At 55.8% G+C, this 139,092-nt stretch overlaps 5 protein-coding genes and 2 non-coding genes across 8 annotated transcripts in view; 5 read left to right on the top strand and 2 right to left on the bottom strand.

Moving 5' to 3' along the window:
• The window catches only part of MDM4 (MDM4 regulator of p53), a 23,777-nt gene extending 16,725 nt beyond the window's left edge, over positions 1 to 7,052 (bottom strand). Inside the window, exons 1-3 of one of the 2 annotated variants that reach the window (XM_059487867.1) lie at positions 6,929 to 7,052; positions 3,748 to 3,826; positions 2,197 to 2,271 (exon numbers count right to left, since the gene is read on the bottom strand). In XM_059487867.1, coding sequence (XP_059343850.1) covers positions 2,197 to 2,271; positions 3,748 to 3,795 — 123 coding nt within the window. In that variant the 5' untranslated portion in view covers positions 3,796 to 3,826; positions 6,929 to 7,052. Of the gene's footprint in view, positions 1 to 2,196; positions 2,272 to 3,747; positions 3,827 to 4,852; positions 4,872 to 6,928 lie in introns of those variants that run through there. The other variant, XM_059487868.1, reaches the window with a different exon arrangement.
• A 2,430-nt stretch (positions 7,053 to 9,482) lies between these two features.
• Positions 9,483 to 9,555, top strand: TRNAK-UUU (transfer RNA lysine (anticodon UUU)). Its single transcript has one exon. It is a non-coding gene; the product is annotated as a tRNA-Lys (tRNA).
• A 174-nt stretch (positions 9,556 to 9,729) lies between these two features.
• Positions 9,730 to 9,802, bottom strand: TRNAK-UUU (transfer RNA lysine (anticodon UUU)). The gene has a single exon. It is a non-coding gene; the product is annotated as a tRNA-Lys (tRNA).
• Positions 9,803 to 17,430: 7,628 nt separating this feature from the next.
• PIK3C2B (phosphatidylinositol-4-phosphate 3-kinase catalytic subunit type 2 beta) lies at positions 17,431 to 44,779 on the top strand. The gene is made up of 32 exons (XM_059487863.1): positions 17,431 to 18,300; positions 19,161 to 19,261; positions 19,734 to 19,888; positions 20,792 to 20,912; positions 23,554 to 23,665; positions 23,775 to 23,854; positions 23,951 to 24,014; positions 24,838 to 24,984; positions 26,508 to 26,541; positions 27,882 to 28,077; positions 30,552 to 30,674; positions 32,498 to 32,665; positions 33,461 to 33,572; positions 34,782 to 34,924; positions 36,074 to 36,262; positions 37,356 to 37,449; positions 37,550 to 37,644; positions 38,363 to 38,543; positions 39,208 to 39,315; positions 39,395 to 39,487; positions 40,306 to 40,435; positions 40,659 to 40,795; positions 40,898 to 41,067; positions 41,502 to 41,658; positions 41,747 to 41,856; positions 43,068 to 43,269; positions 43,392 to 43,516; positions 43,602 to 43,719; positions 43,918 to 43,999; positions 44,139 to 44,245; positions 44,331 to 44,459; positions 44,541 to 44,779. Exons 1-32 carry the CDS (start codon positions 17,431 to 17,433, stop codon positions 44,727 to 44,729), a joined length of 4,842 nt encoding a protein of 1,613 aa, XP_059343846.1. The 3' UTR covers positions 44,730 to 44,779.
• A 1,109-nt stretch (positions 44,780 to 45,888) lies between these two features.
• On the top strand, positions 45,889 to 54,533 carry PPP1R15B (protein phosphatase 1 regulatory subunit 15B). Its single transcript, XM_059487733.1, has 2 exons — positions 45,889 to 47,265; positions 53,951 to 54,533. The coding sequence occupies exons 1-2, from the start codon at positions 45,889 to 45,891 to the stop codon at positions 54,161 to 54,163; spliced, it is 1,590 nt and encodes a 529-aa protein (XP_059343716.1). The 3' UTR covers positions 54,164 to 54,533.
• Positions 54,534 to 64,264: 9,731 nt separating this feature from the next.
• PLEKHA6 (pleckstrin homology domain containing A6) lies at positions 64,265 to 129,904 on the top strand. Its single transcript, XM_059488096.1, is given in 27 exon segments — positions 64,265 to 64,463; positions 64,701 to 64,777; positions 65,109 to 65,166; positions 105,304 to 105,384; positions 106,457 to 106,585; positions 106,587 to 106,773; positions 106,854 to 106,926; positions 107,240 to 107,340; positions 109,835 to 110,013; positions 110,826 to 111,323; positions 112,001 to 112,490; positions 113,066 to 113,152; positions 116,159 to 116,239; positions 117,911 to 117,979; positions 118,242 to 118,322; positions 118,841 to 118,990; positions 119,238 to 119,333; positions 120,370 to 120,481; positions 120,592 to 120,731; positions 123,617 to 123,743; positions 123,841 to 123,929; positions 124,375 to 124,572; positions 124,678 to 124,842; positions 124,977 to 125,110; positions 125,698 to 125,840; positions 127,167 to 127,288; positions 127,536 to 129,904. Coding segments are annotated over 26 exon segments (3,741 nt in total). The 5' UTR covers positions 64,265 to 64,380; the 3' UTR covers positions 127,280 to 127,288; positions 127,536 to 129,904.
• A 1,285-nt stretch (positions 129,905 to 131,189) lies between these two features.
• On the top strand, positions 131,190 to 133,917 carry GOLT1A (golgi transport 1A). Its single transcript, XM_059488065.1, has 5 exons — positions 131,190 to 131,248; positions 132,145 to 132,236; positions 132,313 to 132,491; positions 133,430 to 133,493; positions 133,686 to 133,917. Exons 1-5 carry the CDS (start codon positions 131,224 to 131,226, stop codon positions 133,722 to 133,724), a joined length of 399 nt encoding a protein of 132 aa, XP_059344048.1. The 5' UTR covers positions 131,190 to 131,223; the 3' UTR covers positions 133,725 to 133,917.
• Positions 133,918 to 139,092: the final 5,175 nt, after the last annotated feature.

The following is a 139,092-nucleotide window of genomic DNA, read 5'->3' as shown; positions in this document are numbered from 1 at the left end:
CACAAAAACTGACCCTGAAGTGTCTTCAAACAGTGACCCCAAATGTCCCTAAAGAGTCTCCAAAAACCGAGCTTGAAGTGTCCTCAAAGTGATCCTGAAGTGACTCCAAAGAGTGACCCTGAAGTGTCCCCACAATGACCCTGAAGCGTCCCCAAAAAGTGACCTCAAATGTCCCTAAAGTGTTCCCAAAAACTGACCCTGAAGTGTTCCCAAAAACTGACCCCAAAGTGTCTTCAAACAGTGACCCCAAATGTCCCTAAAGAGTCTCCAAAAACCGAGCTTGACGTGTCCTCAAAGTGATCCTGAAGTGACCCCAACAAGTGACCCTGAAGTGTCCCCACAATGACCCTGAAGCGTCCCCAAAAAGTGACCTCAAATGTCCCTAAAGTGTTCCCAAAAACTGACCCTGAAGTGTTCCCAAAAACTGACCCCAAAGTGTCCTCAAAGTGACCCTGAAGTGTCCCTAAAGAGTCTCCAAAAACTGAGCTTGAAGTGTCCTCAAAGTGATCCTGAAATGACCCCAAAAAGTGACCCTGAAGTATCCCCACAATGACCCTGAAGCGTCCCCAAAATGTGACCAAGGGTCCTCACAGTGACCTTGAAGTGTTCCCAAAAACTGACCCTGAAGCGTCCTCAAAAACTGACCCTCAAATGTCCCCAAAATGTCTCCAAAAACTGACCCCAAAGTGTCCTCAAAGTGACCCTGAAGTGTCCCTAAAGAGTCTCCAAAAACCAAGCTTGAAGTGTCCTCAAAGTGATCCTGAAGTGACCCCAACAAGTGACCCTGAAGTGTCCCCACAATGACCCTGAAGCGTCCCCAAAGTGATACTGGCCCAGGAAATGCATCACCTGTGGGGCAGCAGTGGCTGGGAAATCATTTCCTGCCTTTTGGGGGGCTGGCAGGGGAATGAGAGGGAGATTTGGGGTGTTGGAGTAAAGGTTTGGGGGTGGGGGGGGTTGTGAGGAGGATGGAAATGAACTGGTTCAAAATGGGGTTATCCCAGTTCAAAATGGGGTTATTCCTAGTGACCCCAAAGTTTATCCAAAAGTGACCCTGAAGTGTCCCCACAATGACCCTGAAACATCGCCAAAAAGTGACCTCAAATGTCCCTAAAATGTTCCCAAAAACTGACCCCAAAGTGTCCTCAAAGTGATCCTGAAATGACCCCAAAAAGTGACCCTGAAGTGTCCCCACAATGACCCTGAAGCGTCCCCAAAAAAGTGACTCAAATGTCCCTAAAATGTTCCCAAAAACTGACCCTGAATTGTTCCCAAAATCTGACCCCAAAGTGTCCTCAAAGTGACCCTGAAGTGTCCACAAAAACTGACCCTGAAGTGTCTTCAAACAGTGACCCCAAATGTCCCTAAAGAGTCTCCAAAAACCGAGCTTGACGTGTCCTCAAAGTGATCCTGAAGTGACCCCAAAAAGTGACCCTGAAGTGTCCCCACAATGACCCTGAAGCGTCCCCAAAGTGATACTGGCCCAGGAAATGCATCACCTGTGGGGTCAGCAGTGGCTGGGAAATCATTTCCTGCCTTTTGGGGGGCTGGCAGGGGAATGAGAGGGAGATTTGGGGTGTTGGAGTAAAGGTTTGGGGGTGGGGGGGTTGTGAGGAGGATGGAAATGAACTGGTTCGAATGGGGTGATCCCAGTTCAAACTGCATTGTTCCCAGTTCAAATGGGGTTATTCCAGTTCAAAATGGGGTTATTCCCAGTGACCCCAAAGTTTCTCCAAAAGTGACCCTGAAGCGTCCCCACAATGACCCTGAAGGGTCCCCAAAAAGTGACCTCAAAGTGACCCTGAAGTGTTCCCAAAAACTGACCCCAAAGTGTCCTCAAAGTGACCCTGAAGTGCCCCAAAAGTGACACTGATGTGGCCCTAAAATCTGACCCCAAAGTGATCCCCAAGTGTCTCCAAAGCGCCTCATAAAGTGACCCCAAAGTGCCCCATAAAGTGACCCCAAAGTGCCCCATAAAGTGACCCCAAAGTGCCCGCACAGGTGAAATGAGGCCATTTCCCAGGGCCTGAAGGAGTGAACCCCAAACCCCAAACCCCAAATCCCAAATCCCAAACCCCAAACCCCAAATCCCAAACCCCAAACCCCAAATCCCAAATCCCAAACCCCAAATCCCAAACCCCAAACCCCAAATCCCAAACCCCAAACCCCCCAGGCCAGCCCTGGGGGTGCCCCCACCTCTTTGAGTGTGAAGGAGTCGCCCTGGGCGCCCCCAGCCCGCAGGATCCTCAGCAGGGGCAGCGTGGGAAGCACCTGCAAACATCAACGTTCAATGGGAAATATTGATCAATACAGTCATGATAAATAAATAAAAATTTATAAATAGTCTTTATAGAAAAAATACTAAATGGTAAATATGGGATAAATACAAGAATTATAAAGATTTCCCCACTATTTAGCAATACTAAATGGTAAATATTTGATAAATATCTGCAAACACCAACATTCAATGGGAAATATTGATCAATACAGTCATGATAAATAAATAAAAATAGATAAATAATATTTATAGAAAAAATACTAAATGGTAAATATGGGATAAATACAGAAATGAGAAATATTTCCCCACTATTTAGCAATACTAAATGGTCAATATTTGATAAATATAGAAATGATAAATATCTGCAAACACCAACATTCAGTGGGAAATATTCATCAATACAGTCATGATAAATAAAGAAAAATTTATAAATAATCTTTATAGAAAAAATACCAAATGGTAAATATGGGATAAATACAAAAATTATAAAGATTTCCCCACTATTTAGCAATACTAAATGGTAAATATTTGATAAATATATAAATTATAAATATTTCCCCACTAATTATCAATATTTCCCCACTATTTACCAATACCAAATGGTAAATATTTGATAAATACATAAATATAAATATATATATAAATCATAAATACTTTCCCACTATTTAGCAATATTTCCCCACTACTTACCAATACTAAATGGTAAATATTTGATAAATGTAGAAATTACATATATATATAAATAATAAAATATATAAAAATATATAAATATATAAAAATGATCAATATTTTCCCACCATCAATACTAACAATATTTTCCCACTATTTAACAATATTTTCCCACTAATTTATCAATATTAGCAATATTTCCCCACTATTTATCAATATTATCAATATTTCCCCAATACTGTCCCACTATTTATCAATATTATCAATATTTCCCCATTATTTCTCAATATTATCAGTATTTTCCTACAATTTATTCATTTTTTTTCTGGATTTGGTTCCAATTCCAAGCTCCTAAATTTTCCTCCAATGGAAAATCCAAATTTATTCCCCCTCCCACCACATTTTCCCTGATATTAGAAGGATTTTTTTCCCCAAGAAATTGGAAGTTTGAATTTTTGATTTTTGGAATCCAGACCCAAGATTTTTTTCTAGATCAGGAAAAAAAAAAAAAAAAACAAACTAGAATATTTTAATACCAAAATATCAATAATTCCACATTTTTATGTCCTTTTTAATCTATATTTTCCCTTGAAAATATTCCTAAATCATGGATGTGAAAGAGAACAAATTCCTTGAGATAAATCCCAATTTTTTTAGGATAAATCCCAATTTTTTTTTAGGATAAATCCTCCAAATTTAAACATATTTTAAATTTCATAAAAATCACTGCTTCGAGGAGGAAATAACACAGATAAATGATCAAGTGAGGGGTAATTAATTGATAATTAATTGCTAATTACCTGATTGGCTTGGCCCAGGGGGATCCTGCTGGAATTTGGGAAGCTCATCCTGGCAGTGAGGAGCTGTTCAAGCACCGACCTGCAAATGGATTTGGGATTAAAATCAACCTTAAAATTTTATTTTTAATCCTGACCCGGGTCTCTCCCACTTTGTGCTGCCCCAGGGGAAGGAGGGGAAAAAAGGGAAAAAAAAAAAAATAAAAGGAAAAAATATTTGGGAAGGGTTGGTCCAAGCACATCAAATATTCAAATTTCTAAATTATAATTCAGATTATAACAGCTTTGATCCCTTCCCAGTTCATATCTCCCTAAATTTTAACCAATTTCTGAGGGAAAAAATGAAAATATTGACCACAAACAACTTTAAAAAGAGCTGGACAGGGTAGACTCAAAATTATAAAATATTTAAATATGTGAGGAACATCAACAGTGACCTGGAATAATTCAGATTATAACAGCTTTAGCCCTTCCCAGTTCATATTTCCTTAAATTTTAACTGATTTCTGAGGGGAAAAAATTAAAATATTGACCACAAACAACTTTAAGTGAGCTGAACAGGGTTGAGTCAAACTTAGTAAATATTTAAATTTGTGAAGAGCATCGACAATTAACTGGAATAATTCAGATTATAACAGATTTAATCCCTTCCCTAGTTAATATTTCCCTAAATTTTAACCAATTTCTGAGGGGAAAAAAATTAAAATATTGACCACAAACAACTTTAAAAAGAGCTAGACAGGGTAGACTCAAACTTAATAAATATTTAAGTTTGTGAAAAGCATAGAAAGTGACCTGGAATAATTCAGATTATAACAGCTTCAATCCCTTCACCAGTTCATATTTCCTTAAATTTTAATCGATTTCTGAGGGAAAAAAACCAAAATATTGACCACAAACACCCTGAAAATGACCTGGACAGGGTTGAGTGAAACTTAGTAAATATTTAAATTTGTGAGGAACATCGACAATTAACTGGAATAATTCAAATTATAACAGCTTCCCTCCCTTCACCAGTTCATATTTCCCTAATTTTTAACCGATTTCTGAGGGGAAAAAATGAAAATATTGACCACAAACCCCTTTAAAATGAGCTGGACTTACCCACCTTGACTTTTTGTGCCTGGCAGGAATATTCTGGGATTATTTTCCCGGGATTTTACAGCGGGATAATTCCCGAGTTTTTACAAAATTCGCTTTTTTCAAACCTCGCCCTCCCGAGGGAGGGACACGGGGAGGGACCGATAACGGCTGGGCTAAAAATCGGCTCAAAAAAAAAGGAAAAAATTCGGATTTTATCTCCCTCCCCTTTTCCTGGAAAGAAATTCAGGGCTGAGGGCGGTGAATTTTAACCATTTCAGCGCTGATTTGATCACTCAAAACCTCCGGGTTTTGCATAAAAATTAATTTTTTTTAGGTAGTCTGCTTCTCATTAATATTCGTATTTAATCAGAGATTAATTTTGGCGTTAATTAAGGTTTTGTTCACGAGTTTTAAAATATTTTCGGGAGAAAATATAATGAAATTTAGGGGTAAAGCCCCATTGAAAAGCTCCCACGTGGTGGAAATTCCTAAAAAGTAAATGGAATTTTGTGCTTGGCCAGCTCAGAAATTTGGGATATTTCCAATCCTAAATTTGGGATAATTTCAATACTAAGTGTGGGATAATTTCAATCCCCAAATTTGGGATAATTTCACCTCCAAACCCCCATCCAAAAAGGGATTTCCGGAGATTTTTAGGTGCTGAAAATCTCGAGAGGAAATCGTGAATCACCCCCGAGTCATGAGCTGAGCAAATTTTCCACTCCAAAATTTCACCCCAGACAGAGGAAAGACTCATTTGCCTCTTTCATGACTAAAAAAAAAAATGCCTTTTATATGACTAAAAATTCCTTTTTTTGAGTCACCAAAAACCCCCCAAGAAACCGCAGCTTTTTTAAAAACTGAAAATCTCAACGGGCTGAAAAGTCAAATTAAAATTTATTCGAGCTTTGATGGTTTTTTTATTAACGTCTAAATTGAATTTTAAAAATTCGTTTTTAAATTCCATTTAAAGTAGAAAACAGCAGGGGTTGGGGTTCAGGTGACAGCGATTTTTCCAGCTTTTAAATAAAGTAAAATATTGAAAATAAAGTTGGGATTTTCGGGAATTTTAGGTAAAACAGCCCTGAAGGGGAGGATTTAAACAGGCACTGATGCAATCATGAAGTCACTGATAAATTAATTAAATTTGTCCTCATCAGTCCCTGAGGGGTTTCATACCTTAAATTTCACCCTTTTAGTTTAAAATAAACTTCAAAAATTCTGATTTGTACCCGAGTTTTGTGGCTAGCACGATGAATTTGGAATTTTGGGCAAATTTGGGGGATTTTACCCCAAAAATTCCACCAAAACCTTGGATAAATAAAAGATAAATCGAGAAAACATTGTGCAATTGCTGCTTTGGTTGTGAAATGTTGCAAAAGCCGGGAGGAAAACCAAAAGTGATGAATTAAAATGACAAAAAAAGCGAATTTCCCTACAAATCTCCCTAAATCCCCACAGGAATTTGGGATAAGGAAACACTTCCACCACCTTGAATGTTCCTGATTTGTGGCTATTTTTATTTTTAAAGGAAAAAATTGGCTTTTCTTGGGGTTTTCCCACAATAGTTGAGGCAGCTTAACCCAATAAAACAAAAGAAAATTTGTGGGATCAATCCCTCAGCTTTTGTGGGGTGAAATCCTGGAAAAAATGGAATTCCAGAGCGGTTTGGGATGGAAAAAAACTAAAAATTTATCCCATTCCATGGGTAGTGACAGTCCAAAATCGCAGGTTTTTCCAACTTGCTTCCAGGGATGGGGCAGCCACGGATTCTCTGGGAATTCTATCCCAGGGAAGGATTCATTCCCAAAATCCCGATTTATTCCCATATCGCGGTGTGAGCCCGCAGCCATTCCCCTTTCTCCTATCACTCCAGGCCTTTGGGATCATTCCCCATCCATCTTCCTTGATCGGCTCATAATTAAATCACCCCGAAGTTTCCCTTCTCCAGGCGGGACAATCGCAATTATCTCAGGATTCCGCGGGAAGAGATAAAAATTCAGGGACGCTCCCGCCGCCCCAGGCCCCTCCCGCCGGCACCGCCTCCCGCCCCCCTTCAGCCTCCCCGGGATCCCCGCGCTCCCCTCAGCGCCCTGCTCACCCTACAGCCGCTCCATGGGCTCCGGGCAGGGGGCTGGGGAGGGGAAGGAGCCCCTACACCCCCGGAGGGCTCCGCGCCTCCATTTTAGCGGCGTCCCGGCCGCCGCTTCCCTCCCCGGCCAACATGGCGGCGGGGTCATAGAGAGGAGAGGGATGTGCGGCTGGACGGGACGTGGGGATGGCGGGGGTGGGTGGCGCCCCCTAGCGGGTTGGAGGACCACGGGGGGTGTGCCCTCAGCCCTCATGGAAAGCGGAAATAAAAATAAATAAATACACATAAATTTTCAAATAAAAGTAAATGTAAAATATAAATGTAGATATAAATATCAGGAGGACCACGGGGGTGTGCCCTCAGCCCTCATGGAAAACGGAAATAAAAATAAATAAATACAAATAAATTTTCAAATAAAAGTAAATGTAAAATATAAATGTAGATATAAATATCAGGAGGACCACGGGGGTGTGCCCTCAGCCCTCATGGAAAACGGAAATAAAAATAAATAAATGCACATAAATTTTCAAATAAAAGTAAATGTAAAATATAAATGTAGATATAAATATCAGGAGGACCACGGGGGGTGTGCCCTCAGCCCTCATGGAAAACAAAAATAAAAATAAATAAATACAAATAAATTTTCAAATAAAAGTAAACGTAAAATATAAATGTAGATATAAATATCAGGAGGACCACGGGGGTGTGCCCTCAGCCCTCATGGAAAACAAAAATAAAAATAAATAAATACAAATAAATTTTCAAATAAAAGTAAATGTAAAATATAAATGTAGATATAAATATCAGGAGGACCACGGGGGGTGTGCCCTCAGCCCTCATGGAAAACAGAAATAAAAATAAATAAATAAAAATAAATTTTCAAATAAAAGTAAATGTAAAATATAAATGTAGATATAAATATCAGGAGGACCACGGGGGTGTGCCCTCAGCCCTCATGGAAAACGGAAATAAAAATAAATAAATAAAAATAAATTTTCGAATAAAAGTAAATGTAAAATATAAATGTAGATATAAATATCAGGAGGACCACGGGGGTGTGCCCTCAGCCCTCATGGAAAACGGAAATAAAATAAATAAATAAAAATAAATTTTCAAATAAAAGTAAATGTAAAATATAAATGTAGATATAAATATCAATACAAATATAAATAGATAGATATAGATATAGATATAGATATAGATATAGATATAGATATAGATATAGATATAGATATAGATATAGATATAGATATAGATATAGATATAAAAGTAAATGCAAATATAAACGTCTATAAATATAGATATTAAAATATAAATATAGATTATAGATATAAATATAAATATGGATTATCATAAAATAAGCATATACATTTTAAATATAAATATGAATATATAAACATGAAATTTATCTAAACTTATATCGTTTATTCATGTATAAACTTACATAAAAATTTATAAAATTAGGTTAATAAATTGAATCAAGAATTAAAATTTAAAAAATTGAAAATAAAAAAATTAAAAATAAAAATAAAATAATTAAAAAATAAAAAATTAAAATTTAAAATTAAAGTGGAATAAAACTTTAATTTAAAAATACTTCAAAATAATAATAATAAATGCATAAAATAGTACAAAACGATACATACACAATAAATGTTTTGTATTATATATCTTATGCAATATAACAACATTTAATAAATTAAAAAATCAATAATAATTAGTGATAAATATTAATGAAAATAATAAGAAATGCCTGGGAAAAGAAAACATTATCTCAGCCATTATCTCATTATTTTTGATGCAAATCTTTGTATACTTTCAGGTCTAATCAGCAAGAAAGGAGAGCTCAGTGGAACAGGAACATCCCTGGCTCAAGGACACCCTGGAATTATCGAGCCTTAAGGATGGAATAAATCAAAATGTCAGTGAGGGTCTGTGCAGACATCGCTGACCTGGCAAAAAATTCAAGGTCTCTGTGTCCTAGAGCTGAGTTATCTTCATTTTAATTCCCACCTGGACTTTGGAGATTCCCCTGGACATTATAACATCCACTAGAATATCCACCTGGATATCAGAATATTCACTTGGATATCGGAATATCCGGGATATTACAATATTCTGGATATCAGAATATCCACCTATATCCATTTAAAACCCCAAACTTTCCTTTGTCACCTGCTCCAGGTCACCCTGCCTTGTCACGGGCGTGGACTGAATTATTTCCACAGCTCCTTTCCAAGCTGGGAATATTTTCCACGTGTTTGGAAAATTCCGAATTAATCCAGCACCGGGTCAGGGCTTGGGAACGGCTGGGTGCCGACAACGATGGGCTGGGCTTGTGGCCGGCTCGGACAGAAATAATTAGAATACTTTGAGAAATAGCAATAATATTTTAAAGAATAATTAGAATATTTTGAGAAATAATCAGAATATTTTGTCTAATGATGTGTTTGGGCCGGGGGAGGGAGCCGCACACCAGGAACGAATCCCAGTTTCTGGAAAAACCGGGAGAATCATCCCCGCTGTGTGGTCATAAGAGCTTTGACCGGGCAGGAGGTTCAGAGCCCGGATAGCTCAGTCGGTAGAGCATCAGACTTTTAATCTGAGGGTCCAGGGTTCAAGTCCCTGTTCGGGCGATCGTTCTTTTTCCATATAATTTTTTTTTTTTTTTTTTTCATTCCTGCCACGATTCCCCCCAGGGGCAGCCAGGACTCTCCGGCGGGCAGCGCTGGTCGTGTCGCAGGTGTAAAAAAAGGATTTTTTGGGGAAAAAAAATAATTATGCGGTGAAAAAATGAGGAAAAGGCAACTCGCCCGAACAGGGACTTGAACCCTGGACCCTCAGATTAAAAGTCTGATGCTCTACCGACTGAGCTATCCGGGCTCTGTTGTCAGCGGTGGCGCTGCTGGAATATCCCCGTGTAAAGGAATTGCGTGGCTACCGGGACTTGCGTTTCAGTCTGCACCCCACAATCTGCACCCCGGTCTGCACCCCCTAACTGACCCCTTCTGCCTGTACCCCACTGCCTGCACCCCCACTGCACCTCAAGATCTGCACCTCATTGCCTGCACCTTCCCTCCTGCACCCCCCAACTGACGGCAGCATCCCGGGGGTTCCATGGGGCAGCCGGAGCGTGCTGGGGACACGGGGGGACTCTGGGAGACACTCGGGGACACGGCGAGGGGTCGGCCCGTGCTCTGTGCAATGCGGAGGGACAGCGGGAACACCCCGGGGACATTCAGGGGGACGCTGGGGGACACCAGCCGGGGCTCTGAACATCTCGGGGACATTCAGGGGGACACCAAGGGACAACAGCCGGGGCTCTGGCCAATGAAGAACATCTCGGGGACATTCAGGGGGACACCGGGTGACACCAGCCGGGGCTCTGAACATCTCGGGGACATTCAGAGGGACACCAGCCCGAGTTCTGGGCAATAAGCAACACCCCAGGGACATTCAGGGGGACACCGGGGGCCACCAGCCGGGGCTCTGAACACCCCGAGGGCATTCAGGGGGACACTAAGGGACACCAGCCGGGGCTCTGAACACCCCGAGGGCATTCAGGGGGACACTAAGGGACACCAGCCGGGGCTCTGAACACCCCGAGGGCATTCAGGGGGACACTAAGGGACACCAGCCGGGGCTCTGTGCAATGCGGAGCGCGGCCGGGAGATGGCCCCGCACGGCCCCGCGCTGTGCCCGCCATTGTCCGCCGCCTCCGCCGCGGAGCTCCCGCCTCCCTCCGGCTCCTCCCGCATCCTCCCGGCTCCTCCCGCATCCCCCCGGCTCCTCCCGCAACCCCGGCCCCGCCGCCGCCGCCGCAGCCGCTCGGAGCAGGTAGGGCCGCGGAGGGAGCGGGGGGCTCCGCTCGGCTCGTCCCGGGGTTTCCCCGCTAAAAATTGATATTTTCTATTTAAACGGAGCTCTGTGCATCCGTAATTTTCACCTCCCGGGGATGATGCGGGTCCCGGAGCTTCCCAAGAGCTGCGGCTCATCTTGGGAACCCCGAAAGGGAACGCGGGGGGAATGCGGGGCTGCCCCTTCCCAGGGCACGCGGAGGGGTCGGGGGTCTCCCCTCGGGAATTTGGGGGGTTTGGAACAATGAGATGGTGCCCGAGGAGCGGCCAAGTTGGGCAAAGGGGGCGGGGTGGGTCGGGGTCTTGTCCCCTCCCCGCAGGGACAGCGATGGGGACAGGGGTGGGGACAGAAATAGGGAAGGGATGGGGACGGGGATCACGGAATCGTGGAGCGGTTTTACTCTTGGTTTTTGGTTTTGGACCCTCTGGTCCCCACCCCCTGCCCTGGGCAGGGATGGCACCCTTTGGATCAGTGGCTGGGGACAGGGACAGGGACAGGGACAGGGACAGGGACAGGGACAGGGACAGGGACAGGGACAGCCCAGCCGTGCTGAGAGGCCGAGCAGGATCAGCTCCATCCCAGCCCTAAAACCGCACGGATTTCGGGGCAGGAGGCTCCGGTGAGGATGCTGGTGGGATCCCTGCTCTCCTGCCGATCCCAGCCCTGCGGGAATCTCGTGGATCAGAATTCCAGAGGTTCGGGAGCTGCTCCCGCTGGATGAGGGAGCTCCGGGGGCTCCCTGCTCGTGTGTGCGAGGCCGAGCACGGCTGGGATTGTTCCCGGCGCCTGGGCCCGGCTCCATGAGCACCAGCGTGACCGGGAAAATCAATCCTTCCTTCCCGGAGCGGCAGGGATGGGAGCTGCTAGCGAGGGAATGCTCCTGGAGCCTGGATCTCCCAGGAAAATCAATCCTTCCTTCCCGGAGCGGCAGGGATGGGAGCTGGGGCTGAGGGAGCCTGCCTGGAGCCTGGTATTCCCAGGAAAATCCATCCTTCCTTCCCGGAGCGGCAGGGATGGGAGCTGCTGGTGAGGGAATGCTCCCGGAGCCTGGTATTCCCAGAAAAATCAGTTCTACCTTCCCAGAGCTGCAGGAATGGGATAACAGGGAGCTGGGGGGGTGAGGGAATGCTCCTGGAGTCCAGGTTTCCCAGGAAAATCCATCCTTCCTTCCCAGAGCAGCAGGGATGGGATAACAGGGAGCTCTGGGGTGAGGGAACCTGCCTGGAGCCTGGTATTCCCAGGAAAATTCATCTCTTTTCTCCCGGAGTGGGAGGAATGGGGTAACAGGGAGCTGTGGGATGGGGAAACCTGCCTGGAGCCTGGTATTCCCAGGAAAATTAGTCCTTCCTTCCCAGAGCAGCAGGGATGGGATAACAGGGAGCTCTGGGGTGAGGGAATGATCCTGGATCTCCCAGGAAAATCCACCCTTCCTTCCCAGAGGGGCAGGGACGGGATAACAGGGAGATGTGGGTAAGGGAGCATTCGGAGAGCCTGGTATTCCCAGGAAAACCCACCCTTCCTTCCCAGAGCTGCAGGGGCGGGTAACAGGGAGCTGGGGGTGAGGGAATGATCCTGGATCTCCCAGGAAAATCGATCCTTCCTTCCCAGCGCAACAGGGACGGGATAACAGGGAGCTGGGGGTGAGGGAACCTGCCTGGAGCCCGGATTTCCCAGGAAAATCCATCCTTCCTTCCCAGAGCAGCAGGCATGGGATAACAGGGAGCTGGGGGATGAGGGAACGTCCTGGAGCCCAGATTTTCCAGGAAAATCCATCCTTTCCTTTGCAAAATGAGAGGAATGGGGTAACAGGGAGCTGTGGGATGGGGAAACCTGCCTGGAGCCTGGTATTCCCAGAAAAATCAATCCTTCCTTCCCAGAGCAGCAGGGATGGGATAACAGGGAGCTGGGGGTGAGGGAATGTTTCTGGAGCCCGGTATTCCCAGAAAAATCAATCCTTCCTTCCCAGAGCAGCAGGGATGGGATAACAGGGAGCTCTGGATTAAGGGAACCTGCCCAGAGCCTGGATTTCCCAGGAAAACCGATCCTTTCCCTCTCAAAGTGGGAGGGATTGGGATAGCCGGGAGCTCTGGGCTGAGGAACCCGCCTGTCCCGGGTTTCCTGGGGTAACCGCCCTGGCCAGGCACCTGCCCCACCTCGGAGCACAGCCCCAAATTCCAGAGCATCCGGAGGATCGGCCCTTCCAGCCCTGCAGCCGGGAATTCCTGGCCTGCTGCAGTGGGAGCAGGTGCTGCGTGTGGGAGCGGGGCTGGGATGGACTGGGATGCGCCAGAATGGACTGGGATTGACTGGGATTTACAGGGGTTCACCAGGATTGACTGGGATGTACTGGGATTGACTGGGGTTTACCAGGATTCACCAGGATGCACTGGGATTCACTGGGATGTACTGGGATGCACTGGGGGATGTATTGGGAGGTACTGGGGTTGACTGGGGTTCACTGGGATTCACCAGGATGCACTGGGGTTCACTGGGATTCACTGGGATGTACTGGGATGCACTGGGGGGTGTATTGGGAGGTACTGGGATTGACTGGGGTTCACTGGGATTCACCAGGATGCACTGGGATTCACTGAGATGAACTGGGATGCACTGGGATTCACCAGGATTCACTGGGATGCACTGGGATTGACTGGGATGCACTGGGACTCACTGGGGTTCACTGGATTCACCAGGATGTACTGGGATTGACTGGGATACACTGGGACTCACTGGGGTTCACTGGATTCACCAGGATTCACTGGGATTGACTGGGATTGACTGGGATTCACTGGGGTTTACCAGGATTCACCAGGATGCACTGGGATTCACTGGGATTTACTGGGATGCACTGGGGGATGTATTGGGAGGTACTGGGATTGACTGGGGTTCACTGGGATTCACCAGGATGCACTGGGGTTCACTGAGATGAACTGGGATGCACTGGGATTCACCAGGATTCACTGGGATGTACTGGGATTGACTGGGATGCGCTGGGACTCACTGGGGTTCACTGGATTCACTGGGATGCACTGGGATTGACTGGGATGCACTGGGGTTTACCAGGATTCACTGGGATGTACTGGGATTGACTGGGATACACTGGGACTCACTGGGGTTCACTGGATTCACCAGGATTCACTGGGATGCACTGGGATTGACTGGGATACACTGGGACTCACTGGGGTTCACTGGATTCACCAGGATTCACTGGGATTGACTGGGATTGACTGGGATTCACTGGGGTTTACCAGGATTCACCAGGATGCACTGGGATTCACTGGGATTTACTGGGATGCACTGGGGGATGTATTGGGAGGTACTGGGATTGACTGGGGTTTACTGGGATTCACCAGGATGCACTGGGATTCACTGAGATGAACTGGGATGCACTGGGATTCACCAGGATTCACTGGGATGTACTGGGATTGACTGGGATGCGCTGGGACTCACTGGGGTTCACTGGATTCACTGGGATGCACTGGGATTGACTGGGATGCACTGGGGTTTACCAGGATTCACTGGGATGTACTGGGATTGACTGGGATGCACTGGGACTCACTGGGGTGCACTGGGATTCACCAGGATTCACTGGGATGCACTGGGATTGACTGGGATGCACTGGGACTCACCCTGGGATGATCCCAATCCTCCCCACATCCCTGGGATGACGCTCCCAGTCCTCCCCGCATCCCTTTTTTCCTTCCAGACTGTTGGATTTGCTGGATTTGGGATCGATGGATCCATTTGTGGCTCCAAAAGTGTTTTGGGGTGTTTCTGTGGTGTTTTGGGGTGTTTCTGTGGTGCTTTTGGGTGTTTCTGTGATGTTTTTGGGATGTTTTTAGGCCTCCACCCCCTCCTGTCCCCACTGCCCCTCCTGTCCCCAGGTGGGTGGCAGGAGGAAGCCGAGATTTGCATAGGACACGGGTGGTGGCATCGGGGACAGCGTGACACCACCTCCAGCATCCCCCGGGGGTGGCCTTGACCCCCAAAACCCCGACCCTGGGGGCTTTGGGAAATTCCCAAAGTCTGGGTGTGGGTGTGACACGGGGACAGGAGGTGGCTCCAGGTGGGGTCTGGAGCTACTTGGGGACACCTTGGGGACATCTTGGGGACATCATGGGGTCCCATGGGGACAGGAGTCAGGATCTCTTTAAAAGGGGGGGGGTCTCAGGTGGGATCCTGAGAGGGGGAAGGGAGGATGGGGATGCTCAAGGAGCCCCCAGGATCCCATTCCTGGGCATGGGAAGCCAGGGATCTGCCATGGGATCCTGCCAGGTTTTCTGAGTTCAGAGAGATTCCAGAGTCCCCTTTAACCATGGCACCATTAAAATTCCCATTAAAATTCCCACTAAAATTCCCATTAAAATCCCCATTAAAATCAGCCCCTGGGATCCCATCCCTGGGCACGGGGAGCCAGGGATCTGCCACGGGATCCTGCCAGGTTTCCTGGGATCAGGGAGGCTCCTTTTAACCATGGGACCATTAAAATCCCCTTCAAATCCCCTTTAAAATTCCCACTAAAACCCCCATTAAATTCCCATTAAATTCCCCATTAAATTCCCAATAAATCCCTGCATCATTCCCTGACCCAGCATCATTTCCAGCTCCTGGACCAGCACTTAGGGGCTTTTCCATGGGATTATTTTGCTCCTTTTGGGAAGGGAAGGGGCTGAGCCACCTGCTCAGTGTCCCCAACCCAAGTGATTGGTTAAAATTCCCACTAAAATTCCCATTAAATTCCCATTAAATTCCCATTAAAATCCCCATTAAAATTCCCAATAAATCCCTGTATCAAGAGGCTCTGACCCAGCATCACTTCCTGCACTTAGAGGACGATTTTGGGGCTTTTCCATGGGATTTTTTTGCTCCTTTTGGGAAGAGAAGGGGCTGAGCCACCTGCTCAGTGTCCCTAAACCAAGTGATTGGTTAAAATTCCCATTAAAATTCCCATTAAATTCCCATTAAAATTCCCAATAAAATTACCAATAAATTCCTATTAAATTCTCATTAAATCCCAGTATCAAGAGGCTCCGACCCAGCATCAATTCCTGCTCCTGGACCAGCACTTAGAGGGCGATTTTGGGGCTTTTCCATGGGATTTTTTTGCTCCTTTTGGTCAAATCCCATTCCCGTGGCAATCCCAGCCCCACACACTGGAAGGGAAATGCAGATGTTTGTTTTGGAGAGCAGCACGGAGCTGTGGCTTCGTCAGCCGCAAAACTCAGCCGGGATTTTGTTGCTTTTGGGTTAAAAGCAGATTTTCCCCTCTGTTCGCCTTCCAGCTTTTGGGATTTCTGCTTTTCCAGGAAAAAGCCACAGCTGCCAGCAGAGCCCTGAAATGCCAGGGGAAGGGAACATTCCCAACCTCTCTTTTCTAGCTGGAAAGCACCAAAATCCCTGGGGGCTGGGAAAGCCCAATTCCCAAACCCAGTGGGAATTGTGGAGCTCATTGGGAACCATCTGGTCCTGCAGAGCTCGGGGTCAGGAGGACAAAAACCCCCCAGGAGCAGCCTGAGGACACCCTGGGATGGACAGGACGCTGGGGTGGGGTGTGGGGGCCACTTTTGTGGTCCCCTGGCCTCTCCTGGGTCCGGTGGTTTGGGATTTAGGATTTTCCTGCTTTCCCCCAAAATGGGCATGGTGATGGCCAGGGGTCACCCAGTAAAATATTTGTTGTTATTGGGAAGGGGGAGTGGCTCCTTTTGACCCTAAATTGGGGCATCAACAGAGCAGAGGAGAGCCTGGGGGGGCAGTGGAGCCAAACCCATCCAAACCCCCCAAAACTGGAGGGCCCATGAACCAAACCCATCCAAAACCCCAAAAAATAGGAAGTCCCATAACCAAATCCATCCAAAACCCCAAAAATGGGAGGTCCCATGTGCCAGATCTGCCCAGAACCCCAAAACCTGGAGGTCCCATGAGCCAAACCTGTCCAAAACCCCCAAAAATAGGAAATCCTCTGAGCCAAACCCTTGGAAAACCCCAAAACCAGGAGGTCCCATGACCCAAACCTGTCCAAAACCCCAAAACTGTAGGTCTCATTAGCCAAACCCATCCAAAACCCCAAAAACTGGAAGTGCCATGAACCAGATCTGCCCATAACTCCAAAACCTGGAGGTCCCTGCTGGTGATTTTCAGAGCTGAGCAGTGCCTGGGTGGGTGCTGGGGAATTTCCGTGAGATCCAGAAATCTCCTGGCTTTTTCCAGGCCGTTCCCAGTTCCCTCTGCTGAAATGAGAGATGGGAGCTGCCCCCTCAGCACCCTCATCCCGTTCTGCCTTAAAATTCCCTGGATTTGCTCCCAGGGGTTGATTTTTCCCTCAAATCATTGGGCACCCATCCATCAATCCCTCACCTTTCCCCACTCCCAGCATCAGTCCCTCACCTTTCCCTATTTCCAGCCATCCATGGGTGCCATCCATCAATTCCTCACTTTCCCCCGTTCCCAGCATCAATCCCACACCCTTCCCGACCCCCAACATCAATCCCTCACCTCTCCCCACTCCTCATTAACCCCTTAACCATTTCCTCTCCCAGGAGCAGCACGATGCCGTTCTCCTGACGCCGGTGCCGCTCTCCGGACCCCGATCCCGGCAGGAGGATCCCGGCAGGAGGATCCCGGCAGGATCCCGGCAGGAGGATCCCGGCAGCAGGATGTCCATGTCGCGCCGCCGCGGCCCCGGCGAGCAGTGGCCGGCGCTGGAGTCGGTGGGGCTGAGCCGCAAGGAGCTGGCGCTGGCCGAGGCGCTGCAGATGGAGTACGATGCTTTATCCCGCCTCCGCCAGGACAAGGAGGAGAGCCGGGCCAGGAAGGAGCAGCTCCAGGAGCGCTCCCTCATCTCCTGGGACGACCCCGCGGACAGGAGCGCCATCAAAGCCGCGCGGGGGCTCTCCGGCTCCGACCCCGCGCTCAGCCACGCCGTCCCCAATGTCCCCGAGGGTCCCCAAGTGCCGCCCGGGCCCAGCACGCCCCGGGTGGAGCCACAGCCCTGGAAGGGCCCGCTGAGCGGGGATTACCTGCTCATCTTCGAGGGTTCCCAGCGGGATTTCCTTGGGGAGCCCCTCAACGGCTCCGAGCCCCGCGAGGGTGGCGGATCCCCCAAAAAGCTTTCGCCGCCCCCTCTGCCCCCACGTCACCCGCTGTGGGGCTGTCCCGAGGGTGGCCAGCTCTCAGGAAAGGCATCCCCGCTGTCCCCCAAGAGCCAGGCCCAGCCCAGGGACATCAACATGTTCTCGGTGGCCCAGGACAAGCTTGTGGGGCGCCGCATCTCGCAGGAGGATCCCTACGGCGTGGACGCCATCACCTGCCTCAACCTCAAGTCCACCTACGAGTCCGAGGCGCTGAGGGAAGGCTCCCGGGGATGGAAGGAAGGAAGGAGCATCCTGGAGAAGGAATCCAGCGGGAAGCCGGTGGCACGGAGCAAGACCATGCCCCCACAGGTGCCCCCGCGCACCTACGGAGCCCGGGCGGGCGGGAGGAAGAACCTGGCGGCCAACAGGAACCGCAGGATCTCCGTGGAGCCGGTGAGGGCTGGGAATGGGAATGGGAATGGGAATTGGGGAGGGATGGAGGTGGGAATTTGGAGCTGGGATGTCCCCAAGATGGGTGTGCTTCTGGGTGGGTTCTCCTTGTGAGGGCGTCGCGGCTCCTTGGAATGGGATGTGGGATGTGGGGAGAGGCGTCTGAGTGTGGGGATGTCCCATGAGGCAGCCATGCCCAGGGCACCAAAAACTGAGCCAGACCTGTCCAAAATCCCAAAACTGAAGGGTCTCACGAGCCAGACCTGTCCAAAACCCCAAAACTGAAGGTCCTGTAAGTCAGACCTGCCCACAACCCCAAAACTGAAGGGTCCCGCGAACCAGACCTGTCCAAAACCCCAAAAACTGAGACAGATGTTCAAAACCCCAAAACTGAAGGTTCCCATGAGCAAGACTTGCCCAAACCCCCAAAACTGAAGGTTCTGTGAGCCAAACTTGCCCAAAACCCCAAAAGTGAAGGTCCCATGAGGCAGACCTGCCCAAAACCCCAAAACTGAAGGGTCCCATGAGCTGTCACAACAGTGCCACCTTCCCTGTTGGGGACAGCAGTGGGCAGTGTCCCCTGCAGCACCTCCACAGCCTGGGGACACTCCCTGCCGATCCTGCTGCTCCTCCCTGTGGGATATCCCTGGGAATGGCCACTTTTGGGGGGTCTCCAAGGCACGGGCAAGCCAAACCCCCCTGTGCTGGCTCAGAGCCCCCACACCACTGCGGGGCCACCTCTGTTCCCACCATGGTGGCCCTGGTGTGGCACAGGCTGTTCCAGGGGGGGTCTGGGGGTCCCCATGGGGGTGTGGGGTCCTGGGGGTGTCCCCCAGCTGATGGTCCCGTGTCCTGCCCCACAGGTGGCTCCCCGGCCCCACTCCCTGGCCAATGGCTATGAGCTCTTCGAGGTGTCCGAGGAGCGGGACGAGGAGGTGGCAGCGTTCTGTCACATGCTGGATGTGTGAGTACACAAAACGTCCCCAAAACAGCCCAAAGGGGCTTCAGGGCCACCCTGAGGGGCTTTAGGGCCACCAAGAGGGGTTTCATGGCCACTCCAAGGGGATTCAGGGTCACTCCAAGGGGATTCAGGGCCACCAAAAGGGGATTCAGAGTGACCCAGAGGGGACTGAGGGCCACCCCAAGGGGATTCAGAGCCACCAAAAGAGGCTTGAGGGCCACTCCAAGGGGATTCAGGGCCACCAAAAGTGGATTCAGGGCAACCCAGAAGGGATTCAGGGCCACCAAGAGGGGTTCAAGGCCACCTCAAGGGGATTTAGGGCCACCAAAAGGGACTCAGGGCCACCCAAAGGGGCTGTTCCCAGGCGTGCTGAGCCCTTGTGGTGCCAAAAGGGGATTCCAGGCCGCCCCGGTGATTTTTGGGGTGTGGGACCCCCCCAGCCCCAGCAGGCCCCTGATCCAGCCCTGCTCCCCAGGCTGCGCTCCAGCTGCGGCTCCAGGGGCTGCTCCGGCTCGGGGCTGGTGTGGAACGCGGTGAACGTGAGCCCCGAGCAGCCGGGCCACGGCGTCAGCCTGAAGGTGACGGTGCTGAGTGACAGCCTGAGGGAGCCGCTCACCTTCACCTGCGACTGTGAGTGCTGTCCCCAGGCCACATTCCCGCCGTTCCCGCCATTCCTGCTGTTCCTGCCATTCTCGCTGTTCTTGCTCTTCCCTCTGTTCCTGCCATTCCCGCTGTTCCCACCGTTCCACCATCCCCACCATTCTGCCATTCCATCCAGTCCACCATTCCCACTATTCCTGCTATTCTCACTGCTCCTCCATTCCCACCAATTCCACCAATCCCACCATTCCCACTAATTGCACCATTCCCACCATTCCCACCATCCCCACCATTCCACCATTCCCTCAATCCCTCCATCCCCACCATTCCTGCCATTCCTGCTATTCTCCCTGTTCCTGCCATTCCCAACATTCCCACCATTCTACCATTCCCCCATTCCCCCATTACCCCATCCCCTCCATCTCCTTCATCCCCTCCATCCCTACCAATCCCCCCACTCCTCCATTCTCCCAATCCCCGCATTCCCACTACCCCCACCATCCTCACCATTCCCACTAATTGCACCATCCCCACCAATCCCTCCATCTCCACTATCCCCACCAATCCCACCATTCCCATCATTCCCCCACTCCCCCATTCCCACCATCCCCACCATCCCCACTATCCCCACCATTCCCCCATTCCTCTCATTCCCACCATTCTCCCAGTCCCACCATCCCCACCATTCCCACCATTCCATAATTCCCTCAATCCCACCATTCCCACCATGCCCTCCATTCCCACCATCCCCTACGTCCCCATCAATCCCCCCATCCCCACCATTCCCACATCCCCACCATTGCCACCATTTCCCCAATCCCACCATCCCCACCATTCCCACCATTCATCCCCACCATTCCCACCATTCATTCCCACCATCCCCACCATTCCCACCATTCCCAAGGATTCAGGGGCCGTTCCTGTTCCCCCCAGGCTCCTCCACCGTGGACCTGCTCATCTACCAGGCCCTGTGCTACACCCATGACGAGCTCCACGCCGTGGACGTCGAGGATTTCCTGCTCAAAATCTGCGGCCTCGAGGAGTTCCTGCAGAAGTGAGTGGCTGTGGAAAAAACAGGGGGAAAAACAGAGAGGAAATGGGGAAAAATGGGGAAAAAACCAGGGGAAAATGAGGAAAAATTTGGGGGAAAAACGGGGAAAAAAACAGGAAAAAAATCCAGGGGAAAATGGGGGAAAACAGAGGGAAAAACAGGGGGCAAATGGAGTAAAATCAGGGGGAAAGCTGGGGAAAAAACAGAGGGAAAACCAGGGGAAATGAGGGAAAATCAGGGGGAAAAATGGGGAAAAAACAGGGAAAAAATGGGGGAAAAATGGGGGGGAAATGGGAGAAAAATGGGGAAAAACACAGAAAAACCAGGGAAAAGTGGGGGGGGAAACAGGGGAAATACAGGGAAAAAACAGGGAAATAAATGGGGAAAATGGGGGGAAAATAGAAAAATGGAAAAAAATGGGAAAAACAGTGAAAACATGGGAAAGCCAGGGAAAAAACAGGGAACAGCCATGGCAGGAGCTCCAGGGTGTAATGAACACCCAGAGTTGATCTGGCACAGCAGGAGCACAGCAGGAGTTTCTCTTCTCCTTTTCCTGCCTCTGGAGCTGCTCCTGCCAAAAGCTGCATTGGGAATGTCTTGGGAATGTTGCTCCCAGCCAGGCTGAGCCCCAAACCCCTGGAAAACCAGCTGGGAGCTGCCAAAAATGCTTTTTGGAGGAGAATTCTGTAAAAGCCATGGCAGGGAGCGGAGAATGGATAAATCCCAGCCCTTGATAAATCCCAGCCCCGGGTAAATCCCAGCTCCAGAATTCCCCCTGTCATTCCCAGATCCAGATATCTCCCTGTCATTCGCAGCTCCAGAATTTCCCCTGTCACTCCCAGCTCCAGAATTCCCCCTGTCATTCCTAGCTCCAGAGTTTTCCTCGTCACTCCTGCTCCGGGGTTCTTTCTGTCATTCCCAACTCCAGAATTCTCCCTGTCATTCCCAGATCCATGGTTCCCCCCATCATTCTCAGCTCCAGATTTTCCCCTGTCATTCCCAGTTCCATAATTCCCCCTGTCATTCCCAGCTCCAGAATTCTCCCTGTCATTCCCTTCTCCAGAATTCCCCATCATTTCCAGCTCTAAAATTCCCTCTGTCATTCCCAACTCCACAATTCCCACTGTGATTCTCAACTCCAGAATTCCCCCTGTCATTCCCAACTCCAGAATTCTCCCTGTCATTCCTAGCTCCAGGGTTTTTCTTGCCATTCCCTTCTCCAGGGTTCTTCTTGTCATTCCCAGCTCCAGAATTCCCCATCATTCTCATTTCCAGGATTGCCCCTGTCACTCCCAGCTCCAGAATTCTTACTGTGATTCCCAGATCCATAATTCCCCATCACTCCCAGCTCCAGAATCCCCCCTGTCATTCCCAGCTCCAGAATTCCCCCTGTCATTCCCAGCTCCAGAATTCCCACTGTGATTCCCAGCTCCAGAATTCCCCCTGTCATTCCCAGCTCCAGAATTCCCACTGTGATTCCCAGCTCCAGAATTCCCACTGTGATTCCCAGCTCCAGAATTCCCCCTGTCATTCCCAGCTCCAGAATTCCCCCTGTCATTCCCAGCTCCAGAATTCTCCCTCTCACTCCCAGTTCCAGAATTCCCCCTGTCATTCCCAGCTCCAGAATTCTCCCTCTCACTCCCAGCTCCAGAATTCCCTCCCAGTCCCAGTCTCAGATCCGTGCCCTGCTTCCCACGGATCCCTGGGCAGGTCCTGGCAGGCCGGGCCCGGCTCCGGAGGGGAAGGAGGGAGAACAATTCCTCATTCTCTGAATTTCCTGCTGCCACAAAGGTCCCTGTGCAGGCGGGGCGGCCACCCTGAGCCCCGGCCAAGGCTGCCTGGCTGGGGGATATCAGGGTGGGGCACTCCAGGTGGGATTTTGGGGCTCTCAGGTGGGATTTTGGGGCACCCGGATGAAATTTTGGGGTGTGAGATAAGTGTGCAGAGCTCTCCCTGCACATTTGGCAGGCACAAGTTCAGCCAGCCCTGCTGGAAGTCTGGTTTCACTGTGAATCTCAGCCAAGGCTGCCTGGCCAGGGGATTTTGGGGCTCTCAGGCAGGATTTTAGGGCTCTCAGGTGCGATTTTGGGGCAGCCAGACAAAATTTTGAGGTGTGGGATGAGTGTGCAGAACTCTCCCTGCACATTTGGCAGGCACAAGTTCACCCAGCCCTGCAGGAAATGTGGTTTCATTGTAAACCCCAGCCAAGGCTGCCTGGCCAGGGGATTTTGGGGCACCCCAGATGGGATTTTGGGGCTCTCAGGTGCGATTTTGGGGCACCCAGGTGGGATTTTGGGGCGTGGGATGAGCCTGTGGCCCTGTCCCTTCATGCTGGGCAGCCACAAATTCACCCAGCCCTGATGAAAGTTCAGCCTCACTGTGAGCCCCAGCCAAGGCTGCCTGGCCAGGGGATTTTGGGGCTTCCAGGTGGGATTTTGGGGCACTCCAGGTGGGATTTTGGGGCAGACAGGCAGGGTTCTGGGGCATCCAGGTGGGATTTTGGGGCATTCCAGGTGGGATTTCAGGCCTCTCAGGTGGGATTTTGGGATACCCTAGGTGGGATTTTGGGGCTCTCAGGTGGGATTTTGGGGCTTTCAGGCAGGTTTTTGGGGTGTGGGGTGAGCCCATGGCCCTGTCCCCACAGCAAACACGCGCTGGGCAGCCACGAGCACATCCAGCACTGCAGGAAATTCGACATCGACATCCGGCTGCAGCTGCTCCGGAGGAAAGGGGTGCGCAGCGACCTGGCCCGCACGGTGGGTGTCACCAGCCTGGGACACTGAGGGGTTGATGTGACCTCCCTGGGACACTGAAGGGGTCAGTGTCACCTCCTTGCAGCCCTGCTCAGCCTCTCTGTGTCCCCAGGCCAGCGATGACCAGAGCCCGTCCACCCTCAACCACCACATCCACCTGCAGGAGCGCCCCATCAAACAGACCATCAGCAGGTAGGGCTGGGGACACCCAGGGGGACACGGTGGCACTGTCACCATGTGTCCCCATGTGTCCCCTGGCTGGGCTGAGCGCTGTCCCCTGTCCCCCAGGCAGGCCCTGAGTCTCCTCTTCGACACCTTCCACAACGAGGTGGACGCGTTCCTGGCGGCCGAGGTGAGGCCAGCGATGGTTTTGGGGGGATTTGGGGGGTTTTGGAAGTTTTGGGGGCTTTGGACCCTCTGGGAATGCAGTGGGCAATGGTGGTGCCCCAAAGCTCAGATTGGATCCAGGTAGGAATGTTTGGCTCCTCCCCTGGGCGGAGCATCTCCCATGGGATGATGGAATTTTATCAGCCATGCGGGGACACTCATTGACTCATGGACAGAAAATAATTAATAATTAATGGCCCATTAAGACATTATATCTCCTGAAGGGAGGATGGAAGAAATAAAGAGATTAATATAATATAAAATCGTGCAATATAATGTACTGTAATGTAATATGTATAGATAGAGGATATAAAGAGATATAAATATAAATATAAAATATAAATAAATAGTATATTTTATTGCATTATATTTTAATAGTATATTTTATTTATATAAATATAAAGAAAATATACTTTTAAAATATATTATAATATACTATTAAAATATACTATACTGTACCATAACATAACATAGTATAGTATAATGTAATGCAGTGTAATGTAATATAATATAATTTTAATATAAAGAGATAACATATAAATAATATTACAAAAACAAATGTCCTATAAATATACTATAATATAATATAAATATACTATGATATATTTATCATCTCCAGAATTCCCCCTCTATAAATATAAGAGCTAAAGCGATAAAGAAATAAAGATAACAGCCCCACCTCTAACTGGTAACTAGAACTCACTCCCTCAGCCACACCTTGCGTTCCTCCTAATCCCAGCTGCCACCCCTGTCCCTGTCCCTGTCCCTGTCCCTGTCCTGTCCCTCAGGGCGATGTCCCCCTGAAGGCCGAGCGGGTGATCCAGTCGGTCATGGCCATCTGCAACGCCCTGGCGGCCGTGGAGTCCCAGGAGATCACGGCTGCCCTCAACCAGATGCCGCCCTGCCCGTCCCGCATGCAGCCCAAAATCCAGAAGGTGAGCCCTGGGGTGTCTTGATTTGGACAGGCAGGTTCTGCTCAGGGAGGCAGGAGCCTCCCCTGGTATGGAAAATTGTTGGTAAATTTTGAATTGAAATTTTGAATTGAAATTTGAATTTCGAAATTGAATTGAAAGTTTTTGGATGTCTTGGTTTAGACAGACAGGTTCTGCTGTGGAAGGCAGGAACCTCCCCTGAAATGGAAAATGTAAACCCCCTCCCTCCAAGCTATTATAATTTTAAAATTAAGAGGTTCTCAGGCAAAGATATTAGAATAGGAATAACAATTCTTTATTATCCTGAGCTGGAAGGGGATTTGTGGATGTCTTGGTTTGAACACACAGGTGTCTGCTAAGAAAGACAGGAAATAGGAAGTGTAAACCCCCTCCCTCCAAATTACTATAATTTTAAAATTAAGAAGTTCTCAGGCAAAGATATGGGAATAAGAGTAACAGTTCTTTATTATCCTGAGCTGGAAGATGATTTGTGGGTGTCTTGGTTTGGACAGACAGGTTCTGCTGAGGAAGGCAAGAGCCTCCCCTGAAATGGAAAATGTAAACTCCCTCCCTTCAAATCATTATAATTTTGAAATTAAGGGGCTCTCAGGCAAAGATATGGCAATAGGAATAACAGTTTTTTATTAGGAAAATTAAAAATACAAACGCAATAGCACAAAACAAAGCGCTGGAAGGGTCCGACCATGCCCTGCCCCCTGTGTGCCAGGGCGGTGCCCCAGCCCCATCCCATGGGGGCTCAGCCCTCCTGCAGTGCCAGCTGCGGCTCTGCTGCAGCAGGGATCCTGCACAAGGGGGGAGTTTTCCTCTGCAGCTCCAGGGCTGCTGCAGATGGGCCTGGGCTCCCTCTGGCCATGCAGGGCAGCACAAAGCTGCTCCTCTGGGAACGCAGGGGGCAGAGGCTGCCGGGGTGCCCCAAAGCTCAGATTGTGCCCAGGCAGGAATGCTTGGCTCCTCCCCTGGGCGGGGCATCTCCCCATGGGATGCTGGGATTGGATCAGCCATGCAGGGACACTCGCCGGCTCATTAACAGCAGATAATTAATAATTAATGGCCCATTAACAGCAGAGAGCTCCTGGAGGGAGGATTGGTTGTAGAACAGATAAAGAAAAATGCCCATTGAAGAGAAGATAACCGCTCCACCTTTAACAGATCCACACTTATCTTGCAACCCGGGGGAACTTAGCCAGGAGTGGGAGGAGAAAAGAAAATTGTCACATCTGGCTCTTTTCCCTCCTTTCCACCACGTGGAAAATCCTTCAATAGCCGGGAGCAGCCTGGATCTGGCAGCCTGGGGTGATTACGTAAAATCTGCCTTGGCAGCACTTAGGGGTTTCTTCTTTTTTTTTTTTTTTGTGGTTTCTCTCCTTTTTTTTGTGGTTTCTTCTTTTTTTCTTTTTTTTTTTTTTTGGTGGTTTCTCTCTTTTTGTTGGTCGTTTCTCAATTTTTTGGTGGTTTCTCAATTTTTTTCGTGTGTGTGTTTCTTTTTTTTTCCTTTCCCTCCACAGGATCCAAGTGTTCTGGCCAAGAGGGAAAATCGAGGTATTTCTCTTCTCCTGCTCCCCTTTCTGGGCTCAAGTTCGTGCCATGCCTTTCATCTTCAAACCCCTCCTCCCTCTTCAGTTCTCGAGGCCAAAAAACGGGTTGGAAACCAGTCTGGTTAAAAAAGGGGAAAAAAAAAAAGAGGATTTTGGGGGGTGTTGTTGCTCCCTGAGAGCTCCAAATGGAAAATTTGGAATTTCCCTTACTCCAAATGGGAATTTTGGAATTCCCCCGTCATTAATTCCTCCCTGAGTGGAGGGGAAGCAGCGTGGGGGGTCCCAAATCCAGATTTGAGGGATGGATCCCCGAGGGATTGATGGATCCATGAGGGATCGATGGATCCCTGTCCGTGTTTCCCTGAGGGATTGATGGATCCTTGAGGGATTGACGGATCTCAGAGGGATTCGTGGATTCCTAATGGATTGATGTATCCATGAACAATCAATGGATCCTTGAGGGATTCATGAATTCCTAAGGGATCAATGGATCCCTTCCCTTGTTTCCCTGAGGGACTGGCTGATCCCTGAGGGATTGATGGATCCCTTAGGGACTGACAGATGTTTCCCTGAGGGATTGATGGATCCTTGTCCATGGATTGATTGATCCCTGTCCGTGTTTCCCTGAGGGACTGACGGATCCCTGTCCGCGTTTCCCTGAGGGATCGATGAATCCATGAGGGATTGATGGATTCCCATCCACGTTTCCCTGAAGGATTGATGGACCCCTTTCCACATTTCCCTGAGGGATCAATGGATTCCTGTCCATGTTTCCATGAGGGATTGATGGATCCCTCTCCATGTTTTCCTGAGGGACTGACAGATCCCTGAGGGACTGATGGATCCCTGTCCACGTTTCCCTGAGGGATCGATGGATCCCTGTCCATGTTTCCCTGAGGGATCGATGGATCCCTGTCCATGTTTCCCTGAGGGATCGATGGATCCCTGTCCATGTTTCCATGAGGGATTGATGGATCCCTTTCCACGTTTCCCTGAGGGATCGATGGATCCCTGTCCATGTTTCCATGAGGGATTGATGGATCCCTTTCCACGTTTCCCTGAGGGATCGATGGATCTCTGTCCATGTTTCCCTGAGGGATCAATGGATCCCTGTACACGTTTCCCTGAGGGATCGATGGATCCCTGTCCATGTTTCCCTGAGGGATTGATGGATCCCTGTCCATGTTTCCCTGAGGGATCAATGGATCCCTGTCCATGTTTCCCTGAGGGATTGATGGATCCCTTTCCATGTTTTCCTGAGGGATCGTTGGATCCCTGCCCCTGTTTCTGAGGGATTGACGGATCCCCAAGGCACTGACAGTTCCCCATCCGTGTCTCCCACAGAGAAGATCGTGGAGAGCCTCACGGCCGCCATCCTCAACCTGGTGGAGCTCTACTGCAGCACCTTCAACGCCGACTTCCAGACGGCCGCGCCCGGGAGCCGCGAGCTGGGCGTGGCGCAGGAGGCGCGGCTGCTCACCTGCCCGCTGGCCTTCACCGTGTACGCCACGCACCGCATCCCCATCACCTGGGCCGCCAGGTAACGCCCTCACCTGCCACCCACCACATCCCCATCACCTGGGCCACCAGGTAACGCCCTCACCTGCCACCCACCACATCCCCATCACCTGGGCCACCAGGTAAGGCGCTCACCTGCCACCTACCGCATCCCCATCACCTGGGCCGCCAGGTAAGGCCTGAACCTGCCCCCTGCCCTTCACCCCATCACCTGGGCCACCAGGTAACACCCCCTCACCTGCCACCCACCACATCCCCATCACCTGGGCCGCCAGGTAAGGCCTGAACCTGCCCCCTGCCCTTCACCCCATCACCTTGGCCGCCAGGTAACGCCCCCTCACCTGCCACCAACAGCATCTCCATCACCTGGGCAGCCAGGTAATGACCCCTCACCGGCTTTGCAAAGCCAAGTGGCTGCTAAGGAAGGCAGGAACCTCCCCTGAAGTGGAAAATGTAAACCCTCTCCTTTAATCCTATAAACCCTATAATCTGAATTATTATAGTTTTGAAATTAAGGGGTTCGCAGGTAAAGATGTGGGGATAGGAATAACAGCTCTTTATTGAGGAAATTACAAATACAAATGCAATAGTGCAAAAAAACCACAAAAACCAAACCTGACAGAGTTAACAAAAAACAAAATGTTCCTGGCAATGCTGGCACTGGGACACCCCAAAATCCCAGCACACCTGAGGGTGTTGGCACTGGGATACCCCAAAAACCCAGCATATTCCTGGGATCGCTGGCACTGCGACACCCCAAAATCCCACCACGTTCTCAGGAACACTGGCACTGGGACACCCCAAAATCCTAGCACATTCCTGGGAACTCTCTGGCACTGGGACACCCCAAAATCCCACAGTGTTTCTAGGACACCCCAAAATTCCAGCACACCTGAGAATGTTGACACTGGGACACCCCAAAATCCCACTGTATGTTCCTGGGAATGCTGGCACTGGGACACCCCAAAATCCCAGCATATTCCTGGGAACACTGGTACTGGTACACCCCATAATCCCACTATGTGCTCCTGGGAATGCTGGCACTGGGACACCCCAAAATCCCAGCCTGTGTTCCTGGGAATGCTGGCACTGGGACACCCCAAAATCCCAGAGTGTGTTCCCAGGAATGCTCACACTATGATGCCCCAAAATCCCAGCACGTTCCTGGGAACACTGGCACTGGGACACCCCAAAACCCCCGCCGTGTCCCCGGCATCGCTGGCACTGCCATCCAGGGCGCGATGTCGCCGCATCTCGGGCCGGGCTGGCTCATCCCGAGGCCACCCGGGGGAGGTGACAGATGGCCCCGCGCCCCGCGCCAGCGGCGTGGCCCCTTTTGTTCCGCTCCTCCGTGCCCGTGCCCGGCGCGGGGGGACCGGGAGGCGACCGGGAGGGGACCGGGGGGTGGCGGCAGCGGCGCCGGCAGAGCCGCCCCGCCGGGGACCCCTCGCCTTTGTCCTTGTCCTTAATGTATTCCCCTTGGTGAGTGGCTCCGAACAAAGCGGCGAGCCTGGGAAATGCCGGCAGCCCCTGACCCCCGCGCCCCGCAGCCCTGCCCGGATTGTCGCAGCCCTGCCCGGATTGTCGCAGCCCTGCCCGGATTGTCGCTCGGCACCTGCCACATGGCAGGGCCCCCCCCCGTGTGCCGGAATGCGCCGTGCCATATGGTGCTGGGGACATCGGGAGGGGGAAATGGCCCCGTTCTGTCCCCGTTCTGTCCCCGTTCTGTCCCCCTTTCCCATCCTCGGGGCAGGATTTAGGGGCTCTGGTGATCTGAGTAAAGCCTCACCCCTCTCTCCTCCTCGGGGACGGATTTAGGGGCTCTGATGGTCTGAGTTTTCCCATTATTGGGGCAGGATTTCAGGGTTCTGGTGGTCCAGGTAAAACCCCACTCCTTTTCCACCCTTGGGGAAGGATTTAGATGTTCTGTGATCCAGGTTTTCCCTTCCTTGGGAAACAATTTAGGGGTTCTGGTGGCTTTGGAAAAGCCTCACCCCTTTTCCATCCTCAGGAGAGGATTTAGAGGTTCTGATGATCCAGGTTTTCCCATTCTTTGGGACTGGATTTAGGGGTTCTGGTGGCCCTGATAAAGCCCCACTCCATTCCCATCCTCAGGACAAGATTTAGACGTTCTGATAATCTGGGTTTTCCCATCCTTGGGGAAGGATTTAGAGGTTCTTGTGGCCTTGGAAAAGCCCCACTCCTTTCCCATCCTCGGGACAGGATTTAGGGGCTCTGGTGGTCTAGATTTTCCCATCCTTGGGGAAGGATTTAGGGATTCTGATGACTCAGGTAAAGCCCCACTCCTTTCCCATCCTCAGAATAGGATTTAGGGACTCTGATGGCCCTGGTAAAATCCCCTCCTCATTTCCCATCCTCGGGGCAGGATTTAGGGGCTCGGGTGGCCCAGGTAAAGCCCCACCTATTTTCCATCCTTGGGGCAGGATTTAGGGGCTCAGGTGGCCCCACATGTCTCATTGGGTGTTTCTCCCGCAGTTATGAAGATTTCTACCTCTCGTGCTCCCTCAGCCACGGCGGGAAGGAGCTGTGCAGCCCCCTGCTCACCAGGAAGGCCCACGTCTACAAATACCTCTTCCACCTCATCATTTGGGACCAGCAGTAAGGCCCCACCCACTCTACCTTCATCATCCTCACCATCATCCTCCCCTCCCTTGCTCCTCCTCTCCTCCTCGCCTTTCTTTTTGGGCGTTGGAAGTTTTTGTGTCATTGCCCGGAAATAGCAACGCCCGGGAAAGGGGATCTGCTCCCAAAATAGCGCCGGGAGCAGGCGGGGAGGCCGTGCTGATCCTTTGCCATGCCCGGCATCCAGAGTGGCACAGGAGGTGGGGATGGGACGGGATAATTTTAGACGGCGCCGGTGCCCCCAAGGACAGGGACGGCGGCGAGCGCGGCGATCCTGGGGATCCTTCCCAGGGGATCCTTCCCCGTCCGTCCTTCCCGCGGGATGTAGCTGCCACCCCCGGGAGCGGCGCAGAGGAATCCCAGCCCCGGGGGTCCCTCCTGGCTTGTGGGGCAAGGTCAGTGCCCGGCGGGGCTCCCCAAGGAGGGTCCTGGCCCTGCGTGGGGCAGAGAGGGCAGCCGGGGTTCCTGGAGCTCCAGCTGGCTGTGCCCAGACCTGCGGGGTGGCTGGGACTTCAGGGGCTTCAGGGGCTTCAGGGACTTCAGGGGCTTCAGGGGCTTCAGGGACTTCAGGGGCTTCAGGGACTTCAGGGACTTCAGGGGCTTCAGGGACTTCAGGGGCTTCAGGGGCTTCAGGGGCCTCAGGGGTTTTAGGGGTTTCAGGGGCTTCAGGGACTTCAGAGGTTTTAGGGGTTTCAGGGACTTCAGAGGTTTCGGGGATTTTCAGGGACTTCCAAGGACACCCTGGTGCCCACAGGAAAGGCAGCTCTAGGGCTGTGCTCTCCTGGGGCATCCCAAGGAGGGGACTGGGAGAGGCAGTCCCTGGCACCCTGAGCCCGTCTCTGGCACCCTGAGCCTGTCCCTGGCACCCTGATCTCATCCCCACCACCCAGAGCCCATCCCCTGCACCCTGAGCCTGTCCCCTGCACCCCATCCATCTCTGGCACCCTGAGCTGCTCCCTGGCATCCTGAGCCTGTCCCTGCCACCCTGAGCTCATCCCCAGCACCCTGAGCCCATCCCTGGCACCCCAAGCCCATCCCTGGCACCCTGAGCCCATTCCTAGCACCCTGAGCTGGTCCCTGACACCCTGAGCCTGTCCCTGGCACCTTGAGTCTGTGCCCAGCACCCTGAGCCCATCCCCTGCACCCTGGGCTTGTCCCTGGCACCCCGAGCCCATCCCCACCACCCTGAGCCCATCCCCTGCACTCCAAGCCCATCCCCTGCACTCCAAGCCCATCCCTGGCACCCTGAGCTGGTCCCTGGCACCCCGAGCCCATCCCCACCACCCTGAGCCCATCCCCAGCACCCTGAGCTGGTCCCTGGCACTCTGAGCCCATCCCCAACACCCTGAGCCCATCCCCTGCACCCTGAGCCCATCGCTGACACCTTGAGCTGGTCCCTGGCACCCTGAGCCCATCTCTGGCACTCTGAGCTCATCCCTGACACCTTGAGCCAGTTCCTGGCACCCTGAACCCATTCCTGATACCCTGAACCCATCCTGGCACCCCAAGCCCATCCCCACCACCCTGAGCCCATCCCCAGCACCCCGTGCCCATCCTCTGCAGCCCATGCCCATCCCAGCACTCCATGCCCATCCCAGCACTCCATGCCCATCCCTGGCACCCTGATCCCATCTCCACCACCCCAAGCCCATCCCTGACACCCTGAGCCCATCCCAGCCCATCCCTGACATCCCATGCCCATCCCTGGCACCCTGATCCATCCCCAGCACCCCATGCCCATCTCCACCACCCCATGCCCATCCCTGGCACTCCGAGCCTACCCCCTCTCTCTCCTGCAGGATTTGCTTCCCGGTGCAGGTGAACCGGCTGCCCCGGGAGACCCTGCTCAGTGTCACCCTGTTCGCCGTGCCCGTGCCACCCCCGGGCGGCTCCTGTGACACCAACAAACAGCGGCGCGTCCCCGAGGCCCTGGGCTGGGTCACCACCCCCCTCTTCAACTTCAGGCAGTACGTGGGGCGTGCTGGGCATCCCTGGGGGCACAGGAGGGTCACCAGAGCATTGGGGTCCCCAGTGCCATGAGCACAGGGCTGGGCTGGCATCCCTGGGGGGCACAGCAGGGTACCCAGAACCTCGGGGTCCCCAGAACCTCAGGGTCCCCAGTGCCATGGGCACAGGGCTGGGCTGGCATCCCTGGGGGGGCAGGAGGGTACCCAGAACCTCAGGGTTCCCAGAACCTCAGGGTTCCCAGTTCCATGGGCGCAAGGAGGATTGCGCAAGGGACTCGGCTGGCATCCTTGGGGGGCACAGGAGGGTCCCCAGTGCCATGGGGTCCCCAGAACATTGGGGTTCCCAGAACCTCGGGGTCCCAGGTGCCATGGGGTCCCCAGCACCTTGGGCATGGCGAGTGGCTGGGCTGGCATCCCTGGGGGCACAGGAGGGTCCCCAGACTCATGGGGTCCCCAGAACCTCGGGGTCCCCAGTGCCACGGGTTTCTGTGCACCCTGGGCACAGGGAGGGACTGGGCTGACATCCCTGGGGGGCACAGGAGGGTCCCCAGTGCCATGGGGTCCCCAGAACCTTGGTGACCCCAGTTCAGTGGGGTCCCCAGCACTCTGTGCATGGCGAGGGGCTGGGCTGGCATCCCTGGGAGGCACAGGAGGGTCCCCAGTGCCATGAGATCCCTAAAAACCTCAGTGTCCCCAGCACCCTGGGGGTCCCCAGTGCCTGAGCTCAGCACCAGCAGCAGTGCCACCCCCGTGCCCAGCACAGTGCCCCCCAGTGCCGCCCTTTGTCCCCCCCAGGGTCCTGACCTGCGGGAGGAAGCTCCTTGGCCTGTGGCCGGCCACCCAGGACAACTCCAGGGCCAGGTCCAGCGCCCCAAACTTCAACCAGCCCGACAGCGTCATCCTGCAGGTTCGTGCTGGGGCACAGAGCCCCCCAAAACCCCTCTGGGGGTGCCCTTGTTAGAGCTCAGAATCACACAGTCATGAGAATGATCCTGTGCAGGTGCTTTCATTAAAGAGCTCTGGGTGTCAGGGGTACCAACCCAAATCTGGCTCCAACATGGGCTCGGGATGAACACGTTGTTGTATTTTATCATTATATAACTTCCATGTTAATTATTAAACTTATGTTGTTCTATTGTATGCACAGATTTCATCCAAGCATGGGCTCCTCGTGGCCCCCCTCAAACTTCTAACATGGTTCCTCATGATTCTTCCTATGATTAAACAATGATTATATTTATTAATAAATTATAATATAATGAATATTTATTATATTATATTATTATTATAATTATGTTTAATTACTAAACAATCATCACATCTAAATCTAACAATTATATAATTTATCATATACTGTTTACACAAGTGCAATTATTAATTATTAAACTTATATTGTTCTATTGTATACATAGATTTCATTCAAGCACGGGCTCCTCGTGGCCCCCCTCAAACTTCTAACATAGTTCCTCATGATTCTTCCTACGATTAAGCAGTAATTATATTTATTATATTATAGTATAATAAATGATGATATAATTAATATTTATTTTATTTATTATATTATATTATTATAATTATAATTGTAATATAATATAATATCATAATATTATAATATATTAAATTATATTTATAATATAATATAATATAATATAATATAATATAATATAATATAATATAATACAATACAATACAATATAATATAATATATGTTATATATTATATTATATTATATTATATTATATTATATTATATTATATTATATTATATTATATTATATTATATTATATTATATTATATATTTATTAGATTTATTATATTATAAAATTATAATTATAATTATAATTATAATTATAATTATAATTATAATTATATTTAATTACTGAACAATCATCACATCTAACAATTATATCATTTATCACATACTGCTTACACAGGTGCAATTCCACCTGATGTGACAAACACAAAGCCTAACATTCTCAGAGTCTATTTAACATTTTTTTTTAACATTTTCAGAGTCTATTTTTAACATTTTTCCCCACTAAGCCTAGCTTCTTTCTAATTCCCCGAATTTTATGATTTTAAAACCCTTTACCCTCACCCTGTGCCTCTGCCCCAGATCGACTTCCCCACCTCAGCCTTCGAGGTGAAGTTCACCAGCCCGCCCGCGGCCGAGCCCAGCCCCAGCTACGACTTCGGCAGCCTGGGGGAGGAGGATCAGCGCCAGCTGCGGGAGGCCATGCAGAAAAAATCCCTTTATTGGTAAATAAACCCGGGGAGGGGACACTGGTGACACCCCTCAGGGGACACTGGTGACACCCCTCAGCACGCACAGGGGTGTCCCTCCCTGGGTGGGAGGCCATGCAGAAAAAATCCCTTTATTGGTAAATAAACCCGGGGAGGGGGACACTGGTGACACCCCTCAGGGGACACTGGTGACACCCCTCAGCACGCACAGGGGTGTCCCTCCCTGGGTGGGAGGCCATGCAGAAAAAATCCCTTTATTGGTAAATAAACCCGGGGAGGGGATGCTGGTGACACCCCTCAGCACGCACAGGGGTGTCCCTCCCTCCAGGGATGGGGATTTTGGAGCTGGGGGTTCTGCCCTCGCTGTTGTCCCCTCCTTGGGGACAGCTGATGGTGCCACGGCCAGGCTGGCACTGCCAGAGCTGTCCCAGGGGGATCGGGTGTCAGCAGCTGCCCAAAGGACAGCAGGGCTGGCTCGGGGGTCCCTGGGCATGGGGACAGGCAGGGACAGCTCAGTCCCCCCCCTGGCATGGGGACAGGCAGGGACATCTGAGTCCCCCCAGGCAGGGGATGCCTCCTCCCAGTCCTGCCAGCCCCATTCTCTCCATGCACAGTGGGGCACAAGGATGCCACCTCCCTGAGTTCCCACGTGTTTTGGGATCACAGGGATGCCACCTCCTCACCCTCCCACATGCTTTAGGGTCACAGGAATGTCACCTCCCCAACCTCCTTCATGTTTTGGGGTCACAGGGATGCCACCTCCCAATCCTGCCTGCGCCATTCTCTCCATGCACAGTGGGGCACAGGGATGCCACCTCCCCGACCTTCCATGTGTTTTGGGGTCACAGGGATGCCACCTCCTCACCCTCCCACATGTTTTGGGGTCACAGGAATGCCACCTCCCAATCCTGCCAGCCCCATTTAATCCATGCACAGTGCAGCAGAGGGATGCCACTTCCCCGACCTTCCAGCCCCATCCCATCCCCGTGTTTTGGGGTCACAGGAATGTCACCTCCCCAACCTCCTATGTATTTTGGGGGTCACAGGGACGCCACCTCCTCACCCTCCCACACATTTTGGGGTCACAGGGATGCCACCTCCTCCCCCTTTTCCCCCCCTGCCACCCCTGCCCCTCAGGCTGACGCTGTCCCCGTGTCCCCCCAGGCTGACGGACGCGGACCGGCAGCGGCTGTGGGAGAAGCGCTGCCACTGCCACGCGTCCCCCGGCGCGCTGCCCATGCTGCTGGCCAGTGCCCCCGGCTGGGACTGGGGCTGCCTGCCCGACATCTACGCCCTGCTCAGCCAGTGGAGCTCCATGAGCCACCAGGACGCCCTGGGGCTGCTGCACGCCACGTAAGGGGGCTGTGGGGACACTGTGGGGACACTTTGTGCCGTGTGGCGGTGGCAGGAGGTGTCACCTGTCCTAGTGAATGGATGCTGTGATGGTTTTTTGGGGTGATGTCAGGGTGCAAAAAAACCGACACGGTACAAGGGGGTTTGCAGTAATAATCAAAATAAATGCAGCTTTGTTGAGTGACCACAGCAAAATGTGATAGAGGGGTTAAGGGAGAGAAAAAGATAAAGAGAGAAAAGAGAGACAGAGAAAGAGGGGGATATATCTACCAAACATACAGACAAAATCCTTTGGTCCAGTTGAGGATCCGCCTGTTACGCTGGGGAGATCTCAAAATCTCTTGCTAACTCAGAGGTTTTTATTATGATAATTCTATTGGAAATTGTGAGGGGGGAAACAGATACAATAAGGAACAGATGTAACAGGTAGTCCATGTTCTCAGCAGTAAACGAGAGCCATTGTTTTTGTGTCCAGTGGTCACACCTGCAGGCAAACCTCTTGCTTTGGTCAGCTTTGGTCCCCCACACACCTGCCCCAGGCTGGAGGTTTCAGTTCCAGTCCTTGGAAGGAGCAGAGGGGCCTTTTCACATGGGGGTTCCATGTCTCAGTCCTTGATGGAGAGGAGCTTTTTCACATGGGGGTTCCACGTCTCAGTCCTTGATGGAGAGGAGCTTTTTCACATGGGGGTTCCACGTCTCAGTCCTTGATGGCTTATATCTCAGTCTGTCTGTCACTGTGCTTGTAAATGAGTGAGGGTCTTCTGTGGGAGACCACCTGAAACTCAGGAGAAGTCCAGCCAGGCCGAGAGGTGGGACAGCTCCCAAGGCTGTTGTTGCAAAAAGGGCATGGTGCCCCTTCTTAGCATACAGCAAACACACCTGTGAAAACAATAACTCAGCAATGCTCTCAGGTCTCAGGGCCTTGTTGGCGTGTGTGACTTTCTCCTTCAGAGCCAGGGATTTTAGACGGGAGGGGGGGGGGGGTCTTCTCTTCAGTGCTCCCCAAATGACGATTGTGAGGCAGATGAGGGAAAATTCAGACAGACTCTCACAGGAGGGCACTGTCACCCCATGGAACGTGTCCTGGCTGCAGGTTCCCTGACCAGGAGGTGAGGAGGACGGCCGTGCAGTGGATTGACTCCATCTCGGACACGGAGCTGCTGGATTACCTGCCCCAGCTGGTGCAGGTGCGTGGTGGCACCGGGATGTGCCACGGGGTGCCCGCCGGTGCCACCGTGCCCCTGTGACACTGTGACACTGTGACACTGTGACACTGTCCCTGTGCAGGCCCTGAAGTACGAGTGCTACCTGGACAGCCCCCTGGTGCGCTTCCTCATGAAGAGGGCCATCTGTGACCTGAAGATCACACACTACTTCTTCTGGTGGGTTTGGGGGGATCTGGGGGCACCCTGAGGCTGGGCTGACCCTGAGTGTCCCCAAGCTGGGTGGGACCCTGAGGCTGGCCTGATCCCACGTGTCCCCAAACCAGAGGGGACCCTGAGCCTGGCCTGACTCCACATGTCCTCAAACCAGAGCAGTCACTGAGGCTGGCCTGGCCCCAAGTATCTCCAGACCAATGGGGCACCTTGAGCCTGGCTTGACCCCACATGTCCCCAAACCAGATGGGACCCTGGCCTGACCCTGAGTGTCCCCAAACTGGGCAGGACCCTAAGGCTGGCCTGACCCCATATGTCCCCAAACCAGAGGGGACCCTGAGGCTCACCTGACCCTGCATGTCCCCAAACCAGAGCAGTCACTGGGCCTGGCCTGACCCTGCATGTCCCCAGTCTGGTTGGATTCCCAAGCCTGGCCTGTCCCCACGTGTCCCCAAACCAAAGGGGCACCTTGAGCCTGGCCTGTCCTCACATGTCCCCAAACCAGAGCAGTCACTGAGGCTGGCCTGACCCCAAATGTCCCCAGTCTGGTAGGGTCCCCAAGCTTGGCCTGAGCCTGCATGTCCCCAAGCTGGGCGGGACCCTGAGCCTGGCCTGATCCCATGTGTCCCCAAACCAGAAGGGCACCTTGAGCCTGGCCTGACCCCATGTGTCCCCAAGCTGGGTGGGACCCCGAGCCTGTCCTGACCCCTTGTGTCCCCAGCAGGCTGCTGAAGGACGGCCTCAAGGACTCGCAGTTCAGCATCCGGTACCAGTACCTGCTGGCAGCGCTGCTGTGCTGCTGCGGGAAGGGGCTGCGCGAGGAGTTTGACCGGCAGTGCCTGTTGGTCAGCACGCTGGCCAGGCTGGCACAGCAGGTCCGGGACGCCGCCCCATCCGCCCGCCAGGTGGGTGCTGGGTGCTGGCAGGGGTGCCAGGGTGATGGGAGGGGTGCAGGGGTGCTGGGTGCCAGCCCCCTGTCCCACACCTTGTCACCCCTCTTGTCTCATGCCTGCCTCATCCCGTCATGGTCCTACCCTATCCCACATCCACCCTGGGTTTTGCCTGCTATATTCCGTGCATACTCCGTCCCATGCTGACCCCTTCCCATGTCCACTCCTCTCTATCCCGTTTCTATCCCATGGTCACACTGTTCCTTGCTCATCCCATCCCATCCCATCCCCACCCTGTCCATGCCCGCCCTATTCTATGGTCACTCTATCCCTTGCCCACCCCATTCTATTTCCATCCCATCCCACCCTATCCCATGCCCATCCCATCCCATCCCATTCCCACCTTGTTCCTTGTCCATCCCATCCCATCACATTCCCATGGATTCCATCCCATCCCCATCCCATTCCAATGGATCTCATCCCATTTCCATCCCATCCCATCTATCCCATGCCCATCTTCCCCATCCCATTCCCACCTTGTTCCTTGCCCATCCCATGCCATCCCATCCCACCCCACCCCATTCCCATGGATCCCATCCCATCCCCACCCCATTGCCATGAATCCCACCCCATTGCCATGGATCTCATTCCCACGGATCCCACTTGTTCCTGCCCCCAGGCCATCCTGCGCGAGGGGCTGGAGGACGTGGCTCAGTTCTTCAAGGCCCACGGCTCGTGCCGGCTCCCGCTCAGCCCCAGCCTGCTGGTCAAGGGCATCGTGCCCCGGGTGAGTGCCCGCCTGTCCCAGGGGGCTCGGGGGGCTCCCTGCCCGCCCCCGGCTCGCCCTGACCTCCTTCCCATGGCAGGACTGCTCCTACTTCAACTCCAACGCCGTCCCGCTGAAGCTCTCCTTCCAGAACGTCGATCCGCTCGGGGAGAACATCCGCGTCATCTTCAAGGTCAGCCCGGCGCCTTTGGGAGTGCCCAAATCCTGGCACAGCCCTCTGAGAATCCCCGTGCTCTGGGCTCTGAGGGTTCTGATGGCTCTGGTGGCTCCTCCCTGGCTCTGGTGGTTCTCCCTTGGTTCTGATGGCTCTGGTGGCTCCTCCCTGGCTCTGGTGATTCTCCCTTGGTTCTGATGGCTCTGGTGGCCCCGATGGCTCTCCCCTGGCCCTGATGGTTCTCCCCTGGCCATGATGGCTCCAGTGGCTTTGGTGGCTCTGATGGTTCTCCCCTGACCCTGATGGTTCTCCCCTGGCTCTGATGGCTCTGATGGCTCTGATGGCTCTCCCCCTGGCCTGAGTGGTTCTCCCCTGGCTCTGATGGCTCTGGTGGCTTTGGTGGCCCTGATGGTTCTCCCCTGACCCTGATGGTTCTCCCCTGGCTCTGGTGGTTCTCCCCTGGCTCTGATGGTTTTCCCCTGGCTCTGAGGGCACTGATGGTTCTCCCATGGCTCTGATGACTTTGGTGGCTTTGGTGGCCCTGATGATTCTCCCCTGGTCTTGATGGTTCTCCTCTAGCCCTGATGGTTCTGGTGGCTTTGGTGGCCCTGATGGTTCTCCCCTGGCCCTGATGACTCTGGTGGCTCCTCCCCTACCTCTGATGGTTCTCCCCTGGCTGTGATGGCTCTCCCCTGGCCCTGATGGCTCTGGTGGCTCTGGTGGCTCTGATGGTTCTCCCCTGGCTCTGGTGGCCCTGATGCTTCTCCCCTGACCCTGATGATTCTCCCCTGGCCCTGATGGCACTCTGATGGCTCTGGTGGCTCTTCCCCCGGCAGTGTGGCGATGACCTGCGGCAGGACATGCTGACGCTGCAGATGATCCGCATCATGAACAAGATCTGGGTGCAGGAGGGGCTGGACATGCGCATGGTCATCTTCCGCTGCTTCTCCACCGGCCGTGGGCGAGGTGAGATGGAGTTTGGGTGTCCCCAGGGGTCCCCGGTGGGGCTGGGGATGGCCCAAGACATCCTGGGGTCTGATCCCACCAGCCCATCCCTGTCACGCAGTGGTGACGGGTGAGGAGTGGTTGGGTTGGTGACAAGTGAGGAGCAGTTGGGTTGGTGACAAAGGGGGTCAAGGTCAGAGTTCTTGGGGCTGGAAGGGTCTCACCCCGCTGTCCCACCTGCCAGGCATGGTGGAGATGATCCCCAATGCCGAGACCCTGCGGAAGATCCAGGTGGAGCACGGCGTGACCGGCTCCTTCAAGGACCGGCCGCTGGCGGACTGGCTGCAGAAACACAACCCTGAGGAGGATGAGTATGAGAAGGTGAGGAAGAATCTCTGCTCCTCATGTCCCCCATTCCAGGGACCAGCCCCTTGCTTCCATCATATCCATCCTTTCTCCTTGTCCTTCCCTCCTTCCTCACAGGCCGTGGAAAACTTCATCTACTCCTGCGCCGGCTGCTGCGTGGCCACCTACGTGCTGGGCATCTGCGACAGGCACAACGACAACATCATGCTCAAGACCACGGGCCACATGTTCCACATCGATTTCGGACGGTTCCTGGGCCACGCCCAGATGTTCGGCAACATCAAGAGGTGAGAGAGGCCCCTGGGACCTCCTGCCCTCATCCCTGCCGAGGGGGAAGCTCCCTGTCCTTGTCCTGGTGGTGGGTGACCTCTCTTTCTTCATGTCCTGGTGGTGGGTGACCTCTCTTTCTTCATTTCCTGGTGTTGGGTGATCTCTCCCTGTCATTGCAGTGGTGGCCACAGTGACCTCCCCTTTTCCTTGTCCTGGTAGAAGGTGACCTTTCCCTCTCCTTGTCCTGGTGGGAGATGACCTCCCCCTCTCCTCATCCTGGTGATCAGTGACCTTTCCCTCTTCTTGTCATGGTGATCAGTGACCTCTCCCTCTCCTCATGCTGGTGATCAGTGACCTCCTCCTCTCCGTGTCCTGGCAGTGGGTGACCTCTCCCTCTTCTCATCCTGCCCCCCACCCCAGCTCACTTTGTCCCTCCTGTCCCCCGGCGCAGGGACCGTGCGCCATTTGTCTTCACCTCGGACATGGCGTATGTCATCAACGGCGGGGACAAACCCTCCAGCCGCTTCCACGACTTCGTGGACCTGTGCTGCCAGGCCTACAACCTGATCCGCAAGCACACCCACCTCTTCCTCAACCTGCTGGGGCTGGTGAGAGCCGGGGTGGGGCACAAAATTCCCCTCAGCGTGGCACGGGGGTCCCTTTGTCCCCTGTGCTCACCCCTGCCCTCCCTGCCAGATGCTGTCCTGCGGCATCCCCGAGCTCTCCGACCTGGAGGACCTCAAGTACGTCTACGACGCGCTGAGGCCGCAGGACTCTGATGCTGATGCCACCACCTACTTCACCAGGTAGGGGACACCAGGGTGGGGTGACACAAGCAGCAGCTGGAGGCTCCCTCGGATGGTGGTGTCACAGACGTGTTTTATGAAAAATCCTTTCCTTAGGATTTTTTCTCCTGAGAAGCTGAGAGGCCTCAAAACAAAATGCAAACAATGGTTATCTGCTGCTGTGGGATGCAACAGGTGCATCTGGGATTGGTCTCATGTGGTTGTTTCTAATTAATGGCCAATAACAGCCCAGCTGTCTGGGACTCTCTGAGAGTCAGGAGATTTTGTTATTCATTCCATTTTTTTCCTTTGCTTGATTCTGATGAAATCCTTTCTTCTATTCTTTTAGTAAATATTTTATATTATATAAATATACTACATATAATATAATATAATATAATATAATATAATATAATATAATATAATATAATATAATATAATATAATATAATATAATATAATATAATATAATATAATATAATATATCTATACATATTATACATTATTATATATCATTATATATAATACATAATATATATTGTTACATATATAATATATTATATGTAGTACTATATATTATATATTATATATTATATATTATATATTATATATTATATATTATATATTATATATTATATATTATATATTATATATTATATCTATTACTATAAATATTATTAATAATATATATTTAAATCTATATAATATATATTATATACATAGATAATATAAATATACTATATTTTTAATATAATATATATCATAAAATAATAAATCGAGCATTCTGAAACATGGAGTCAGATCCTTGTCTCTCCCTTCTTCCTGGGACTCCTGTGAACACCTTCTGATGAAATCCTTTCTTCTATTCTTTTAGTATAGATTTTATATTATATATATATATATATATATATATATATATATATATATATATATATATATATATAAAATATAACATACAAATATAATATAATAATATATATTATTATATTATATATATTATTATATATAATAATTATATATAAAACATCTATTATTATATAATTTTATTGATATATTTAAATATTATATATATTATATATAAATATATATATATTTTTTTAATATAATATATATAATAAAATAATAAATAAGCCTTCTGAAACATGGAGTCAGATCCTCATCTCTCCCCTCTTCCTGGGACTCCTGTTAACCCCACCCCACGGTGGCACTGAGCGGGCGGTGGCCTCGTTGCAGGTTGATCGAGTCCAGCCTGGGCAGCGTGGCCACCAAGCTCAACTTCTTCATCCACAACCTGGCGCAGATGAAGTTCACAGGCTTGGAGGTGCGGCCCACGCTGTCCTTCGCGCCGCGCACGCACACCCTCAAAACGTCCGGCCGGATCCGCGACGTCTTCCTGTGCCGCCACGAGAGGGTCTTCAACCCCAGCAAGGGCTACGTGAGTGGGGACAGCTGGGGACAGGCCCAGGCTGGGCTCAGGGGACAGCTGGGGACAGGCCCAGGCTGGCCTCGGGGTGCCCCAGCTCCTCCATCCCACGTCTCGGTTCCTCCTCTCTGCAGACCTACGTGGTGAAGGTGCAGAGGGACAATCCCGGCGACGTCACCTTTGTGCAGCGCACCTTTGAGGAGTTCCAGGAGCTGCACAACAAGCTGCGCCTCCTCTTCCCCTCCTCGCTGCTGCCCAGGTAGCCCTGAAGCCCCTCAGGACACCCAGGGACTCCCCAAAACCCGCCGGGACCCTGCTGAGTGTCCGTCTGTCTGTCCCCAAAGCTTCCCCAGCAGGTTCGTCATCGGGCGCTCGCGGGGCGAGGCGGTGGCTGAGCGGCGCAAGGAGGAGCTCAACGGCTACATCTGGCACCTGATACACGCTGCCCCCGAGGTGGCAGAGGTGGGGACATGGGGTGGGGGCTGCGGGGAGGTGGGGACAGCGCCAGGGCCACCAGAGAGGTGGGGAAACGCTTGGGGACAACGCAACTCATAGAGCATTGATGTGTGCACCATGTAGAGCATTGGTGCACACCCTGGTTTTGAATGGAGGGGTTGTTGTCACTGGCGTCACCACTAATGTCACCTCCTGACCTTGCAGTGTGACCTCATCTACACCTTCTTCCACCCCCTGCCCCGGGATGAGAAGGCGGCTGGAACCAACCCGACCCCAAAGCCAGCAGGTGGGGATGGGGTGATTTTTGGGGGTGATTTTGGGGGGCGATTTTGGGGGGTGATTTTGGGAGGGTGATTTTGGGGGTGATTTTTGATGGCAGGGGGTGACATCAGGAGTGTCCCATCCCTCCTGTCCCCCCTCTCCAGACGCCACGTGGGCTCGATCCCTGGGCAAGGTCGGCGGCGAGGTGAAACTCTCCATCTCCTACAAGAACAACAAGCTCTTCATCATGGTGATGCACATCCGAGGGCTGGTAGGACCCACGGCACCCACGGGAGCGGGCTTGGGGGGGCTGTCCCCTCCATGTGCTCACGGCCCGTCCCCAATCTGCCCCACAGCCACCCCTGCAGGACGGCAACGACCCCGACCCCTACGTCAAGACCTACCTGCTGCCCGACCCCCAAAAAACCACCAAGAGGAAAACCAAAGTGGCGCGAAAAACCTGCAACCCCACCTACAACGAGATGGTAGGAAGGGACAGGGACGGATTTGGGGCGTCCCCACGGGTGACCGTGGCTGAGAGGGTTTGTGCCCGTTGTGTCCCACAGCTGGTGTACGACGGGATCCCCCGGGGGGACCTGGAGCAGCGGGAGCTGCGGCTGAGCGTGCTGAGCGAGGAAGGATTTTGGGAGAACATCCTGCTCGGGGAGGTTGGGATTCGCCTCCGCGACCTGGACCTGGCCCAGGAGAAGATGGGCTGGTTCGCCCTGGGCTCCCGCGGCCACGGCACCCTCTGAGTCCCCAAAAGTGGCTTCTTTTTTTTAAGTTTACCTTGTGTCAAGGGAGCAATGCGGGGAGGGTGGGGCGTGGGGGCGGTTCGTGGGGTTATTTCTTCCTTTGGGATATGCGTATTTTAATTTTTTTTAATAACGAGTAGCGTGAGCACCGGGGCGGAGGGGATGGGGAGGGTTGGGGGGTGTGTGGACCCCTCCCCACCTCAGGAACTGGGCAATTCCCACCGCGGGGAATTCGCTCCCAAAGGAGAGCGGCGTGGCGAGTTGCCTGTCCCGTTGCTGTCCCCATGCGCTGGGGACATCTGTGTCCTTCCCGCCTGCCACCCGGCCCCGGGTGCGGGCTTGGTGCCTGTGGTGCTTTGTTTACAGCGACAGCTCCGTAAACGGACGAAATGTTTCTCAGGATCGAGAATAATTAACTTTAACCTTTATATTAAAAGTTTTAAATATTGGATCTGGTGGCTGTTGGGGTGTGGGGGGTGGTCTGGCTTCTCGAGGGTGAGGGAGTTGGGAATTTCCTGCCTTGGGACTGCCTGGAACATGGGAATGGGATCATAAAAAGGGGATGAAAGGAGGGGTGGCACATCTGCCCCACTGCTGCACATCTGGGCACACATCTGCCCACTGCACCCTCCAGAATGCCAAGCCCTAGGGGTCTGGGGTCTGCCCCTCTCAACCCCCATCATCCTCCAGCTGCTTTCCCAGTGCGCCCCTCACCCAGCGCTGTCCCTGGGGCTCACAAAGTGTCCCCAAAGTGTCCCCAGTGTGTCCCCTGACCAACCCCGGGTGGGCTCGGGGTCCCCCCGCTCCCCCCGTACCCCGCCGCTCCGCTAGGGGGCGCTGCCGTGCGCCGCGAACCGGCTGATGCAATCCCCGCGGGGCGTGGCCACACTGGGGGGTGGGCGTGGCATCTCCGACACCGCCCAATGGGAGGTATTGACGCGAAGTGGGCGGGGCAGATAGGGTGCCGCCCCGCCCCTCCCTTTGGGGGCGGGAAGCGCCGAGGCGGCGGCGCCGCCATTTTGTGCTGAAGCTGCCTCAGGATGGAGTCGAAACGCGAACCGGAGCTGCCCGCCGCCCGCCGAGCCTTCCGACTCACCGCCCCGCCACGGAGCGCCGCTCCGCACACCCCTCCGCACCGCTGGCAGCGCTGAGCGGCCTCATGGAGCACAGCGGACGCGAACGCGCCGGCCCCGGCTTGGGATGGGCCCGACTGGGCCTGGCCGGGGCCTGGCCGAAGCTGGCGGCGCCCAGCGCGGCGCCCGCCGGCGGCTCGTCCCAGGCGAGCCCGCCCTTCTCGTGGCTGCGCGTGGTGTCGCAGCTGCTGTCGCCGCTACCCGCCCTCCTGCAGCGGCTGCTGCCCGGCGCCGCGCTGAGCTCCGCGCTGTGCCCCGCCAAGGCACCGCCGCCGCTGGTGCTGCTGCCCAAGGCGGACACTTCGCTGGACTGGACCGAGGAGAAACTCCCGGAGAAGCGGCCGGAGCCGCCGGCGGGGCTGTGGGGAGCAGGGCTGGTGAGGAACAGCCTGGGAGCCCTTCCCATGGATTGGTACGCGCTGGGCTTGGAGCAGGGCAAGAGCCACCTGCCGCAGCCCCTGCGAGCCGAGGGCTTGCCCGAGGTTGAATTCCTGCGCAGCAAGCGCCTGGCGTTCCTCCAGCGCTGGCACCTGCCCGTGCCCGACCCCGACCACGGCTACCACAGCCTGGAGGAGGAGCAGCAGAACAGGGGTGTCTGCCTGGAAATTGGGGAGCAGCGCGGTAATAACGGGGATTTAGAGCAGGCCGAAGATGCGGGGATTCAGCCCGGCGGTGTCCCCGAGGAGCAGGAGGGGATCCGGGGTGCGGCTGAGGATGGGGAAGCCTTGGCTGGAGAGGAACGTGAGGACTCGGAAACCGAGCAAGACTTCCCGATTTCCACCAGACCTGTCTGTGCGAATAAATTAATCGATTATATCATCGGGGGAGTATCCAGCGGCGAGGAGAGTGAGGGTGAGGAGGACTGGGATGATGGCGATGATGATGAAGATGATGATGACGGGTTTGACAGCGAAGAGCTGCCCTCCGACTCAGACGCCGGCAGCCAGGACGGGGAGAGGCTTCACCTGTGGAATTCCTTCTACAGCTTGGATCCCTACAACCCTCAGAACTTCACGGCCACCATCCAGACGTCTTCCAGCGAGCCGGGAAAGGGAATGTCGGACATGGAGGAGGAGGAGGAGGAAGACTCATGGGCAGAGTCCTCTGAGGGCTCGCCTAGTTCCGATGAGGACGAGTGGGACTGTGAGAGCGTGGATGAGGCGGAGAGCTTGAAACTTTGGAACTCGTTCTGTAGCTCGGACGATCCCTATAACCCTTTAAACTTCACGGCGGCTTTTCAGCCCGCGGAGAAAAAAAAGGGGACGCCGGGTTTGCGAGGGGCAGAGAGGGCGAGTTGTGCCCCCTCGGAGCATTTCAGCAGGGTACAGCTGGAAAAACACAACTGCGGCAGCGCCGAGCTGGGCCAGAGCAGCGAGAAAACCGCGAGCTCCAAGCGGAAGAAGGTACGGATTTTATTCATATTTTTATATTTTAGGATTATAAAAACAAATAAACAGCCACACTGCGCTAAGTGGGGGTGAGGTCAGCGTTCCATATGTGCTGATAATTTCCTTGGAATGCTGAACCTCATCCTTGGCACGTGGTGGGAAATTCTGATTCTCGTTCCGAGACTCGCTGACAACAATATTTTTTCTCTAGATTCAAAAGTTCTCTTTCCGTTTGGAGTTGTAATTTCCTTTCTGTTTCTCTTGTGGTTTCGACGTCAGAGAAACTCCAGGCCTGGGGTGGAAATTTTTCCCTGAAAAACTCCATAGGGTTGTGAGGAATTTCCCTGAAAATCCCCAGTTTCTGTTAGAAGGAAGTTGTTTGAGACCTGAAACCGAGAGATTATTTTAGGATTTTTTTTTTTATAACCCAGCTTGTTGAGTGCTCTGGAGTAAATTTGGGGTTCCCATATAAATTATCTCAAAATTCCCATTTCCGTTTGAGATACTATTTATTATTATTATTATTATTATTATTATTATTATTATTATTATTATTATTATTATTATTATTAATAATAATAATAATAATATATAGTATAAATATAATAATATATTGATATTATATATAGATATTATAAATATAATATAGTGATATATATAGATATTATATAAATATAATATTTATATTATAATTACGGGTTTGCTATTCATGGGATAGTTATTTATAGGAAGGATGTAATCAAAAACTGGACTTTTGAGCCTAAACAGAGTAATTTGGGAAATAATAATAATAACAAGAAGAAGAAGTGTATTATTATATATATTATAGATATATACTATATATAGTAAATTATTAATATTGTATATTAATATTATGTGTAATATATTATAAATATAATAAAATGTTAATATATATTAGTATAATATAAATATTTATATTATAATTATGGGTTTACTATTCATGGGATAGTTATTTATAGGAAGGATGTAATCAAAAACTGGACTTTTGAGTCTAAACAGAATAATTTGATTTTTTATAAGTAATTTGGGTAATAATAATAATAATAATGATGATGATGCCTGTGCTGGGATGCAGATAAACAGAAATTTATCCCAAATTTTGTGCTGCTGCAGATATTCAGGGTGTTTCCCTCAAACTTCTGGATGAGGAATAACCTTGAATACCAAATCCTTGAGCAACCCAGTGTTGGAACAAACCATACAAACAGCAAATATTTATAATTATTTCACATTTTCCCATCAGCTACATTTCTTTTTGGGTATTAATTTCCAGGAATAATTAATTTCGAGCACTCCCGAGTGCGATTGCAGCAGGAATTTTTGCCTCAGCTGGTGTAAGAGGGGATGAGGTGGCTGCAATATCCCAAATGATGTCAGAGCCGCGGGAATTGCGGCTCCGAGTGATGGAAAAAAGCTGCGAGGTGGGGAAGGGCTGATGGAAGAGCTCCCGAAGCTCTCCTGCAGGAGCCAGGCACATTCCTGAGGCTTTTTGGGGCAAAAATCCCAGGGGGTTTTGTTCCCAAATCCGTAAAATCCAGGGGTGTTGGTGCCGCTTTGGGCTCAGCTCTGGGAGGGCTCCTGGCGCTGCTCCCGGGGATTTTTGGGATCTGGGAATTCCTTAAAACTCCCCTGCTGATTTTTGGGATCAGGGAATTCCTTCATCCTCCCCTGCTGATTTTTGGGATCAGGGAATTCCTTCATCCTGCCCTGCTGATTTTTGGGATCAGGGAATTCCTTCATCCTGCCCTGCTGATTTTTGGGATCTGGGAATTCCTTCATCCTCCCCTGCTGATTTTTGGGATCTGCTGATTTTTGGGATCAGGGAATTCCTTCATCCTGCCCTGCTGATTTTTGGCATCTGGGAATTCCTTCATCCTCCCCTGCTGATTTTTGGCATCTGGGAATTCCTTCATCCTGCCCTGCTGATTTTTGGGATCTGGGAATTCCTTCATCCTGCCCTGCTGATTTTTGGGATCAGGGAATTCCTTCATCCTCCCCTGCTGATTTTTGGGATCAGGGAATTCCTTCATCCTGCCCTGCTGATTTTTGGGATCTGCTGATTTTTGGGATCAGGGAATTCCTTCATCCTGCCCTGCTGATTTTTGGCATCTGGGAATTCCTTCATCGTGCCCTGCTGATTTTTGGGATCAGGGAATTCCTTCATCGTGCCCTGCTGATTTTTGGCATCTGGGAATTCCTTCATCCTCCCCTGCTGATTTTTGGGATCTGCTGATTTTTGGGATCTGGGAATTCCTTCATCCTCCCCTGCTGATTTTTGGGATCAGGGAATTCCTTCATCCTCCCCTGCTGATTTTTGGGATCTGCTGATTTTTGGGATCTGGGAATTCCTTCATCCTCCCCTGCTGATTTTTGGGATCAGGGAATTCCTTCATCCTGCCCTGCTGATTTTTGGGATCAGGGAATTCCTTCATCCTGCCCTGCTGATTTTTGGGATCAGGGAATTCCTTCATCCTGCCCTGCTGATTTTTGGGATCTGGGAATTCCTTCATCCTCCCCTGCTGATTTTTGGGATCTGCTGATTTTTGGGATCAGGGAATTCCTTCATCCTGCTCTGCTGATTTTTGGGATCTGGGAATTCCTTCATCCTGCCCTGCTGATTTTTGGCATCTGGGAATTCCTTCATCCTGCCCTGCTGATTTTTGGGATCAGGGAATTCCTTCATCCTGCCCTGCTGATTTTTGGGATCTGGGAATTCCTTCATCCTGCCCTGCTGATTTTTGGGATCTGGGAATTCCTTCATCCTGCCCTGCTGATTTTTGGGATCACCTCTTCATCCTGTCCTTGCACAAAACACCCCTGGGACGGTGGGAAATGTCCCTCGAGCAATGGGATCACCCAAACCCTTCTGGAATTCCAGGAAGCAATGGGAATTTTGGTATTTATATTTTTAATTTCATTACACAATTACCCTAACCCTGGAATTCCTGGAAGGAATGTGAATTTTGGTGTCTATATTTTTAATTTCATTACACAATTGCCCTAACCCTGAAATTCCAGGAAGCAATGTGAATTTTTCTGTTTATATTTTTAATTTCATTACACAATTACCCTAACCCTAACCCTGGAATTCCAGGAGGGATTGTGACAATTTTTGTGTGTATATTTTTAATTTCCTTACACAAACTCCACCCCTACAATCCCAGGAAGGATTGTGACAGTTTTTGTGTGTATATTTTTAATTTCATTACACAAACTCTACCCCCTGGAATTCCAGGAAGGAATGTGAATTTTGCTGTTTATGTTTTTAATTTCATTACACAATTACCCTAATCCTAACCCTGGAATTCTGGGAGGCATTGTGACAGGTTTTATGTGTATATTTTAAATTAATTTAATTAATTTGATTATGTGAACTCCACCCTTAGAATTCCAGGAGGGATGGTGAGTTTTGTGTGTATATTTTTAATAGGATTCCAAAAGGGATTGTGACAGTTTTGTGTTTATATTTTTAATTTCATTACACAATTACCCTAACCCTAACCCTGGAATTCCAGGAGGGATTGTGACAATTTTTGTGTGTATATTTTTAATTTCCTTACACAAACTCCACCCCTACAATCCCAGGAAGGATTGTGACACTTTTTGTGTGTATATTTTTAATTTCATTACACAATTACCCTAACCCTGGAATTCCAGGAGGGATTGTGACACTTTTTGTGTGTATATTTTTAATTTCATTACACAAACTCCACCCCTAGAATTCCTGGAGGGATTGTGAGTTTTGTGTATATATTTTTATTAGGATTCTAAGAGGGATTGTGACAGTTTTTATGTGTATATTTTTAATTTCATTACACAATTACCCTAACCCTGGAATTCCAGGAAGCAATGTGAATTTTGCTGTTTATATTTTTAATTTCATTACACAATTACCCTAACCCTAACCCTGGAATTCCAGGAGGGATTGTGACAATTTTTGTGTGTATATTTTTAATTTCATTACATGAACTCCACCCCTGGAGTTCCAGTAGGGATTGTGAATTTTGGTGTGTATATTTTTAATTAATTTCGTTATGTGAACTCCACCCCCTAGGATTCTAGGAATGATTGTGACACTTTTGGTGTATATTTTTAATTTCATTACACAAACTCCACCCCTACAATCCCAGGAAGGAATGTGACACTTTTTGTGTGTATATTTTTAATTTCATTACACAATTACCCTAACCCTGGAATTCCAGGAGGGATTGTGACAATTTTTGTGTATATTTTTAATTTCATGACACAAACTCCACCCCTGGAATCCCAGGAGGGGCTGTGACACTTTTTGTGGATTTTAGGACTGGTTGTTCCGGTCACGTTTGGCTGACTGTTGTCCCCTGTCCCTCCTTATCTGTCCCCGTGGTGACTCACGGGGCTCTTGACTCAACAAAACCTCCTGGTTTTTTTTCCTTTTTGGCTTAGGTAATCCTCAGCAATCCCCAGTGCCAGCAAGGACCCCAAAATCCCATCAGGGACCCCACAGTCCCATCAGGGACCCCACAATCCCATCAGGGACCCCACAGTCCCATCAGGGACCCCACAGTCCCATCAGGAACCCCAAAATCCCATCAGGGACCCCACAGTCCCATCAGGAACCCCAAAATCCCATCAGGGACCCCACAGTCCCAGCAGGGATCCACAGTCCCAACAGGAATCCCACACTACTTTAATAATATTCTGTTTATTTTTATACTATTTTAAATCCATTTTTAAAAATCCATTTTAATCCATATTTTATTTATTTTTAGCTATTTTTTACCAATTTTTATCCCCTTTTTTTCCCAGCCTGAGTTTTGACACTCCCAGGGATGGATGGAGCAGCCACAGCTCCTCTGGCAGTTCCACATTCCAATCCCAGTCAGGATTCCTTTCCCAACACCCCTCAGAAAAATTTCCCAACTCTTTCACTCAACAACTTTGACTCAAACCACTTTAAACTTGGATTTACTGAGAATTCCTGCCTGAAATTCTGCTTTTCTTTTATTTTTTATCCACTTTTAAGCCTGACTTTGGACCCTCCCAGGGATGGAGCAGCCACAGCTCCTTTGCGAGTTCCACCATTCCAATCCCAGTCATGATTCCTTTCCCAACACCCCTCAGAAAAAATCCCCAATCTTTTCACCACTCAAAAACTTTGACTCAAACCACTTTAAACTTGGATTTGCTGAGAATTCCTGCCTGAAATTCTGCTTTTTGCAGGTGACATTCCGTTAAAATCTGGTGTATGATGGAATATTACATCAGCAGTTAAGAGGACCTGAAAGGGCCTCATAGTCTATTTATTGTTACAGTATTTTAAACTCATATTTGGAAGCTATATTTTACTTATTTTTATCTATTTTTTAATATTTTTTACCCACTTTCCAGCCTGAGTTTAGGCACTCCCAGGGATGGAGCAGCCACAGCTCCTTTGCGAGTTCCACCATTCCAATCCCAGTCAGGAATCCCTTCCCAACACCCCTCAGAAAAATTTCCCAGCTCTTTCACCACTCAACAACTTTGACTCAAACCACTTTAAACTTGGATTTGCTGAGAATTCCTGAGTGAAACTCTGCTTTTTGCAGGTGACATTCCACGAGGAGGTGACAGAATACTACATCAGCAGCGAGGGGCCTCATAGTCTATTTATTGTCATAGTATTTTAAACTCATATTTTGAAGCTATATTTTACTTATTTTTATCTATTTTTTTTCTATTTTTTACCCACTATCCTGCCTGACTTGGGACACTCCCAGGGATGGCGCAGCCACAGCTCCTCTGCCCATTCCTTCCCAGTCAGGAATCCTTTCCCAACACCCCTCAGAAAAAATTCCCAGCAGTTTCACCACTCAACAACTTTGACTCAAACCACTTTAAACTTGGATTTACTGAGAATTCCTGCCTGAAATTCTGCTTTATTTTTTATTTTTTATCCACTTTTAAGCCTGACTTTGGACCCTCCCAGGGATGGAGCAGCCACAGCTCCTCTGGCAGTTCCACCATTCCAATCCCAGTCAGGAATCCCTTCCCAACACCCCTCAGAAAAATTTCCCAGCTCTTTCACCTCTCAACAGCTTTGACTCAAACCACTTTAAACTTGGATTTGCTGAGAATTCCTGAGTGAAACTCTGCTTTTTGCAGGTGACATTCCACGAGGAGGTGACAGAGTACTACATCAGCAGCGAGGGGCCTCATAGCCTATTTATTGTCATAGTATTTTAAACTCATATTTTGTAGCTATATTTTACTTATTTTTATCTATTTTTTTTATATTTTTTACCCACTTTCCAGCCTGACTTGGGACACTCCCAGGGATGGCGCAGCCACAGCTCCTCTGGCAATTCCTTCCCAGTCAGGAATCCTTTCCCAACACCCCTCAGAAAAAATTCCCAGCAGTTTCACCACTCAACAACTTTGACTCAAACCACTTTAAACTTGGATTTACTGAGAATTCCTGCCTGAAATTCTGCTTTATTTTTTATTTTTTATCCACTTTTAAGCCTGACTTTGGACCCTCCCAGGGATGGAGCAGCCACAGCTCCTCTGGCAGTTCCACCATTCCAATCCCAGTCAGGAATCCCTTCCCAACACCCCTCAGAAAAATTTCGCAGCTCTTTCACCACTCAACAACTTTGACTCAAACCACTTTAAACTTGCATTTGCTGAGAATTCCTGAGTGAAACTCTGCTTTTTGCAGGTGACATTCCACGAGGAGGTGACAGAGTACTACATCAGCAGCGAGGAGGATCGCCGGGGGCCCTGGGAGGAGCTGGCTCGCGACGGCTGCCGCTTCCAGAGACGCATCCAGGAGACCGAGGCGGCCATCGGCTTCTGCCTGAGCCCCGAGCACCGGCTGAGGGTGCTGCAGAGGCTCCAGGAATCCCAACCCCACAGGACCGAGCCCTTCTAGAACCTTCCACCTCCTGCAGTTTGCCTCACCCTTCAGGTCGTCAAATCTCGACTGCACGTGGCAGCTGCGTGTGCTGAAACGGGGAGAAAAATGGAGAAAAATGGGAATTTTTTTCCCCTTTTTTTTTTTCCCTGCTTGTGCTGAAACGGGGAGAAAAATGGGATTTTTTTTCCCCCCTGGTTTGATACTCAGAAATTGTTGTCTGGCAGCTGCATGTGCTGAAACGGGGAGAAAAATGGAGAAAAATGGGAATTTTTTTTTCATTTTTTTCCCCCCCTGGTTTGATATTCAGAAATTGTTGTCTGGCAGCTGCATGTGCAGAAATGGGGAGAAAAATGAGATCTTTTTCCCTTTTTTTTCCCCTGCATGTGCTGAAATGGGGAGAAAAATGGGATTTTTTTTCCTTTTTTCCCCCCCCAGTTTGATATTGAGAAATTGTTGTCTGGCAGCTGCATGTGCTGAAACAGGGAGAAAAATGGAGAAAAATGGGATTTTTTTTTTCCCTTTTTCTTCCCCTGCATGTGCTGAAACAGGGAGAAAAATGGGATTTTTTTCCCTTTTTTTTCCCCTGCATGTGCTGAAACGGGGAGAAAAATGGAGAAAAATGGGATTTTTTTTTTTGCCTTTTTTTTTTCCCTGCATGTGCTGAAACGGGGAGAAAAATGGAGAAAAATGGGATTTTTTTTTTCCCTTTTTTTTTCCCTACATGTGCTGAAACGGGGAGAAAAATGGAGAAAAATGGGATTTTTTTTTTCCCTTTTTTTTTCCCTGCATGTGCTGAAATGGGGAGAAAAATGGGAATTTTTTTTCTTTTTTTCCCCCCCTGGCAGCTGCATGTGCAGAAATGGGGAGAAAAATGAGATTTTTTTTTCCCATTTTTTTTCCCCTGGTTTGATATTGAGAAATTGTTGTCTGGCAGCTGCGTGTGCAGAAATGGGGAGAAAAATGAGATCTTTTTCCCTTTTTTTTCCCCTGCATGTGCTGAAATGGGGAGAAAAATGGGATTTTTTTTCCTTTTTTTCCCCCCCAGTTTGATATTGAGAAATTCTTGTCTGGCAGCTGCATGTGCTGAAACGGGGAGAAAAATGGAGAAAAATGGGATTTTTTTTTTCCCTTTTTTTTTCCCTGCATGTGCTGAAACGGGGAGAAAAATGGAGAAAAATGGGATTTTTTTTTTTCCCTTTTTTTTTCCCTGCTTGTGCTGAAACGGGGAGAAAAATGGGATTTTTTTCCCTTTTTTTTCCCCTGCATGTGCTGAAACGGGGAGAAAAATGGGATTTTTTTTCCCCCCTGGTTTGATACTCAGAAATTGTTGTCTGGCAGCTGCATGTGCTGAAACGGGGAGAAAAATGGAGAAAAATGGGAATTTTTTTTCCCCCTGGTTTGATATTGAGAAATTGTTGTCTGGCAGCTGCATGTGCAGAAATGGGGAGAAAAATGGGATTTTTTTTTCCTTTTTTTTTCCCTGCATGTGCTGAAATGGGGAGAAAAATTGGATTTTCTTTTCATTTTTTCCCCCCCCCAGTTTGATATTGAGAAATTGTTATCTGGCAGCTGCATGTGCAGAAATGGGGAGAAAAATTGGATTTTTTTTTCATTTTTTCCCCCTGGTTTGATATTGAGAAATTGTTGTTTTGATAGCCTGGAGCTCCCTGGTGGGCTGCTCTAATTGCATTCCTGTTAATTAGCATTGACACACAACCAGCCTGCTCGGGGTTCAATCCATTCCCAGAAATTGCCTTTTCCTGCCATCCCTTGGGAAGTGTGGGGCCTGTTCCTTTGGATTTTTGCACTTTGGAAAACAAAAAAAAACACAAAAAAAAACAAAAAAAAAAAAAAAAAAAAAAAAAAAAAAAAAAAGCAAAACCTATTTTGAAGGAAATATTTATGGCAATTGCAGTTTTGATTTCAAATTCCCTGAGGGATGTGCAGCTGAAGGGGTTTTATTTTTGTGTTTCTCTATTTTTCCAGCTTCTCCAAAAGCCTCATTTTTTAAAATTCCTTCCTTTAAAGGATTTTTTTTCCATTTATTTTTTGCTTGGAATAATCCATTTCTAAAAATTCCTTCCTTTAAGGGATTTTTTTTCCACTCATTTTTTACTTGGAATAATCCATTTCTAAAAATTCCTTCCTTTAAGGGATTTTTTTTCCACTTATTTATTTTTTGCTTGGAATAATAATTTATTTTTAAAAATTCCTTCCTTTAAGGGATTTTTTTTCCTTTTTTTTTTGATTGGAATAATCAATTTTTAAAAATTTCTTCCTTTAAAGGATTTTTTTCCCTTTTTTTTTTGCTTGGAATAATCCATTTCTAAAAATTCCTTCCTTTAAAGGATTTTTTTTCCCTTTTTTTTTTGCTTGGAATAATCCATTTCTAAAAGTTCCTTCCTTTAAGAGATTTTTTTTTTTCCTTTTTTTTTTTGCTTGGAATAACCAATTTTTAAAAATTCCTTCCTTTAAAAGGATTTTTTCCCCACTTTTTTCTTTTTGCTTGGAATAATCCATTTCTAAAAATTCATTCCTTTAAAGGATTTTTTTCCCTTTTTTTTTTGCTTGGAATAATAAATTTCTAAAAATTCCTTCCTTTAAAGGATTTTTTTTCCACTTATTTTTTACTTGGAATAATCCATTTCTAAAAATTCCTTCCTTTAAAGGATTTTTTTTCGATTTTTTTTTGCTTGGAATAATAATTTATTTTTAAAAATTCCTTCCTTTAAAGGATTTTTTTCCCTTTTTTTTTTTTGCTTGGAATAATAATTTATTTTTAAAAATTCCTTCCTTTAAGGGATATTTTTTTCCATTTTTTTTTGCTTGGAATAATCCATTTCTAAAAATTCCTTCCTTTAAAAGGATTTTTTCCCCACTTTTTTCTTTTTGCTTGGAATAATCCAATATTTGAATTTTTCTGGAGCTTTTTAAGGTTTGAATATTCCAGCCAAGCTTTGGTTTCAATAATTCCCTTTTCCAGGATTATTCCAAAAGGTTCTGGCTTCTTGTCCAACAAATTTCCTGAATTTCTTCCTCCTAATTAATAATTCAAAATTAATGAGGCTGTGGATGATGCTTGAATTTAGGGAGCAAAATTCCTGAATTATTTAATTCATCTTTGCTGTAATTCTGCTTTGGGAGAGGGATTGAAGTGAATTTTTATTTCCAATCTGCTTCTCCTGATAATTTTCTGGAATTTAAGGAAATTATCTTGAATTCAAAGAAATTTAAAGACAAAAATTCCTGATTTTCTTTCCCAAAAATCAGTATTAACTCTTTATGTCTGCACTGGGGTCACCAAAAAACATTTCAGTGAGAGGACAAAACTCTTTATTTATATTTTAATTTAAAATCTTACATTATTTAATCAAAATCCTTGAGGGAAAAAGGGGTTTGGAGCTGGAGGTTGCAGTGGGAATTTTCCAAGCAGGGAAAATAAAAATGGAAAAATTCCAATGTTTGCACAAAGTTGGGTCAATAAATCAATTATTTGTTCAGCTGGCCAGAATAATTTCCATTTGGTAGAAGAAAAACTTTATTAAAGTGTTTTAAATTTATCCTTAATTTTCATTTTAATCCAGTTTTTAATTTGGAAGAAAATTGTTTATTCCTGCTTTATCCTAATAGAAAATCCCAGAATTTTTGGATTTTTCCTTTATTTTTTTGCAGGAAATCCTTCTTGAAATTAAAAAATCCCTTTTTTTTTTTTTTTTTTTTTTTTTGTGCAATTAGAAAATTTAGGAGATTAATTAAATTAAAGCTGTGTTAATTCAAATTCCAACAGTTTGCCATCCTAAAAATTTGATTTTTTTCCCTCAAAAAAAAATTATAAATTTCTCAAATCCTGAGGAATCCACTTGGAATTTTTGATTTTTTTTTGAGGATTTTACTCACACCGGATTTGCTTTCTAAAAACCAACAAAAATTGGAATTCCAAGAAGAAAAAAAAGTGAATTTCTGATCATTCCAAGGCAAAAACACAACAAGAATTTTCCCATGGATCTCCCAGTTGGTTTTTCCCATGGATCTCCCGAATTTTGGGATTTATTTATTTTTGGGGTTTATTTTTGGGATTTATTTTTGGGATTTATTTTTGGGATTTATTTTTGGGATTTATTTTTGGGGTTTATTTTTGGGGTTTATTTTTGGGATTTATTTTTGGGGTTTATTTTTGGGATTTATTTTTGGGGTTTATTTTTGGGGTTTATTTTTGGGATTTATTTTTGGGATTTATTTTTGGGGTTTATTTTTGGGGTTTATTTTTGGGGTTTATTTTTGGGGTTTATTTTTGGGATTTATTTTTGGGATTGTGGTGCTTCAGTTCTTTGTGGACAACTCGAATTTCTTGGTGCTCAGGAGAACCTTGGGAATGCTGGGAATCCAAAACTGCTTGGAAAAAATTGGGATTTAATGAAGGAACTTGAAAGGGTTTCAAGTTCCAAAGGGTCCAAACCTTGGGAAAAATTTAAATTTTTAAATCAAAATTCCCATGGATGAGTTTCCCACTCCTCCAACCTCATTTTTTTCCAGCTGTTCCATCAGAAAATTGAATTTAATTACCACCAAACCCATCCCTAAACACCTCAGAATTCCTTTTTTCCCTCTAAAATTCCTTTAAAAATATATTAGAAGTAAAACTTGGAGGGAATTAAATCAAAACTGTGATGTTGCAGATTTTTATTTTTGTATCATTTTGGGGGGGGAAAAAAGTTTGGATTTGGCTTTCTATGGATTTTCTTTGATTTGTGGCTGCTTTGTTGGGTTTTTTCTACCTAAAAAAAAAAGAAAAATTCTATTTCTGTACATAAGAAAACTATTCAGGACTAATCTGTGTGTTGTAATAAAGAGATTTGCAAGATAAAATTGGGGGAAAATTTGGGGAAAATCCAATTTTGGGTTGAATTTCTGGGTGGTGTTTGTGATTCCTGGGATTTAGGGCAGGGAATTCCTGACAGGAGCTGGGAATTATCCCCAAACTGGGCTGGAGGAATAATTTGGATTTTTCCAGGGATTCTCAAAGGATGGGATGAGGAATTTTTGGGATTTAATTTTGGCCTGCTGGGCTCTGAGTGGGGTTTAACCCAAGGTTTATTCTGATTATTTTGGAGGGGATAAAGGAATTTAAATTGGGAAAAAAGGATTGGAGCTGCCCTTGGGATAAAAGCTCTGCCTTCCTTCCTGGCCTGGGGTTTCGGGATTCCTTCCTTCCTTCCTTCCTTCCTTCCTTCCTTCCTTCCTTCCTTCCTTCCTTCCTTCCTTCCTTCCTTCCTTCCTTCCTTCCTTCCTTCCTTCCTTCCTTCCTTCCTTCCTTCCTTCCTTCCTTCCTTCCTTCCTTCCTTCCTTCCTTCCTTCCTTCCTTCCTTCCTTCCTTCCTTCCTTCCTTCCTTCCTTCCTTCCTTCCTTCCTTCCTTCCTTCCTTCCTTCCTCTTTCTTTTCCCTTTTTTCCTTCTCCTTTTCCTTTTTCTTTTCCCTTTTCCCTTTTTTTCCCTTCTCCTTTTCCCTTTTCCCTTTCTTCCTTCTCACTTTCCCTTTTCTTTCCCCATTTTCCTATCCTTTCCCCCTTTCCCCATTTTCCTATCCTTTTCCTTTTCCCTTTCTCCTTTTCCCTTTCTCCTTTCCCCCTTTTCCTTCTCCTTTTCCATCTCTCCTTCCCCTTTTCTTTCCTCCTTTTCCCTTTCCCCCTTTTATCCATCCTTTTCCCTTTTCCTTCCCTCTTTTTCCTTCTCCTTTTTCCTTTCCCCTTTTCCTTTCCCATCCCTGCTCCTCCCTCCCCTGTCCCACCAAAAACGCTCCCCAGGATCCCTGACTCGGTGCCAGCTGTGCCCTCTGTGCGTGCCAGGCACATCCCCGGCTCTGGCGCGTTGGCACTGTGGGATCTGTGCCAGGCAGGAGCAAAGCCCAGCAGAACGTTTGGGTTCAGCTCCTGGGATAATCCAGGTTGGGTTTGGGGTGGAACGAGGAGCTGGCAAAGAGGGGAGAGCAAATCCAGGAGGAAAAACATTCCCAGAGCTGCAAGGAAGATTCCAGATGCCAGGGGCACACCTGGAGTGCCAGGGGCAAACCTGGAGTGCCAGGGACACACCTGGAGTGCCAGGGGCAAACCTGCAGAGCCAGGGGCACACCCGGAGTGCCAGGGGCACACCTGCAGTGTCAAGGACACACCCAGGGGCACACCTGGAGTGCCAGGGGCACACCCGCAGAGCCAGGGGCACACCTGCAGAGCCAGGGGCACACCCGGAGTGCCAGGGGCAAACCTGGAGTGCCAGGGGCACACCCAGGGGCACACCTGCAGTGCCAGGGACACACCCACAGTGCCAAGGACACACCTGCAATGCCAGGGACACACCTGGAGTGTCAGGGTCACACCCACAGTGCCAGGGACACAACCAGGGACACACCCACAGTGCCAGGGACACACTTGGGACACACCCGCAGTGCCAAGGACACACCCACAGTGCCAGGGGCACAACCAGGGACACACTTGGAGTGCCAGGGACACGCTGGTGACGCCACCCTGGCACAGAATCCCCACAGAACCCGTGGCTGCTCCATGCCAGGAAGTGCCCAAGGGCCACCTGGCGCACGCTGGGACACCGGAATTGTCCCTTCCGTCCCTAAATCCTCCAATCCTCCCCATGCCGGGCATTCCGCGGTTCCAGCGCGGAGGGGACATCGCTTGGGGACAGACAGTGCCAGCCCCGCGTCCCTGGGACATCGCTTGGGGACAGACAGTGCCAGCCCCGCGTCCCTGGGACGTCGCTTGGGGACAGTGCCAGCCCCGCGTCCCTGGGACGTCGCTTGGGGACAGTGCCAGCCCCGCGTCCCTGGGACGTCGCTTGGGGACAGTGCTAGCCCCGCGTCCCTGGGACGTCGCTTGGGGACAGTGCCAGCCCCGCGTCCCTCGCTCCCGGTTTGTTTGCCCGGGAATGTTTTGTCCAGAAGGTGGTGCCAGAACCGTGCGGGACGCGCCGCCAGCGCCGAGGCCACCGCCCCCTCTGGGGTTGTCCCCAGTTGTCACCTCCCCCTCTGAGGTTGTCCCCAAGATGCCACAACCTCCTCTGAGGTTGTCCCCAATTGCCACCGCCCGGGAATGTTTTGTCCAGAAGGCGGTGCCACGGCCCCCTCTGAGGCTGTCCCCAAGGTGCCACCGCCCCCTTTGAGGCTGTCCCTAAAGTGTCACCGCCTCCTCTGAGGTTGTCTCTGAGGTGCCACCGCCCCCTCTGGGGTTGTCCCTAAAGTGTCGCCGCCCCCTCTTAGGTGGTCCCTGAGGTGCCACCGCCTCCTCTGAGGTTGTCCCCACTTGCCACCGCGCCCACTGAGGTTGTCCCCGAGGTGCCACCGCCCCCTTGAGGTTACAATTGCCACCGTCCCCTCTGAGATTGTCCCCGAGGCCACCGCCCCCTCTGAGGTTGTCCCCAAGGTGCCACCACCCACACCATCCTCTGGATGAGTTTTGGGACAGGAAAATCCAGGGCGGGAGCAGCAGCCGCCCCTGAGCGCGGGGCAGCGCCCGGTTCTGTGACATTCCTGGAGCCTGAGCCACCGGAGCCAGCAGGAAATGTCCCCAGCCGGGCTCTGTGTCACCCAGCGGGGTCACCGCGAGCTCGGTGTCCTCCCTGCCGGGGTGACAGCGCTGTCACCTCGCCGCACATCCCTTCTCCAGCTGCTTCCCTCCCTTTGTTCCCTGGTCCCAGCGTGGTTGGGAGGCTGGGGGTGGTGGGGATGAGGTGACAGCTGGTGGCTTCTCCTTGGGGACATCGGGGCTGGGAGGGAAGAAGGAGAAGGGAAAGGAAAGGAAAGGAAAATGGAAAGGAAAGGAAAGGAAAATTGGAAAGGAAAGGAAAGGAAAGGAAAGGAAAGGAAAGGAAAGGAAAATTGGAAAGGAAAGGAGAAACGGAAAAGGAAAGGGAAAGGATGAGAGGGAAAAGGAAAATCAGGGAATGGAATGAGAAAAGGAAATCTTCATCCCTCAAACCAGCATCCCTGTCCAAGGCCAGGATCTTCCCACATTCCCTCTCATCCCGCTGTCCCCTTCCCATTCCTGGTGTCCCCAAGGCTTTGTTATCCCAGGAAAAGGCAGCAAATCCGCCTGGTTTGGGAGGGAATGGGATTTGGGAGTCACCACAGCCCTGAACCAGCCCCAGCCTGAGCTCCTGACTGATTTCCCTCAATCCCAGATCCCTCCACTTCTCTGTCTTGCTGCTTCTTTGGGGGAAAAATGAGGAATTTGGTCATGGATGGATGGGGAGTGTGGGAGTTTGGGATCATGTTGGGAACATGGCAGAGTCACATCCCTGTGGGTACCACTGGAAATCCACCCCTGGAAATGTCCAGGACGGAGCTTGGATTAACCTGGGATAAGGAAATGTCCCTGGCTTTGGCACTGGAGGAGCTTTAAAGTCTCTCCCAACCCAAACAAGTCCGGGATTGCATGGAAACAAAAAGCCCTGCTGGTGTTCCCAGGTTCCCCTGGAATGGAGATTTTCCTGGTGAAACAATTGAAATAAAGCTTTTCCAGGTGAAACAGTGCCCAGGGAATTGAACTTTTCCAGGTGAAAAGGTGAACTTTTCCAGGTGAAACAATGCCCATGGAATGGAGTTTTCCAGGTGAAACAATTGGAATAAAGGTTTTCCAGGTGAAACAATTGGAATAGAGATTTTCCAGGTGAAACAATGCCCAGGAAATGGAACTTTTCCAGGTGAAACAATGCCCATGGAATGGAGTTTTCCAGGTGAAACAATTGGAATAAAGGTTTTCCAGGTGAAACAATTGGAATAAAGCTTTTCCAGGTGAAACAGTGCCCAGGGAATTGAACTTTTCCAGGTGAAAAGGTGAACTTTTCCAGGTGAAACAATGCCCATGGAATGGAGTTTTCCAGGTGAAACAATTGGAATAGAGATTTTCCAGGTGAAACAATGCCCAGAAAATGGAACTTTTCCAGGTGAAACAATGCCCATGGAATGGAGTTTTCCAGGTGAAACAATTGGAATAAAGGTTTTCCAGGTGAAACAATTGGAATAGAGATTTTCCAGGTGAAACAATGCCCAGGAAATGGAACTTTTCCAGGTGAAACAATGCCCATGGAATGGAGTTTTCCAGGTGAAACAATGCCCATGGAATGGAGTTTTCCAGGTGAAACAATTGGAATAGAGGTTTTCCAGGTGAAACAATGCTCAGGGAATGGAGCTTTTCCAGGTGAAAAGGTGAATTTTCCCGGTGAAACAATGCCCATGGAATGAAGTTTTCCAGGTGAAATAATGCCCAGGAAATGGAGTTTTCCTGGTGAAGCAGTGCCCAGGACGGTGCCATCAGCTGCTCTCCCAAAGGCACCAACCAGACGTGTTTTTCTCACCCAGAGGTTCAAAGAACACCAGGAAAAGCTTTCGGGGAACTGGTTTCCCCAAATCCCAGCTCTGATGTGGGGACTGAGCAGGAAAAACCCCAAAACGCTTCAGCAGCCGTGGTGGTGCTCAGTTAAACATTCAGCTCGATTTTGGAAGTCTCTTCCAACTTTAATAATCTTAAACCTCTGCTTTGAGAATCAAGGAGTTTTTGGGAACCAGGAAATTTTATTTTTTTCCTTCTTTTCCACCTCTGGGGCCTCTCCCGAGCCAGCATCTCCCTGCTGGTGCCACGAGCAGCTTTACAAAGGCGCAAAGCTGAGACAGGAGGGCAAATTGGCTCCTTCAATCAGCGGCCCAGGTGCCTCCCAGACCCCACCTTTGGCCTTGAAAGACTTTTAATTGAGGGCTGCGAGAGAAAACCCCCGGTGGGCAGCCCCAGGAGCACCGCAGATAATCATCACGGTGCCCTACATTCGGCTTGGCTGCGACATCAGACGGGCCCGCAAGAATCCGACATTGTTCCAAACGAGCAGGAGAGGGAAGTAACAACTCCATAATTACTCACCTCGAGTTAATGGGTGGTAATTACAGCGAGCAGGCGCTGGAGGAAGCAGCGACGAGCTGGCCCTGGAGAGTCACGGGGAGCGCGCGGCTCTGAAGGGGTTAAACTCCATGGGTTTGGCCGAGAATTTTTTTTTTTTTTTTTTTTTTTTTGCTTTTGCTTTTCCCTCCCTGCCGGGTTATTCAGAGCAAACAGAGCCGGGCTGGTGGTGGAAGAAGGGCTGAGCTGAGCCTTTGCTCCCGGGGCCAGCCCGGGACTCGCTGCCCGGCGCTGCCCGGGTGAGGCGGGCGCTGTCCGTGCCCGTGCCCACCGTGCCACCCCCATGGGCGATGACATCGACTGGCTGGACCTGCCGGGCAGGTGGACCTACGGCGTCTGTGGGGACGGCAGGATCTTCTTCATCAAGTACGGAGCCGGCCTGGGCTGGGGAGGGGGCTCTGCTGGGGCTGGGGGGCTGCAAAGGATGGGGGGCTCGGTTTGGGGTCCCTGTGCTGTCCCGTGTCACAGCCACCTTTGCTGTCACAGTTTCCCCTCTAAAACCCACTCGAGAAGTCCCCCGTGGTGGTGCCCAGAGATGGGGAAGGGGCTGCCGAGCCCCCCCCGGGGGTGCTGACAGCCCCCTCTTGTCCTTGTCCCTCGCAGCGACGACACCAAATCCACCAGCTGGGTGCACCCGGGCTCGGGCTACGCCGTCCAGAGCGGGCACTTCTCCTGCACAGGTGAGCCTGGGCCTGGCATTGGGAAATGTGCACTGAAATCCCCCGGGGGTGCAGAGGAGACCCCCCAAAAATGAGCCAGCAGGAGCTGCTCGCACCTGGGGGGAACTGGGGGGTTGTACGAGGTGATGCTGATTCTGCCCAGCGTGGGTTTTCCTGGTGGATTTTCCCCTCTTTTCTGTGGTCTCTGATGAGGAGGGGCCTCAAACTCCTCCAAAAATGCAGTTTGAGCCTGGTGAGAGCGGCACAAAGTGTCACCATCACCCCTCAATCCCTGCCCTCGCCCTCCTGGAGGGGACAGCGAGGGTGACCCCGCTCCTGCCTGTCCCCGCAGGGCTGCCCCGAGGCTGGGAGGTGGACACCACCATGCACGGCGGCCTCTACTTCATCAAGTAAGTGAGGAAGGGCCGAGGGAGAAGTTTTTGCAGCCCGGGATGATCCTTGGATGAGGCAGGAACAGCCCTGCACCTGCAGCTCCTGCTCCAAACGCCCATCCCAGATGCAAAATTCCTCCTCGGAGATGCTCCGGGGTGGGGTGGGCGAGGCAGCCACCCCCTTCCCCGCGTCATCCCGCAGGAAAATGTTCCTCCGGCGATTCCTGCAGCTCTGGGATGCTGTGCGGAGGAGCGCAGGGTCCCCGGGGCACGGAGCTGGCTGTGCTGGCAGCGGCAGCTCGGTGAGGCTCCAGCCCGAGGCGCTGCTCCCGGTTCATCCCACCGGGAGTGTTCCCCATTCCCTCTCGCCCCTTTTTTGCCTCCAGTGCTGGGACTGGGGCCGCGGCGAGGCGATTTTGGCGTCTAGACAGGCTGGGAGCTGCAGGCTGCGTCTCGCCTGGCGCGGTGAGGCCGCTCCAGACGGGATCGTCGGGTCCGTCCCTCTCTGGCTCCCGGAGCTCTCCCTGTGTGCCCAGACAGCCATAAAAGCCCGGCGAAGGGAGCAAAGATCCCCGGCGGGCCGGGGCAAAGCGCCGGCATCAACCGCTCTAATCTGGGCCGTGGCCTTGAGGCAGCTCCAGACAGAGCCGGGAGTGGGGCTGGGGCTGCTCCGGGAGCCTCCAGTGGGGCTGGAGCTGGGACCTCGGGAACCTTCCTGAGTGTGCTGGGAGCTGGGAATGTCACAGCGGGGCAGGGAATGGGATTGGGGCTGCCCTGGGAGCTTCCTGGTGGGGTTGGAGCTGTGACCCCAGAGGCATGGAGCATGTTCCTGTGTGTGCTGGGACCTGGGAATGTCACAGCGGGGCAGGGAATGGGATTGGGGCTGCTCCGGGAGCCTCCAGTGGGGTTGGAATTGTGACACCGAGAACCTTCCTGTGTGTGCTGGGACATGGGAATGTCACGGCGGGGCAGGGAATGGGATTGGGGCTGCTCCGGGAGCCTCCAGTGGGGCTGGAGCTGGGACCTCCGGAACCGCCCTGTGTGTGCTGGGAGCTGGGAATGTCACAGCGGGGCAGGGAGTGGGATTGGGGCTGCTCTGGGAGCCTCTAAGTAGGGTAGGAGTTGTGACACTGGGGACCTTCCTGTGTGTGCTGGGATCCAGGAATGTCACAGCAGGGCAGGGAAAGGAATTGGGGCTGCCCTGGGAGTCTCCAGTGGGGCTGGAGCTGGGACCTCGGGAACCGCCCTGTGTGTGCTGGGAGCTGGGAATGTCACAGCGGGGCAGGGAGTGGGATTGGGGCTGCCCTGGGAGCCTCTAAGTAGGGTAGGAGTTGTGACACCGGGAACCTTCCTGTGAGTGCTGGGATCCAGGAATGTCACAGCAGGGCAGGGAAAGGAATTGGGGCTGCTCCGGGAGCCTCCAGTGGGGTTGGAGCTGGGACCTCAGGAACCTTCCTGTGTGTCCTGGGAACGCCATAATGGGGTCTGCTCCAGGAGCTTCCTGGGGGGGTTGGGTTTGTGACCTGAGGAACCACCTTCCTGTGGGTCTTGGGACCTGGGAATGTCGCAGTGGGGCAGGGAATGGGATTGGCACTGTTCCAGGAGCTTCCAAGTAGGGTTGGAACTGTGACCCTGGGGACAAGGACCACCGTCCTGTGTGTCGTGGGAGCTGGGAATGTCACAGCAGAGCAGGGAATGGGATTTGGGCTGCTCTGGGAGTCTCTAAGTAGGGTTGGAGTTGTGACCCCAGGAACCTTCCTGTGTGTCCTGGGACCTGGAAATGCCATAATGGGGCTGCTCTGGGAGCATCCAGGAGGGCTTGGAGCTGTGACCCTGTGTGTCCTGGGAGCTGGGAATGTCACAGTGGGGGAGGAGATGGGATTGGGGCTGCCCTGGGAGCTTCCTGGTGGGGTTGGAGCTGTGACCCCAGAGGCATGGAGCATGTTCCTGTGTGTCCTGAGACCTGGGAATGTCACAGTGGGGCAGGGAATGGGATTGGGGATTGGGGCTGCTCCAGGGATGGGATTGGGGGTGCTCCAGGAGCTTCCTGGTGGGGTTGGAGCTGTGACCTCGGGAACCTTCCTGTATGTCCTGGGATCCAGGAATGTCACAGCAGAGTAGGGAATGAGACTGGGGCTGCTCCAGGAGCCTCCTGGTGGGATTGGAGTTGTGACCTGAGGAACCACCTGGGAATGTCACAGTGGGACAGGGAATGGGATTGGGGCTGCCCTGGGAGTCTCCAAGTAGGGTTGGAGCTGTGACCACAGGAACCACCTTCCTTTATGTCCTGGGACCCAGGAATGTCACAGCAGAGCAGGGAATGGGATTGGGGCTGCTCCAGGAGCCTCCAAGGGAGGTTGGAGCTGCAATCTGAGGAACCACCTTCCTGTGTGTCCTGGGAATGCCATAGTGGGGTTGCTCCAGGAGCCTCCTGGGGGGGTTGGAGCTGTGACCCCAGCACTTTCCCTGCGTGTCCTGGGAGCTGGGAATGCCAGAGTGGAGCAGGGAATGGGACTGGGGCTGCTCCAGGAGCCTCCTTGTCAGTCTGGAGGTGTGACCCCAGAAGCAGGGACCACCTTCCCTGTGTGTCCTGGGACCTGGGGGTGTCACAGCGGGGCAGGGAATGGGACTGGGGCTGCTCCAGGAGTCTCCAAGTAGGGTTGGAGTTGTGGCCTCGGAAGCCTTCCTATGTGTCCTGGGACCTGGGAATGCCACAACAGGGACTGCTCCAGGAGCCTTCTGGTGGGGTCGGAGTTGTGACCTCAGGAATCACTTTCTTGTGTGTGCTGGAACCTGGGAATGTCACAAGGGAACAGGGAATGGGACTGGGACTGTCCTGGGAGCCTCTAATTAGGAGTTATGACCTCAGGAACACCTTCCTGTGTGCTCCAGGACCTGGGAATGTCACAACAGAGCAGGGAATGGGACTGGGGCTGCTCCAGGAGCCTCCTTGTCAGTTTGGAGTTGTGACCCCAGAAGCAGGGACCACCTTCCCTGTGTGTCCTGGGACCTGGGGGTGTCACAGCAGAGCAGGGAATGGGACTGGGGCTGCTCCAGGAGCCTTCTGGTCAGGCTGGAGCTGTGACCCCAGGGGCAGGGAGCACCTTCCCTGTGAGCCCCAGGACCTGGGAATGTCACAGCAGGGCAGGCAATGGGGTTGGGAGCTGGTGGCCACCTGGGGAAGGGTCCTGCCAGCCCCACCTGTGCCCCAGGGCACCGAGCGGTGGCCGTTGTCCTCCAGAGGTGGCACCAGGCCCAGCTGTGCAGAAGGGAAGCTCCAGGGCATGCCAGGCACCCCCAGCCCGGAGCGTGGCTGGGCAGCACCCAGTGCCCTATCCTGGTTCTCCCACCCAAAATTTGGGATTTTTCATCCCAATCCTGTCCCCAGCTCGGCCTGCAGGCCCTGCTGTGCCCATGACTTTGGGATGGGGCACCTCCTGGTGTGCCATAAAGGGAGCAGGGAATAACCAGACGCCAAACTGGGGTGCTCAGCCTGCCTGGGGGCTCCCCTGAGAGCTCCCCAATTCCTCCTGGGCTCTTTTTGGGGAGCAGGGGCACAGTGGGAGGTGGAGCAGCCCCTGTGGATCCCCCTGTGCCTGCAGGGTGGGGACAATGCGATTTTGGGGTCCTGCTGTGTGCTGGCAGGGAGGCACAGTGTCCCCCACGCTGTGGGGACACGGGAGGCAGCAGATCAGTGAAAGCCACCCCGGTGCCAGCCCCTAAAGCCCTGTGGCTAATGGGGGATTATAGGATCAGAGGCAGCCGCTGGTTTTCCCTTCCTGGAGTGTCCTGGCTGTCCCCAGGTCTGGGATGGGAGGTCCCTGTGGGCTCTGGGTGCCACCAGGGTGCCATCAAGGTGCCACCAGGGTGCCAGCATGGTGTCACCACGGGCCTGGCAGGCGTGACAGGCAGAATGAGGCAGTGCCATGGATTGGGGCACGGTGCCCTGGCTGTCCCCAGGTCTGGGATGGGAGGTCGCTGTGGGCTCTGGGTGCCGTCAGGGTGCCACCAGGGTGTCATCAGGATGCCACCAGGGTGTCATCAGGGTGCCACCACGGGCCTGGCAGCTGTGACAGGCAGAATGAGGGCAGTGCCATGGATTGGGGCACGGTGCCATGGCTGTAGGGCTGCAATCTGCAGGGTTGGTGCCTCCATGCCCAGATCCAGGAGCCACCAGGCTGGGCTGAGGGCATGGGCAGCCCCACCTGAGCCATCCTGGCCACCAGCTCAGCTGTTGGGGGCTGTCCTGCCACCCTCCCTTCCCCGTGGGTGACAATCCTGGGGTGCAGATCCCACCCTGCTCCAGAGGGTCCCACACCTGCCTGGCAACAAAGGGGCTCCCCTGCCCTGCCAGGTGCAGGATCCCGAGGGATGCACGGTGCCAGGGATGGGGAGGAATCCAAGGGACCTCTCTGCCCCCGCCCCAGTGCTGGGGTGCCTGGGGAGTGTGTCCAATGCTGGGGTGCAGGGTCTGGGATGTTGGGATGTGGGAAAGGGAGCAGGGTCCCCAACACGGGGGTGTGCAGGGGAGCTCAGTCCAGGCTGTGCCCAGGTTTTGGGGTACAGGTCCCTGCTGTGTCCAGGTGCTGAAATTAGGGTCCAGGCTGTGCCCAAGTTCTGGGATGCAGGTTCAGGCTGTGCCCAGGCTCTGGAATTCGAGTCCAGGCTGTGCCCAGATTTTGGGTGAAGGTCCCTGCTGTGCCCAGGTTCTGGAATTTGGTCCAGGATATGCCCAGGGTCTGGGATGTGGGTCCAGGCTGTGCCCAGGTTCTGGAATTCATGTGCAGGCTGTACCCAGGTTTTGGGGTGCAGGTCCAGGCTGCCCCCAGGCTCTAGGGTGCAGGTCCAGGCTGTGCCCAGGTTCTGGAATTCAGGTCCAGGCTGTGCCCAGGCTCTGGAATTTGGGTCCATGATATGCCCAAGTTCTGAGATGTGGGTCCAGGCTGCGCCCAGGTTTTGGGGTGCAGGTCCCTGATGTGCCCAACCTTTGGGATGTGGGTTCAGGCTGTGCCCAGGCTCTGGAATTCACGTCCAGTTTGTGCCCAGGCTCTGGAATTCGGGTCCACACTATGCCCAGGTTTTGGGGTGCAGGTCCAGGCTGTCTCCAGGTTCTGGAATTCGGGTGCAGGCTCTGGCATGAGGGTCCACACTGTGCCCAGGTTTTGGGGTGCAGGTCCAGGCTGCCCCCCAGTCTCTGTCATTCGTGTCCAGCGGATCCCGGCTGTTCCCGCGGGGTGCGGGGCTGTGCTCGGGGTGTGCATCGCTCTCCATCCCCTCGCAGGGTCCCGGATCCCCCCGGCGCGGCCCGGGGGGGGCTCAGCGCGGTCTCCGCGGTCCCCGCGGGGGCGGGGGGCGGTGGGGGCGGCGCGGCCCCCCCGCCCCGCTCGGTGCCAGCCCGGCGTCACGTGCCGCTCGGTGGCCCCCGAGCATGCCCAGCTCCGGCTCCGGCTGCGGCTCCGGCTCCCGCTCCGGCTCGGGCTCCCGCTCGGGCTGGGGGCGGCCGGGGGGATGCTGCGCCCGTAGCAGCGCGGGGGGGACCGGCCGCTGCCCGCCCCGCACGGTCACGGTGAGTGCCTGCGGCGCGGCTCCTTCCTCCTCCTCCTCCTCCTCCTCCTCCTCCGCTCTTCCTCCTCCTCCTCTTCCTCAGCGGGCGCGGAGCGGCAGCGCAGCCCCTCAGGGTGCTGGGGGGGCTCTTTTAGGGAAGCGGAGGGGGCTGCGCTCCCGTCCCCAGGGCGCACTATGGGGGCCGGCACCCCCCGTTTGCCCGAGGGGCTCCCCCTGCACCCCCTGCCCATCGTGCCGAGCTTTGGCCCCCCGAGCTGTCCCCGCCGTGTGTTTATGGGCTGCGAGCTGGTTTGTGCCCCCAACACCCCAAATGCTGCGGGCTGGGACCCCCTGGGTTCGGACCCCCTGGGTTTGAACCCCCCGACTCCGTGCAGGGGCAGAGCAGCGCCGAGGTTTTGGCTCAGCACCCCCAAACCCCATCCTGGTGAAGGGGAGGGACTCGGGGGGGCCGGACCCCCCAGCACCCCCAAACCCCATCCTGGTGAATGGGGGGGGGGCTCGGAGGGGCCGGACCCCAGCGCTGGGTATGGGATGTGATGGATGGGGCTGAGCGATGTCGTCTGGCGCTTCCCAGGAAAGCGAGACCTTCCCTTGGCTCCGCGGCTCGTTTCGCTGCCTGCTGCGAGCGGAGCGCCATCCTCCTCCTCCTCCTCCTCAGGGCCGGGAGGAAGGGCAGCGCCGCCGCTCCGGGCCCCCCCTGCACCGGGGGGTGTCTGGCGGTGCCGCTGCTCCGAGCCCTCCATCCTCAATCGCAGCTTTGTTGCGCCGCTCGCAGGGAAGCAGCCTCTGGTTCATCACATGATGGGGATGTTCATACGCCACGAGTCCATTAAACCCCAGCGGAAGGGGCCGGACCGGCCTCTCCCCCCGGGACCCCCGTGCTGACCGCGGGCTTGGGGTGTCCGGGCACTCCGGTACCTCCGTGCGGGTCTGGCTCATCTCCGAGGGCTCCGAGCAGCACCTGGCGCTGCCATCCCGCGGGGCAGGGGGGTAGAAGGGGGTAGGGGGGCGCCCCCCGCTCCAGATGGCCGCGGGAGCCGCTCCGTTAATCCCGGCGTGCGGGGAGGGGGAGCGGTGCAGGGAGCCGGGGCTGGCGGGTGCTGCAGGATCCGGCGCTCGCTCCGGGCTGAGCTGCGGCGCTGCGGGCGGCTCTGCAGCCGGGCATCGGCAGCACCCCGCGGCTTGCTCCCACTCCTGTGAATGCGGGAGCGCCTGCAGCCCGCCGTGAGCCCGCGGTGCAGCCCTGCATAAATCCTTCCAGGAATCCCACCGTGATTCCACTGTGAATTCATCCCTCCATGAATCCCACTGTGAATCCCTCCGTGAATCCCTCCATGAAGCCCTCCATGAATCCCTCTGTGATCCCCCTGTGCATCCCTCCATGAATCCCACTGTGATCCCTCCATGAATCCCACCATGAATCCCTCCATGGATCCCACTGTGATCCCTCCGTGAATCCCACTGTGATCCCTCCGTGAATCCCTCCATGAAGCCCTCCATGAATCCCTCTGTGATCCCCCTGTGCATCCCTCCATGAATCCCACTGTGATCCTGCTATGAATCCCTCCATGGATCCCACTGTGATCCCTCCATGGGTCCCACCCTGATCCCTCCATGGATCCCACTGTGATCCCTCTGTGATCCCTCCATAAATCCCACCATGAGTCCCGCCTTGAATCCCTCTGTGACCCCACCATGAATCCTGTTCTGAATCCCACTGTGATCCCTCCATGATCCCTCTATGAATCCTGTGATCCCTCCATGAATCCCGTTGTGAATCTCACTGTGATCCCTCCATGAATCCCACCTTGATCCCTCCATTAATCCCTCCATGAATCTCTCTGTGAATCCCGCTCTGCACCGAGCTCATCCCGGGGTGCCCAGGGCTCGGTGTGTGCATGGGGCTGCTCCAGATCCTTCCTCTGGGTCCTGCTGGCATCTCCTCGTGGGAAAGGAGAGCTCCTAAAGCTCCTGTCCTGCTCAGACCTGTCCCCGTCCCTCTTGTCCCCTTCCCTTTGCCAGGAGACCCTTCCCAAGCCAGCTCCTTCCTCTTTGGCCTGGCTGGGGACACCTGGGCCTGTCACCCACCCTAAGCCAACCCCCATGGGGACACAGAGCCAGGATTAGGATCCCAGAGAGGGGATGGCTGAGGAATTACAATTCCTGAGCTAAAAATCCCATGGGAAGCACAAAATCCTGCCTTTATGGACTTTGGTGTTTGCAGGGGACCCCAAGCCCACCCTGGGGACCCCTGGCACCCATCCTGCTGTGCTGGGCCACCAGGGCCACCCCACAGGGACAGGGGCTGTGGCTGGGGGACACCTGGGCCTGTCACCCACCTGAGCCACAGGATTATGATCCCAGAGAGGGGATGGCTGAGGAATTACAATTCCAGAGCTAAAATCCCATGGGAAGCACAAAATCCTGCACTTAATGGACTTTGGTGTTTTTGGGGGACCCCCTGGCACCCATCCTGCTGCGCTGGGCCACCAGGGCCACCCCACAGGGACAGGGGCAGTGGCGAGGGGTGCCCAGAGGTGGCCGTGGCGGAGGCGGTGCCAGGGTGACAGCGGCTGGCACCGGGCTGGCGCTGCAAGCCGCGTTTTCCTGCCGAGTTCCCATAGAAACCGGCGGGAGCAGCCGCGGGGCTGGCGAGGACGAGGCAGAGGAGGGACGGGCAGGAGGGTGAGGGACATGGCTGGCACTGCCAGGGCGATGCCACGGTGCCAACGCCTCGAGGGCATCGCTGAGCAGCGGCTGCTCCATTCCCTGGGGACGGGACAAGGGACAACAGCCGTGTGTCACCGTGACACGGGTGAGTGTGCCCACGTGTGTGTGTGTGTGTGTTGTGGTGCCCACATCCCCCACGCCACTGGGCACCAAACCCACCCCAGATGGGCACTGAGGGGGTTTTAATCCCCCCGAGGCCTCCTGAGCCAGCCAGGCAGGGCCGGGGTTGTTTTCTGCTCCATCTGTGCCCCTGGGAATCGGCCGGGCTGGGGATTTCTCCCAGAGCTGGGCTGGGGATTTCTCCCAGAGCTGGGCTGGGCGTTTCTCCTTAAACCGTGCTGGGGGTTTCTCCCAAAACTGGGCTGGGGGTTTCTCCTAAAGCCGGGCTGGGGGTTTCTCCTAAAGCCGCGCTGGGGGTTTCTCCTAAAGCCGGGCTGGGGGTTTCTCCCAAGGCCGGGCTGGGGGTTTCTCCTGAAGCCGGGCTGGGGGTTTCTCCCAAAACTGGGCTGGGGGTTTCTCCTAAAGCCGGGCTGGGGGTTTCTCCTAAAGCCGGGCTGGGGGTTTCTCCTTAAACCGCGCTGGGGGTTTCTCCCAAAGCCGGGCTGGGGATTTCTCCTTAAACCGGGCTGGGGGTTTCTCCCAGAGCTGGGCTGGGGGTTTCTCCTAAAGCCGGGCTGGGGGTTTCTCCCAAAGCTGGGCTGGGGGTTTCTCCCAAAGCTGGGCAGGAAGGGGCTGCGTGGCTCCGTTGCTGCTCCTCTCCTCTCTCATTCTCGCTCCCAGGATTTGGTAGTAGCATCCCCCACTCCTGTTTTCCTGGGCAAACACACCATCATCCGCAGCAGCAGCAGCAGCAGGCAGGAACAGCGCCTGGAGGAGCGCGCTGCTGCCTCCTCTCCATCCCCCTTCCTTCCTCCGCAGCGTTCGCAGCTCCCCGCCCACCCAGGGGAGTCCTGCCCCGCCGAAAGCCCCTTCCCACTGCCCCGAGGGGAGGTGATGATCCAAAACATCCATCCCTGATGATCCAAAACATCCATCCCTGATGATCCAAAACATCCATCCCTGCTTCTCTCGGCATGGTGATGATCCAAAACATCAATCCCTGATGATCCAAAACATCCATCCCTGCTTCTCCCGGCATGGTGATGACCCCAAACATCCATCCCTGCTTCTCCTGGCACGGGGGGATTGAAGGAAACCTGCAGGCAGAGGGAGGGAGAGAGGGGGCACGTGTGGACCCCCCCTTCCAGCCCTGCCTGCCCCTTCCACCATCCCAAGCTGGAAAATCCTCCAGGACTGGGGTGTTCTGGGCGGGCAGTGCTGCTTTTCAGCGTGGATTTGGTTTGAATCTGGTTTGATTCAGCACAGGGAGCCCTTCCAGGGCCTGTCCAGAGCTCCAGAGCCAGGCTGGAGCAGGGAAAAAGCTCCAGAGCAGCGGCTGCTGGGTGAGGTGGCCCCGGCATGCAGGGAGTGAGGCTGGATGGTGACAAGGACCGAGGCTGGATGGTGACAGGGAGCAAAGCTGGATGGTGGCAGTGAGGTTGGATGGTGGCAGTGAGGGAGGATGGTGACAAGGAACAAGGCTGGATGGTGACAGTGAGGGAGGATGGTGGCAGGGAATGAAGCTGGATGGTGGCAGTGAGGCTGGATGGTGGCAGTGAGGGAGGATGGTGACAAGGAACAAGGCTGGATGGTGGCAGTGAGGGACGATGGTGACAAGGAACAAGGCTGGACGGTGGCAGCGGCCGGGCTGTGCCCTTAATCTGCGAATCCACTAAAGCTCTTTAATAAAGATTCCAAGTCACCAAGTTCTCAATTAAGGGATGAGGCAGCTCTTGATCCGCGTTTCTGGGTCAGCCGGAGAAAGGCCATTTAGGACCTTTGATGTTTGCAGGGAATGAACACCTGGCCGGGCAGGACCCGAGCTGCTCCTGACTCATGGGCTCCTTTTGGGGAAAGTGGAGCTGCTGGAGCCGGTCCAGAGGTCACGGAGATGCTCCGAGGGCTGGAGCATCCCTGCTTGGAGCCAGGATGGGAGAGGAGGCTCCAGGGAGAGCTCAGAGCCTCTCCCAGCGCCTGAAGGGACTCCAGGAGAGCTGAAGAGGGATTTGGAACAAGGGATGGAGGGACAGGAAGCAGGAATGGCTCCCGCTGCCAGAGGGCAGGGATGGATGGGATTTGGGAAGGAATTCCTCCCTGTGAGGGTGGCGACGCCCTGGGATGGATTTCCCAGATAAGCTGTGGCTGTTCCGTCCCTGGAAGCGTCCAAGGCCGGGTTTATGGGGTTTGGAGCCGCCTGGGCTGGGGAAGGTGTCCCTGTTCCCTGCCCAGCTCTCCCGGAGGGCTCTGGAGTTCAGTGGGACCCTCTGGGCTCATGGGTGGTCCCCACCCCGCCGGGGCCCCCCGGCTCTCCAGGGCTCTTCAAACCCTCTGTTTACCTCAACAGCAGCCGCCTGCACGGGTGTTAATTGCAGGAGCCGGCGAGGCACTAATTAGGGGATAATGAGACGCCTTTGTGCGTGTTTGGCAGCCCGGCGACAGACGCCCTGCTCCGAGCAGCCGCGGGCCGGGGATGGGCCGGGGCCTTGGGCAGAGGCCGTGTCCGTGATTCCCCCACGCTGTGTCCGTGATTCTGGGCCGTGTCCGTGTTTCTGGATAATGTCCCTGACCGTGGATCGTGTCCCTGACCGTGGATCGTGTCCCTGATCCTGGATCGTGTCCGTGATACCCTCACGTTGTTTCCACAATTCCCGTGCTGTATCCATGATCCCTGTGCCGTGTCCGTGATACCCCCGTGCCATGATCCCCCCACGCCGCGTCCATGACCCGCGGGTCGTGTCCATGATCCTGGGCTGTGTCTATGATCTCCCCCCATGCCGTGTCTGTGATCCTGAGTCGTGTCTGTGATCCCCCCTACACTGTTTCCGCAATTCCCATGCCTTGTCCACAACTCCTGTACCATGTCCGTGATCCCCCCACACTGTTTCCCTGTTTCCCATCCTGTATCCATAATTCCCATGCCGTGTCCATGACCTCCGTGCCATGTCCATGATCCTGGGCTGTGTCCCTGATCCCCACACGCCGTGTCCGTGATTCCCCAGTGCTGTGTCCATGATTCCTCGTGCCATCATGGCGTGTCCATGATCCCCCCACATTGTTTCCCTAATTCCCATCCTGTATCCATCCTGTGCCATGTCCATGATCCCCGTGCCGTGTCCATGACTCTGTGCCACGTCCATGATCCGTCACACCGTGTCTGTGATCTCCTCATGCTGTGTTCATGATCCCGTGCCGTGTCCGTGATCCTGGATCGTATCCCCGATCCCTTCATGCTGTGTCCGTGATCCCCCCGTGTTCATGATCCCCCCGTGTCCGTGATCCCCCCGTGTCCGTGATCCTGGATCGTATCCCTGATCCCTTCATGCTGTGTCCATGATCCCCCCGTGTCCGTGATCCCCCCATGTCCGTGATCCTGGCTCGTATCCCCGATCCCTTCATGCTGTGTCCATGATCCCCCCGTGTCCATGATCCCCCCGTGTCCGTGATCCCCCCATGTCCGTGATCCCCCTGTGCCATGTCCGTGATCCTGGCTCGTATCCCCGATCCCTTCATGCTGTGTCCATGATCCCCCCGTGTCCATGATCCCCCCGTGTCCATGATCCCTCCATGTCTGTGATCCCCCCGTGTCCATGATCCCTCCATGTCCATGATCCCCCCGTGTCCGTGATCCGCCCGCGTCCATGATCCCCTCATGTCTGTGATCCCCCCGTGCCATGTCCATGCTCCCCCCGCACTGTTTCCATATTTCCCACACTGTGTCCATGCCCCCGTGCCATGTCCGTGATCCTAGGCCACGTCCCTGACCCCTCATGCCACGTCTGCGATCCCCCTGTGCCGTATCCGTGCTCCCCTCACCCTGTTTCCATAATTCCCTCACCGTGTCCATGATCCCCCCATGCCGTGTCCGTGCTCCCGTCCCTCCGTGTGCCCCCATCCCCTCTCCCGCGTTCATTCAAACCCCAGCCCCGCTGTGACCCCGCAGCTGCTCCCGAATCCCACCGGAGCCTTCCCGAGCATCCATCCCTGCCTTTGTTCTGGGAGCGGGGGCAGGACGCGGTGCGGCCATCCCGGTGCCATCCCGGTGCCATCCCGGTGCCATCCTGGTGCCATCCCGGTGCCATCCCGGTGCATCCCGGTGCCATCCCGGTGCATCCCAGTGCCATCCCGGTGCATCCCGGTGCCATCCCGGTGCCATCCCGGTGCCATCCTGGTGCCATCCCGATGCCGTCCCAGTGCGGGCATCCCGGTGCCATCTTGGTGCCATCCCGGTGCCATCCTGGTGCCATCCCGGTGCCGTCCCGGTGCGGGCATCCCAGTGCCCTCCTGGTGCCATCCCGGTGCCATCCCGGTGCATCCCGGTGCCGCCCCGGTGCGGGCATCCCGGTGCCATCCCGGTGCCCTCTGCCATCCCGGTGCGGGCATCCCGGTGCCCTCCGCCATCCCCGGGACCGTCCCTCGCCTCCTCGGGGCGTCCCCATTCCTGGGGGCTGGAACCGGGACTTGTCCTGGCGAACATTCCGCATCCTCCGGCATCCTCCCGCTTCTCCCCGGTTCTCCCGCACCCCCGTTCCTCCTCTCCCGCCGTTTCGTCCCTCCCCTCCCGCCGCAGCCACCGGGAGCCGCCGTTTTCCCCCTCCCGAGCTTTCCTTACGTAACGGAGCCGCTGCCGGCAGCTCCTCGGTGACACCGAGGCCCGGGCGTCGCATCCAGGTGGAAAAAAACCCGGGATTGTGGATGCTGGGGTTCTCCAGGATGGGGTGGAAGATCCCTCTGCATGGGCAGGTGGGCTGGGAGCGGAGCTGGGAGGGATTTGGAGCTCCTGGAGCTTTCAGAGAGACCCCCAGGAGGGTTTGGAGAGACCCTCAGAAGGGATTTTGGGATCCAGGAGCGTTTGGAGAGACCCCCCAGGAGGGATTTGGAGGTCCTGGAGGATTTTTAGGGACCCCCAGGAGGGTTTTGGAGAGCTAGGAGGGTTTGGAGAGATTCCCCAGGACGGTTTTGGTGGTCCAGGAGGGTTTGGAGAGACCTTCAGAAGGGATTTTGGGATCCAGGAGCATTTGGAGAGACCCCCCAGGAGGGATTTGGAGGTCCTAGAGGGTTTGGGAGAGACCCTCAGGAGGGTTTTGAAGGTGTAGGAGGATTTTTAGGGACCCCCAGGAGGGTTTTGGAGAGCTAGGAGGGTTTGGAGAGATTCCCCAGGATGGTTTTGGTGGTCCAGGAGGGTTTGGAGAGACCCTCAGGGGAGTTTTGGAAGTCTAAGAGGGGTTGGAGAGACCCCCAGGAGCATTTTGAAGGTCCAAGAGGGGTTGGAGAGACCCTCAGGAGGGTTTTGAAGGTCCACAAGGATTTTTTGGAATATCCAGGAGGGATTTGGAGGTCCAGGACTGTTTGTAGGGAACTCCTGGAGGGTTTTGGAGGTCCCAGGAGCATTTGAAGGGACAACCAGGAGGATTTTGAAGGTCCAGGACTGTTTGGAGGGACCTCCAGGAGGGTTTTGAAGGTCTAGCAGGACTTCTAGGGACCCACAGGAGAGTTTTGGATGATGCAGGAGTATTTGGAGGGACCCCCAGGAGGGCTTTGCAGGCCCAGGAGGATTTTTAGGGACCCCCAAGAGGGTTTTGGAGCATTTGGAGAGACCCTCAGGAAGGTTTTGGAGGTCCAGGACTGTTTGGAGGGACGCCCAGGAGAGTTTTGAAGGTCTAGGAGGACTTGTTGGGAGGACCCACAGGAGAGTTTTGGAGGTTCAAAAGGGTTTGAGGAGACCCTCATGGGAGCTTTGGAGGTCCAAGAGGGTTTGTAGGGACCCCCAGGAGGGTTTTGAAGGTCCAGGGGAGTTTGGAGGGACACCCAGGAGGCCCAGGAGGATTTTTAGGGACCCCCAGGAGGGTTTTGGAGCATTTGGAGAGACCCTCAGGAAGGTTTTGGAGGTCCAGGATTGTTTGTAGGAACCCCCAGGAGGGTTTGGAGACCGAGGAGGGTTTTGGAGAGATTCCCCAGGAGGGTTTTGAAGGTCTAGGAGGACTTTTAGAGACCCACAGGAGGATTCCAGGAGGGTTTGGAGAGACCCTCAGATGGGTTTTGGAGGCTCAGGACTATTTGTAGGGACCCCCAGGAGGATTTTGAAGGTCCAGGATTGTTTGGAGGGACACCCAGGAGGTCTAGGAAGATTTTTAGGGACCCCCGGGAGGGTTTTGGAGCATTTGGAGAGACCCTCAGGAGGGATTTGGAGATCCAGGAGGACTTTTAGGGACCCACAGGAGGGTCCAAGAGGGTTTGGAGAGACTCCTGGAAGGGTTTTGGAGGTTCAGGAGGATTTTTAGGAATTCCCAGGAAGTTTTTGGAGGCCTAGGAGGATTTTTAGGGATCCCCAGGAGGATTTTGGAGATCCTAGAGGGTATAGAGAGGCCCCCAGAAAGTTTTTGGAGACCTCGGAAGGTTTTTAGGGACACTCAGGTGGGTTTTGGAGATCCTAGAGGGTATGGAGAGACACCCAGGAAGTTTTTTGGAGGCCTAGGAGGATTTTTAGGGATCCCCAGGAGGATTTTGGAGATCCTAGAGGGTATAGAGAGGCCCCCAGAAAGTTTTTGGAGACCTGGGAAGGTTTTTAGGGACACTCAGGTGGGTTTTGGAGATACTAGAAGGTGTGGAGAGACACCCAGGAAGTTTTTTGGAGGATTTTTAGGGACACTCAGGTGGGTTTTGGAGATCTTGGAGGACTTTTAGGGACCCCCACGCAGATTTTGGATGCCCAGGACGGTGGGTGCTGAGCCTCAGCTGATCTGGGGGATGAGGTGCTGATGATCCACGGGGATCATGGGGACAACCATGACCAAGCAGCTCCACGGCCGGTCCCGGGTGGCTCCGCGGGGCTGTCCCGGAGCCCCGGGGGTGCCGCGCCGTGCTCGGGCTCCGGTGGAACAGCCGGGACCGGTCGGGCAGCCCCGGGCGCCTCCCCGCCCTGCCCGGCCGGTCCCGCCGAGCTCGGCAGCGCCTCCCGGAGCCGCGGAACGCCCGGCGGGGCTGCGGGGCACGGGGGAGGCTGGGCAGGGGCCGTGCCCACGGCAGAGCCCTGGCGCTGCGTGCCAGCCTGCGCGGGACGGCTGGAAAACGCCGTGGCGCTGGCACTGCCAGCCGGAACATCGTACCCACGGCTGGGCTGGGCACTGGGAGGCGGTGGAGGGACCTCCAGGAGAGTTTTGGTGTCCCAGAAGGATTTACAAGGACCCCAGGAGGGTTTTGAAGGGACCTTCAGAAGGGTTTTGGAGGTCTTGGAGAGACCCTTAAAAGGGTTTTGGAGATCCAGAAGGGACCCTCAGAAGGGTTTTGGAGATCCAGAAGGGACCCTCAGAAGGGTTTTGGAGACCCAGAAGGGACCCTCAGAAGGGTTTTGGAGGTCTTGGAGAGACCCTTAAAAGGGTTTTGGAGATCCAGAAGGGACCCTCAGAAGGGTTTTGGAGGTCTTGGAGAGACCCTTAAAAGGGTTTTGGAGATCCAGAAGGGACCCTCAGAAGGGGTTTGGAGGTTCAAGAGGGTTTGGGGAGACTCCCAGGAGGATTTTGGAGGTCCAGGCCTGTGTGGAGGGACTCCCAGGACAGTTTTGGAGGTCTAGAAGGATTTACAAGGACCCCAGGAGGGTTTTGGAGATCTTGGAGGGACCCTCAGAAGAGTTTTGGAGGTCTTGGAGGGATCCCCAGGAAGATTTTGGAGGTCCAGGAGGATTTGGAGGGACCTCCAGGAGGATTTTAGAGGTCCAGGACTGCTTGGAGAGACTCCCGGGAAGATTTTGGAGGTCCAGGAATGTTTAGAGGGAGCTCCAGGAGGATTTTGGAGGTCCAGGAGGGTTTGGAGGGACCCTCAGAAGAGTTTTGGAGGCCCAGGAGGGTTTGGAGAGACTCCCAGGACTGTCTGGGACCTCCAGAAGTGTTTTAGAGGTCTTGGAGGAACCTCCAGGAGGGTTTGGAGGGACCCTCAGAAGGGTTTTGGAGGTCTTGGAGGGACTCAGAAGGGTTTTGGAGGTTCAGGAGTGTTTAGAGGGATCTCCAGGAGGATTTTGGAGCTTCAAGAGGGTTTGGAGGGACCCCGGGAGGGTTTTAGAGGGACCCCCAAGAGGATTTTGGAGGTCTAGGAGTATTTGGAGAGACTCCCAGGACTGTCTGGGACCCCCCCAGAAGTGTTTTGGAGGTCTTGGAGGGACCCTCAGAAGGGTTTTGGAGGTTCAAGAGGGTTTGAAGGGACCCTCAGAAGGATTTTGGTGGCCCAGGACTGTTTGGAGAGATCCCCAGGAGGGTTTTGGAGGTCTTGGAGGATCCTCCAGGAGGGTTTTGCAGGTCGCAGAGTGTTGGCAGAGCGCACTGCTGTCGGGCCGTCCCCTTGCCCGGTGTCCTTGGTGTCCTTGGTGTCCTTGGTGTCCTCGCTGTCCCGTGGCCGTGGCCGGCGCGCCCAGATAAGCGGGATCCCGCAGGAATGCGACTGACGGGGCCAAAGTTCAGCTGCCCTGTGCAGCCACGGCCCCGGGCTGCGGGATGGCCGAGAGTGGCACCGCAGGGACAGGGTGGTGCCAGGTGCCACCAAGCCCCGGGGTGGCAGCAGGGACACAGGGACAGCACCAACCCCATTCCCGTTCCTATGGGAGGGGGTCCGCGGGATTGGGGCGCTGCCCACCGGGGCAGAAGCACCGCGGGTGATTTTGGGGCGCTGGGGCTGTGGGGTGCCTCGGGGGCGAGGCTGGGAGCAGAATGCACCCCCTTAACTGGGGAAACTGAGGCACGGAGCCACCCAGCCGTGTCCCATCCCCGCTCCAGCGTGCCGTGTCCCATCCACCGCTGTGGGGTGCCTCAGGGGCGAGGCTGGGAGCAGAATGCACCCCCTTAACCAGGGAAACTGAGGCACGGGGCCACCCAGCCGTGTCCCATCCACCGCTGTCGGTGCCTCAGGGGCGAGGCTGGGAACAGAATGCGCCCCCTTAACCAGGGAAACTGAGGCACGGAGCCACCCAGCCGTGTCCCGTCCCCGCTCCGGAGGGTTTTTTGGGGTGGGATGTGTGGGATGTGCGCGCCCGTGGGCACCCAGCAGCCCCAGTTCCCATTTCCCGATCGGCTTTGGGCGTTGCCACGCCGTAATTAGCGGTAATTGCTCTCTAATGAGGCGGCAATCCTGCGGCTTCCCCCGCCCCGGGCCGTGCCCCCGCCGCTGCTGGGGCACCTCCCGGGGAGGTTTGGGGACATCCGGACACGGGGGTGGCTCCCTGCTGGCGCTGGGGACAGCGGGCGGTGGCGCGGCCCCGCAGTGCCCGTGCCAGGCCGGCAGCGCGCCCCGCCTGCCCCGGGCACCGCTGGCACCGCCGGGCACTTCCTCTGCCTCGCCCCCGCTGCTGGTGCCACCCCTGGGGCGGTGTCACCCCATTGACAGTATCACCCTTCTGTGACAGCGTCACCCCGCTGTGGTAGTGCCACCCTGCTGTCGGTGTCACTGCCGTGGCGGTGCCACCCCTCTGGCAGTGTCACCCCGCTGTGGCAGTGTCACCCCTCTGGCAGTGTCACCCCCTCTGTGGCAGGGTCACGCCGCTGTCGGTGTCACCGTGTTGACAATGCCACCCCTCTGTGGCAGGGTCACCTCGCTGACAGTGTCACCTCCACCGTGGCAAGGTCACCCCACTGGCGGTGCCACTCCACTGACAGTGTCACCCCTCCGTGGCAGCGTCACCTCTCCAGTGGTGCCACCCTTCTGGCGGGGTCACCCCGCTGGCAGTGTCGCCATCCTGACAATGCCACCCCACTGTGGCAGTGCCACCCTGCTGGCAGGGTCACCCCACTGTGGCAGTGCCACCCGTCCGGCAGTGTCACCCCACTGTGGCAAGGTCACCCTGCTGACAGTGTCACCTCGTTGGCATTACCACCCCACCCTGGGTCACCCCGTGGTCGGTGCCACTCCTCTGGCATTGTCACCCCGCTGTGGCAGTGTCACCCTGCTGGCAAGGTCACCTCACTGACAGTGCCACCCCGCTGCGGCAAGGTCACCCTGTGGTCGGTGCCACCTCTCTGGCAGTGTCACCCCTCTGGCAGTGCCACCTCTCTGGCGGTGCCACCCCACCCTGGGTCACCCCGCGGGCAGTGCCACCCTTCTGGCATTGTCACCCTGCTGGCCCTGTCCCCTTTCCCCGCCCCACCCTGCCCAGAGGAAAAGCCACCTTACAGCAGCCCCGTGTCCCCGCAGTGCCACCAGGCGTGTCCCTGCCCCTGTCCCTTCGTGCCACCCTCTGTGGGCCAACAGGTGCCGGGTGTGGGCAGCCTGGCACGGGTGCCAGGGGGACATTTTGGGTTTTTTCCCTTTAATTCTCCAATTTAAGCCCCAGGCGGGGATCCCAGGCTGGGCAGATCCCGAGAGTGGCACCGAAGGTGCCAACGCTGCCACCGGGACGGGGTGGGCACCGGGGTTTGGCACAGCTTTTGGGAGCCTCTCCCCCCTCTCCGGGATCGATTTCCCTCCTGTTTTCCCTCTGGGGATTCTCAGCCCAGTGAGGAGGAGGAGGAGGAGGAAGCCCCAGGTGTGTGCCAGCCCCAGGTATGTGCCACAGCCCCAGGTGTGTGCCAGCCCCAGGTGTGTGCCAGCCCCGGGTGTGTGCCACAGCCCCAGGTGTGTGCCACAGCCCCGGGTGTGTGCCAGCCCCAGGTGTGTGCCACAGCCCCGGGTGTGTGCCAACCACAGGTGTGTGCCAGCCCCAGGTGTGTGCCACAGCCCCGGGTGTGTGCCAGCCCCAGGTGTGTGCCAGCCCCAGGTGTGTGCCACAGCCCCAGGTGTGTGCCAGCCCCAGGTGTGTGCCACAGCCCCAGGTGTGTGCCACAGCCCCAGGTGTGTGCCACAGCCCCGGGTGTGTGCCAGCCCCAGGTGTGTGCCACAGCCCCGGGTGTGTGCCAGCCCCGGGTGTGTGCCAACCCCAGGTGTGTGCCAGCCCCAGGTGTGTGCCACAGCCCCAGGTGTGTGCCAGCCCCAGGTGTGTGCCAGCCCCGGGTGTGTGCCACAGCCCCAGGTGTGTGCCACAGCCCCGGGTGTGTGCCAACCCCAGGTGTGTGCCACAGCCCCGGGTGTGTGCCAACCCCAGGTGTGTGCCAGCCCCAGGTGTGTGCCACAGCCCCGGGTGTGTGCCACAGCCCCAGGTGTGTGCCAGCCCCAGGTGTGTGCCAGCCCCAGGTGTGTGCCACAGCCCCAGGTGTGTGCCAGCCCCAGGTGTGTGCCAGCCCCAGGTGTGTGCCACAGCCCCAGGTGTGTGCCAGCCCCAGGTGTGTGCCAGCCCCAGGTGTGTGCCACAGCCCCAGGTGTGTGCCAGCCCCAGGTGTGTGCCAGCCCCAGGTGTGTGCCACAGCCCCAGGTGTGTGCCAGCCCCAGGTGTGTGCCACAGCCCCGGGTGTGTGCCACAGCCCCAGGTGTGTGCCACAGCCCCGGGTGTGTGCCAGCCCCAGGTGTGTGCCAGCCCCGGGTGTGTGCCAACCCCAGGTGTGTGCCAACCCCAGGTGTGTGCCAGCCCCAGGTGTGTGCCAGCCCCGGGTGTGTGCCAACCCCAGGTGTGTGCCAACCCCAGGTGTGTGCCAGCCCCAGGTGTGTGCCAGCCCCAGGTGTGTGCCACAGCCCCGGGTGTGTGCCACAGCCCCAGGTGTGTGCCAGCCCCAGGTGTGTGCCACAGCCCCAGGTGTGTGCCACAGCCCCAGGTGTGTGCCACAGCCCCGGGTGTGTGCCACAGCCCCAGGTGTGTGCCAGCCCCAGGTGTGTGCCAGCCCCGGGTGTGTGCCAACCCCAGGTGTGTGCCAGCCCCAGGTGTGTGCCAGCCCCGGGTGTGTGCCAGCCCCAGGTGTGTGCCACAGCCCCAGGTGTGTGCCACAGCCCCGGGTGTGTGCCAACCCCAGGTGTGTGCCACAGCCCCGGGTGTGTGCCACAGCCCCAGGTGTGTGCCAGGCCCAGGTGTGTGCCACAGCCCCAGGTGTGTGCCAGCCCCAGGTGTGTGCCAGCCCCAGGTGTGTGCCACAGCCCCAGGTGTGTGCCACAGCCCCAGGTGTGTGCCAGCGCTCCCCGTGCCCCTCGCGGCTTTGCTTTTGTGTTTTTGTGTTTTCCTCGCTCTCCTTTCAGCCCGGCTGAGCAGCGATGATGATTTGATGATTTGCAATTCCGGTTTTCGTGGCAGCGCCTGATGGGGCCGGGCTGGGTGTGCCCCCCCCCGGCGCCGTCAGGGGAACCCTGACACGTTATTTGCTCTGCTCTGTGATTTATTTGTTATTTTGATTGCGTGGTTTTTTATTTTTAATTCATTTTTCCCCTGAACCTACGCTTTGCTTGATTAGGAAACAACCTCGGGGGAATGGGGTGGAAGTTTGAAATCTCATCCCAGCCAGAGGATGATGAGGGAGATGTTTGGGGGGTGTTTGGGGGGTGCTGAACCCCTCATCCTTGGGAACCCTGACACGTTATTTGCTCTGCTTTGTGATTTATTTGTTATTTTGATTGCGTTATTTTTGGACTTTTAAAATTTTTAATTCAAATTTTCCCCTTTCCCCTGAACCAACGCTTTGCTTGATTGTGAAACAGCAACCACAGGGGAATGGGGTGGAAGTTTGAAATCTCGTCCAAGCCAGAGGATGATGAGGGAGATGTTTGGGGGGTGCTGGACCCCTCAGCCTTGGGGTGCAGGGCTGGAGGAAGGGCTGCTGATAGCGCCGAGGCTGCCCAGCCTTATCTCATCCCCTCTTATCAGCAGACATGCTTGAGCTGCAGATAAGCGGGACCTTGGGTTCAGGCTCGGGTTGCTGGAGCAGGGGGGGGATTGCTCCGTGTCCCGGCGGGGTGGGAGGTGTTTGGGGGGCTGAACCCCCCGTTTGGGAGTGGGGGATCCCCCCAAAAGCTCCGTGTGGGGTTTGGGGTCACAGAGTGACCATGGTGAGTGGAGGCTTCGCCTTTCCTTGTGTGGATGAGGCAGGGAACGGCCTGGGGAGGGTTGGCTCTGCTCCTTCTTCTCTTGAAGCGAAAGAAACTGAAGAAAAAAATTCATATTTGGGGCCAGTTTGATGATTGTGCATTCAAAACACCCATGGGGCTCCTATTTCTCCTCCATCTCCCCCAAATCTCTCTCTGTGCTGGCAGGAGCCCCAACCTGTGCAGGAGATTCTCTGCTCCATCCCCGGGGATTTTTGATGGAGATTCTCTGCTCCATCCCCGGGGATTTTTGCAGGAGATTCTCTGCTCCATCCCCGGGGATTTTTGCAGGAGATTCTCTGCTCCATCCCCAGGGATTTTTGCTGGAAGTTCTCTGCTCCATCCCCGGGGATTTTTGGGGGTGCTGGAAGGTGATTTGGGTGCTGCCAGGCCTTGTGATCACTGCTGAGAAGGGATTTTCATACCAGGGACACGGTGAGTGCCATCCCAAGGAGCCAAAACCCTCGGGGTGGCCTTGGGGAGGAAATCCTCACCCCACTTTTGATGGGGTTTTGCTTTTCCAAATTTTGCTTTTCCAAAATTTCATTTCCAAAATTGCTTTTCCAAAACACCTTTGGGGGATGCTGAGGCTCAGGGCGCTGCACCCCTTGTACTGGGGAGCGTCCCCATGTCCTGTGCGTGTCCCTGGGGGCTCTGGGGACAGCTGGTGGCCCTGTCTGACCATTTGAGGGTGGATCCAGGAGCTCCAGCTCTTCCTGCCGGGGCTCTGGGAGCCGGGGAAACAGCAGCAGGTGGCTGGGATGGTAAACAGGGCTGGGATTGTCGCTGCTGCCGTGCCCCCGGGGCCGCTTGTGCAACCGGGGCGGGGAGCTGGCTCCGAGCTCCGCGCCTGATTTCCACAATTCCAGCCGCGATCAGCCTTGGGAGAGCAGGGAATGCGAGCTGCACCTTCCCAAAGGCAGCTCTGTGACACAGAGCTGTCAATGTCCCCAGATGTGCCACAGAGAGGCTTCACCCGCCGCTGGCAGAGCTCCTGGGATGCCCTTTTTGGATAATTATTTGCATAATTAATTAATTCCCAGATGATCCCAGGACACCCTGCCTGGCCCAGCTCACCCCATGGTTTGTGACCGTCACAATTTGGGGCTGAGCCTGGAGAACTGGGGGAAAACAGGGCAGGGTTTTGTCTTCTGGAGGGTTTTGCCCCTTTGGCATTCTCTTTTTGGATAAATAAATAATTCCCAGATGATCCCAGGACACTCTGCCTGGCCCAGCCTCACCCGTGCTATGTGATCATCACAATTTGGGGCTGAGCTTGAAGAATTGGGGAAAAACAAGGCAGGGTTTTGTCCTCCGGAGGGTTTTGGCCCTCTGACATTCCCTTTTTTGCATAATTATTTGGATAATTTGGATAATTGCCAGGAGATCCCAGGACACCCTGCCTGGCCCAGCCTCACCTGTGCTATGTGACCGTCCCATTTTGGGGCTGAGCTTGAAAAACTGGGGCAAAACAGGGCCGGGTTTGTGCTCCAGAGGGTTTTGTCCCTCTGGCATTCCCTTTTTGGACAAATAAATAATTCCCAGATGATCCCAGGACACCCTGCCTGGCCCAGCCTCACCCGCGCTGTGTGACCGTCCCAGTTTAGGGCTGAGCCTGAAGAATTGGGGAAAAACAGGGCCGGGTTTGTGCTCCTGAGTTTTGTCCTCTGCAGGAAGGGCGGGAGTTGCTCCCGCACAAGGAAGTGCCGCGGTGCTGGCACAAGGAAGTTTGGCAGTGGCACGGTGTGGCCACGTCCTGCCCATCCGCCACCGTGTCCCCAACGAGCCCAGGGTCCCCCCAGGGTGTCACACCGGGTGTCACCTCTGAGGACGGGGACATTTCCCACGGGTGCCCCATCACCTGACCGCGCTCAGCCCCTCCCACCCGCATTTTTAAGGCTAAACCCCGCGGTTTTCGCTTTTCCCACGCTGTTTCTCCCCGCGTTCCCAGCGTGGCAGTGCCCACCTTGTGCCCACCCGTCCCTTTCCCAAACCCCAAACCCCAAACCGCGCTCGCAGCGCCCCGAGCGCACCTGAAGCGCCACCCCAAAACCAGCGAGAGGCTCCACCTCGAGCACGGGGGAGGGACGGAGGGCGACACCGGGCTCGGGCAGCGTGGCTGTCGCTGTCGCTGTCGCTGTCGCTGTCGCTGTCGCAGCGGGGGTGGCAGCGGGGTGTTTATATAGCAAAGAGCCAAAGCTGCCGGTTCGGATTTCAGCCCTCGCTTATCGGCCGGGCTGTTCCTGCCGTGCCGGCTCCCGGAGGCCACCGAGGCTTTTCCCGTCCCATCCCGGCCATCCCGGGGCTCCTCCGCACCTGGAGCAGGTAACCGAGGCGGCTGCGTCCTCACTGCCCGGCTTTGGAAGGGTTAAAAACGGTGTTGGGGCGATGGAGGGAAACTCCGACGGTTAAAGACGGGGTTGAGGCGATGAAGGGAAAATCTGAGGGTTAAAAACGAGATTGGGGCGATGGAGGGAAACTCCGAGGGTTAAAAACGGGGTTGAGGCGATGGAGGGAAACTCGGAGGGATGGAGGGGTTGCGGGAGCCAAAAATGTTGTTTGGGGCATCTCATGGGGAGGGGACACAGCCCTGATGTCACACGGGGACAGTGGGACGGCGGGCACAGCGGGCACAGCGGGCACAGCGGGCACAGCGGGCACGGGCCAGGCCGTGCTGAGCCGTGCCAGGGGTTAATTCCGTGCCGGAGCTGCGGGGAAGGTGTGGCAGCAGGATAAGGCTGGCACAGCCCGGAGCGGGGCAGGGACAGCCGGTGCTGCACAGGGATCTGAATCCTGCTGGGATTTGGGGGGATCCTGCCCGGTTTTGGGGGGATCCTGCCCGGTTTTGAGGGGATCCTGCCTGGTTTTGGGGAATCCTGCCTGGCTTTGGGGGATCCTGCCCTGTTGGAAGGGGATCCTGCCTAGTTTTGGGGGATCCTGCCTGGTTTTGGGGGATCCTGTCTGGCTTTGGGGGATCCTGCCTAGTTTTGGGGGATCCTGCCTGGTTTTGGGGGATCCTGCCGGGCTTTGGGGGATCCTGCCCAGCTCAGGGGGTCTCTCCTTTGCCACGGGCTGGGCCCCTGTTTGACAGCACCGTGTGGGTGTGCTGGGATTCCCTGGCCTGCTGTGGGATTTGGGATTTCCCTGTCCTGATGTGGGATTTGGGATGCCTGTGGTGGGATTTCCCTGCCCTGCTGTGGGATTTGGGATGTGAGCTGGCTGCACTGGGATTTTCCTGTCCTGATGTGAGATTTGGGATGGCTGTGGTGGATCATTCCTGGCCTGCTGTGGGATTTGGAATGTCTGTGGTGGGTGGGATTCCCTGGCCTGCGGTGGGAGGTGAGATTTGGGATGTCTGTGGTGGGATTTCCCTGTCCTGATGTGGGATTTGGGATTTCCTGGCCTGCTGTGGGATATGGGCTGGCTGTGGTGAGATTTCCCTGCCCTGCTGTGGGCTGTGGGCTGTGAGCTGGCTGTGGTTTCCATCCCATGGCTCCCAGCCATCCCTGGCATGCCCAGGAGCTGGGAATGAGCTCTCCAGCCCTGGCAGGGGTGGGTTTGGAGCTGCAGGCACCTGCTGGAGTGATCCCCAGCTGAATCCACCTGCGATCCCCCACTGGATCCCCCCTGTGATCCCCCCCAGATCCACCCATGATCCCCTCTGAATCCACCCGTGATCCCCCCCAGATCCACCTGTGACCCCCCCAGATCCACCTGTGACCCCCCCAGATCCACCTGTGATCCCCTCTGCATCCACCTGTGATCCCCTCTGGATCCACTCGTGATCCCCCCCAGATCCACCTCTGATCCCCTCTGGATCCACCTGTGATCCCTTCTGGATCCACCTGTGACCCCCCCAGATCCACCTGTGACCCCCCCAGATCCACCTGTGCTCCCCCCCAGATGCACCTGTGATCCCCTCTGGATCCCCCCTGTGATCCCCTCTGGACCCCCCCTGTGATCCCCTCTGGATCCACTCGTGATCCCCCCCAGATCCACCTGTGATCCCCTCTGGATCCACCTGTGATCCCCCCCAGATCCACCTGTGCTCCCCCAGATCCACCTGTGATCCCCCCCAGATCCACCAGTGATCCCCCCCAGATCCACCTGTGATCCCCTCTGGATCCACTCGTGATCCCCCCCAGATCCACCTGTGATCCCCTCTGGATCCACCTGTGCTCCCCCCCAGATCCACCAGTGATCCCCCCAGATCCACCAGTGATCCCCCCCGGATCCACCTGTGATCTCCCCCAGATCCACCTGTGATTCCCCCCACATCCACCTGTGATCTCCTCTGGATCCCCCCTGTGATCCCCCCCAGATCCACCTGTGATCCCCTCTGGATCCCCCCTGTGATCTCCTCTGGATCCACCTGTGCTCCCCCCCAGATCCACCTGTGATCCCCTCTGAATCCACCCGTGATCCCCCCCAGATCCACCTGTGATCCCCTCTGGATCCACCTGTGACCCCCCCAGATCCACCTGTGATCTCCCCAGATCCACCTGTGATCCCCTCTGGATCCACCTGTGATCCCCTCTGGATCCATCTGTGCTCCCCCCCAGATCCACCTGTGATCCCCTCTGGATCCACCTGTGATCTCCTCTGGATCCACCCGTGATCCCCCCCGGATCCACCTGTGATCTCCCCCAGATCCACCTGTGATTCCCCCCACATCCACCTGTGATCTCCTCTGGATCCCCCCTGTGATCCCCCCCAGATCCACCCTGTGATCCCCTCTGAATCCACCCGTGATTCCCCCCAGATCCACCTGTGATCCCCCCCGGATCCACCTGTGACCCCCCCAGATCCACCCGTGCTCCCCCAGCTCCCTCCTCAGCCCTGCTGCTCTTCCCCCGCTTTCATCCCAGCTGTGCCCTCCGGGAATGTGGGACGGCCTCGGGCTCTTCCCAGGGCTCAGCAAACCCATCCCAGCTCCTTGGGCTGCTCCGCTCCTCGGTCCCAGCTGCTCGTGAGGACCCTTGGAGGGATCCTGGGACAGTTTTGGAAGGGATCCTGTGACATTTTTGGAGTGATTCTGTGGCGCTTTTGGGAGGGATCCCGTGGGCATTCCAAGGTGGGCATCCTGTGATATTTTTGGAGGGATCCAGTGTCCGGTGAGCATCCCAAGAGGGAATCCCGTGGGCAATCCAAGAGGGGATCCTGTGACATTTTGGGAGGGATCCTGTGGCACTTTTGGAGGGATCCTGTGACATTTTGGAAGGGATCCTGTGAAATTTTGGGCGGGACCCTGTGACATTTTTGGGAGGGATTCTGTGGCACTTTTGGGAGGGATCCTGTGGGCATTCCAAGCTGGGGATCTTGTGATATTTTTGGTGGGATCCTGTGACAGTTTTAGTGGTATCCTGTGGCACTTTTGGGAGGGATCCTGTGACAGTTTTGGAAGGGATCCTGTGACATTTTTGGAGGGATCCTATGGCACTTTTAGGGGAGATCCTCTGACACCCTGGGAGGGATCCTGTAGGCATTTCAAGGTGGAGATCCCGTGACATTTTTTGAGGGATCCTGTGACATTTTTTGAGGGATCCTGTGGCACTTTTGGAGGGATCCTGTGACATTTTTGGAGTGATTCTGTGGCACTTTTGGGAGAGATCCTTTGGGCATTCCCAGGTGGACATCCTGTGACAGTTTTGGAAGGGATCCTGTGAAATTTTGGGTGGGACCCCGTGACATTTTTGTAGTGATTCTGTGGCACTTTTGGGAGGGATCCTTTCGGCATTCCAAGGTGGGGATCTTGTGACATTTTTGGAAGGATCCTGTGAAATTTTTTGAGGGATCCTGTGACATTTTTTGAGACCCTGCGAGCGCTCCAAGGAGGAATCCCCTGACATCCCAAGGTGCTCATCCCAAGCTGCTCCCCTGCCCCCAAGGCCCCTCCGAGGGCTCTCCCCAGCCCGGGCCTGGCCCGGTTCCAGCCCGGCTCAGCCCGGCTCAGCCATCCCGTCCTTCCAGCTCCCTCCCGGCTCGGGGCCGCTCCTCCCCGCGGGGCCGCGTTTATTTGTGGGGGAGAAGGAAGGGGGACCTGGCACCGCGCTCCGGCGCTGATGGGATTTCTGGGAAGCGGCGCTGCTGGATTTGTCCCGATTCCCAACTGGGAGCATCCCAGGGTGACCAAACCAGAGCCCGACCCGCCCTGGTGGCGCTGCGGAGGTGGCGCTGGGAGGGTGACAAGCGACACAGCCAAGGCGGTTTGGTGACACAATTTGGTGACACAGAGGTGTGTCCTTGTCCCCGCCTCGCCTGGGACACTCCCAGGGTTTGCTTTTCGGCTCTGGGTGTTTTTCCCCCTGCAGATTCCCGGCTTTTCCCCCGGGGCTGCTCCGGGCTTGGGGCGCTGATGAGGACGCGGTTGGGAAGCCGGGGATGAGCTGTGATTCACCGCGAAGCCGTTCCCGGGTGTGGTGGGCTGGAGGTGACACTAAATCGGGGCTGTCACATCCGAGGACAGCGAGGGGAAAGCTGCGATTCCCCCGAGGGAATTTCCAGAGGAAATCCTGGGAAAAGCTGCAAATCCTGAGCCTGGGATTTGGGGAACCCCGAGTGGTTCTTTTAGACCTTTTTGCTTCAGATAAACCCGATTTGGGGGACTTTTGGCTCTTTTGTGCAAGAGATTGGTGAGGTGGGCACGTGCCCGTTTTTTGGAGGGGCTGGAGTTGCTGTGCCATCCCTGTGTGCCAGGCTTGGCTCCACGATGGCTTTTCCCAGGCATTTGGGAATACTTTTGGCTGCTCCACACATTTCCTGGCACCCATTCTGTGATCCCAGGGCTGTGGGATGTGCCACAGATGGGTTTGGGCACAGAGAACCACTGTGGCCAGCCTGGAGCCGGCGTTTTTGGAGGGGCTGGAGTTGCTGTGCCATCCCTGTGTGCCAGGCTTGGCTCCACAGTGCCTCTTCCCAGGCACTCAGGAATGTTTTTAGCTGCTCCACACATTTCCTGGCACCCACAACACAATCCCAGGCCTCTCCTGGGGTCGTGGGATGTGCCACAGGTGGGATTGGGGCTGGAGAGCCACCGTGGCCAGCCTGGAGCCGGCGTTGATCCCGTCCTTGGGAGCTGTTTGGTGCAAAGCTCTTGCACAATCAGCACAGTTGTGTCACCGCCGGTGACAGGCTGTTCCCAGGCCCGCCAAGGTGTGGGATCAGATCTAAAAAAGGAGAATTTCCCCATTCACACCCAGCCTGACACAAGGGACGTGTGGCGCCGCACCAGCAAAACAACGGGGACGCTCGGCGAGGTGACAGAGCTGCCCACGGTGACAAGTTCGCCGCGTCACCAGAGCCACACACGGCCTTGGGACGGTGCCTGGGATCCATAAATCCGCTGGCACGGCCTGGATGGAGCTGCTGGCACCTTCCCAGCCTCCCTCTCCCGGCAGGTGTGGGGCTCCGGGTGCCGGCTATGCCAGGAATGCGCCGAATGTGTCGGGGCTTGACTGCGGGAGGTCGGGATGAACCAGCCGGCAGCGCTGCCCAAATTGCTGATCCTGATTCTCCAAGTGGGAAATGGGATCCTGTGGTGGCGGCAGCGACGTGGGAGCCGCCACTGTCTCACAACCCTGAGGTGCTGCGTTTGTGGGTTTGTTGGTTTTTTGAGAGTGGGAGATGAGGATGGAAAATTGGGGAGTTTATCCAAAAATCATCAAGAGGCTCCACAGCTTGATAGAGCCCGTCCTGTGCCCCAGCCTGGTGGGTCAGAGAGGGAACAGCAGCTGCTGGGTTTGCAGGAATCACTGTGAAGCAAAGGGATGCTTCACTTCACTCCCCTGCACCCACTGAGTGTTCCAGTTTGGGGCGTTCACAAGGAATTTGTGGATTTGTTGGTTTTTTTGAGAGTGGGAGATCTGGAGTGGAAAATTGGGGAGTTTATCCAAAAATCATCAAGAGGCTCCACAGCCTGATAGAGCCCATCCTGTGCCCCAGCCTGGTGGGCCAGAGTGGGAGCAGCAGCTGCTGGGTCTGCCGAGATCAAGAATCATTCACTTCATCCCCCTGCACCCACTGAGTGTTCCAGTTTGGGGTGTTCACAAGGAATTTGTGGCTTTGTTGGTTTTTGTGAGAGTGGGAGATCCAGAGTGGAAAACTGGGGAGTTTATCCAAAAATCATCAAGAGGCTCCACAGCTTGATAGAGCCCATCCTGTGCCCCAGCCTGGTGGTCCAGAGTGGGAATAGCAGCTACTGGGTCTGCAGAGCCTCAGGAATCACTGCTGGGAGCGGGGGGATGCTTCAACTTCATCCCCCTGTACCCCCTGAGCGCTCCCAGTTTGGGGCGTTCACACGGAATTTGTGGCTTTGTTGTTTTTTTTTTGAGAGTGGCAGAACCAGAGTGGAAAACTGGGGAATTTATACAAAAATCATCAAGAGGCTCCACAGCCTGATAGAGCCCATCCTGTGCCCCAACCTGGTGTTCCAAAGTGGGAGCAGCAGCTGCTGGGTCTGCCGAGCTCAAGAATCATTCACTTCATCCCCCTGCACCCCGTGAGCGCTCCCAGTTTGGGGTGTTCACAAGGAATTTGTGGCTTTGTTGGTTTTTGTGAGAGTGGCAGAACCAGAGTGGAAAATTGGGGAATTTATACAAAAATCATCAATTTATACAAAAATCTGCCAAGCTCAAGAATCATTCACTTCATCCCCCTGCACCCCGTGAGCGCTCCCAGTTTGGGGCGTTCACAAGGAATTTGTGGCTTTGTTGGTTTTTGTGAGAGTGGGAGATCCAGAGTGGAAAACTGGGGAGTTTATCCAAAAATCATCAAGAGGCTCCACAGCTTGATGGAGCCCAGGCTGGGGCTCACCTTGGCCCCTATCCTGGTGGTCCAGAGTGGGAATAGCAGCTGCTGGATTTACAGACCCTCAGGAATCACTTCACCCTCCCTGCACCCCCTAATTTCTCCCAGTTTGGGGCGTTCGCAAGGAATTTTTGGCTTTATATCCCAGGTGGGTGTGGGGAATGGGAATTCCCAAATCTGTGCCCGTTCCACGGCATCTCACGGACTCGGGGAGCCAAACCGAGCCCCGCATCTGCAGGGCCTTATCAGCTGCTGCTCCTGCCTCTATCCCCCGGGCGGTTTTGTGGGATTTGACCGTGATTGAAACCATCCCGCGGCCGCAGCCCGGGGGTGGTGCCGGGCAGATGTTTGTCCAAGGCTGTTTGTGATCATTCCAGCCCCACGCCCCCGGCTGGAGCAGCAGCTGGGGCTGGACAAAGGCGGAATTCCCGCGGTGGCCGCGTCGGGAAAGTGGCGCCGGTGCTGTGAGTGCTGCAGGGACGTGGGACGGGCGTGGGGGGACAGTGTGGAGACCCTCTGTGTGTTTGTAGGGACAAACTGAGGGCTCCAGGGATGTGGGACAGGGGTGGGGGACAGGGTGGGGACCCTCTGTGTGTTTGTGGGGACAAAATGAGGGGACCCAGCATGGGATGCTCCTGGGACGTGGGACAAGGGTGAGGGACAGGGATGAGGGACAGGGGTGAGGGACAGGGTGGGGACCCTCTGTGTGCTTGTGGGGACAAACTGAGGGCTGGGAGCTGGAACAGGGGTTAGGGACAAGGTGGAGACCCTCTGTGTGTCTGTAGGGACAAGCTGAGGGGACCTGGCATGGGATGCTCCAGGGACATGGGACAGGGTGTAGACCCTCTGTGTGCTTGTGGGGACAAGCTGAGGGCTGGGAGTTGGGACAGGGGTGAGGGACTGGGTGGGGACCCTCTGTGTGTTTATGGGGGCAAAATGAGGGGACCCAGCATGGGATGCTCCTGGGAGACGTGGGACAAGGGTGAGGGACAGGGATGAGGGACAGGGTGGGGACCCTCTGTGTGCTTGTGGGGACAAACTGAGGGAGTTTGGCATGGGATTCTCCTGGGAGTTGGGACAGGGGTGAAGGAGAGGGTGGGGACCTTCTGTGTGCTTGTGGGGACAAGCTGAGGGGACCTGGCATAGGATGCTCCTGGGAGTTGGGACAGGGATGAGGGACAGGGTGGGGACCCTTTGTGTGCTTGTGGGGACAAGCTGAGGGCTCCAGGGACGTGGGACAGGGGTGAGGGACAGTGTGGGTACCCTCTGTGTGCTTGTGGGGACGAGCTGAGGGCATGGGGTGCTCCAGAGAGTTGGGACAGGGTGGGGACCCTCTGTGCGTTTTTAGGGACAAACTGAAGGGACGCTCCTGGGGTCCGGTGACAGAAGCTCAGGGTCCCCAGGTGCCCTGTGCAGGGCCAGCGCCGGCAGCCGGCGGCTCGGCAGCCCGGGGTTAATCATTCAACCCCTCGGCAGGTTGGGTAACGCGGCTGCGGGGGCGGGGGGAGGCGACAAGGACATCTGTCCGTCCGCTCTGCAGGGCTCAGGCTCGGGGACAGCGCCGCGCTCCTCCTCCTCCTCCTCTTCCTCCAGTCCGTGGGGATGCAGGTGCTGATCCCCATGGTCCCGTGCGGGAAGGGGGGGACAGGGACATTGTGACACCGTGACAGCGCCGTGTGGCGGCTGAGCGGGAGCCGAGCTGGCCCCCGGCACGGCTGAGGGAGCCAAGAGGCGCAGCTGGGTTGTAAACACGGCGGGATAAAGTTACAGCTCATTGATGAGCCTTGGAAAAGATGCGGGGAAAGGGAGAGGGAGCGCCGAGAGCCGCGAGCTGCGATCTCGGGGTGCGGGGAGCGGTGCCGGGGTGCGGGGAGAAGCCCCGAGCTGCGATCTCGGGGTGCGGGGAGCGGTGCCGGGGTGCGGGAGCAGCCCCGAGCTGCGGTTCTGGGGTGCAGGCAGCGGTCCTGTGGTCCGGGCAGCGGTGCCGAGCTGCAATCTTGGTGTCCGGGGAGCAGCTCCTGCCCCTCGGTATCATCTCCTACCCCTCAGGGCCAGCCTGAGCGTGGGGACAGCGGTTCCAGCAGCTCCCACCAGGATGTGACAATTTGGGCATCTTGGGGACACGCGGGGCTGCTCCCAGCTCTCGTGTCCAGGGGGTGGGGGACACGCAGCCAGGACGCTGCAGGAGCAGCTGTGGGTTCGTGGGGGTGCGGAGCCCCTTGGAAACCCTTTTTCCTGCGGTGACTTTGCCGTGTCACGGTGCCATTCAAGGAGAGCAAGGGATGGCTCCCGGCGCTCCGCCCGGTGCCGAGGGGGTTAAGCTGGCGGCAGCTGCGGCCGCTGTTAATGATTGATACCGATGACGGTCTCCATGGGCTTGGAAGGGAAATCAGGGAAATCATCCGCCCCGGCCGGCTGCGGGAGAGCCGCGGGCTCGGCGAGACAGGCGGAGGGGACGCGCGGTGGCACCGGTGAGTGTGAGCGCGTGTGTCTGTGTGTGTGTGTGTGAACACCCTTGTCACAGAGCCCTGGAGGTGTCACACGGACCCTGGAGGTGTCACACGCATCCTGAAGGTGTCACTCTGTGTGCCTCGCACACAGAGCCAGGCCATGGCACTCGCGGGCCATTGTCTGCGGTCGGTGGCACCGCGAGCAGCGGGTGGCCCGAGGGTGGTGACAAGCAGAGGTGGCAGCAGCAGCACGCCAGGCACGGCCCCGTCGGCACCTGGGTGTGATTATGGAGCCCACGGAGGATTTGTCCCAGCAGGATTTTCCCAGCGGCGCTGCCGTAAATCCCCTGAGCTGACCCGGCCAGGGAGGGGTTGGGGCCACGCTCCTGCCAGGGACAGGAATTGCTCGGGACAGGAATTCCTGGTCCTAAAGAGCTTAGGGAGAGTTCCAGCCCTCCAGGGGTGAGTCCAGGTGGTGGCTCCGAGGTTGTGGTGGGAATGGTGGCACTGGGTGGGAATGGTGGCTCCATGTGGGAATGGTGGTTCCATGTGGGAATGGTGGTTCCATGTGGGAATGGTGGCTCCAGGTAGGAGTGATGGCTCCTAGCAGGAATGGTGGCACTGGGTGGGGATGGTGGCTCCTGCTGGGAATGGTGGCTCCACGTGGGAATGGTGGCTCCAGGTGGGGATCGTGGCTCTGGGTGGGAATGGTGGCACTTGGCTGGGAATGGTGGCTCTAGGTAGGAGTGATGGCTCCAAGTAGGAATGGTGTCACGGGGTGGAGATGGTGGCACTGACTGGGAATGGTGGCTTTGGGGGAGAATGGTGGCTCCATGTGGGAATGGTGGCTCCGAGTGGGAATCGTGGTTCCTGCTGGGAATGGTGGCTCCAAAGTGGGAATGGTGGCTCCGGGTGGGAATGGTGGCTCCAAAATGGGAATGGGGGCTCTGCGATCCCACTGAACCCATGCACAAGGAACTGCGGCTCTGTCCCCACCAGGGGACAATGGAGTGACATCAGAGCCGCCAGAGCGCAGACTGTCACCCACTCTGCCCCGATCCAGAGCTGTCACCCTCCCCAAATGTCCCCTATGGCATCAGGACGCTGCTGCCACCCCTGCTCCAACCCCAGCAGCAGCGGCGTTTTTGGCCGGCAGCCCCGTGGGCCGTGCCTGGGCCGGAGCCGGGGTTTCCAGGGAGATAAAACACAAACTCCCGGTGCTTTTTTTGTGCTTTTTGTGCTTCTCCCCGACCCCAGCTGGCGCGGCAGCGGGGACTCGCCCTCCCCGCCGCGCTGGCCGCCAGCAGCCGCTTTGTTCTCTGGAAATCCCCGGCCTTCCCCCACTCCCGGCCCTCCATCCACCCCCGGGAGCTTCTCCCGCTGTCCCCCCAACCCTGGGATGTCCCCAAGTGACGCCGCCGATGTCGCACAGGGCCCGTGGGTGCGCGGGAGCTGCGGCTGCCGCTCCCGAGGACTTTGCCCGGCTTGGCAAGGCTGGCACGGCAGCCCGGGCGCTTCCTTGCCCGGCTTGGCAAGGCTGGCACCATGGCCCAGCCACTTCCTTGCCCGGCTTGGCAAGGCTGGCACCGTAGGCTGGCACCGCAGCCCAGGGCATCCAGCTCCCGTCTCCCTCCCTGTGCCGCTCCCATGGGAATCATGGAATGAGGGGGAGCTGGTGGCCACCATGTCCTGCAAGAGAGGGTGGCCCTGGGATGATGTTTGGGGTCTGGGTAGCCCTGGTTTTTGGGGTCTAGGTGGCCCTGGGATGATTTTTGAGGTCTAGGTGGCCTTGGGGTGGTGTTTGGGGTCTAGGTGGCCCTGGGATGGTTTTTGGGGTCTAGGTGGCCCTGGGATGATTTTTGTGGTCTAGGTGGCCTTGGGGTGGTGTTTGGGGTCTGGGTGGGCCTGGAATGTTTTTTGGGATCTAAGTGGCCCTGGGTGGCCTTGAGATGCTATTTGGGGTCTGGGAGGTCCTGGAATGGTTTTTGGGGCCTGGGAGGTCCTTCAATGGTTTTTGGGGTCTTGGACATCCTGGGCTGGTGTTGGAGTCCAGGTAGCCCTGGCTTCTGGGGTCTAGGTGGCCCTGGGATGGTTTTTGGGGTCTAGGTAGCCCTGAGATGATTTTTGGGGTCTGGCACATCCTGGACTGGTGTTGGGGTCTAGGAAGCCCTGGTTTTTGGGGTCTGGGTGGCCCTGGGATGGTGTTTGAGGCCTAGGTGGCCATGGGATGGTTTTTGGGGTCTGGGTGGTTGTGAGATGGTTTTTGGGGTCTAGTTGGCCCTGGGCTGGTGTTGGGGTCTAGGTAGCCCTGGCTTCTGGGCTGGAGTGACCCTGAGATGGTGTTTGGAGTCTGGGTGGCCCTGGGATGGTCTTGCTGGCCAGGGCAGGAGCTGGGATGGGCCTGTTTGGAGATGGAAAATTTAATTCCATTTATTTTTTTAATCCCTATGGTCCATGGAGGACGGACAAAGAGCGCAGAGAATCCCTGGGATTTTGTGCCTTACAATCAGTTTTTTCCTTATTTTTTTTGTGCCTTGCAATCTGTATTTGCCCTGATTTTTCACCCTTTATTTTTTTATGCCTTGTAATCCATTTTCCCCACCCTGGGCTCCTGTGCAAAGCGGGGCTCAGCAGTTTGTCCTTGCCCTCCCAAGGGTGGATTGTCCCTCGCGGGGACCGTGGGTGACAGGGTGACCCCGAGTGCCCTCCCCTGGGTGCTGAGCGCTGCAGTTCCCGGGGAGAACAGAAAATGGGATTTCCAAGGGCTGCAGCAGGAGGAGAGGTGAAAAAGGGGTTGGAAAAATGAGAGAGGGAGGAAGGGAAGAGAAGAGAAAAAGAGAAAAAATGAAAAAGGGGGAAAAGGGGAAAAAAGGGAAGGAGAACATGGGGGAAAAGGGAAAATCAGAAAAGAAAAAAGGAGGAAAGGAAAGGAAAGGAAAGGAAAGGAAAGGAAAGGAAAGGAAAGGAAAGGAAAGGAAAGGAAAGGAAAGGAAAGGAAAAGGAAAGGAAAGGAAAGGAAAGGAAAGGAAAGGAAAGGAAAGGAAAGGAAAGGAAAGGAAAGGAAAGGAAAGGAAAGGAAAGGAAAGGAAAGGAAAGGAAAGGAAAGGAAAGGAAAGGAAAGGAAAGGAAAGGAAAGGAAAGGAAAGGAAAGGAAAGGAAAGGAAAGGAAAGGAAAGGAAAGGAAGAAGGAATCGTGTGGGGTGTGTTTGTGTTTGTGTTTGGCTGGGGGCCCATGTGAGCCCCGTTGTGGGGTGGATCAGCTGTGGCTCTGCCATGTCCCTGCCCATCCCCAGACACCTCTGACAGTGACAGAGCCCAGATGGTGACAGAGCCACGGTGCCAGCTCCAGGCTGGCAAACCTGGCCTGAACCCAGCTCAAAGCCCCCGAGCCTGGCACAGCACCAGTGACACCAAACTGGGGTGGCAAAGGGTGACACCCCAACACGGAGCCTCCCGTGGCTCCCTCCCTGCTCCTGTCCCCAGATTGCTGTCCCCAAAAGTGTCCCCTTGCAGGTGCCATCCCGCCGTGGTGGCAGTGCCACTGGGTGAGCCCTGGCGTTGTCACCAAGGAGGGCTGGCACATGCCCGCAGCCGTTGGGGGACCTTGTCCTCGATCCTCGGCTGGTGGTGATGGAGGAATGGATGAGTCACTGTGCTGGGGACATGGGGACAGGGGGACAGACAGCACTGGGGTGTTTGGCACTTGTTCAGAGCCTGGCATGAGGCTGGTGCTGCCCACAGGCAGTGTGGTGGCGGTTTGGCCAGGGATGTGTCACACCCCGTGTGCGTTAAAAACGTGGATTTGGGTTTGGGTTTGGCTGAGTTTGGATTTAGTTTGGATAAGGATTTTGTTCAGTTTGGATTTGGATCAGTTTGGGTGTGGTTTGGGTTTGGGTTCGGTTCAATCTGGATTTGGTTTGGCTTGATTTGGTTCGGGTTTGGATTTGGTTCGAGTTTGGGTTTGGTTTGGGTTTGGTTTAGTCTGGATTTTGTTTAGTTTGGATTTGTTTCAGGTTTGGTTTAGGTTTGGGTTTGTTTTAGTTTGGATTTGGTTTCGGTTTGGATTTGGCTGTGTTTGGATTTGTTTTAGGTTTGGATTTGGTTCTGTTTGGATCTGGTCTGGGTTTGGATTTGATTTAAGTTGGGTTTTGGTTTAAGTTTGGATTTGGCTTAGGTTTGGATTGGTTGTTTGGAACTGGTTTGGTCTAGATCTGGTTTGGGTTTGGATTTGTTTCAGTCTGGATTTTTTTGGTTTGGACTTGGTTCAGTTTGGATTTAGCTCGGTCTGGATTTGGTTCAGTTTGGTTTTAGTTCAGTTTGTGTTTAGTTTAGTTTGTGTTTTGATCAGTTTGTTCTCAGTTTAGTTCATGTTTAGTTTAGTTTGTGTTTAGTTCAGTTTGTGTCCAGTTCAGTTTGTGTTTAGTTTAGTTGGTGTTCATTTCAGTTTGTGTCCAGTTTAGTTTGTGTTCAGTTCCGCCGGTGCCGCAGCGTTGGCACACTCTGGGCTGGGCTGGGACCTCTGATGCCACCCCTGGGCCCGGTCGCTGGCACTGAGCTCACCCCAAAGGGGCACCATTGGTATTTTTGGGAGGGGGGACGCGGTGCTGGGCGGTGCCCCACGGTGCTCCCGGGATTTTAGGGAGCCGGGCCATGGCAGGAGGGATCCCAGCGCCCTCCCCGCGCTGCGCTTCCTTCTTTGGAGCTTTCCCGGCCGTGTCAGCCCCATCCCTTCCTCCCTCCTGCCCGAGGATCTTCCTGCCCGCCCCGAGGGCTTTGCATTCTCTCCCAAACTCCAGGCAGAGCGTGGCTCACCCCAAAACCCGCTCCCAAGGGGCTCCCCGAGTTATTTTTGGGGTGCTGATGCCCTGCGGGCTCTGTCCCCCCCGGTTTGGTGCTTGTCCCCATCCTGGCCCCCGGGATTTCCTCCCGGCGGCCCCTGGGGAAGGAACAGGAGGGTGACACAGCCGGGGATGCTTTGGGGACACGCGGGGATGCTTTGGGGACACAAGCAGGGGGAAGGGACGCAGCCACCGAATCCAGGGCAGCGACAGCGCTCAGCTCAGCTCGCTGTGACACCCGCCCTTCCCGCTGCCCTGCCGGGCTGGGGGGGGCCGAGAGCCCCTCACCAGCCCCTCTGAGCCCCCCTGAACCCCCCGAGCTGCCCGTGCCCGCCCTTCCCCCTGCCTCCAGCATCTCCCCGGCTCCGCACCTGGGCTGGGGGGAGGCGGCGGTGCCGCGCTGCCCTTCGCCTCTCCTCTGCGGGGACGCTGTTTGTCCCCGCTGTCGCCTTCCCCGCCGCCTGCCGCACACCGGGGCCGCCCAGCCCCGCCGCTACCGGAGCCACCGGAGCCTCTCGGAGCCCTCCGAGCTCCGCCACCGCCGATGCCACCGGCGCGGGGCGGCTGGCACGACCGGCACAGCACGGGCACTGCCCTCGCCCCCCGCCCGCTCCCCCTGCCCCTCGGGGCCGCCCCGGTGTCCCCGCTGTCCCCGGGCAGCGCGGCGGTGGCAGCGGGGCCATGCCCGCAGCCGGGAGCGGGCGCTGAGCCGGGCGGGCCCCCCGGGACCATGCTGAAGTTCCGGGCGGACCGGAGGGTGAGGTAGGAGCCCGCAGGGGGCTGGGGGGGGGTCCGGGGGGGACCGGAGGGGGAGCGGAGGGGCGGGACCCCCGGGCCGGGCAGCGGATCGGGGCAGCGGCTGCTGCATTGCAGTGCTGGGAGGCGATGGGCACTGCCGAGGTTCGGGAGCGGGGGCAGCCCCGGGCGCTGCTTTGCGCTGCTTTCGGCTCCTCCCGGGGGCTGGGGGCCAGCGGAGCTCTGGGGAGGGGGGAGGCAGCGCGGTGGGTGCCACAGGAGCCGAGGGGGCTGAGAAATGGGGGTGTCCTGCCCGCAGGGAGAGTTCGGGGACCTGCGGGGATGGGGGGACACCCAGCATGGGGTTCAGAGACCTGCGGGGATGGGGGGACACCCAGCGTGGGGTTCAGGGACCTGCAGGGATGGGAGGACACCGAGAATGGGGGTGGTGGGTGCTGGCAGCGCCCACTTCCCATGCCCGGCGTTTTCGGGGTGCTGCTCTCTCAGCACTGCACCCTCCCCTTGTGGCAGCGTCACTGCGGGGATGGCACTGCCCCAGTTCCCGGCATTTGAACCCCTCTGGGGGCAGAACCATGCCAGGAGCAGCTCCAGCCCTGGGGCAGAACCGCCTGGGCTGTGCTGAGCGCGGGCGAGCATGGCATGGCATGGCATGGCATGGCATGGCATGGCATGGTCTTGGCAGCGGCAATTTTTTGCTCAAACTTCCCCCATTTTGCTGACTGGCAGGAGGGGTTGGTGGCGTGCTGGGGCTGCTGGCACAGGGTGGCTCCGTGTCCTGGTGCCCAGCGAGTTTGGGAAGGAGGGGATGGGATCTGGTGTGAAATCCCTGAACCTCATCCTTTCCCCTGGGCACCGCAGGAAGTGGCATGGGAGGGAGGTCTGGGGTGCCTGGCAGTGGGATGGGGCAGGGACGTGGCACAAGGTGCCAGCTGAGCCTGAGACAGCCCTGTGGCACCGCTGCTGGCACTGCCAGGGATCCCTTCAGCTGCAACCAGTGCCAGGGAGGCAGAACAGCTTGTGTGGGGAATCCTGGGCTGGAGTTTGGGATCTGAGGAGTCCTGGGATGGTGTTTGGGGTCTGAGTGACTCTGGGATGGTGTTTGGGGTCTGAGGGGCTCTGGGATGGTGTTTGGGGTCTGAGGGGCTCTGGGGTGGTGTTTGGGGTCTGAGGGGCTCTGGGGTGGTGTTTGGGGTCTGAGGGGCTCTGGGGTGGTGTTTGGGGTCTGAGGGACTCTGGGATGGTGTTTGGGGTCTGAGGGGCTCTGGGGTGGTGTTTGGGGCCCAGCCCCCATGCCCAGTGACCCCACTCAAAGCCTTGAGGTGCTTTGGAAATGGCTCCAAGAGCAGCCAGGGGAGGAGGTGACATTGGGGACATCACTGCAGGCACAGCCCTGGATGGACCACGGCTGCTGCTGCTGCTGCAGTGAGTTGAGAGTGTGGCCAGTGGTGACAGTTGTGACAGCAGCAGGAGGGGCAGTGAGGCCACCACTGCCCTGATTTGGGCACTTGAATGAAACCTTTGAGTGCCCAGGGAAGGGAACAGAGCTGGGGAAGGGGCTCAGCCTGGAGAAAAGGAGGCTCAGGGGGGGACCCTCTGGCTCTCCCTGGCAGGAGGGGACAGCCAGGGGGGCTCAGGTTCCGTTTGCCACCCCTGGGAGTGCCCCATGCAGTGGATGTGGCACTTGGGGACACGTTTGGTGCTGGGTTAATGGCTGGGCTCGGTGATCTTGGTGGGCTTTCCAACTGAAACGATTCCATGATGATCTTGGAGGCCTTTCCAACCTAAACCATTCCATGATGGTGTGAAGGATCCTAAATCTAATCCTAAGGGATTAGCGGGGCGGCAGGACAGGGGATGCCAACCCCAATGCCAACCCTGGTGTTGGCATGGGACCAACAGATCGGCAAAAGTGGCACCAAAGGGACTTTGTGAGTGACACAGGGACTTCGTGGGGGACATGGGGACTCCTAACACCCACCCCATCGCTGCCCCCACAGCCACAATGAAAGGCGGAACACCTTCCTGCACCCAGTGACGGGACAGGTCCCCGAGGACACCTCAAGGCTTGACTTGCCAAAGTGGGTCTGCACCCAATCCCCTTGGGCTGGAGGAGCCGGAGAGGGCTGGGAATGCTGGGGGAACCAGGGAAGGTTGGGAACACTGGGGGAACCAGGGAAGGTTGGGAACACTGGGGGAACCAGGGAAGGTTGGGAACACTGGGGGAACCAGGGAAGGTTGGGAACACTGGGGGAACCAGGGAAGGTTGGGAACACTGGGGAAGCCAGGGAGGGCTGGGAACACTGGGGGAACCAGGGAAGGTTGGGAACACTGGAGGAGCCAGGGAAGGTTGGGAACACTGGGGGAACCAGGAGGTTTGGGCTGGGCTGGGAATATTGGGGAGCCAGGGAGGGTTGGGAACACTGGGAGAGCCAGGGAGGGCTGGACTGGGCTGGACTGGGCTGGTCTGGGGGAGCCAGGGAGGGCTGGGCTGGGCTGGGCTGGGCTAGGCTGGGAATATTGGGGGAGCCAGGGAGGGCTGGGAACACTGGGGGAACCAGGGAAGGTTGGGAACACTGGAGGAGCCAGGGAAGGTTGGGAACACTGGGGGAACCAGGAGGTTTGGGCTGGGCTGGGAATATTGGGGAGCCAGGGAGGGTTGGGAACACTGGGAGAGCCAGGGAGGGCTGGGCTGGGCTGGGCTGGGCTAGGCTGGGAATATTGGGGGAGCCAGGGAGGGCTGGGAACACTGGAGGAGCCAGGGAGGGGGTGGGCTGGGCTGGGGGAGCCAAGGAGGGCTGGGCTGGGAATGCTGGGCCAGGAAGGGCTGGGCTGAGGGAGCCAGGGAGGATTGGGAGCACTGGGGGAACCAGGGAAGGTTGGGAACACTGGGGGAACCAGGTTTGGGCTGGGCTGGGAATATTGGGGAGCCAGGGAGGTTTGGGAACACTGGGAGAGCCAGGGAGGGCTGGACTGGGCTGGACTGGGCTGGTCTGGGGGAGCCAGGGAGGGCTGGGATGGGCTGGGCTGGGCTGAGCTGGGCTAGGCTGGGAATATTGGGGGAACCAGGGAGGGCTGGGAACACTGTGGGAACAACCCCAGCAAGGTGCAGGAGCACAGATTCCCCGCTGATTCCCCTCTCCCGTGTCACAGACACGGCTCGGACATGTCCAGCAAGGCGGGCAGCAAGCGGCCGGCCACCGTCCCCAGCGAGCCCCCCAACCACGCCATGGTGGCCGAGGTGCCCCCGGAGCGCCCCGGAGGCCGGGTGAGTGCTGGGGCAGTGTGACACGGCTGTCACCAGCTGGGACGGGTGCTCAGGGAGCCCAGCCCGGGCACTGAGCATCTCCTGTCACCCCGCACAGGCTCCGCGCCCATCCCGCAAGGGCATCGCCTTCGGGAAGCGCTCCAACTCCATGAAGAGGAACCCCAACGCCGCTGTCACCAAGAGCGGGTGGCTCTACAAGCAGGTACCCCCCCCGTGCCACCCCTCCCGGCCCCTCAGACCCCCAGGAACCCCCAGAACCCTCTGACCACCCCTGTCCCTTAGGCCAGCTCGGGGGTGAAGCAGTGGAACAAGCGCTGGTTCGTGCTGGTGGATCGCTGCCTCTTCTACTACAAAGGTACCACCATCCCCAGAGCTCGTTGCCACCCCCAGGGCCACCAGCACAAAGTCCCCCGGCTCTTTCCGTGCTCCACCCTGTTTTTCCCGGTGTTTGCCGCGCCCAGGGGTTAATCCCGATCTTTCCCCGCCTCCCTGGCAGCTCCCGGGCTCGCATCAATAATTGAGGAGGTTGTTTGTGAGCCTGGCACGGCTGCGGGAGCAGCAACAGGCAGGGAGCCGATCCCACAGGTGGGATGGAGCCGGGGCGTGGGGAGGGGGCTGTGCTGGGGGTCTCTCCGTGGGGGTAACCCCAGGATTTGCCCCCTCCCCAGATGAGAAGGAGGAGAACATCCTGGGCAGCATCCCCCTGCTCAGCTTCCGCGTGGCCGCCGTGCAGCCCTCGGACAACATCAGCAGGAAGCACACGTTCAAGGTCAGTTGGGGCTGGCAGGGGACAGCGAGGCTTGCAGGGGACAATGTGGCACTGGCGTGGCACTGCGGTGGCACTGCGGCGGCACTGGTGATGCTGGCAGGGTCCCCGCTGCTCTGGTGGCTTTCTTGGTGACGGGGCATGGAGCGCGCTGCCGTGGGTTGGATCTGGGACACAGCAGTGTCCCCAAGGTCACCACCCCTCTGCAGGGCCCTGCTGGGTGCTCCCACCCCTCTCCCTGCCCTGCTCCCGGAGTTGAGCTCGGAGCTGTCCCCAGTTCCAGCCCTGTTTGAGCCACCTGCCTGGCAGTGTCACCAACAAGGAGGGAGCTGTCACCAGTGGAGAGGGGAGCAGGGAGAGGTGACAGCGGCTGCTGCTCCCCCACATCCATCCCTGGCAGGGTCTGAGCTTCCCTGGCGCTTTTTGGGCACCTTTGGCATCACCAGGCACTGTCCCTAGCCCAGCTGCTCATGGTCACAGGTCACTGTCACACTCTCTTGTTGACCCCAGTGTGCCCTCCCCGTGTCCAGAACCAGGGCTGGGCTCCCCACAGGACATTCCCGACGTTTTCCCAGTCTAAGGGAGGGATTTGTGGAGCTGCCCCCACCTTAAACCTGAATTTAGGCTCAGCTGAGCAGGGTTTAGAGGGGAGGGATGGCATGGGGTCTGCCCTGTGCCCATGCCCACTCTGGTGTCACCTTCTGTGACATGGGGGTGTCCAGGAAAGGGTTTGGAGAATCCTGAGGGAACTTGAAAGGGTTTGTAGAAATCTGGAAAGGATTTGGAGAGTCCTGGGGGAGCTGGGAAGGGTTTGGAGAGTCCTGAGGGAGCTGGGGAAGGGTTTGGAGAGTCCTGAGGGAGCTGGGCAGGGGCTCAGCCTGGAGCAAAGGAGGCTCAGGGGGAATTCCTGGCTCTGCACAACTCCTGCCAGGAGGGCACAGCCGGGGGGGATTTGGGATCTTATCCCAGGGAACAGGGACAGGAGGAGAGGGAACGGCCTCAGGCTGGGCTGGGGAGGCTCAGGTTGGACATGAGCAGGAATTTCCTCATGGAAAGGGCTGGAAGGGGCTGCCCAGGGGGGTTTGGAGCGCCCATCCCTGGAGGTGGCACTGAGTGCTCAGGGTGGGGATCGGGCACAGCTGGGACTCGATGATCCCACAGGGATTTTCCAGCCTCAATAATTCCATGATTCTGTGAAATCCCTGTTCCCTGGCACTGATGGGGGAAAACCTCTCAAAGCTGCCGCCCACGCCCCAAGCTCTGCAGTTCCAGGGTTTGAGAGAACAGTTTTGCCCAGGGAAGGGCAGAGGGGTTCCCACCCCACTCCCACTGACCCCGTGTCTGTGTTTCCTCCTCCTCCTCCTCCCTCGGCGGGTGAGGATGCCAGGACAGGAGGGGTTTCTTGGTGCCGCCACCACGCCAGCACCCAGCCACCACCACCTAGGTAGAGTGTTCCACCTTGTCGTGTTTGTGGTGCATGCAGAGGCTGAGGGACCCCGGGCTCGCTCTGCTCCCCGCTCCCGCTAATCCCAGGGATGGATCCCTTCGATTTCCCCTCTTCCTGTGCCTGCAGAGCTTCCAGAACTGCATGGGGAGGGCTCAGGAGGTGACCCCAGCTGGGCACGGTGGCTGCATGCTCTGGGGAGGATGGAAACTCAAGGGAGGGGTTTAATCACACTTAATTTTTCTTAATTTGTTTTAGTTCTTTTGTTTTGTTTTGTTTTTAAGAGATTGAACCCTTGAAATCCTTTCAGGAGGAGAACTCTGCTTCCTCCCTTTTCTTCTTCCTCCCTTTTCCTCCTCCTGGCTTTCCCCCACCCCTTTCCACAGGGGGAAGGTGGAAGCTTCAGAAAGGCTCTCAAATAAAGGCTCCTTCCAGCACGTTCTGGGCGGAGAACGAGCACCAACATCTTGGATCGAAACTGAGCCTTTTCCTCCCACAAATATTTCCTGGGCTGAGAAACCACCTTCCCCCTCACCCTGCATGGACGATGCTCCTCCGGTGCTGCTGCTCTTGCTGGGACCCTTTGTCCCTCAATATTGGGATGCTGCTTCTTTTGGGGGCTGGGGGTTGATCCCAAAAAATTCCTGTGAGTGACTCCAGCTGAGCCCCTTTGCCACCTCAATATTGGGGCGCTGTTCCTCTTGGAGAGTGGTGGCTGATCCCAAATAATCCCTGTGAGTAACTCCAAGGGGGATAAAACCCCACCATGAGGGGCCTGCAGGGCTTTCCCCCTGCACACAGAGGGGAAGGAGCACTGCTGGCAGCCCCTGCTTTGCCGCCCCAATATTGGGGTGCTGCTCCTCTTGGGGGCATCCCAAAAAATCCTTGTGAGTGACTCCAAGGGGGATAAAACCCCTCTGTGAGGGACCTGCAGAGCTTTCCCCCCGCACACAGAGGGGAAGCAGCACTGCTGGAGCACGGGATGGGGTGCCAGGCTGGAAGCAGAGCTCTCACCCCCTGTCTGTGTCCCCCTCCCCGTTCTGTGCCCCACAGGTGACGGTGTGCTGGGTGCAGGAGCTGCCGGCGGGTAACGGGCAGTCCCTGTCTCCTCCCCAGGCCGAGCACGCCGGCATCCGCACCTACTTCTTCAGCGCCGAGAACACGGAGGAGCAGGAGTCCTGGATCCAGGCCATGGGCGAGGCCGCCCGCGTGCAGATCCCGCCGAGCCAGAGGTCAGTGCCAGAGCAGTGCCCAGAGCTCATGGGGACACGGTGCCATCCTTGCCCAGTGCCACCACACTGTCCAAATCTCCTGGGGACACGGTGCTGTCCTTGTCCAGTGCCACCATGCTGCCTGGCTCTCCTGGGGTGCTGTCCTTGCCCAGTGCCCACAGCACTGCCCAGATCTCCTGGGGACATGGTGCCGTCCTTGCCCAGTGCCACCACACTGCCCACACCTCCTGGGGTGCTGTCCTTGCCCAGTGCTGCCACACTGCCCGGCCCTCCTGGGGACACGGTGCTGTCCTTGCCCAGTGCCACCACACTGCCCAAATCTCCTGGGGATATGGTGCCCTCCATGCCTGGGGACGTTTTGGGGTGTAAGGGACACTCTGGAGATGGGAACTGTGGGAGCTGTGACTCCACAGAGCTCAGGGAGGGACAGAGCAGACCCAGAGGTCAGTACCACTGCACTGCTCAGCCCTCCTGGTGACACACTGCCCTCCATGCCTAGGGACATTTGGGGGCATAAGGGACACTCTAGAGAATGGAGCTGGGAGAGCGGTGACCCTGCAAGGCTCAGGGAGGGATAGAGCATTGCAGGCCACCCCTTGACCCAGATGTCAGTGCCACCACACTGCCCAGCCCTCCTGGTGACACGGCGCCCTCCATGCCTGGGGACATTTGACGGTGTGAGGGACACTCTGGAGAAGGGAACTGTGGGAGCTGTGACCCTGCATGGCTCAGGGAGGGACAGAGCATCACCGGCCACCCCAGGGGCACTGCCAGGCCTTGGTGACCCCTCTGTGCTGTCTCGGCTCCCCCAGGCACGAGAAGCCAGACTCGGAGAACATCCCCCCCAGCAAACACCACCACCACCACCACTGCAACGCCGCCCACCGCGAGCACCCCAAGGCCGAGCCCGACACCAAGACCCGCGGGGAGGGCGACGGCCGCGGCTCCGAGAAGATGGAGCGGAAGCCGTCGGAGCGGGCGGACGCCAAGAAGGATCCTCTGGCCAAAACCAACGGCCTGGTTGGGCAGGAGCCGCCCTCGGAGCCGGGCAGTCCCTACCCCGAGGGGCCGCGGGGGCCGGCGAGCGCCGAGCGGCCGGCTCAGCCCAACGGGTGGCCGTACCCCTCGCCCAGCCGGCCCGGCAGCACCGCCTTCCCCCCGGCGGGTGACGGTGACAGCGGGGCCCAGCGCCGCGGCGTCACCCCCAGGTCCCATCCCGAGAAGGTGGCTCAGCGCAAGAGCTCCATGACGCAGCTGCAGCAGTGGGTGAACTCGCGCCGCGCCACCGCGGCCCCCGAGGAGCTGCGCAGGTGAGGGTGCGCCAGGGTGCTCCTTTGATCCGGGGTTGGTCCCTCTGGGAATGTTCTGCCCCTTTCCGACTGGTTTGTGGCCTCATGGTGGTCAGAAAATCTCGTTTTTCTCTCATTTTTTCTTTCTCTCCTTTTTTCTTTCTCTCCCCGTGCCAGCTTGAAGCTGGATGTGGGACATCTCAAAAAGGGGTGGGTTGTAAAGGGGCGTCCCTGGGAGGAGGGAGGCCAGGATGGAGAAGCCACCACAGGGTTCTTTGGAGAAGGGATACAAGGACAGGAAACCACCAGAGGACCTCTGGGATGAGGGAACCACCTCAGTGTTCCTGCAGGAGGGATTGAGGAGAGGAGGCCGCCATGAGACCCCAGAAAGGAGGAATTCCATAAGGGGAAGCTCCCACAGAACCCCTGGCCAGAGGAGTTCCATGAGGGAAGGCTCCCATGGAGCCCCTAGCAGGAGAAATTCCATGAGGGGAAGCTCCCACAGAGCCCATGGCAGGAGGAATCCCATGGGGGGAAGCTCCCACAGCACCCCTAACAGAAGGAATTCCATGAGCATGGGACCCCTGGCAGGACAAATGCCACCCATCCAGCATTCCACCTCCTCTCAGGCTGTCCTTGCCCACCTTGGGCGCTGCCCACTCCTAGCCTGGCTCTCACCTCTCTCTCCCCCTCTCCAGCCCCACCAGGTTTTACCCCGTTTCCCGCCGGGTGCCCGATTACTACTCACCCTACTCACCGCAGTACCCCGAGGAGTACCAGTACTACCCGCCGGGCGTGCGCCCCGACAGCATCTGCTCCATGCCCGCCTTCGACCGCGTCAGCCCGCCGTGGGCGCTGGAGGACAAACGCCACTCCTTCCGCAACGGGGCTCCCTTCCACGCCGCCTTCGGCCGCCAGGACGTCCCGCTGTGGCTGCCGGCGCCCTCCAGGCCGCCCAGCTACCTGGACGAGGTGGATGCGGCGTCGGGCTCGCTGCGGAGGATGTCGCTGCAGCCGCGCTCGCGCTCGGTGCCGCGCTCGCCCAGCCAGGGCTCCTACGGCCACGCCAGGGTTTACTCACCCGTGCGCTCGCCCAGCGCCCGCTTCGAGCGGCTGCCGCCCCGCGGGGACGAGATTTACGCCGACCCCGCCACGTTCGTGATGCGCAGGTCCATCAGCTCGCCCAAGGTGGGTGCCGGTGGGGTGGGGTGGGGAGGTGGGGCAGGGGTGTGGCTGTGTCGCGGTTGTGTCCCCTCTGTGCGCACAGCCTGGCTGCAAAGTGACATCGAGCTTGTGGGTTGGGGCAGAGGGGGGGTTTGGGGTCTTTGTTGGTGTCCTGGAAAGGTTCCCTGGTTGTGTTTGTTGGATGGGATGGGATCCGTGGGATGGGATCTATGGGATGGGATCCATGGGATGGGATGGGATGGGATCCATGGGAAGGGATTGGATGGGATCGATGGGATATGGTGTTCTTAGATGAAATTTTGTGGAGCTTTTAGAGGAAAACCGTGATTTTGTCAGTGGTTTTTGGAGGCAAACCTTGGAGGAAAATCCTGATTTTGCCAGGGGGTTTTTGGGGAAAACCCTGATTCTGCCATGAGGTTTTGGAGGAAAATCCCAGATTTGCCAGTAGTTTTTGGAGGAAAACTTTTGGGAGCCCAAGATGTGCTCCCAAGCAGGGAGCGCTGCCCCAGCTCCTCTCCTGTGCTTTCTCCTCGTGTCCCGTGTCCCTGATTTTGGGCTGGGGTCCCCTCTCTCCACAGTATGATTACCTGGGTGACAGGCGGCCCGTCCCGGCCGGGATGTACCCCTACCACTTCCCGGCGTCCCCCACCATCCACGACAAAATGGTACGTACCTGCTGTCCCCTGGGGGTGACACTGTGACAGGGGACACAGACCCCACCCCAGGGACGTGGGGCAGTTTGGGGGGTCCTCACTCCGGTGGCCGAGGAGGAACCAGTGCACTGCAGGGGCAGAGCTGGGCCTTCCATTGGTGTCTCCGCTCCCTCCCGGCCATTCCCAAAGGAAGGTCCCTCTGTAGCAGTGGGACACCCTTGGGTGCTCCCTGGCTGAGTCCAAACCTCTCCCGCTCTGCTTCCTCACATCTGGCCACAGCTGCTTTGTTCTCCTGCCTCTTGCCCCCTCCCGGAGCTGGAGGGTGACACCAGGAGGTCCCCACAGATCCCAAAACCCTGGGATGGGACTGCCAGAGGAGGGAGAAGCCTGAATTTCACCACAGCCTGCCCATGCCGCCCATCCATCCCCGCAGCCAGAGGCAGGGTCTCCCTAGGAATAACAAAATAAATAAGAAATAAAATGCCCAAGAGTCTGCAGGGCACATTCCCAGCAGCATTCCAGGCCCGGGGGCCATTCCATAGGCTCCCCCCTAACCGCTTTGCTTCTTCTTTTATGTGTTTTGCTGCTCGTTTCTTGCCTGCTGGCTCCTGGTAGGATGAACTTTTAGACCTTCAGTTGCAAAGAAACCTAGAATATTTGGACCAGCAGGTAGGCGGAGCTGGCTGCCAGCCTCACCTCACCGGCTGCTTCTCGTCCCCTCTCCTGTGTGCCCTGTGTCCCTGTCCCCTGCTGCCATCCATCCTCACTGGCATCCCAGCAGCATCCCAGCAGCACCAGTTGTCTTTTTTAAATTATTTTTTTAGTTTGGCTTCTTCCATCCTCTGCATCCGTAGGGCCGCTCATCGCTCTGCAGGGAAATCAGCCCCCCAAAACTCTGTGTGGTTTTCTGGGGGGAGTTTTGGGGCACATTCCAGCATTTCTGGGGGTTCTCCTGGAGCTCAGGGGGTGCAGCAGCTCTGGAACGCCCCAGGTTGGTGCTGGGCACCTGCGTGGTGCCAGCGTGGCCATGGTGTCCCCAAGGTTGGTGCCTTTTGCCCAAGGGGTGGCAGGTGGCCAGTGGGGACGTGGTCGTGGTGATGTGGTGGCCCCTCAGGGGTGAAAGGTTTGGTGAAGGTGGGCACCAAAAGCCAGCAGTGCTCAGGTGGTTCTGGAGATGTTTTTGGTGGAAAATCTTGGTTTTGCCAGGGTTTTTGGAGGGAAACCCTGATTTTGAATGGGGTTTTTGGAGGAAAATCTTGGAGGAAAACCCTGATTTTGCCAGCAATTTCTAGAGGAAAACCCTGGTTTTGCTAGAGATTTATTGAGGAAAACCCTGGAAGGAAAACCATGGTTTTGAATGCCGTTTTTGGAAGAAAATCCTGGAGGAAAACTTTGATTTCGAATGGAGTTTTTGGAGCAGAATCTTAGAGGAAAACTGTGATTTTGCCAGGGGTTTTGGAGGAAAACCCTGATTTTGACAGCAATTTTTAGAGGAAAACCCTGATTTTGCCAGGGGTTTTGGAGGAAAACCCTGATTTTGACAGAGGGCTATGGAGGAAAATCCTGGATTTGCCAGTAATGGTGGTTTTTGGAGGAAACCTTAATTTAGCCTGTGGTTTATGGAGGAAACCTTAATTTTGCCAGTGGTTTTTGGAGAAAAAACCTGATTTTGAATGGGGTTTTTGGAGGAAAACCCTGTAACGAAAGCCATGATTTTGCATGGTGTTTTTGGAGAAAAACCCTGATTTTGCCAGCGATTTTTGGAGGAAATCTGCACCGACTCCATCCCAGGAACATGGGGAGGGGGATCCAGTGACGCATCCAGGCAGCGCCTGAAGCCTCAGCCAGGCACAGGAGCTGCAGCCAGGCTGGCACGGAGGGAGCCGCTCCCTGCACGATCCCATTTGGCTGCAAGTCTCCCCATGGCCGCGATCCGCGGATCTGCGTCCGCCTTGGAGCGGGGCCAGGAGCTCCCGCTGCAATAAAAGCTCCCCGTGCTGCCTCGCAGCCTCTCCAGAGCTCCTTAAAACGCTCCCTAAAAAGGTTTGGCATCTCCTCCTCCTTCTCTCGCCGCGGGCTCTGGAGAGGTTAATTCGGAGTGACGCTGTCAGGGCCTCTTTTCAAACGTCCTCCTGCTCTGTTTGCGCTCTCCTTCCTCGCCCACGCCCCAGCAGGGTTTGGGCGCTGCTTTGGTGACAAAGTGTTGTCACCTTTGGGGTTTCAGCCGTCCCAGGGCTTCCCTGCTCAGGGCTTGGGGCTCTGGGATGAGCTCCAGTGCTGGTGGCTTGAGTGGCTTTGTCACCTGGCACCCAGGGAGCTGTGGAGCGGGGACAGTGGGGTGGCACAGACAGCAGGGATGTGCCATTCCCAGTGCCACCTGGAAAAGGGGACGCTGATGTCCCCAACCCCACAGACCGTGCCTGGTAGCAGGGATGTGCCATTCCCAGTGCCACCTGGAAAAGGGGATGCTGATGTCCCCAACCCCACACACCATGCCATTCCCAGTGCCACCTGGAAAAGGGGACGCTGATGTCCCCAACCCCACACACCATGCCATTCCCAGTGCCACCTGGAAAAGGGGACACTGCTGTCCCCAACTCCACAGACTGTGCCAGGCAGCAGGGATGTGCCATTCCCGGTGCCACCTGGAAAAGGGGACAGTGCTGTCCCCAACCCCAGCTGTCTGTCACCTCCCCAGCACCCAGCAGGGCCGTGTCTGGGCACAGAGCCATGGGGCAGTGCCAGGACCTGTCCGTGTGTCCGTCTGTGCGCCGGGCCACGCCGCTGCCGTCCCTGTCCGAGCTCGTGTCCGTCTGTGCCATCTGCTCTGAGTTTTATCCGTGTTTTCCCCCAAAAAAGTGCACTAAAAGGAACAACAGCAGCGCAAGGCCACAGCTGGAGCCCCTGTGCCACCTCAGGAGGTGGCACTTTGCATCCTGATGGCTCCTGGAGCGGTGACCGCTGGCACGGGCGCGTGTCCCCGCTGACCTGTGCCCTTTCCTTCCCTGTGTGCCGCAGATGAGCGAGAGCGAGACCCTCATCACTATGGTGAACAGGATGGTGGAGACCTCCTCCCCTAGGGCCCAGCTCTACATGCAAGTAAGGCTCCGGCCACCGGGCCCCGCATGGCTCGTGCCTGGCGGCCACCCGGGGTCACCTCCTGCCACCCGGGGTCACCTCCTGCCACCCGGGGTCACCTCCTGCCATCGCCACTCGCGCAGCGGCCGCGGCGTCCGGCACATCTCGCTCTCGCCCTCACTGCTCTCGGGGGAGGCGCTGCTCCATCCCAGGCTTTGCTGATCCATCCATGAGCCATCCCAAGCTGGCAAATCCTCGTGCTGGGCAGCGCGAGGTGGGCACGGAGATGCCCTCGGGGACCCTTGGGGACACATCCAGCCCCGGGGACTCTCGGAGCTGTCCTGGGGACTCCTGGGGACAGAGATGCTCCTGGGGACCCTTGGGGACGGAGATGCCCCGTGGACTCTTGAGGACGGAGCTGTCCCAGGGACTCTCAGACGGAGCTGTCCCAGGGGACTTTTGGGGACAGAGATGCTCCTGGGGACCCTTGGGGACAGAGCCAGCCCCGGGTACTCTCGGACGGAGCTGTCCCGGGGACTCTCATAGCTGTCCTGGGGACTCTTGGGGACAGACCCAGCCCCGGGGACTCTCAGAGCCGCCCTGGAGGACTCTTGGGGACAGAGTCAGCCCCGGGGACTCTTGGGGACAGAACCAGACCCGGGGACTCTTGGAGCTGTCCCGGGGATTCTTGGGGACAGAGCCACCCCAGGGACTGTCGGACAGAGCCGCCCCCGGACACGCAGGGCTTGGTTCATCCTTATTTCTCAAGGAGCAGTTGTGGGGTGACAGGAAGGCAGCTCTTAAACACACGGAATGATTCCTGAATCAGGGACAATGAACGGCCTTTCTCCCCTACCGGAGGTTCTTTCTGTCCCCAGCGCTGGGACATCCCGGCGGTGACACATGGCCTGAGCCCCCCCGGTGCCACCCAGCCCGGGTTGTGCTGCTCTGGGCGCTTCCCGGATGGGATTTTCCAACAAAACGGCTCCGGTTTGCATCTGCTGCCAGCAGGGATGTGCTGCAGGGTGAATCCGGGGATGCTGCTCCGCCTGGCCGGGCTCCCTGCCCCGAGGCCGCCTCATCCCGATCCGGCCGGCTCTGCCTCCGTCCCCTCGGGCATTTCCCAGATCCGGATCCATTTGCATCCTCCCGGAGCTTTCAGCGGCTCCAAAGCGCCCTCTCCGCTTTCTAGCAATACCCATCCCCTCCTGCCTATCTGCTGCCTTTCATCTCCGGCTCCCCGAGGCAGCTAATTGCCGAAGGTCCCATTAGTAATTGAGATTTCCAGGAAAGGAGAATGACTCACGGAGGAGCCGGGGCGGGGGTAAACAAGCCCTGCTGCTGCTTTATCGGTGCTCCCACTCCCGCCGAGGTGGAATTACAGCTCAATCTCGCTGCCTTTTGTTTCTCCCCGCCGCTGGAATGGTGCTGCTGGTTAATGATTCACGAGGCAGCTCCTCGAACTCCTTTGCGCGGAGCTTTTCCCCTGCGTCGTTCCCGCTGGGAATGGGCAGGGGAGAGGCTGTGGCTTCATCCCGGTGGTTCCCCATTGATGGGGGGCATCCATGGCTCCAGGGCTCGGCTCCTGCCTCCTTTTCCCGGCTCGCAGGGAGGGCAGAGGGGGCTGGGGGCTGCCTCCCCTTCCCTGGGCGTCCCATGGAGAGCCACGCTCATCCCACGCTCTGCTTGCAGGTGACGCCGTTCCCGGAGCCCTACAGGGACGCCCTGCACCCCTACAAGATCAGCGAGCAGGACACCGATGTAAGAGCCAGTCCTGTCCCCTCTGTGTGTCCCCTGTCCTCGTATTCCTGTCACTTTGTGCCCCTCAGGGATAAATCCTCCTGATTTTCAGTCTTCTCCCATCTCCCAGTTTGTGCCCACGTCACCCCAAAATCCCTGCAATGACAGCAGGAGTTTGGAAGCCCCCCCAAGGCCACAAATCCCATAAATCCCATCAGTCCTGGCTGCATCCCGGTGGGATTCTCATCCTCTCCCCCCTTTCTCTTCCCCGCTCCTGGTGCAGAAGCTGCTGGGGAAGCTCTGCGAGCAGAACAAGGTGCTGCGGGAGCAGGAGAGGCTGGTGCAGCAGCTCCGCGCTGAGAAGGTACCTGGTGGCACCTCAGGTGGCCACGTGGGGACCTGGTGGTGGCATCTGAGTGGTGAGGAAGTGATGGCACCATGGGAGGGTTTGGGGTGAACCTGGACGTCCAGGTGTGTGTGTCACCTGCCACCCTTAACCTGGACACTCAGGTGTGTGTGTCACCTGTCACCTTTAACCTGGACATCCAGGTGTGTCCTCTGTCACCCTGAACCTGGACATCCAGGTGTGAGTGTCACCTGTCACTCCTTAACATGGGCATCCAGGTGTGTGTGTCCCCTGCCACACCTGAACCAGGTCAGAATGTCCCCTGCCACCCCTGAACCAGGTGAGCAGGTCCCCTGCCACCCCTGGCTTGAAGGGACATTAAAAACCTCTCATTCCACCCTTGAACCGCTATCCCAAGTTCTCCAACCTGGCTTTGGATCCTTCCAGGGATGTGGCAGCCACAGCTTGGGGACATTTCTGAGCTGGGGGTGTGTCATTGAGCAGCCAGCACCTCGTGGCTCCGTCTGTCCCCACAGGAGAGCCTGGAGAGTGCCCTGATGGGGACCCACCAGGAGCTGGAGATGTTCGGGAGCCAGCCCGCCTACCCGGAGAAGCTGCTGCACAAGAAGGAATCGCTGCAGAACCAGCTCATCAACATCAGGGTGGAGCTGTCCCAGGCCAGCACGGTAACGGATTCAGGTCCCTTTTGTCCCTTTTGTCCCTTCCTGGTTGGGAAACAGCAGGGAATTCCCCTTGGCTCCCTGGGGACAAAGCGAATTTGTCACCCTCCAGGTGCCACCTCAGCTCCTGGTTCTGTCTCTGCCCTGCCCCAGGCACCTCAGGGCTTGTCCCCTCTGCTGTCACCCCCTCCCCAGCTCAGGGGTCTGTGATGGGTGACAAAGACCCCCCTGGTCCCCCCCACTGTCCCCTCAGGCCCTGGCAAACAGCACGGCTGAGTACGAGAGCCTGGAGAGCGAGGTGTCCACCCTGCACGATGACCTCTGGGAGCAGCTCAACCTGGACATCCAGGTGAGAGGGTCACCTGTCACCTTTAACCTGGACACTCAGGTGTGTGTGTCCCCTGCCACCCTTAACCTGACATCCAGGTGTGTGTGTCACCCCTAAACCTGGACATCCAGGTGAGAGTCACCTGTCACCCTTAACCTGGGCATCCAGGTGAGAGGGTCACCTGTAACTCCTAAACCTGGACATCCAGGTGAGAGGGTCACCCTTAATCTGGACATCCAGGTGTTTATGTCCCCATGCCACCCGTAAACCTGGACATCCAGGTGAGAGGGTCCCCTTCCACCCGTAACCTGGACATCCAGGTGTGTGTGTCCCTGTCATCCCTGAACCTGGACATCCAGGTGTGTGTGTCCCCCTATCACCTTTAACCTGGACATCCAGGTGTGTGTGTCCCCCTATCACCTTTAACCTGGACATCCAGGTGTGTGTGTCCCCCTATCACCTTTAACCTGGACATCCAGGTGTGTGTGTCCCCTGTCACTCCTAACCTGGACATCCAGGTGTGTGTGTCACCTGCCACCCTTTAACCTGGACATCCAGGGATGTGTGTCCCCTGTCACCTTTAACCTGGACATCCAGGGATATGTGTCCCCCTGTCACCTTTAACCTGGACATCCAGGTGTGTGTGTCCCCTGTCACCTTTAACCTGGACATCCAGGGATATGTGTCCCTCTGTCACCTTTAACCTGGACATCCAGGTGTGTGTGTCCCCTGTCCCTGGACACCCAGGTCCTCTGCCACCCCTGGGGTCCCCATGGAGATGAAATCCCCCTGTCCCTCCACCCACGGGTTCTCCATGCCCAGCCCTCACATCCAGCTTTGGCCACCTGGGTGCCATCGAGGGGGACAGCCCAGAGTCCCCACAGCCACCGCAGCCCTGCTGGGCTCTGGGGAGCAGATGCAGGGATTCCAGCAGGACAAAACCCTGGATGTGGCCCCAGTCAGCTCCTGTGGTTGGGTTTGGGGCTGGATTCTGCCCAGTTTGGGGTTGGCACCGGTGCCCTGGGACCCCTCTGAGCTCTGCCTCTCCCCCATCCAGAACGAGATGCTCAACCGGCAGATCCAGAGGGAGATCTGGCGGATCCAGGACGTGATGGAGGGGCTGAGGAAGAACAACCCCTCCCGAGGCACCGACACGGCCAAGCACCGAGGTGAGGGGGGCTGGCCCTGCAGGGGGTGTCCCCAATGAGTTCCAGCTCAGCGGGGTGAAAACCTTAATTATTATCTTATAATTATCTTTAATTATCTCGTTCCTCCGCAGTGGCCCTGGGCCCCTCGGGCACGTACAGCTCCAACAGCCCTGCCAGCCCCCTGAGCTCTGCCAGCCTCACCAGCCCCCTGAGCCCCTTCTCCCTCATCTCCGGCTCCCAGGGATCGCCCACCAAGCCCGGCCCTGGCGAGGTCAGTGACCCTGGGTGTCCCCTCTTTGTCACCAGGCGGGGATGACAAAGAGATCCCCTCTTTGTCACCACGGAGCTGCCTCCCCTCGTGGCTCTGCCTGGGGACACCGGTTTGGTGGCACGGATGGGTCCTGGTGTCACCTGGTGACTTTGGGGTCTGTGTGTGACAGTGGGCACAGGGGTCTTAGGATGAGGGAAGAGACGAGGAGCTGCCTCCATATTTCAGAAGGCTTGATTTATTACGTTATGATATATATTATTATATATTGATATATTATGATTTATATTATTATGTATATTATATTATTGTGATAAATATTATTACATTTATGATATATATTAAAACTGTACTAAAAGAATAGAAGAAAGGATTTCATCACAAGCCTAGCTAAGAATAGAATAAGAAACAACGATAACAAAGCTGACTGTGATTGGCCATTAATTAGAAACAACCACATGAGCCAATCACAGATGCACCTGTTGCATCCCACAGCAGCAGATAACCAATGTTTACATTTCGTTCCTGAGGCCTCTCAGCTTCTCAGGGGGAAAAATCTTAAAGAAAGGATTTTTCACGAAGGATGTGTGTGACAGGGGACAAGCAGCAGGATGTGGCGCACCGAGAGGGACCCTCTGGAGTCACTCCCTCTCCTCCATCCCTTCCTCCAGGACGCTCCTGTGTGTTTCTCTCTCTTTTCTAACTCTCTGTTCCTTCTCCGCTCTCACGCCTCGCGCTCTGCCCGCCCCAGGAGCCGGGCCCGCCTCGACCTCCCCTCCCCAAGTCCTACGTGCCCCTGGAGTCTCCTCCGGCCGTTCCTCCGCTCCCCAGCGAGAGCCGCCTCTGGCCCTACCCCGCCTCCCCCTCCTGGCACCAAGGAGAGGCCAAGCGGGGACAGGTACCGAACCCTGCCTCCCCTTCCTCCTCCTCCTCCTCCTCCTCGGGGCATGGAAGGTGCTGGGGTGAGGCAGGAGCTGGAGCTGCCCACCCCGAATCCACAGGGACAGTGTGGAGGTGGCACTTGGCGCAGGGACAGCTCTGTGTCTTGCCCTGCCACACCCCTGGTGTCCCCAGCAGGTCACCAGGGACAGGGATTGTCCCCTCCTCCTCCTCCTCCTCCTCGGGGCATGGAAGGTGCTGGGATGAGGCAGGAGCTGGAGCTGCCCACCCCGAACCCACAGGGACAGTGTGGAGGTGGCACTTGGCGCAGGGACAGCTCTGTGTCTTGCCCTGCCATACCCATGGTGTCCCCAGCAGGTCACCAGGGACAGGGATTGTCCCCTCCTCCTCCTCCTCCTCCTCGGGGCATGGAAGGTGCTGGGGTGAGGCAGGAGCTGGAGCTGCCCACCCCGAATCCACAGGGACATTGTGGAGGTGGCACTTGGCGCTCTGCGTCCTGCCCTGCCACACCCCTGGTGTCCCCAGCAGGTCAACATGCCCTGTACGTGCTCAGGACAGGGATTGTCCCCTCCTCTTCCTCCTTCTCCTCCTCCTCATGGCATGGAAGGCGCTGGGGTGAGGCAGGAGCTGGAGCTGCCCACCCCGAATCCACAGGGACAGTGTGGAGGTGGCACTTGGCACAGGGACAGCGTGGAGGTGGCACTTGGTGCAGGGACAACTCTGAGTCCTGCCGTGCCACACCCCTGGTGTCCCCAGGGTCTCCACACCCTGTGTGCACTCAGGACAGGGATTGTCCCCTCCTCCTCCTCCTTGTCCTCCTCTTCATGGAGAAGTTGTCCCTGGTTGTCCCTGGTTGTCCCCTCTGCTTTGCTCTGCCTCTGTCACTGTCCTTCCATGTCACTCTGAGCCCCAGCTCCAGGGCAAAGCTGGATTTGGGAATTCCCGGTGACACCTCGGCTGTGTGTGGGGACGCAGGTGACACGAGTGTCCTCATGGCCAGGGGTGGGGATGTGTGGCCGTGGAAAAGCAGTGGCTGTGCCGAGCTGGGAAGGGGCACAGTGCCAGCACAGTGGTGGCTGTGTCATCCCAGGGTGTCAGGGTGAATTTAGGGGGACACACTGGGCTGCTGGCCCTGTTGTGCCACCCCTCTGTCACCCCAGCAGTTCTCATGGGATGCAAGAGGGGAAGGACCCCAGAAATGTCCCTTTGCTGGCGCTCCTGGCCCTGTGTGACCCCATGGGCACGGGGTGCAGTGGGGGCCCAGCACAGAGCCACGATGTCCCTGTCCCCAGCTCCTGGAGAGGCTGTGGAGGGATTGTCACCCTGTCCCTCATTGTGGGGACAGCAGCGTGTGCCCAGCCCTTACTGGATTTTGGGGTGCTCTGGTCCCACATGGCCACTGTCTGTCCATGGAGCGTGACCATGGTCTGGCTGTCACCCCAAGAGCAGCTGGAGTGACAAAGCTGTCCGTGTGTCCCTGATCTGTCACCCCAAGAGCAGCAGGTGTCCCCTGTCTGTCTGTCACCCCAACAGCAGTGGGCATCATCTGTCCGTGTGTCCCGTCTGTCACCCCAAGAGCAGCGGGTGTCACCTTTGTGTCCCTGGTCTGTCACCCCAAGAGCAGTGGGTGTCCCCTGTCTGTGTGTCCTTTGTTTGTCACCCCTAGAGCAGCAGGCGTCCCCTGTCCGTGTGTCCCCTGTCTGTCACCCCAAGAGCAGCAGGTGTCACCTTTGTGTGTGTCCCCTGTCACCCCAAGAGCAGTGGGTGTCCCCTGTGTGTCCTTGATCTGTCACCCCAAGAGCAGCAGGTGTTACCTTTGTGTCCCCTATCACCCCAAGAGCAGCAGGTGTCCCCTGTCCATGTGTCCCTGATCTGTCACCCCAAGAGAAGAGGGTGTCCCCTGTGTGTCCCTGATCTGTCACCCCAAGAACAGCAGGTGTCCCCAGGCAGGCCCGGCTCTCACTGGGGACCTTTTCCCCCCTGCACAGCCCAAACCAGGCCTGGAGCAGAGCAAGAAGGAGCCCCCCCGGCCCAGCCCCGCCGGCCCCACGCCCGAGGGGCTCCCACAGACCCGCCCGGAGCACGACGGTGACAAACAGGCGGCACTCAACAAGGGTACGGCATGGGGACACCCGGGGGTGGCACTGGGGATGGCGCTGGGACCCTGCCCAGGTCCCCAAGGGCTCATCCCGGTCTCGTGGTGTCCCCACAGTGGGAATCGTCCCCCCCAGGACCAAATCTCCGGCGGAGGACGAGGCGGTGCCCAGGAGGAACGGGCTGGCCAACGGGCTCAGCTCTCGGGTATGGATGGGCTGGGGGGACTGAGGGGGGCCATGCTGAATCCTGGGGACAGGAGGGTGGCTCCAGGTGTCACCATCCACTGTCAGAACTCTGCACATCCAGAGTTGCCCAGGATCCCGTCAGGGGGCTCAGAGACCCTGGCACGCAGCCCAGAACACCTGGGGATTTGATTTTGGTCCCGGGAGCAAGTTACCAGCTTTGTATGAGGACCTGAAACTCACAGAGGTTTGAATAGTCTGGGGTCTGGGGTCTGGGGTCCTCGGTAACTCTGGACACCCAGAGGGATATGTTGAGTTCCGACAGGGAGTGACATCCCGAGAGTGACATCCTCGGGGTGACATCCCGGGAGTCACAGACATCCCAGCGGCTCACGGCAGAGTGGGGCGGCACTGGGAGGATGTGACCGGCCACCAGTGTGTGACCATGAGGTTGCACTCATCCCCAGGAGAGACCCAAGAGCGCCGTGTTCGCCACCGAGACCAAGGTGAAGATGAGCGTGGAGGAGCAGATCGACCGCATGAAGCGCCACCAGAGCGGCTCCATGAAGGAGAAGCGGCGCAGCCTGCAGCTCCCCAGCCCACAGCAGCTCCCCGGCCCCCAGCCCGACACCCCCGGCACCAAAACCCCCTCGTCCTACAAGGTGGTGAGTCCCTGAGCCCGCGGGGACACCGCGGGGTGGCACAGGCGACAAGGCGCCACCGCGTGGGGACGCTGAGCGGGACGCGGTCCGTCTGTCCGTCTGTCGCAGGTGCGGCGGCACCGCAGCATCCACGAGGTGGACATCTCGGACCTGGAGGCCGCGCTGCGCTCCGACGAGCCCGGCAAGGTGTACGAGACGCCGCAGGAGGAGATCGCCCGGCTGAGGAAGATGGAGCTGGAGCCGCAGCACTACGAGGTGGACATCAACAAGGAGGTGAGCACGGCGTGTCCCCGAGTGTCCCCAACGGCCTGGAGCAGGGTCCAGGCACGATTTGGGGGTCAGCAGTGGGGGCTGGAGTCGCCAGGGTCTGGCACAGGGCACCACAGAGCTCGTCCCTCTGTCCCCAGCTCTCCACGCCAGACAAAGTCCTGATCCCCGAGCGCTACGTGGAGCTGGAGCCAGAATCGCCCCTGAGCCCTGAGGAGATGAAGGAGAAGCAGAAGAAGGTGGAAAGGATCAAGACTCTCATTGCCAAATCCAGGTGAGGCTGCAGTGCCCATGCCAGCCATGCCAGGGGTCATCCTGAGGGGCACTGACCACCCACCTGCACCCCTCCCCATCCATCCTGAGCAGAACTGGCCACCCACCTGCATCCCTTCCCTGGGCACCCTGAGGGGCACTGACCATTCATCTCCACCCCTCCCCTGAGCAGAACTGACCACCCATCTCCATCCCTTCTCATTCCAAGACCACCCAGCCACCTCCACCCCTTCCCTACCCATCCCAGGGCAACCCTACCACCCCTCTCTCTCCATCCCATCCCATCCCATCCCATCCCATCCCATCCCATCCCATCCCATCCCATCCCATCCCATCCCATCCCATCCCATCCCATGGATCCCATCTCATCTCATCCCATCTCATCCCATCTCATCCCATCCCATCCCATGGATCCCATCCCATCCCATCCCATCCCATCCCATCCCATCCCATCCCATCCCATCCCATCCCATCCCATCCCATCCCATCCCATCCCATGGATCCCATCCCATCCCATCCCATCCCACCCCTCTCCCACCCCATCCCGGGGGTCCTGGCGGGGGTGCTGACCCCAGGTGCCATCCCCAGCCTGCAGAACGTCATCCCCCTGGGCGAGGGGGAGGTGGACGCCCCGCAGGACCCCGAGGTGCAGCTGCAGGAGCAGGAGAAGAGGATCGAGATCTCCTGCGCCCTGGCTGCCGAGGCCTCGCGCCGCGGCCGGATGCTCTCGGGTGAGGAACGGGGGCCTGGAGGGTCAGACCCTGCAGATCCCTGGCACAGCGAGGTGCCAGGAGGGCAGGGGGTGAGGGCAGGACAGGGGGACAGGTGATGCCAACAGCTCCCAGACCTGCCTGCCACACCTGGGGCTGCCCACCTGGGGTGGAGCAGCTGTTCCAGCTGGGCACAACTTCCAGCATGAGAATGGGAGTGCCTGCCTGGGTGGCATGAGGTGGCATGAGATGGCATGAGGTGGCTGAGCGAGCGCGGTGGCACCCCACGCAGGGAATTGTGGTGGCACCCCAAGCTCGGGGAATTGTGGTGTCACCCCTTTGCCAGAGGGATTGTGGTGGCACAGGCTGGCACCTTGTGGCCGTGCATGGTGGTGCTTCATGCTGGGGGGGATTGTGGTGGCACGCTGTGCCCAGGTGAGCATGGTGACATCCTGTACCTGGCTGACTGCAGTGCCACTCCGTGCCCGGGTGCCCACAGTGCCACACCATGCCTTGTCCATGAGGAGCCCTGCCGGGAGCTCACGTGTGCGTGCAGTGCCCAGCTGTCACTCTCTGTCCTTCCTGCCAGCTGTGACTGCCCTGCCAGCTGTGGCTGTTTTTCCTGCCAGCTGTGACTCTGCCTTGCTCAGCCATGGCTGTTTGCCCTTTCCAGCTGTGGCTGCTTGTCCTGCTCAGCCATGGCTGCTTTTCCTGCCAGCTGTAGCTCTATCCTGCCCAGCTGTGTCTGTCTGTCCTGCCAGCTGTGACTCTGCCCTGCCAGCTGCGATTCTGCCCAACCTGCACTTGCTTTCCCCCTTTCCCTTCTCTTTCCTCCCTGCCCCTGCCCTCTGCACTGTCCCCTCCACTCTGTCCCTTCTGCGCTGTCCCCTCTGCTGTCCCCTCCACTCTGTCCCTCCGCACTGTCCCCTCCGCTGTCCCCTCCTCTGTCCCCTCCATGCTGTCCCCTCCGCTCTCTCCCCTCCGCTATCTCCTCCTCTGTCCCCTTTCCGCTGTCCCCTCCTCTGTCCCCTTTGCTCTGTCCCCTCCTCACTGTCCCCTCCTTGCTGTCCCCTCTGCTGTCCCCTCTGCTGTCCCCTCTGCTGTCCCCTCTGCTGTCCCCTCTGCTGTTCCTTTTGCTCTGTTCTCTGCACTGTCCCCTCCGCTGTCCCCTCCATGCTGTCCCCTCCATGCTGTCCCCTCCACTGTCCCCTCCATGCTGTCCCCTCCGCTCTGTCCCCTCCGCTATCTCCTCCTCTGTCCCCTTTCCGCTGTCCCCTCCTCTGTCCCCTCTGCTGTCCCCTCCGCTCTCCCGCGTCCTTCACCCCTCTCTCCGTTTCTCGTTTCCAGCTCAGTGCGCCACCCCCAGCCCTCCCACCTCCCCAGCCTCCCCGACTCCACCGACCAACCCGCTGTCGTCCGAGCCGCCCCGGGCCGACGGCAGCCACCTCATGCGGGTGTGAGCCTGTGACGTAAGCACCTCTTCTCTCTGACGTCATCCCCTCCACCCCCTCGCTGCCACGTCAGCCCCGCCTCCTCCATGGACCGTGTACCGCCCCCCCAAAGCCAAAGGGGGAAAAGGGGGGACCCAGCATGAAAAGCGGGGGGTCCCAACCTCCCCTGGATCCTTGGAGCCAAATCCCGGCCGTGTTTCCCATGGGGGGTGGGCGTGGGGTGGAGCCCCCCCAGCTCAGCCCCTCTGTCCTGTCCCACCCCCAGCTCAAGCCCTGGCTGCTGCTGGCGCCACCAAGTTCCACGGGGCCACGTTTTAGTCCCCTCCTGAGGTGACACCGAAGCTCTCGCCGCCGTCCTCGGTTCTCCCGGACCCCCTTCCCTCCCTCTGGCAGCGACAGCAGCGGGAGAGGTGGCAGAGGTGGCACCGACGGGAGGCACGTCCCAAGAGATGGGCAGGGGGCTGGGATTGTCCCCAAGGAGCCACCAGGGCTGTCAGTGGACACAGGGACACCTCTGCACAGCTGTGACAGCAGCCACAGGGACCCAGCTGTGACAGCGGCCACCAGGATACACCCGGACAGCTGTGACAGTGGCCACAGGGACACACCTGGACAGCTGTGAGAGTGGCCACCAGGATACACCTGGACAGCTGTGACAGCAGCCACAGGGACACAGCTGTGACAGTGGCCACAGGGACAGCCCGGATAGTGGCCACTGGGGCACAGCCATACAGCTGTGACAGTGGCCACCAGACACCCAGACAACTGTGACAGTGGCCACAGGAACACAGCTGTGACAGTGGCCACAGGGACACACCTGGACAGCTGTGACAGTGGCCACCAGGACACAGCTGTGACAGTGGCCACCAAGATATCCCTGGACAGCTGTGACAGTGGCCACAGGGACACAGCTGTGACAGTGGCCACCAAGATACCCCTGGACAGCTGTGACAGTGGCCACCAAGATATCCCTGGACAGCTGTGACAGTGGCCACAGGGACACAGCTGTGACAGTGGCCACCAAGATACCCCTGGACAGCTGTGACAGTGGCCACCAAGATATCCCTGGACAGCTGTGACAGTGGCCACCAGGACACAGCTGTGACAGTGGCCACCAAGATACCCCTGGACAGCTGTGACAGTGGCCACAGGGACACAGCTGTGACAGTGCCACAGGGACACAGCTGTGACAGTGGCCACAGGGACACAGCTGTGACAGTGGCCACCAGCCCCATGGCGAGCACAGGACTCCTGGGACAGCTCCCCAAGGTCTGTGAAGGGGGTCTTGGGGTGGGGACCCACCTGTCCCCACCACGGATGGTGCTGCCACCTCCCAGCGGACCTGGCTGCTCCCCCTCAGCTCTTCGGGTGCCGTTTCCCCTCCCCGAGCTGTGACCCTGGTTTTGGAGCCCGTCTGTGTCACCTCCGGTGGCTCAGCTGGAGGAAGAGGGGACAGGACGGATGGAGGTGGCACTGAGGGGACACGGAGGTGCCCAGGGCGCTCCAAGCACGGAGCAGGAGCTCTGGGGGCAGAGCAGGGAATTGGGGTGCCAGGTGGGATAACGGAGCTGTGGGGTCGGCAGGGACCCCTGTGGAGGGTGGGGACGGTGCTGAGGAGGGGTTTGGGGACAGAGGTGTCACCTGGGGACCCGCTGTCACCCTCCAAAAATCCCTTCCCACAGCTCTCCAGCCCCTTCCAGCGGTTCAGATTTCCTGTAGCAAATTCCCCCTTTTCTTTATCATCCCGGAGAGTGGGAAAGAAGCAGAATCCCTGGAAGGATGTGAGCATGGCAGGGGCCAGGAGCTGGATCTCAAATCCCAAATCTCCAACCCCAAATCCCAATCCACCCCTCCTGGCCCCATCCCAAACCCCCAGGACCCTCCCTGCATCCCAATCCCAACTTAGCAATACTTGTAGGATCCCTGGAGCCCTAAACTCCCATCTGAGCCTCCCCCAGCCCCTTTAGCTCATAAAGCTGGCCCTTTATTTTGCTATTTACATGCCTTAATATATGTTTGATGGAAATTCTACATTTATAATATATATCTATATTTGGTTTTTCCTCTTCTTTTCCCGGGAAAAAGCTCGTGCCGAGCGCTCTCTTCTCCGCAGGATTTGTTGGCGCCAGCCCCGCCAACAAAAAAAAACAAAAAAAAAGAGAAAAAAGATTCTTTACCAATTTATCTGAGGGGGAAGGAAATAAAAAAAAAAAAAAAAAAAAAAAAAACAAAAAAACCAAAAAAAAAAAAAAAAAACCAAAAAAAAGAAGAAGAAAAAAAAAAAGGAAAAAAAACTATTTAAAAAATATATCTATTTTTTCTGCTTTTATTAAAAGCAAATTTATTTAAAATAAAATATACAGAGACTGTAAGTTTGAAGAGAGGATGAGTTTATTTCCCTGTGTCCCCTCTCGGGTCACTGGGGCAGACCCCCCCCCTTATTCTGGGGACACCCTGGGGACATCCTGAGGTGGCTGTGGGGCAGCAATTCCCATCTCCAGGACCCAAAGCTCCCACCCCACCCTTCCCAAAGCCACCAGCTGCTGTCCCCAAAATATGACCCGGCCGTGATTTTATTTTATTTTATTTAAAAAAAAAACCATAATAAAAAAAAAAAAGGAAACCAAACCTTAATCAATTAATTTTATTTTGGTTATTATTTTTCATAAACACTTCATAAAGCAGTGACTTGTTAGCCCGGAAAGGATTTGCATCGGGAGGAAATAAAGAAATAAATAAATCTATTTATGCATTCGGAGAGGGTGGGATGGGAGGGCTTTGGTTTTCTGGGATATTTTCCTAGTGGTAGAGAAATAAAAATATCTATGAAACAACGACATTCTCCTGTCTTTTTTTCCCTGGGGTGGGCCTGGATGTGGATTTTAGTGTTGGGGTGGAGAAGCAGGGGGTGGTGGGGCTCCAGAGGCAGCTGCTCCTCCCTCTTGCTGTTTTTTGGGATTTGTTTTCCCGCTGGGGTTGGGTTTGGTGCTTGTGGAGGTGCTGTCTCCGAAACTGTGACATGAAGCCACCATGTCTCCCTGGATCCACCTTGTGCCCCCTGGAGCCACCATGTCCCCTTGGAGCCACCCTGAGCCCTGGAGCCACCATGTCCCCTTGGAGCCACCGTGTCTGTCTGTGATCACCATGTCCACCTGGGGCCACGGCATCCCCCTTGGAGCTACCTTGTCCCCCCTGGAGCCACCATGACCACTGGAGCCACCTTCTTCCCCCTGGATCCACCATGGGGTCACCATGTCCCCTTGGAGCCACCCTGACCCCTGGAGCCACCGTGTCCCTTCTGGAGCCACCATGTCCCCCTCGAACCACCTTGTCCCCACTGGAGCCACCATGACCCCTGGAGCCACCATGTCCCCCTCAAGCCACCATGTCCTCCTGGAGCCACCATGTCCACCTGTGGCCACCCCCTTGGAGCTACCATGTCTCTCTGTAGCCACTGTGTCCCCCCTGGAGCCACTATGTCCCCCTCAAGCCACCATGACCCCTGGAGCCACTGTGTTCCCCAGGAGCCACCACTGGAACCACCGTGTCCCTTCTGGAGACGCCATGTCCCCTTGGAGCCAACGTGTCCCTCTGGAACCACAGTGTCCCTTCTGGAGCCACTATGTCCCCTTGGAGTCACCTTGTCCCCCTTGGAGCTACCATGACCCCTGGAGCCACCATGTCCCCCAGGAGCCACCACTGGAACCACCGTGTCCCTTCTGGAGACACCATGTCCCCTTGGAGCCACCGTGTCCCTCTGGAACCACTGTGTCCCTTCTGGAGACACCATGTCCCCTTGGAGCCACCGTGTCCCCCGCTGGAGGTGGCACCGTGGGCGTTCCCGGGCCGTTAATGATTCCCAGGATGACGTGGGGACTAAAGGGCTTTTCCAAGGGTCACTCTGCGAGCGGGGCCACCCTCGCCCGGCCTCGCCCAGCCCCGTCACCGCCAACATGGTGGCCCTGAGCGACTTCCAACGTAAGCAGGCACGGGGTGGTCGTGTCCCGGCTGGAATTCCTGTCCCGGCTGGAATTTGGGATCCGGGAGCTCCATGGGGACCTTGGGCACATCCCAGTCCTGGCTGGGATCCCCCCTGGATGGGGTGGTTGGGGCAGGGAGGGGTGAGATGGAAAAGGGGATGGGCTGGGGAGATTCTCCAGGATCATCCAGGGATCATCTCCAGCTTTTCCTGGAGGGAAAGGGGAAAGGGAAAGGGAAAGGGGAAAGGAAAGGGAAAAGGAAAGGGAAAGGGAAAGGGAAAGGGAAAGGGAAAGGGAAAGGGAAAGAGAAAGGGAAAGGGAAAGGGAAAGGGAAAGGGAAAGGGAAAGGGAAAGGGAAAGGGAAAGGGAAAGGGAAAGGGAAGGGGAAAGGGGAAAGGGGAAAGGGAAAGGGAAAGGGAAAGGGAAAGGGAAAGGGAAAGGGAAGAGGAAAGAGGAAAGAGGAAAGGGAAAGGGGAAAGGGGAAAGGGAAAGGAAAGAGGAAAGAGGAAAGGGGAAAGGGAAAAGGGGAAAGGGGAAAGGGAAAGGGAAAGGGAAAGGGAAAGGGAAAGGGAAAGGGAAAGGGAAAGAGGAAAGGGAAAGAGGAAAGGGAAAGGGAAAGGGGAAAGAGGAAAGGGAAAGGGAAAGGGGAAAGGGGAAAGGGGAAAGGCTGGGCAGGGATTTCCCGTGGAGTTTTCCTTTGTGGTTCCTGATTTATCCGATGCCCTTGGGGGTTTCTGGAGCACCAACGGCCTCCTCCAGGCCTGGCCTGGGTGTCAAGGCTGGTCCTGAGATTTGGGAGAAAAGCCCAAAGGGTATTTTTGGGAAGGAGCAGGACAGGGATGTGCCGGGATCCCAGGTGTGGAGCCTTTGCCTCTGCTCGCCCGTTTTCCACAGGGATCGGAGTGGGCCTGGTCGGCTTCGGCCTCTTCTTCCTCCTTTTTGGGATCCTCCTGTACTTCGACTCGGTGCTCCTGGCTTTTGGGAACGTGAGTAGGGCCGGCCTGGGGGTCCCCACAGTGGGATCAAGGAGCGGCCCTGACCCTCTCCCCTCCCTCCTCCCAGCTCCTCTTCCTCTCTGGCTTGGTCTTCATCATCGGCTTCCGGAGGACCTTCACCTTCTTCTTCCAGCGGCCCAAGCTGAAGGGCACCAGCTTCTTCTTCGGGGGGCTCATCGTGGTCCTCATGCGGTGGCCGATCCTGGGCATGCTGCTGGAGGCCTACGGCTTCATCTCCCTCTTCAGGTGCGGGATAGGATCCTGGGCATGGGATCCTGGGCATGGGATCCTGGGCATGGGATCCCTGGGATGAGATCCTCAGGATGGGATCCTGGGCATGGGATCATCAAAATGGGATCCCTGGGATGGGATCCTTGGAATGGGATCTCTGGGATCCTGGGCATAGGATCCTGGGATGGGATCCTAGGGATGGGGTCTCTGGGATGGGATCCTCATGATGGGATCCTCAGGATGAGATCTTTGGGATGAAATCTCTGGGATGGGATACTGGGCATGGGATCCTCAGGATGGGATCCCTGGGCATGGGATCCCTGGGCATGGGATCCCTGGGATGATCCCTCAGGATGGGATCGTGGGGATTAGATCCTCACAATGAGATCCTCAGGATGGAATCTCTGGGATGGGATCCTCATGACGGGATCCTCAGGATGAGATCTTTGGGATGAAATCCCTGGGATGGGATCCCTGGGATGGGATCCTGGGCATGGCATCCTGAGCATGGGATCCCTGGGATGAGATCCTTGGGATGGGATCCTGGGGGTGAGATCACTGGGATGGGATCCTCAGGATGAGATCCTTGGGATGGGATCCCTGGGATGATCCCTTGGGATGGGATTCTGGGCATGGGATCCTTGAGATGGGATCCTGGGCATGGGATCCCTGGGATCCTGGGGATGAGATCACTTGGATGAGATCCTGGGCATGGGATCCCTAGGATGGGATCCTTGGGATGGGATCCTGGGGATGGGATCATCAAAATGGGATCTTCATGATGAGAACCCTGGGATGGGATCCTCGGGATGAGATCCTTGGGATGAGATCCCTGGGATGGGATCCTCGGGATGAGATCCTTGGGATGAGATCCCTGGGATGGGATCCTCAGGATAGAGCCCGGGCTGGGGGATGCTCCCCAGAGCTCAGCAGAATCTTTTGTGTCCACACAGGAGCTTCTTCCCAGTGGCTTTCGGGTTTTTGGGCTCGCTGGCAAACATCCCTCTGCTGAGCCAGGTGAGAGGGGGCTGGGGACCCCCCAGGGTGGGCAATGCCCAGCTGGGATCCATCCCCCTGTGGCCCTCATGGTGGGCAGTCTCCGGCTGGGATCCGTCCCCACGGATGGCATTGCACAGGAAATGTCACCGCGGTGTCCCCAGAGCTGACTGGGTGGATTTTCCCGCTAACCCTGCTCTGTCCCTGTTGCAGCTCCTGCAGAAGATGGGGGACAGCGGCTCCATGGTGTGACCTGAGCAGTTCTGGGCTGAGTGGCTGCGATGGGACAGGGTGGGAGAGCCCCAGGTCTGGCTGTGCCCAAGAGCTGGGGACTCCTTTGTCCCCAGGACCCTCAGTGCTGGCCAGAGCCACCCCCCAGCAGGGACAGTGTCCCCTCACTGTCCCATGGGGCTCCTGAGCCAGGCTCCGGGCTCCAAGAGCTATACCAGGCTGGAATCTGGAATTCCTGCAGTTATTTAATTCTTTTCTGTGAAAGATTTAATTTAATAAAAAAATATCTGAATGTGAGCTCGGACTCGGCTCCTTTCCATTGGCTCAGGGCTTGTCCCAGCACTGGCACCTCCCGATGTCACCAGGAGGCATTGTGGCCATGGCTGGAGGTGGCACAGGAACATTCCCATGGCTGGAGGTGGCACAGGAACATTCCCATGGCTGGAGGTGGCACAGGAACATTCCCATGGTTGAGGATGGCACAGGGACATTCCCATGGCTGGAGGTGACACAAACACATTCCCATGGCTGTGCCTGGAGGTGGCACAAGGACCTTCACGTGGCTGGAAGTGGCACAGGAACCTTCCCCTGCTCACAGATGGAGATGGCACAGGGGACATCCCCATGGCTGGAGGTGGCATGGGGACATTCCTATGGCCAGCACTGGGGGTGGCCCAGGGCCCTCCCCATGGCAGGAGCTTCCCCAGTGTCACCCCAGGTGACTTTAAGGATTTTTTTCCACCTGGCTGCTGAGGTTCCTGTCCCCAGGAGAGCAGGTTGGATCCTCGGCCTCTGCAGGGCTGAGGTGCAGCCCAGCCAGGTTCCAGGAGCGCTGGTGAAGCTGGAGTTTAATTAAACTCAAAAGCAATCTCATCAAAGCTGCTCCTCCTTAACGAGCGGGAATTAATTAACAGGTTTGAGCTGAACCTGTTTCCTCTGGAGCGCAATGGGAGCTGGCGGCTCTGTGTCTGTTGTCACCCAGCTGTGCCCGTTGTCACCCAGCTGTGCCCGTTGTCACCTGGCTGTGCCTGGGTGGCATTGAGGGATCCCAGAATCATGGAATGATTTGGGGTTTTAGGGATCTTCACGCCCATCCCATCCCATCCCATCCCATCCCATCCCATCCCATCCCATTCCCTGCCATGGGACACCTTCCCTTACCCCAGGTTCCTCCAAACCCCACCCAGACACTTTCTCCATTCCATCCTTCCCCATCTTCTCCAGGGTCCTCCATTCCATCCCTCCCTATCTCCTCCAGGATCCTCCATTCCTTCCACCCCCATCTCCTCCAGGATCCTCCATTCCTTCCCATCCCAGCCTGTCCAGGATCCTCCATCCCTTCCCACCCTCCCAGTCCAGCTTCTCCAGGATCTTCCCTTCCTTCCATCCCTCCCCATCTCCTCCAGGATCCTCCACCCCTTCCCTTCCCTTCCCTTCCTCCCACCTCATCCCCATCTCTCCAACCCACAAACTCATCCCCGCCGTGCCTGTGTCCCCCAAACCCTGACCCCATTTTGGGGGTGTCCCCGTCCCCCACAGCTTTTCCAGGCTGGGAAGGGCTGGGAGCTCCCTCCCCAGAGCTCCTCTCCGGAAGGATTTTCCCAGGAATGTTTTCCCCCCTCCAGCTCTGTAAATCCTCTCTCTGGCAGGGTTTTGGTTTCAAGCACCAGCTCCGGGTTTGCCCTGACGTCAATCCCCGAATTCCCCCGGTGCTGGTGCCATCCAGAGCCTCCCCTAAGCCCTTCCCAAAAGTTGTTTTCACCCTGGAGCTTTTTGGTCACCCGGAATGAGGATCCTCACGAGCCTCCTGTGCTTTCACCAGCAGCAAAATCCTGGGTTAGAAAAGTGTGGAAAATACGAGGAAAGAGCAGAAATTCACCTCCTTTTTTCTGTGCTGCTGCAGAAAAAATCCCTCAGGAAATCAAAGCTGTTTGGCCAAACTTCCCAATGATTTTGTTTGGAGTGGAAAGAGTTGAAAAATTTAGATTTTATTTTAAGGAAAGCACCCACACAGCCTGGCAGGAGAGAAGAAGGAATTTATCCGTGGGGAAGGCGATTGTTCCTCTCTGGGAAATGTTTTCCTTCCATTCTCCCTGAAAAACAGGCAGGAAAATAACTGGAAAATTCCCTGCTATTTCCAGAGGAGCTGCTCCTGGTGGGATCCATAATTGGATAAAACCCCAGGATTTTGGAGCAAGGTTCCCCACATGGACCCAGTGAGGGATTCCTGCCTTTCCCTGAATCCCTGGAACCTCCTGTGCTTGAAAATTCCACTTAAGGGACGTTTTGGGGCTGCATGGGAAGAGTTCAGGATCTTCCCTGTGGATCTGAAGGGCTGGGAAGGAGCTCAGCACTGTCCCAGAGCTGCCTGATGTCCCTGTCCCCTTCCTTTCCATGTCCCCGTCCCTCTGACACCCCCAAAATCACTTTTCCAGGATTTTAAAGCCTTTTCCATCACAGCAGAGGGGACTGGGGAATTCCTTGGGGGGAAAGTGTCCCATGCTGGGGACACCCCAGAGCCCTGGAGCTGGGACAGCCACTCCAGTGGCCACCCCAGAGCAGCAGCCCTTGGCTCTCTGATGGATTTGGGGACATCATTTTCCCCATTTTTCCTCCATTTCCCATCCCAAGGGGGTTTTGGGGCCACCCAAAAGTGGCAGGGAAGGGTTGTGCCCCTCTGGTTCCCCCATCCCAGCTCATCCCACCCTGGATCCCCCACAGGAGAGGGACAAAGCCATGCCCAGAATACCCCAAAATCCTCAGGGATCCCACAGATGTGGCCATGCCCAGAATACCCCAAAATCCTCAGGGATCCCACAGATGTGGCCATGCCCAGAATACCCCAAAATCCTCAGGGATCCCACAGATGTGGCTGGCCTGGATCAGAAGGGGCTGGAAATTCTGATCCCCACCAATGAGGACCCCTTTTCCTTTTGAAACCCCAAATTCTCAAGGTTCCCATAGATGTGGCCATGCCCAGAATACCCCAAATCCTCAGGGAACCCACAGATGTGGCTGTTGTGGATCAGAAGGGGTTGGAAATTCAGATCCCCATTATTGGGAGCCCCTTTTCCTTTTGAAGCCCCAAATCCTTAGGGATCCCACAGATGTGGCCATGCCCACAATACCCCAAATCCTCAGGGATCCCACAGATGTGGCTGCCCTGCATCAGAAGGGGCTGGAAATTCAGCTCCCCACAAACGGGGACCCCATTTTCTTTGAAGTCCTGCTGCACCCGAGGCTTTTCCTGTGGGGAACGGAGCTTGGCAGAGCCCGTGGGATGCCCGGGCAGGGATTTACAGCCGTGGGCTCTCTGCCAGCCCCTCTCAGCTCCTGACCCCGCTCCCTCCCCGCAACCTGCCCGGCCATGAGGCCCCGGGCAGTGACGCAGGGACACGGGTCCTGCGTGGGAAAAGACGTCAGGGATGGGGACAGAGCCCCGTGGGGCTGAGCCCTGGGGGCTGCCGGGGTCAGCAGAGCCCTGGCAGCCAAAATCCCGCCGGGAATGAGGCAGTAAATGTCCAGTTTTTGGGGGAATGTTGTTTGGAGTTTGTGGGGTGTGCCTTGGATTGGGGTGGCAGCAGGGCTCTGAGTAAATCCCATAAACAGGAGGGTGATTGTGGGGCTGGGCTGGGGGGAAATGCGTCCTCAGGGTTCTTCTAAGAACAAACCCCATAAACAGGAAGGTGATTGTGGGGCTGGGCTGGTGTGGGGGGGAATGTGGCCCCCTCCTGATCCAGGGCAGCGACGTCTGTGGGATCCCGGAGGATTTGGGGCTTCAAAAGGAAAAGGGGTCCCCATTGGTGGGGATCCGAATTTCCAGCCCCTTCTGATCCAGGCCAGCCACATCTGTGGGATCCCAGAGGATTTTGGGGTATTCTGGGCATGGCCACATCTGTGGGATCCCAGAGGATTTGGGGCTTCGAAAGGAAAAGAAGTCCCCAATTATGGGGATCAGAATTTCCAGCCTCTTCTGATCCAGGCCAGCCACATCTGTGGGATCCCAGAGGATTTTGGGGTATTCTGGGCATGGCCACATCTGTGGGATCCCTGAGGATTTTGGGGTATTCTGGACATGGCCACATCTGTGGGATCCCAGAGGATTTTGGGGCTTCAAAAGGAAAAGGGGTCCCCATTGGTGGGGATCTGAATTTCCAACCCCTTCTGATCCAGGGCAGCCACATCTGTGGGATCCTGGCGGATTTGGGGTCCTCAGGGTTCACCCACGAACATTTTTATTGCCTTTGGTGTCATTTCCCACCGAGATTCCTGAGGCTGGGAGACCCTGGGAGCTGCAGGGATGATGCAGCACCCCCCATCCTGGGCTGGGCACTGCCAGGGGGGCACAGCAGCCTGGAGGGGAGGGCCAGGGGTGCAGCTGGAAGCTCCTGAGCAGTGTCTCCCATCTCAAACACCAGGATCTGACCCCGTAAGGAGCAGCTGGGGTGAGTTTGGCCGTTCTCTGCTCTGAGCTCCAGGTCTGGTTTAACAGAGCTGGACCTTGGGGGGTTCCCCAGAGCATCCCCCAAAAGGGCTGAGGGGGCTGGGGGGTCCTCACTCGGTGTCTCCATGGCCAACAGGGCTGAGTGTCCTTTGCCATCCCCATTCCCTTGGGGAAAATCCCATCTGCAAATGGAGTTTGGGGACATCTCCTTGGCCAGGACGTCACCCAGACCTGTGCCACCACCCAGCACCCCCAGCAGCTCTCCCAGGTGGCACCAACAGGGATTTGTGCCCTTCACATGCTGTGCTGGAGAGTGGAGAAATTCCGGAGCAATGAACCCCGTGGGATGTGGGATCCATCTCTGAAATACCCACAGCTCCCCTTGGCACGTTCCTGCTGGGCACAGGGGGCACCCTGGCCCTGCCACCCTCCATGGGGACTGTCCCAGCCCCCTGCCCGATGTTCTCCATGGCATTCCCAGTCTGCCCAGTGCTGTCCATGCCATTCCCAGTCTGATGGGCATTGTCCATGCCATTCCCAGTTTGATCCATGCCATTCCCAGTCAGATGGGCATTGTCCATGCCATTACCAGCCTACCCAGTGTCATCCATGGCATTCCCACACTGCCCAGTGCCATCCATGCCATTCCCAGTCTGCCCAGTTTGATCCATGCCATTCCCAGCCTGCCCAGTGCCATCCATGGCGTTCCCAGACTGATGGGCATTATCCATGCCATTCCCAGTTTGCCCAGTGCCATCCATGCCATTCCCAGTGCTCTCCATGCCATTCCTGGTCTGCCCAGTGCCATCCATGCCATTCCCAGTTTGCCCAGTGCCATCCATGCCATTCCCACCTTGCCCAGTGTCATCCATGCCATTCCCAGTGCTCTCCATGCCATTCCTGGTCTGCCCAGTGCCATCCATGGCATTCCCAGTTTGCCCAGCT

This window comes from Ammospiza nelsoni, chromosome 23, assembly GCF_027579445.1.
Source record: "Ammospiza nelsoni isolate bAmmNel1 chromosome 23, bAmmNel1.pri, whole genome shotgun sequence".
In the NCBI taxonomy this organism is placed as follows: Eukaryota; Metazoa; Chordata; class Aves; order Passeriformes; family Passerellidae; genus Ammospiza; species Ammospiza nelsoni.
Note: the sequence above shows the minus strand (reverse complement) of the source record. Positions and strands in the feature narration are given on the sequence as shown.

Excerpts from the sequence above, each read along its gene's own strand:
- PIK3C2B (XM_059487863.1), top strand. The coding sequence starts at position 17,431 with ATGTCCATGTCGCGCCGCCGCGGCCCCGGCGAGCAGTGGCCGGCGCTG. Across the intron at positions 24,015-24,837 it reads ACGCGTTCCTGGCGGCCGAG|GGCGATGTCCCCCTGAAGGC; the intron begins GTGAGGCCAGCG and ends CCTGTCCCTCAG. Across the intron at positions 40,796-40,897 it reads AGGAGGATGAGTATGAGAAG|GCCGTGGAAAACTTCATCTA; the intron begins GTGAGGAAGAAT and ends CCTTCCTCACAG.
- PPP1R15B (XM_059487733.1), top strand. The coding sequence starts at position 45,889 with ATGGAGCACAGCGGACGCGAACGCGCCGGCCCCGGCTTGGGATGGGCC. Across the intron at positions 47,266-53,950 it reads CGAGCTCCAAGCGGAAGAAG|GTGACATTCCACGAGGAGGT; the intron begins GTACGGATTTTA and ends TGCTTTTTGCAG.
- GOLT1A (XM_059488065.1), top strand. The coding sequence starts at position 131,224 with ATGGTGGCCCTGAGCGACTTCCAAC. Across the intron at positions 132,237-132,312 it reads TGCTCCTGGCTTTTGGGAAC|CTCCTCTTCCTCTCTGGCTT; the intron begins GTGAGTAGGGCC and ends CCCTCCTCCCAG. Across the intron at positions 133,494-133,685 it reads ACATCCCTCTGCTGAGCCAG|CTCCTGCAGAAGATGGGGGA; the intron begins GTGAGAGGGGGC and ends TCCCTGTTGCAG.